The 121,896-nt window shown below is 43.7% G+C and overlaps 1 protein-coding gene across 3 annotated transcripts; it reads right to left on the bottom strand.

The window, feature by feature from the left end:
• Positions 1 to 1,685: 1,685 nt before the first annotated feature.
• Positions 1,686 to 96,819, bottom strand: LOC140200021 (frizzled-6-like). Of its 3 annotated transcripts, none has more exons than XM_072262674.1 (7): positions 96,307 to 96,819; positions 94,391 to 94,796; positions 26,843 to 27,039; positions 23,548 to 24,565; positions 18,177 to 18,325; positions 16,598 to 17,008; positions 1,686 to 7,817 (listed from the first exon to the last, which is right to left on the bottom strand). In XM_072262674.1, the coding sequence occupies exons 2-7, from the start codon at positions 94,619 to 94,621 to the stop codon at positions 7,646 to 7,648; spliced, it is 2,178 nt and encodes a 725-aa protein (XP_072118775.1). In that variant the 5' UTR covers positions 94,622 to 94,796; positions 96,307 to 96,819; the 3' UTR covers positions 1,686 to 7,645. The 3 variants fall into 3 exon arrangements, with proteins under 3 accessions (XP_072118775.1, XP_072118757.1, XP_072118766.1); XM_072262656.1 differs by lacking the exon at positions 96,307 to 96,819 and adding an exon at positions 95,922 to 96,265; XM_072262665.1 differs by lacking the exon at positions 96,307 to 96,819 and adding an exon at positions 95,529 to 95,829.
• Between the last annotated feature and the right edge of the window lie 25,077 nt (positions 96,820 to 121,896).

Below are 121,896 nucleotides of genomic sequence, written 5' to 3'. Positions count from 1 at the left end.
ATTTAATTTCTTGGCAATTGAACATTAACCAATATAATGTAACTTGAGGATATCTTTCAAATTGTTCAATATATTAGCTCTATTTCCCATTGAGAGTGACAAACTGCAGCAGCGCAGTGACTCATTTTCGTACAAGAGCTAGCTCTTCCTTCAGTTAGTCCTGACGAAGGGTCTCCGCCTGAAATGTCGACTGTACCTCCTCCTAGAGATGCTGCCTGGCCTGCTGCGTTCACCAGCAACTTTGATGCGTGTTGCTTGAATTTCCAGCATCTGCAGAATTCCTTGTGTTTGCGGTTTATCACCTTTCTCACTTTTCATTGGCTAAGTATTAGTACATGGCCAATGCGATGTAATTGTTTTAACTATGTAGCCTATTGGCTAGTTTATTCCTATCTAGGGAATTTCTTATCTATAAAAAAATAATTAATTTTTCAGAGGCACCACCTTCATTCCTTTTGTCTTTGCATCCATTCACTCACCTCTTAGCATTGTTTCTCAGCTCTTTGCTTAGTATGTGTATGTTTGTATTTTAAAATAAACTGACATCTTAGAATTAAGATACTCATCATTCCTGACTCCTGGATGAACCCTCAGGATCAGAAAATAAACACATCCATCAGAAGCAATCTAAAAATGTTTTGGTAGCATTTAGCATGAATATTGACCCTAGCACCTTGATTTGGGACCTTGCACCTTTAACAAAGTTATTTTGTTAAGGGCTTATTTAAAAGGCAACATCTCCATTGAACAATGTTAAGCCTCAACCTTTGATTTCTTCACAGTTAAAACACAAGGATGCAGCAACGGTATGGGCTGGGAGTAAGTGAGAGAGGAAGTCAGTTTGCTGCTGAAAAACACCCAGATAATTATTTGGCCAGGTCCCACATTCTTTGTTTATATTACTTATTTATTTCAATTGTTTCCTTTGAGTAGGGGAACAAATGTAGTACATGCCTCAGGAGTGCAATCATTTTCCAGTTAATTTTATGTGCTTATTCCTTCTTTACTTTATCCAGTTCTGCACACTTATTAGTTTAATTTTCCATTCTGTTCTCCAGTTCCGCTGAATAGTTACACCCAAGATTTTAACCATTTAATCTTCACACAGCTGCTAAGTGGCCTGCAATTTGACTCTTAACCTGTCAGTAAAGGGCACACTGAACAGGGTAATCCAGGGTATTCAGGTACTCAACAGTGGTTTGTGCTGCAGGTACATAACAGGTATGACACAGAGGTACAGGATTCAGCATTACATCTCAAAACTGGGAAGACGTTGCTCTCAGTAGAGAAAGCTGGAGGAAACCTGTTCAGGAGGGGGGCAGTGCTACATAAGAATGATCTCCACTGTGCTGGAGAAAAAGTGGCAGCTGTGAAAGGAGAGACTGAGAAACTCCCAAAAAAAAACAATCACTAACCATAACCACCTCTTAGTTTTAGCCACACTGCCCCAGAATATGTAGATCCTGGGTCGGTCTGCACAGCCACCTGAGGACCTACCAACAGAGGAGACATCATACTCAACTCCAGTGATGGCACGACTATTTACTGTCATTGAACTCTCACTGCTCCAAGAACAACGCAAACCATCATAAATAAATATGGGAATAGAAGTGACACAAAGCAATCCACTAATGCACACTTCCAAATATGCAGGTACAGCATTTTAATTAAATGTAAAAACCTGCACTTTGAATTAGCAATAACTCTTATAAAATAAGGACATGTTAAAGTACTTATTGTAATCAAATAGAACATCACTAGTAATCGGGTTACAGAAATACAATTTTGTGCAGAAGCAGTTGAATCACAGGCCACTCCCATTAAGAAAACATTTTAAATAGATCTATAAAAATAGCAGCAAAGTACAAAGATATTGAAGTAAACTATATACACTGTGGCCACTTTTTTAGGTACACCTGCTGGTTAATGTAGATATCTAATCAGCCAATCATGTGGCAGCAGCTCAAAGCATAAAAGCATGCAGACATGGTCAAGAGGTTCAGTTGTCATTCAGACCAAACATCAGCATGGGGAAGAAATGTGATCCAAGTGACTTCAACCATGGAATGATTGTTGGTGCCCCACAGTGTGACTTGAGTCAGAAATTGCAGATCTCCTGGAATTTTCACGAAGAACCCTCTTGAGTTTACAGAGAATGGTGCGCAAAACACAAAAAAAAACATCAAATGAGCAGCAATTCTGGGGCAAAAACATCCTGTTTGTGAGGCCAGAGGAGTGTGGCCAGACTGGTTCAAGCCAACTCAAATGACCATGCATTATAACATTGGTGTGCAGAAGAGCATCTAGTGCGGGTGGGGGGAGTCGATGCTTTTGCTGCAGCCTGTATGAAGGGAGGGGGAGGAGGGGCTTCAATGTTTCTATCATTCATTCTATGGGGTTTCTTTGTTTTGTTGATTCTGTGAAGAGTATGAATTTCAGTTTGTATACTGTATGCATACTCTGATATTAAATATACCTTTGAGCCTTTGAACAACACATTGAACCTTGACATGGATGGGCTACAGCAGCAGAAGACCACACAAGGTTCTACTTCTGTACCTAATAAAGTGGCTTCTGACCTTGTATATTAGAAATACAGCAGTCTAGTCACACGTAACATTTAGCTGATCCTTTCCCAATTACTTTCAAAGGAAAATCCTTGGATCTTATCAAGTTCACTCATATTTCAGTAACTAAGCCACACATACCAATTCATTGTTAGAGTTTTCTTTTACATTAGCAGACATGAGTTTGAAATCCAGAGTAAATAATTTATAATTATATCGCACTAAATTTAGTCCCAAGCACATTTTAATTGCAACACACTGCTAAACATCACAGTTACACTCATCTCCAGGACAATCAAAGGGAGCTCGTTTTAGAATGCAAGGACAAAAATTTGTTCCAATTACTGAAATGTATTTTTTTAGTACAGAAACACACATTTTATTCAAGTAGTTCACTTAGATGAAAAACTGTCTTCGATGAATTCAATCCATAATTGTGGCAGACTGCCTTTGAAAATATCAGTCAGCAATATTGACTTCATACACCTCCTAAAGATGCAATGTTTAGTAAATAAAATAGATTAAGTTAAAAATACTCATTATATGTCTCCCATTCTCAAAAAATTAGGAACACAATCCATCTGCAAACATATTGTACATTTTGCTGCCTCACTCTTAACGTGCCTGGAGCTCAAGCACCCCTCATTCAAGGTGACAGTAGCAGATCCATACTGGCTTCAACTCCTCTTCTGTGCCAGTTTTCTGGATCCTTCAAATATTTATTCATTTTTATCTTAAATAGATCTTTTCCTACTAGCTTCCACCCTGTAGGTAAAAGTTAATAGGAAGTAATAAGCTCAATTTGGTTCAAAACAGTGCAAAACACAGCAAAATAAATTTCTGCTGAATTTTACTGCTTTGAGGATGCAAGAGATAAAGAATTGAACTTTTTCATCAGTCCATCTAGTGGCAACACCAAATAATCTGGAGTAGATTTCCAGTTAGAATACCTTTCACCATTTCCCTTACCACATATCCTCAAGGCGTCATTACCTGCCATTTTATACGAAGGCGGAGCTCACTGATTCATTGTGAAGAAGCTTGAATTGAAAAAGCTTGGAGTATTGTGAGCAGTTTTGGAACCCTTATTTAAGAAAGGATGTACTGATATTGAAGAGTTCAAAGGATGTTCATGAGAATGACTCCGGGAATGAAAGGGTCATCATACGAAGAGCGATTGATGACTCTGGGCCTGTAGTCTCTGGAATTTAAAAGAATAAGGGAAGGATCCCATTGAAAGCTATTGAATGCTGACAGGCCTAGATAGAGTGGATGTGGAGAGGATGTTTCCTATGGTTGAGGAGCCTAGGACAAGAGGGCACAGCCTCACAATGAGGCGGAAATTCTTTAGCCAGAGGGTGCTGAATCTGTGGAATTCATTGCCACAGGTGGCTTTGGAAGCCAAGTCATTGGGTGTATTTAAGGCAGAGGTTGATAGGCTCTTGATTAGTCGGGGCGTGGTAGGTTACAGAGAGAAGGCAGGAGGACGGGGTTGAAAGATAAAATGGATCCGCCATGAAGGAATGGTGGAGCAGACTTGATGAGCCAAAATGGCCCAATTCTTATCCTATATCTGATTGTCTACCTCACACAGATGGAACTAAGGGGAGGGATGAAACCACAGGTATTTATTTGATGGAGACCAAAATAGAATGATGGTGTTAAAAGAAGAATGTTAGAAGGAGAGTAATATGGGGGAATCATGTAGGAAACTGCCTTGGCTGAACGTTTAATTTTCCTTAAACACATTATAAAATGACATGCTGATTTCTCCATGTACCTGTCCAACTGCCTTCTGGGTTGCCACTCTCTCTGGCAGCTCATTCCACTACCTACTGGATTGAGCTTTGATACAGCTCCTTCAATCAAACTGAATCATGGAATGGTACTTTCATGAGAAAGTTTTAATCATTAAACTGGATCAGTCTCAGCACAGAAAGACGCAGCAAAGGAGGTAGACACGTGGCCCAATTTTACCCGTCAACTCTTTTGTAGGGCTATTCAATTAATTCCACTCCTTGGCCTCTTTCAATCACTATACAAGTTGAACAGTCTATGGCTTGCTAAGGGTTTGAGTGATGAAAATCAAGGTGACTTACATCTATGTACTCTGTGCCCCACACAGGATAGCACAGCACAGAATTACATAATGCTTTACAGCCGCACATGGCAGTAAATTCTAACAGATTCATTACCCTCTGGCTAAAGCAATTCCTCCTTATCTCTGTTCTAAAGGGACGTCCTTTTATTCTGAGGCTGTGCCCTCTGGACCTAGAATCCTCCACTATAGGAAACATCCTCTCCACATCCACTCTGTCCAGGCCTTTCAAAATTCAATACGTTTTAATGACATCTCCTCCTCATTCTTCTAAATTCTAGCAAGTACAAGCTCAGAGCCAACAAATATTCCTCATATGTTAACCCTTTCATTCATGGGATCATTCTCGTGCACTTGCTCTGGAACCTCACCAATGTAAGCATATCCCTTCTTTGATAAGGATCCAAAATTGCTCACAATGCTCCAAGTGTGGACTGACCAGTGCTTTATAAAGCCTTACCATTACATCCTTGTTTTTATATTCTAGTCCTCGCAAAATCAACATTAACATTGCATTTGCCTTCCTTACCACCAACACAACCTGCAAGTTAACCTTTAGGGAATCCTGCATGAGAACTCTCAAGTCCCAAAGCATTTTTAATTTCTGAATTTGGTCCTATTTTGAAAATAGTCTATGCCCTTGTTCCTTCTAACAAAATGCATGACCATACACTTCCCTACACTATATTCCATCTGCCACTTCTTTTCCCATTCTCCGAATTTGTCTAAGTCCTTCTGCAGGCTCCCTGTTTCCTCAAACCTCAAACCTACTTGCCCTTCCACCAATCATTGTATCATCTGCAAACTTGGCCACAAAGCCATCAGCCAAACCGCTGACATATAACGTGAAAAGAAATGGTCCCTACACCGACCCCTCCAACACTCCACGTGTCACCAGTAGCCAACTAGAAAAGGCCTCCTTCATTCCCACTCCTTGCTTCCTGCTAGTCAGCCATTCTTTTACCCTGTAATACCATGGGTTCTCATCTCGTTGAGCAGCCTCATTTGTGGCACCTTGTCAAAGGCCTATTATAAATCTAAATAAACAATATCCACTGACTCTCCTTTGTCTATCCTGCCTGTTATTTCCTCAAAGAGTTCCAACAAATTTGTCAAGCAAGATTTCCCCTTAAGGAAATCATGCTGACTTTACTAGAACTGAAGATCTTAATTGTCTTGAATGAAACCAACCAAGGTATTGCCGTTAGGAATGCTTTAATGCAAATTTTAAACTGACGGCATTTAAATATGAAGAAAACCAAAGCCATCATTTATCTCCACCACAGATTGTCCCCAGAATCAGTTCCTGAAAACTATTTGTAACAGTTCATGATGGAAATGCAGCTGTGAACATCTACCCCAGGCAGCAGCAGTTGCTTACCGTAACAAGTGATCTGCTGGAGGTGCTCGAGTGGGGAGGCAACATCTATGGGAGGAAAGGAATTATCTTTACATCAGAACCTGAAATTTTGTCTGGAAGCATTGAAAATTCCTTTCCTCCCACAGATGCTGTTCCACCCACTGGGTTCCTCTTGTAGATTGCTTGTTGCTCTAGATCAGGGGATCCCAAACTAGGATCCACGAACCCCTTGCCTAATGGTATAAAAAGGTTGGGAGTCCCTGCTCTGGATTCCAGCATTTGCAGTCTCTCATGTCTCCAGCAGAAGACGCCTGCAGCCTCAAATCAAATACATAACACAAGACTCCCAACACTCATTTGTACACATGGACTGTACATAAGGTGGACATTTAGACCTGTAGTTGTAAATGGTAATGTGACTGACTTGAGAGTTCCAGTGCTATATATACACATGACCAAGTGGTTAAGGCATTGGACTAGCGACCTGAAGGTCGAGAGTTCGAGCCCCAGCTGAGGGAATGTGTTGTGTCCTTGAGCAAGGCACTTAATCACACATTGTTCTGCGACGACACTGGTGCCAAGCTGTATGGGTCTAATGCCCTTCCCTTGGACAACACTGGTGTCGTGGAGAGGGGAGACTTGCAGCATGGGCAACTGCTGGTCTTCCATACAACCTTGCCTAGGCCTGTGCCCTGGAGAGTGAAGACTTTCCAGGCGCAGATCCATTGTCTCGCAAGACTAACGGATGTGTATATGTATGTGTGTGTGTGTATATACATATATATATATATATATATATATATACACACACACACACACCCCAGTTTAAAATTCCACCCTACATGCACTAGACTACATATATTTATTTTTATATTCTGACCAAAATATACAGATTTAAACTATCAGCTAATTTTGCTGTGATTCATACCCATTAAAATAAATCTATATATCAACTTTGCTATCTTCTTCCAGTGAATTTGACCATATAAAGCTCCAACTTATTTTCCCTGAATACTTTAAACTAGACTGCTCACCTTCTATTTTGTACCACCTACACCAGTGTACAGAATAAATATGACCTAGCCCACTAATGGAAATTGGTTTTGTTCTAGATCAGTCTCTATAGTGACTACAGCTGCTTACAGTTATTCTCCGCTAATAATATTTCAATTCTCTCACTATGTAATCAAGTACACAAGATGAAATAACATTTGAATTTAACAATATTACCAAATGGTTGAACAGAAATATATGCCACCTAAGAATACTTTACACAACACAAAAAAATTGCATAATATTCACTAAACTGATTTTCTCCCCTCAACACAAAGCTAAAATTTAAGTATAAAACGAAGATCACCATATCAAAAAAAAACTGCCTGGAAGCATAAAAATGGTTAAAAACATGCTACTTTATAGTATTTTCCTCATTTATATTAAACTTTAGATTTACTTATGTTCAATCTATTTAAGATGTAATACATTTAAATTACTGTTTTTGATAGAAGACAGTAAGTAGCTTACAAAATAAAGCATAGAGGGGAAGTTCACAAATAATATGCTCTGGTCAAAAATATTTTACAATGTCATATCAAGCCAAATGGTTTGGAGCAGGCATCCTCAGGCATTTGAGTCATCATTCCCAGGGTCTTCCACTTTGCTGAATTCCGGTAATGCATGTACAACAAGAGAAGCACAGCCCTTGCTGCTTGTAGGACATGAATAGTGCGGTACAAGCGTGTAGCTACTTTGCAGTGTGGATTCCTCAGCGAAGTTGCCACTTGGTGTCAATCTGCAATCAAGGATAAATCACAAGTGAACACAAAGCAATCAAACTTGTTTTAAGATTTACACTTAACCTGTTGACACCATGTGGAGCTTTAAAAAAATCAGAAGTACCAGCAAAGTATAAATGTAGATATATAGACATTATTTAGTAACTCCCTTTCTTAGAAGTTTGCATAGATGCGGCATGTCATCTAAAACTTCCACAAACTTCTAGGTGCACAGTGGAGAGTCTCCTGACTGGTTACATCATGGCTAGTACGGATACACTAACACCCAGGACTGAAAAAGTCTACAAAAGGTGATGGATACAACCCAGTTTATCACAGACAACGTCCTCCCCACCGTTGAGCACATTTACAAGGCATGCTGCCACAAGAAGACACCATCCATCAGGAACCCCACCAGCCTGGTCATGCTCTCTTCTCGCTACTGTCATGGGGCTGGAGGTATAGCAGCCTTAGGTCCCTCACCAACAGGTTCGGGAACAGTTATTACTCCACAACCATCAGGCTCCTGAGCTTCTCACCTGAATGCTGAACTGACTCCACAACCTACAGATTCACTTTCAAGAACTCTACAACATGTTCTCGGTATTAATCTTTTACTTTTTTTTATTATTTGCATGATTTTTCTTCTTTTGCACAATGGTTATTTGTCAGCCCTTGTTATTTATATTTTTTCTTAAATTCTACTGTATTTTTTTTATTTTTCCTGCAAATGTCTGGAAGAAAATGAATCTCAAGATTGATAACCTTTGATAATAAATTTATTTTGACTTTCATTATTTTGAAATGCTTAGATTTTGCATTTAGCTGGAACATATAAGTTTCTCCACAGTACAGGAGAATGTAGGAACTGTGAGGCTATAGCACAACCACTGACAGGGAGGTTAAATTAAAACATGTGGTAGATAGCCTTTGTTGTAAATGTGAAGAAGCTTATTTAAAAAGTGTCACACAAACTTGACCGCCAGTAGTATCCATAAACTAAATGTGTGTTCAGTCACAAGATATTTAATACATTCTATATAATCAATGTAGTGTCCCATCCTCATCCACAATGGCCAAATGGGAAATTTGTTCTTTACCATTTCTGCTACTTGTTACCGGATTGGTCTCAAAAGCTCCGCTTTGCTCAACACAAAAGAACACTTTAAGAAACATGGCCCATATTTAAATGGGTTCAACACTATCAGAAAACTGTGGATGTGCTCCAGTTACAACAAGGATTATGATTCATCCATCTGTTGTACCTACTGGCTAGATTTATTATATCAAATTGTTCCATTTATTGACCAATATTATCCATTCTGAAGACACAAGGGACTAGAGATGCCAGGATCTGGAAGAACACTCAAAATGCTGGCGGAACTCAATGGGTCCAAATGATGGGTCTTAACTTGAAACATCAACACTCCATTTGCCGCCATAGAAGCTGTCTGACCAAATGAGCTCCTCCAGCCTTTTGTGTGTTGTCCTTTCTAAAGCCTATCAAGTTATTTGCCAATACTCTGTTATGGTTAATTTCTAAGCATCAATGGAAGGTTCAAGATTCAAGGTACATTTATGATCAAAGTATGAATGCAATATACAACTCTGAGATTCATCTTTCCAGATAGCCACGAAACAAAGAAAACCATGGAAGCCGTTCAAAGAAAAACAAAATACAAATCATGCAAGTGACAAGAACATCAATCCTCCAACTATGCAAAAAGAGAATTGAGCAAATGGCAATAGGAACATCAACCACCCCCCATGCACCAAAAAAAACCTCACAAATGGCAACAGGAAAGAAACATAGAAAACCTATAGCACAATACAGGCCCTTTGGCCCACAAAGCTGTGCCGAACATGTCCTTACTTTAGAAGTTACCTAGGGTTACCCATAGCCCTCCATTTTTCCAAGCTCCATGTACCTATCCAGGAGTCTCTTAAAAGACCCTATCGTATCCGCCTCCACCACCATCGCTGGCAGCCCATTCCACGCACTCACCACTCCCTGTGTAAAAAACTTACCACTGACATCTCCTCTGTCCCTACTTCCAAGCAGCTTAAAACTGTGCCCTCGTGCTAGCCATTTCAGCCCTGGGAAAAAGCCTCTGACTACCCACACGATCAATGCCTCTCATCATCTTTTACACCTCTATCAGGTCACCTCTCATCCTCCGTCGCTCCAAGTAAAAAAGGCCGAGTTCACTCAAACTATTCTCATGAGGCATGCTTCCCATTCCAGGCAACATCCTTTTAAATCTCCTCTGCACCCTTTCTATGGTTTCCACATCCTTCCTGTAGTGAGGCGACCAGAATTGAGTGCAGTACTCCAGGTGGGGTCTGACCAGGGTCCAATATAGCTGCAACATTACCTCTCGGTTCCTAAACTCAATCCCACAATTGACGAAGGCCAATGTACCATATGCCTTCTTAACCACAGAGTCAACCTGTGCAGCTGCTTTGAGCGTCCTATGGACTCGGACCCCAAAATCCCTCTGATTCTCCACGCTGCCAACAGTCTTACCATTAATACTATATTCTGCCAAAATTGAGTGAAAACAAAGAACATAAAACCATAAAACTGAAAGAGGCCAAGTGAACCACAGTCCAATGCATATATTGTAGACCCAGAACTTTGGTGCCACCCTTTAACAGCATTGAGGGAGAGAGGCCATTTGAATGTAGGGGCCGTCCTCCGGGATCAGCAACTGAAAGACCATCACACAGGGACATCTTCCTCTGGCAGCAGAGAGCAAGAGGCTGGTAGGCGGCACTGAACACTCACTCGCCTCGATCTTTCAATTTTCCATGCTTTAATCGGCGAGATTGGTGATAAATGGAGTCGATCATGAGCTTGCACCACAGCTTTAAGAGAAATTTCATGCACCCATGCAAAATAACTTGCATCCATTTTTAAACTAAAATACGCTGATTCCAGCAACAAACTTTTCACCTGTATAACCCAATCTGCTTCAATTAAAAAAAAAATTCCGATTTTGCTCTGTTGATGACTTCAAATAGGGTGAGAATTTAAATCCAATGTAGGCCAGAAAAAAACTGCTTCAAACGGTCAGAGGACTTCATGATAGATGTTCAGCATGTCTCCCTCTGGACAGTCCATAACAAGTCACAAGATCATTGCATTGCAATACTATGACTGAGAAGTGGAAGTGATCCAGAGAAACAGCAAACATAGATAAACTAAGACATAGATACAGTTCAGCCCAGTGCTGTCAAGTAGGGCAACAGGAAAGCCCAGTCCAGCAATGAGATTGTCCAGTCCATCAGTGACCGTGATGGTAAGGCAAACTGCATGCTACCTTGCAGAGGGCTCGGCGGCAGTTCTCAAACACATCCTCATACAGTTGAAGTCAGAAGTTTACATACACCTTAGCCAAATACATTTAAACTCAGGTTTTCACAATTCCTGACATTTAATCCTAGAAAACATTCTCTGTCTTAGGTCAGTTAGGATCACTACTTTATTTTAAGAATGTGAAATGTCAGAATAATAGTAGAGAGAATGATTTATTTCAGCTTTTATTTCTTTCATCACATTCCCAGTGGGTCAGAAGTTTACATACACTTTGTTAGTATTTGGTAGCATTGCCTTAAAATTATTTAACTTGGATCAAATATTTTGGATAGCCTTCCACAAGCTTCTCACAATAAGTTGCTGGAATTTTGTTCCATTCCTCCAGACAGAACTGGTGTAACTGAGTCAGATTTGTAGGCCTCCTTGCTCGCACACGCTTTTTCAGTTCTGCCCACAAATTTTCTATTGAATTGAGGTCAGGGCTTTGTGATGACCACTCCAATACCTTGACGTTGTTGTCCTTAAGCAATTTTGCCACAACTTTGGAGGTATGCTTGGAGTCATTGTCCATTTGGAAGACCCATTTGTGACCGAGCTTTAACTTCCTGGCTGATGTCTTGAGATGTTGCTTCAATATATCCACATGATGCCATCTATTTTGTGAAGTGCACCAGTTCCTCCTACAGCAAAGCACCCCCACAGCATGATGCTGCCACCCCCATGCTTCACGGTTGGGATAGTGTTCTTCGGCTTGCAAGCCTCACCCTTTTCCCTCCAAACATTTCAATTTTTGTTTCATCAGACCAGAGGACATTTCTCCAAAAAGTAAGATCTTTGTCCCCATGTGCACTTGCAAATTGTAGTCTGGCTTTTTATAGCAGTTTTGGAGCAGTGGCTTCTTCTTTGCTGAGCAGCCTTTTAGGTTATGTTGATATACGACTCGTTTTATTGTGGATATAGATATTTGTCTACCTGTTTCCTCCAGCATCTTCACAAGGTCCTTTGCTGTTATTCTGGGATTGATTTGCACTTTTCGCGCCAAAGTACGTTCATCTCTAGGAGACAGAATGTGTCTCCTTCCTGAGCGGTATGGCGGCTGCTGGTCCCATGGTGCTTATCTTGCGTACTATTGTTTGTACAGATGAACGTGGTACCTTCAGGCGTTTGGAAATTGCTCCCAAGGATGAACCAGACTTGTGGAGGTGCACAATTTTTTTTTCTGAGGTCTTGGCTGATTTCTTTTGATTTTGTTTGTTTCTGACCCACTGGAATTGTGATATAGTCAATTAAAACTGAAATAATCTGTCTGTAAACAATTGTTGGAAAAATTACTCGTGTCATGCATAAAGTAGATGTCCTCAACGTCTTATCAGAACTATAGTTTGCTAATATGAAATCTGTGGAGTGGTTAAACAATGAGTTTTAATAACGTCAACCTAAGTGTATGTAAACTTCTGACTTCAACTGCACCTATGACCCCACCAAGATCACCAAGCCAATGCTTCTGTTACCTGGAAGGCTCATGGGTTCTGCCTCATCCTAACCCCTCCTCCACCACCACAAACTTACCCCTTCCCTCTATTTTGTTACCCCATCCCTTGCCAATCTGTTTCTACCTAGATCCGGGACACTTTGCATATTCTCCACTATTTTCAGAACGTCCAATTCCTTGGCCTCCATTGCCTCATCTTCACCGTGGATGTCTGGTTCCACCCCTCATCAAAAACCTCTGTTCATTCTGGAACATTGATCAAACCAGTTCTTCTCTAGTAGCGCCCTTCTCCACCTGGTAGTACTTGCACCTTCCCTCAGCATCTCCTCTTTTGATTCACCCCACTTACTCCAAATGCAAGGTGAAGCTATGGGCACTCACATTGGCCCCAGCAACGCCTTCCTTTTTGTTGGCCACATGAAGCAATCCATGTTCCAAGCCTAGTCTAATGGCACTCTTCAAGTCTTCCTGCACTACACTGACCACCGCATTGGTGCTGACTCCTGCACCCCTCTCCTCTTTCTTGGTATCTCTGTCTCCATTTCAAGAGGCAAACAACTTATTGACATTTATCATAAATGCACTTACTCCCACAGCTAGCTTCCCACCTTGCCACTTGGAAAGTTGTCATTCTTTTCTCACAGTTTCTCTACCTCCTGTGATGAGGCCATTCACTACAGGATATTTAAGATGTTCTCCTTTTTCAGGAAACAAGCAATTCACCCCCCACCCCCCCTCACCACCCACACGAGTGGGGGCTGACTAAGCTTTCATCTACATCTCTTCCACTTCCTGTACTTCAGCTGTCACCTGCCTCCCTTTGAAAAAATAGAAAGGGGATGAAGTTCCCCCAGTCCTCACCTTTCACTCCACCTGCCTCTGCATCATTCTTCAACACTTTTGCCAGTTACAATATAATCACACCACCATGCATCAGGACTGTTTGTCTCCATGTTTTGCTGATTGAGAAGTTCAACCCAGCAGTGACAGCCCTATCTGGAAGCAGGGGAATTCAGACTGCAGCGAAAGAGCTCAGTCTGAAACGTCTTTAATTAAAAATGCATTTAAACCAGTAGACATGGGAGCAAATTAGACCATTCAGCCCATCGAGTCTGCCCCACAAGTCCGTCATGGCTAATTTATTATCCTGCTTAACTTCATTCTCCTGCCTTATTCCCGTAAACATTGCTCTTAATGATCCAGAACATATCAACCTCTGCTTTAAATATACCCAATGACTTGGCTTCCACAGCTGTCTGTGCCAATGAATTTCTCAGATTCATCACCTTCTGGCTAAATAAATTCCTCATCTCTATTCTAAAGAGATGCCCTATTCTGAGGCTGTACCCTCTGGTCCTAGACTCCCTCACTACAGGGAAAAGCCTCTCCACAATCACTCTGTGTAGGCCTTTCAATATTCAACAGGTTCCAATGAAATCTCCCTCTTTCCTCTAGTGAGTACAGGCCCAGAGCCATCAAATACTTTTTGTATGTTAACCCTTTCGTTCCCAGGATCATTCTGGTGAGCCTCTTCTGGAATCTCTTCAATGCCAGCAAATCCTTTCTTAAATAAGGGGCCCAAAACTGGTCAAAATATTCAAAGTGGGGTCTGAACAATGCCTATGTAACGCCCTGGGAAAGGTTTCACTGTTAATGTAATGGTTGTTTTGTAGCAGCAATGTTTGGGTTATGGCTAGAGATAACAGGGGCTTTGGAATGTGCGCCATCCAATGAAGGGAGTGTTTTTGTCTTGTTGTGTGCCTGAGAGTGGGCTGTTCTAGGTCTTTTGTTCGGCAGAAGATGAAGAGAGAAGATGCCTGCAAGGAGTGGACTTGGACTGGGCCCAGAAGTCGATGAAACCCAGGGAAAATTGATGGAGGACTACCGGAAGGGAAACTGTGAACTCCAACGTGCACATTAGACTGTTTTATTAAAATGGGCCCTTTTCTTTTTGTCTTTCTTTACTAACCCTCTAGTGAAATTAAGAATTATAAAGCTAAATTGTCTAATTGCATATGGTGTACTGTCTGTTATTTCATGGTACTGATTTGAAACAGGATATCACGTCACGCAGCATCCACACAAACAAGAGGTTTTGCACCTCAGATTTCACACGCTTTGTGGAGCCAGAGACTGTCTTCCCTAGACTAACAATGCTGGTCAAACCTGAGGGTCACACCTATAAAGCCTCAGCATTACATTCCAGCTTTTATATTCTAGTCCTCTTGAAATTAATGCAAACATTGCATTTGACTTTCTTAACACCGACTCAACCTACAAGTTAACCTTTAGGGAATCCTACATGAAGACCCCAAGTCCCAATGCACCTCGAATTTTTGAGCATTCTGCCCGTTTAGAAAATAGTCTACACCTTCTACCAAAATGCATGGCCATACTCTATTCCATCTGCTGCTTCTTTGCCCATTCTCCTAATTTGTCCAAGTCTTTCTGCAGACTCCCTGCTTCCTCAATACCACCTGCCACTCCACCTATCTTTAGGTAATCTGCAAACTTGGCCACAAAGCCATCAAATCTGTCATCCAAATCATTGACATATAACGTGAAAAGAAACAGTCTCAATAATGATGCCTGTGGCACTCAACTAGTCACCAGCAGCCTCCCAGAAAAGGCCCCCTTTATTCCCACTCTTTGCCTTCCGCCAGTGCCAGTCAGTCAATCTACCCATGCTAGTATCTTTCTGTAATGCCATGGGTGCTTATCTTGTTTCACTGTCCCCCATTGTCTCTCTCCAGTACCATTTTCCAGTTGTCCTATATCCCACTCTTTTACACTTCATATATTGGAAAAAAACTTTTTGTATCCTCTTCTACATCACTGGCTAGCTTTCTATCATATTTCGTCTTTTCTCTCCTTATTGCTATTTTAGTTACCTTCTGTTGGTTTTTAAAAAGCTTCCTAATCCTCTAATTTCTCGTTAATTCTTGCTATATTGTATGTCCTCACTTTTCCTTTCAATGCTGTCTTTGACTTTCCTTGTCCGTCATGATTGCATCAACCTCCCTTTAGATTACTTCATCTTTGAGATGCATCTTTCTTGTGCCTTCTGAATTGCCCCCAGAAACTCCAGCATTGCTGTTCTGCCATCACCCCTGTTAGTGACCTCTTCCAATCAACATTGGCTATCTCCTTTCATGCTCCTGTAGTTCACTTTACTTCACTGTAATACTGGTAGACCTGGTTTTCAGCTTCCCCCTCTCAAACTGCAGAGTGAATTCTGTCACATTATGATTACTGCCTCCTAATGGTTCCTTTACCTTAGGTTTCCTAATCAAAACTGGTTCATAACACAGCACTCAATCCAGAATAGCTGACCCCTTAGTCGAATTGCCCTTTCTCTAGTGGGCTCTACCACCAGCTGCTCTGAAAAGCCATCTTGCAGGCGTTCTACAAATACTTTCTCTTGGGATCCAGCACCAACCTGATTTTCCCAGTTTAACTGCATGACATTGTAGCATTGTCCTTTTAACATACCTTTTCTAACTCCCATTATAATCTGTATTCCACATTTCAGCTACTGTTCAAAGGTCTAAATGTAACTCCTACAGGGTCTTTTCACCCTTGCAGTTTCTTAACTCTACCCAGAAGGATTTTACATTTTCCAATCCTATTTCAACACTTTCTAAGGATTTTTTTTAAACCAAAAGAGTCGCTCCAGCCTCTCTGCCTGCCTTTTCAATACAATGTGTATCCTTGGATGTTAAACTCCCAGCTATAATCTTCTTTCAGCTACGATTCAGTGATGCCCATAATGTCATACATGCCAATCTTTAACTGCACTACAAGATCCTCTACCTTATTCCACATTTCTGCATCAAACAACTAACCAATCCTTTTAATATTGGAAAGTTAGGATCTGATCCCCAAACCCGAATGCTTACAATAATGTTGAGGAGAATTGAATTCCACTGCATTTATTAACTTCAGATGCAATTATTAAATTACACAGCAAATCAGCTGCCCCTTACCTTCCATCTGGGACACGCTGAATGCCTTCAGACTGAACTCTTGGTCCAACAGAGTTGCTCCCCTCATTACTTCCTTTCTCTGGCAAGTCAGCAGACATTGACTGGCTCAATAAACTGATAGAAGCTCGTTCCCCAGTAGAGACGTTTAACGTGGATGGCATTTCAGGCAGGAGAGCATCATGTTCATTGATTTCAAGAAAAGGTTTAGCTTCTGAAAGTGTCCCTGGGCTGGCGGCAGGCAGGGACGTCCCATGACTTGCCACACCTGTGGTGCATGTCCCCATGGATTTAGAGATGACCCTGAGTTTATGCAAACCCGACTTGTGCTTCTTTTTGTGCTGGACTTTGGAATTGTGCTTTAGGAAAAATTCACAGGACTCCTGCAGCACTCTGCGGCTTTCTGTTATTGGGCTAGGGCGAAAGAAAGACGAGAAGATTCAGAAAATAAGCATCAGTCATCGAAATGGACAATGCTTCAACAAAATTAATTCTTTGAGATTTGATGTGTGGTGATTATGCTGTTGTATTCATATTCCCGAAAAATCAAAATCCAAACCTCACACATCATAAACACAAAGTATTTTGTGGATGCTGGGAATCCAGAGCAACACACACAAAATGCTGGAGGAACTCAGCAGGTTTTGGATCGAGACTCTTCATCAGGATTGAAAAGGAAGGGGGAAGAAACCAGAATAAGAAGCTGGGGAGCGGAAGGAGTACAAGCTGACAGGTGGCATTTGAAACTAGTTGAGGGGAAAGGTGAGTCGGTGTTGAAAGAAGCTGGGCGGTGATAAGTGGAAGAGGCAAGGATCTGAAGAAGAAAGAATCTGATAGGATGGAGCAGCAAACCATGGGAGAAAGGAAGGAATAGGAGTACCTGAGGAAGGTGATGGACAGATGAGAAGGGATAAGAGAGGAGTCAAAATGGGGGACGGAAAAAAAATGACAAAATGAATTTAATATATCTGTCTGTCTTCACAGAGACAATGACAAAGAAATGTGGCCAAGAGGCAGAATGAAAAGATGTAATTTAACTCTTTAATGGTTACAAAATTAAGTTCATAAACCTAAATATTGCAAAAGCACTGGAGATTTGAAATTGAAAAGCAATCTGGAGGTTTCATCCTCAATAGCTCCAGTGGGTGAACACATTACATGGGAGCGTGAATTGACCCTCTTTCGATGCTACTCTATAAGGCCATCACCATGTTTCCACAAAGAAATCATCCCAGCCCCCACAAGCAGCATGTCTATGCTGCAGGAGCATAGCACCAGCTGTAGGATTGGGGTTCAATTTGTGCTGCTGTCCGTAAGGAGTTTATATTTTTTCCCTGTGACTCTGTGGGTTTCCTCCAGGTGCTCCGGTTTCCTTGACTTTCCAATGGGTTAGGGTTAGTAAGTTGTGGGCATTTTACATAAGCATGGCAACACTTGCCGGCTGCCCAGCACATCCTCGATGCAATCTACGCATTTCACTGTATGTTTCGATGAGTAAGTGAAAATAAAGCTAATCTATTATGCCACTACCTTCCACACATATTGTAAGCACAGTTACCAAAAGATAAACGAGTGGTCTTACTCTCGCTTGCGAGCGCTCTGAAAGAAATTGGCCCATTCAGAACAGGTCTTCCTACTGCCAACCCAGAAAACTGCTGGTATACCGACAATTAGAGTCATCAGGTATTTCATCATAAAAAGAGACAAGTCAGGTCTAGTGAGAGTTTCTACCTGAATAAAAGCAGACAAAAAAAAAAAGATGAAAATATACCACAGAAAACTGAGTAAGCATTCACAGTTTAAGTTTAATAAAATTTTATGCCACCACAGCATACATTACTATTAGAAAACAAAATTGGCTGGGTTTTAACCAGGGTGGAAGACTACAGTTCATTAGCGAGAAGAATCAACTTGAGCAATGTTATCATAAACACAAGAGATTCTGCAGATGCTGGAATTTCAGAGCAACACACTCAAAATGCTGGAGGAACTCAGGGCAGGCAGCATCTCTAGAGACAAATAAACCGTCAAAGTCTTGGGCCAGGGATCTTCATCAGGACACTGATGAAGGGCCTCGGCCCAAAACTTCGACTATTCACCTCCATAGATGCTGCCTTACCTGCTGAGTTTTTCCAGCATTCTGTCAGTATTGCAATGTTATCATGACACAGTAGGCCTCCTATATCACCTGCAGATCAGCACAGCTAAAATTCCTGCCAAGGTTCTGCAAAATTGTCTTACAGCCATCCTGCATGCTGAGTTCTGTATCCATTTTTTAAAAATGGGTTATTTGAGTGTCTTGGCCTAGTAGTTCTAATTGTGTGCTGGCTTTTCCAAAGCTGGTGTTCAAAGGCATCCAGGCATCTACGTCCAGGAGGAGACCTCAGTTAGTTCACTACATGGCAGGCCTCTACACGGAGTCCCACAGTGGACTCCTGTCTACTGAGATTCCCCAGCATTATTCTTGAGAATCCAGTAAGACCTGATGTAGAATGGGAGTCCCCATATTCTGAGCTGGGAAATTTGGAGAGAAGTTTATATATACACTTGTTTTATTACTGATGTCTAAGAGTTTTTAAATTATATTTTAGGTTTTTAAAAATAATGTTAAAATTGTTTGCAGTGACTTTATTATTTTTGATCTTCTGAATAAAAAAGACATTTAAAAACTGATGTAGCCTCACAGGCAAACCTCCCATCCCTAGCTTCTTATCAAAGGCCAACGGCTTGCCAAATAATTGCATCTCAGCTTGATTGCATCTCACCAGGTAAGTGTGGGTTGTTACAAGCTGGTTACAACCTAAGTAACACAGAAAAAATGTCTTCCAGTAAGATGGTGGTGTGCTCAGTGGCCTCTCTGGGTCCAAACAAAGTGGCAATTGTTCGTACTTTGTCTTTTTTATGATTGCAAGACATTGCTCGATATTAAGAACATCAAGTATGGCAAGTCTACACCAGTGGTCCCCAACCTCTGGGCCGCGGACCGATACATTGCCGCGAAGAATGCAGTGGTGCAGCGGTAGTCGGAACACACCCAGCACATCGGGCGGCACCTAATTAATTAGCTTGTTTATTTCGGCCTTTTTCTTAAAGATGTGCTGGGTGCTTTCTGACAACCACTGCATTCTTCACGGCAATGTATCGGTCCGCGGCCTGGAGGTTGGGGACCACTGGTCTACACCATCAGCGACTTGCTTGATAGCAATGGAGCTGGACATGTTGGGCACCATGTTCAAGCCTGCTTCAGCCATCCAGGCAGTGCACGACTCAATAAATGGTGGAAATGATTGGCTTGGGAGTTGTGGAGGATTTTGGCCAACTAGGGCTGGGCAAATACCTTTGTGAGACTACAGAATTATCTGTATTGCTTAAGGCCTCAACCAGCAGAAAATTGTGGAGCCGCCGTCTGCTCTATTGCTACAGACAGAACATTACATGGTGATGCCTTGTAGCTTCTGCTGTAGACATAAGACTAGGTAGTGCTGCTCTCTAGCTTGCAGCTGTACAACCTGAGGCTACGTGATGTAGGCGTTTTCCCTCTAGTTTGCTTAGGACAATACCAAATATGGAAATGTTGAACAAACCATACTCGGTAGAATCAACCATAAAGAGGGTGCGTGTACTGATCATAAGTGGAGTCGTTGCTCTCAGTGTCGTATAAATAAAGAGTCTCCTAATGAGTCTTGTGTGGAAAAGGAAATACCCTAACAGACGTGTTTATTGGGATCGCAAGACCCTGTTGGACACTGGCAATGTAGAATGCTGTAAGCCTGATTCGTTAGTTAATCAGCGAGACCAATGGCAGGGGTACTGTGTTGCATGGACAGGGCCCTTAGGCCTCGGGATCGTCTGTTCTGATCGTCATTGAAGGAGACAGTAGAGCTAGCTGTTTGCTGCTGGATTCTGCGCTGAGTTGGAGGCTGGCCCTTCCCATTGCTGCTGCCCTCCAGTGTTCGCTAGCAGGAAGACAAGCTGTACTACCTTAATCTGCAGCTGCACTTGCAAGAAATGAGTAACTGCTGTGGCTTGTTCTTGCAGAAACATGACTCCAAGACAACATCTGTGTACCATCAATCTACACTCAGGTCTTGGGCCATACTATTATCTTTTTTCTAACAGTATGTTTTTCTGTTATCATAGTTATATGTGTTGTGTGTTACTGTGTTTTGCACCTTGACCCCAGGGGAATGCTGTTTCGTCAGCAGTATTCATGGGTATGGTTGAATGACAATTAAACTTAAACTTGAATATAATCCTGAACACAGCAGGTCAGGAGGGAAATAAACAGTCGGCACTTTGGGCTGAGACCCTTCTTCTGGACTGAAGAAAGTAAGGAAAGTTGCTCCTCCAACCTGAGAGTGGCTTCATCATGGCAGTAGAAGGGGCCATGGACCAACATGTCAGAATGGTCATGCGAAGTGAAATTGCAATAGTTGGCCACTGGGAAATCCTGCCTGCTGTGGATGGAGTGAAGGTGCTTGACAGAACGGTCCCCCAATCTACATCAGGTCCCACTGATGTAGAGGAGGTTCGCAGCGGGATAGAGGCTCCAACATGATTTGTTCAATGTCAACCTGTCAGCAACCCTTGCAGCCCTTTCACTTCCTGACTCCAGCCTGGTGCTGATCATTTCTCCTTCTGCCCTGTTGTCTCCCCTTCCTTCCCCAAGAACTCTGAGGCTATTTTTAACACACCTTATGTCCCAACTCTAACTCAGATAGACCATGCTGAAGTTAAGAATTTTCTGATGTTATTGGATTAGTACATCACATGGTGCCTCTGTCTTAACATCCTGACAAAGTCTATACCTTCATGTTTTGGATTGACAAAGCTTAAAGGGGAAGATAATTTTTGAATTTGTATAACAATTAAAATACCAATGGTATAATTAAAAGGCTTGCAAATGCTAAATGTGCATCGCCGCTTCAAAAGCAGATAAATGTGGAATTCTTTGTAAATAAACAGGATCAACTTGTAGACTACAGCTTGTTGCAATTACTTTAACATAATATTCATCACATGATATTCTCTCTTTAGTTCAAAGTTGAAAATAAATTTAATATCAAAGTATATAAATGTCACTTTCTTGAGATTCATTTTCTTGCGGATGTTCACAGGAAAATAAAGAAAAAATGAATTTAATGAACTACGCTGAATATAATTTATCTTTTTTGTATATATCTATATTGTACAATTATACAAAGTTGTAAGCTAGAGATGTCTTTAGCAACAGTTTTTAAACAGTTGAAGACATAGTAAAAGAACACCCACAGAATGCTGGAGGAATTCAGCAGGTCAGACAGCATCTATGGAAAAGTGTAAACAGTTGACATTTCAGGCTGAGATCCTTAATCAGCACTGAGAAGGAAGGAGGAAAAATGCCAGAATAAGAAGGTATTTCTGGTGCTCCCAATGTGGCCTCCTCTACATAGGTGAAGCCCGTCATAAATTCAGGGACTGTTTCGTTGAGCATCTCTGCACCATCCACCACAAGTAGGACTTCCCAGTGCCCATACATTTCAATTCCAATTCCCTTTTCCACCCTTGTTCTGATGTGCTGATCCATGGCCTCCTCTTGTGCCAAGATGAAGCTACCCTCAGAGAAGCAACACCTTGTATTCTCTCAGGGTACCCTCCAATCTGACGGCATGAATATTAATTTCTCCTTCCAGTAAACAAATTCCACCAACAACCTCCCCCCCCCCCAAACCTCCACTTCCCGATTCTCCACTCTGACCTTTTACATTTTTTCACCCGCCTATCACTCCCCTCTTGGTCCTCTCCTCCTTCCCTTCTGTCTATTGACCACTCTCTTTTCCAATCAGATTCTTTCTTTCTTCAGCCTTGACCTTTCCCACCTACATGGTTTCACCTAGCCTCTTTCCCCTCCCCCCATCTTTATATTCTAGCATCTTCCTCCTTTCTCCCCAGTCCTGAAGAAGGGTCTTGGCCTGAAATGTCAACTGTTTACTCTCTTCCACAAGTGCTGCCTGACCGGCTGAGTTCTTCCAGCATCTTCTATGTGTTTCTTTGGGTTTCCATCTTCTGCAGACATTCTTGTCTAAAAGAGTAAAAGAAAAAGAAAGTAAAAGAAGAATACTTTATTATCTAAAACGCTATAGGGGTTTAATGAAGTCTTGATGAGATTGCATTCAGGAGATCAGGAGCTAATTAAAGATGACAAATGGCAATGATTGCAGCCATTCTTAGTCTATTTTATATCACACAGTCGCTGGGAGCAAACAAAGTTCAACGCTCTCTGCAGTATTAACCTAACTGATCTCCTGAATCTGACTGTAAAGTATTTCTCATCAATGATTTGACAAGAGCTTATCTGCACAAAAAAAATTAATGAGAGTTAATCATAGGATGTTTTTGATCCAAAACATCTGTAATCCAAAATAGCTGCATAGTTCAGCATGCAGAACACTTTATAAAGAACACTACAATATAGTGGTGCTGAGTCTAACCTCATCTGTATTCTTTATAAACACAAGAGTTTCTGCAAATACTGGAAATCCAGAGTATACACAAAATGCAGAAGGAACTCAGAAGGTCAGGCAGCCTCCATGGAGAGGACCAAGACCCTTCATCAAGTCTCACCCCGAAATGTTGACTGTTTATTCCTCTTGGTGGATACTGCCTGACCTGCTGAGTTCCTCCAGAATTTTGTGTGTTACCATGTTCCCTATCCTTCTCCTGCTTATTTATTCAAAAATAAAAGACCAGTAAAATGCTTATGGTTCTGTTTAAATACCTACTCACAAAATAACACAACTATGACTATTCTATTGATTACTTTCTACTACATTGCCACCTTAAAACACCTAACTCAGTAGTGGAAACCCCAATTCTCTCTGCTCGTGGTGAACAGTATATAATTTTTGAGCAGTAATTGTTCACAGTGACATATAATGAGTTTTTAAGACGTTGACAAAGGTTTTTGAAAGTACCTGATTGGGACACGGAATGGGATAATCTTGACAGTAATCATGAACCCACGTAGTTTCCCAAGTCGTCCGAAGAGCTTGCTCATAAATATAACATCCCAGGAGTGCTACCAATGGCACCAAGTATAGGCCGCTGAAAACTCCAATTCGAATCATAAACTTCTTTAGTTTCTCCTGATTTCTTTCGTCATGTTGAATTACCTGCCGTACGTGATTCAAGGAAATAATTCCTGCCAAAAGGAGGGACAATCCCACCACCACACAGAGGCACAATGGTGTCAGGATAAAATAACGCAAAGCATTCAAGTCATACAGTCCAACAAAGCATACACCACTAATATTGTCACCTTCAACTTTGTTTAAGGCAAGCAGCATTATTGTGAATATCCCAGGCATTCCCCAGGCAAAAGAATGGTACCACAATGCCTTCTGTTCAATAGCTTCACAACTCCACTTCAAACCTGCTGCTAGGAACCAGGTGATGGTCAGAATTACCCACCAAACAGTTCCTGACATGGTAAAGAAATATAAGAGCATAAAAAGGATTGTGCATCCTTTGTTCTGTGCACCTATGACAACTGTTTCCATGGTACCCAATTTCTCATTTGCTTTGTTGCAGACTATGTTATTACCAGCAATGAAACCAACAAAGTATATCAGAGATACCATGCTATAACATACTGCATAGAAAATAATAGGTCGCTCAGGGTAACGGAATCTTCGAACGTCGATGAGAAAAGTCAAGAATGTGAAGAGAGTTGAACACAGACAAATGATGGAAACAATTCCAATGAAATACTTGGCAAAGTTCAATTCATTTTCTCTGAAGTACATGTTGGGACATGGTGGCAAACAGTCACCCACACCAAGAAATGAACTACCATGCCCAGTTGGGTTCTTGAGGGGTCGTGGACACCAAAATCCATAATCTTTCACTACCATCTGTGAAGTCTTCTCTGTGACCAATCTTGGAGTTGAAGCTATAGCTGAAGTGTGCTGGCCACCATTGCAATCTTCTAACCTTGGAATTTAAAAAAAACATAAACTTCTCTTAAAAATTAGTTTAAAATTCAAATTATGCCGAACATATCAAACATCAGCATGATATTTAAGCATTTCCATCTTTTCAAAGTTCAATGTAAATTTTATTATCAGAATACACACATGCCACCACATACAACCCTGAAATTTTTTTTTCCTGCTCAGCAAATCTATAGAATAGAAACTATAAACAGGGTCAATGAAGGAGCAAGTAGAGCATTGAAGACAATGAACTGTGTAAATGCAAAATAAATTAATAGCAATAAAAAACAAGGACATGAAATACCAAGATAAAAAGTTCTCAAAGTGAGATCATTGTAGTGGGCACATCTCAATAGATGAGTGTAGTTACCTTTGTATTTATTACATTATATTCAAAATTCCTGTTGAGAAAAATTCAAGTTGCTACCCAAATTCTACATCTAGTTTCTACACTTAGCTCATGCCCAAAAGCATAAATTTTATCTTTGTAATTCAACTGATTCTTCTTTGATGTCTCCCCAGTCAGAAATGCTGATAACAGAACAAAAAGGGATGAAGCCACCCTTCGTGGAACAAAACACTTATTAGTCACTACCACACCAAATCCTAAAAAAAGGGTTTCAAATCTATAATGCAAGCATAAGGTAAGTTCTATCCCATCACAATATTGCCTCATTAAACGTGGATAGAACATGTGTTTTTGGCTTAAAAATTAATTTGCACCCAAAAAGGTGTGTCAAGTGAACATAGCATTGAGCTCCCCCTCACTCTTCTATGCAAATGTCAGTCCAAAAGCTTCAATCTGCCACCTATTACACTGTCCTAAAAGCTTTGCACAAGGAGTGATGTCATTCCATTCTCCTCAATATAGAAATCGCCTTGTTGTTCAAAGACATGACTCACAATCAAAACTAGCTAGATGAATTTCTAGGGCAATGCATGATAATATGGAAATAGCCACACCTGTTCCCACCAGCAGGGGAAGAAAATTGATTTTTAACCCCTCAATACTGAAAAATGCAGCACTATGCAATCACATTTCTAGGCTTTTATGTTTTAGAAAATGTTCGTTGATGGCAAAAATTGAAGGAAAACTTTGATGTATAAAGAGAGAGACTGATTAAGTTTTTGATTGGTAAGGGAACTAAGGATTATGGGGAGAAGGCAAAAGAATGGGGTTGGAAAAATGATTTGTATTTTGTTTTATTTAGTGATACAGCATGGTAACAGGCCCCTCCAACCCAAGGAGGCTGTGCTGCCCAGTTACATCCTATGTAATTGATTAATGTTCTAACCTGTACATCTTTGGAATGTGCAAGGAAAGTGGAACACCCACTGGACATGGGGAGATTGTACACTCTCCTCACAGACAGCAGGGCTATTGAACCTGGCGCCATAGTGGCATTATTCTAACCTCTGCCCTATTGTGCCATACACTATCAGCCATGTTTCAATGGCAGAGCAGATTCAGAGTGCCAACTGGCCTAACTCTGTTCCTACATCTTATGGATTTATGGAAAACCTGAGGCATGGAAGGAAGTTCTGGAGTGCTGGATCATGACTTCAAGGTTCACTGGGAAAAGAAAAACTCATTGGAGGTCGAGATAAAAGGGGCTCTGGACATGAAAGTATCACCGAAATACCATGCTCTAAATCAATGACAGTTATTGACTCCCAAACCTAGTTTATTGTTATCCTTCAGATAAGCAGTAGTGGAGATTGTCAAAGAGCACAGGGTGAGAGACAAGACGAGCTGGGCCACGAGAGAGAGAGTTTGGACCAGCCAGCCTGAAGGTGACTGAGAAGGTTTAGTACATTTACAATAGTTTCTCCAGCAGCAGGGGTGACTATCTCAGCAGGCATTTTGGGAATGAACTGTTATAAGATTTGATGCCCAGCTGAGAGTCAAGCAGAGCACTAAGCACTACAAAAATAAAATCCAACATATAAATTTAAAGAGAAAATGTACCTCCAGGCCAAAAAGCAAAAGAGAAACATTTCAGCAACACCCCTCCTTCAAGATTTCTTTTGTTATTCATTTCTTCCGTCAACATTTCGTAAATTTAATGTTTTGCTTTTGCTCAAACTTGCTTCTAGATATCAGTCCTCAACCCTACAATGAGAGATATCCGTCTTTCCACTCTCCTCCCACAGTGAGAGAGATACCCATCATTTCCACCATCACACCCCACACCACCCCCACCCTCCCTGCCAAAGTGAGAGAGATATCCATCACCCACTAACGTGGGTCAGGTACTAATGCAATTCTTCATACCGATCACATTGCAGTTCCTCCGGCCACGAGATCCCAAATGTCTCCATCAGTTTTTCACAGTCCTTAAGAACTTTCTCACAAAGCTCTCGACAAGGTGGGGCAATCTGGCGTTCTTCTGTGCAGGCTGGTACAAAGGCACTGCACAGAAACGTTCTCACATCCGGTGAACAAACCAGGTTTATAAGAGGCAGGAAGGGCTGCAGAATGAGAGGGGAGAATGCAAAATTAATGTATTAAAGATCACGCAATTCCCATTGGACAGCATCACAACCTTTACATTGACATGCCATCAACAGGAATTCTGCAGATGCTGGAAATTCAAGCAACACACATCAAAGTTGCTGGTGAACGCAGCAGGCCAGTTAGTCCTGACGAAGGGTCTCGGCCTGAAATGTCGACTGCACCTCTTCCTACAGATGCTGCCTGGCCTGCTGCTTTCACCAGCAACTTTGATGTGTGTTGCATTGACATGCCATGTTTTCTCAAACCAGAATTAGGAGGTATGGCAACACACACAAAATGACGGAGGAACTCAACAGGTCCGGCAGCATCAATGGAGAGGAGAAAAGAGTCAACGTTTCGGGGTGAGACCCTTCATCAGAATCATGTTTAATATCACTGGCATATGTCGTGAAATTTGTCGTCTTTGTGGCAGCAGCACAATGCAATACATAAAAGAAAAAATGTGAATTACAGCAAGTATAAATATATATTAAATAGTTAAATTAAATTAGTAGTTCAAAAATAAAGTGCTGAGGTGGTGTTCACAGGTTCAATGTCCATTCAGAAATTGTATGGCACAGGGGAAGTAGCTGTTCCTGAATTGTTGAGTGTGTGCCTTCGGGCTTCTGAACCTCCTCCCCGAAGGTAACAATGGGAACAAGGCATGACCTGCTTGATGGGGGTCCTTAATGACGGATGCCGCCTTTTTGAGGCATCCTTATGTTGAGCTCAGAAAGGATCCTCAGAGATATTGACACCCAGGAACTTGAAATTGCTCACTCTTTCCACTTCTGATCCCTCCTACAAGGACTGGTGATTACTCCCTTGTCTTATCCTTTCTGATCATGACATCCCATTTTGCTTTGGGTTTGTTAAAAGAGAACTGCTGCTCAGCCATGTTATCTACCTGTGACACAGATAGACAGGATGGTATGCTTGCTTTCATCGGTCAGGGCATTGACAACAAGCTGAAATGTCATGTTACAACAGTACAAGATGTTGGGAAGGTACGTCCCAAGTGTTGTATGCAGTATGGTCACATAGCTATAGGAGACTTGTCATCATGCAGGAGTGGGTACAGAAAAGATTCACATAGGTATTGACTGGACTGGAGGACTTATAAGGAGAGACTGGATAGGCTGGGTCTTTTTTTTTCTCCAGTAGTTAATGGAGATGGAAGAGTGGCTCAAGGAATTGCACTGGGAATTATCTTTTTGGAACGTCAGTGGTGCGTGAAAAGAGCTACCTTTCAAACAGGATGGTGACTGAGAGTTAAAAGGCCAAGCTTCACGGCAGTTTCTTTGAGCTGAAGAGCAGCCAATCAGCAAAAAGAGATTCACTAAAAAGAGCCAATAAAAATAGCTCACGTGCAACTACAGCAGCCATTCTTGTGAGTAGGTCAGTGTTTAAAGTGGTTGAGGTGAGATCAGGCTTGGGTGAGGGTAAAGTATTTGATATGTTCTTCTCTTTCTGTTCTTATTTGTTCATTGCTCATCTTTTAGGGCAGAGCAGTGTAGTGGAAGTGGCTCCAGGGGCTGTGTTTTGTACTGTGTTTGGGATGTGGGAAGTCTGGGAGACCTCCAGTCTCCTGGATAAACACATCTGCACCAGCTCAGTGACCATTGACTCATACGGGAGAATGAGGAGGGGAAAGACAGAAGCTACAACGAGTTAGTCACCCCAGGTTGCAGAAGACAGGTAACTGGGTGACGGTCAGGAGGAGGAGGAGAAATGCACAGCCAGTGCAGAGTATTCCTATGGCTGTTCCCCTCAATAATACGTATACAACTTTAGATACTATTGAGGGGGATGGCCTACTGGAGCGAGCCACAGAGACCGGGTCTCTGGCACTGAGTCTGCTGCTGTGGCTCGGAAGAGCAGAGAGGTGAAGGGGACTGCAGTGTGGATAGAGATTCCATAGTCAGAGGTACAGAAACGAGATTCTGTGAGTGCAATAGAGATACCCATATGGTATGTTGCCCCTTAGGTGTCAGGATCAGGGATGTCTCTGATCATGTCTATGGCATTCTCAGGGCGAGGGTGAGCAGCCAGAAGTCTTGGTACATATTGGCACCAATGACATAGGGTAGACAAGGTAAGGAGGTCCTGAAGAGAGATTTTAGGGAGTTAGGTAGATAGCTGAAAAACAGGACCTTCAGTGTAGTAATCTCTGGATTGCTGTCTGTGCCACGTACCGATGAGGGTAAAAATAAGATAATTTTGCAGGTGTGGCTGAGGAACTGGTGCAGGGGGCAGGGGCACAGGGATCATTGGGATCTCTTCTGGGGAAGGTACGAACTGTACAAAAGGAATGGATTACACTTGAACCCAAGGGGGTCCAATATCCTTGTGGGCAAGTCGACTCGAGTTGTTTGGGACAATTTAAACTAATTTGGCAGGGGGATGGGAAGCGGAGTGATAGTGCTGAGGATGAGGTAGCTGGTTTACAAACAGGCAATGTGTAGTGAGACTTCTAGCAAGGAGAGGTTGATGATAGGGCAAAATTGCAGTCAACAGGATGAGTTGCAATGTAAAAGGTGGACAAAATCGAAAAGGAAGAATACAGGACTAAAGGTATTATATTTGAATGCGTGCAGTATTCAAAATAAGGAAGATGAACTCGTAGCACAGTTACAGATTGGCATGTATGATGAGGCATCACTGAATCACTGCTGAAAGAAGATCATAGCTGAGAGCTAATGTCCAAGGATACACATTGTATCAAAAGGACAGGCAGGAAGGCAGTGGTGGCGCTGCTCTGTGGGTAAAAAAAAGAAGTCAGATCATTAGATAGAAGTGTCATAGGGTTGGAAGGTGTTGAATCATTGATGGTAGAGCTAAGGAACTCCAAGGGTAAAACAACCCTGATGGGAGTTGTATACAGAACCCCCAAGCAGTAGTAAGGATGTTAGCTACAAATTACAATGGGAGACAGAAAATACATGGCAAAAGGGCAATGTTACAATTTTCATGGGGCATTTCAATACGCAGGTAGATTGGGAAAATCAGGTTGGTGCTGGATCCCAAGAGGGGGAATTTCTGGAATGCCTATGTAACGTTCCATTATATTGGCTCGTGTATGTCTAGGGGAAATCCAGCCCAGCACCTGCTTCAACACTCCCCTCAGGGTCAGTCGTAGCCCAAATCAATCCCAAACATCAATCATCAGCCAGCACACCCAGTAAATTTTAACAAGTACACTTTATAGATATTACTAATTCTATGACATTAATAAGAATTTGATACAGAGAGGAAAGTAATGAAAAAAAAGGCACCAACACTCATCAAAGTCCAAGTTCTTTGCGCGCTACCGTTGGAGCTCAATCGAATCCGGATGACCACCCGAATCCTGTCAACTCACGGCTTGGGACCACCCGGAGTGATCAACCGGAGCCTTTCCGCACGTCCGCCGTCCTCCCCGTCTCTCCTCCGACTCCCCATCAAAACCCCGTCCGCCGTCCTCCTCGTCTCTCCTCCGACTCGCCACCAAAACCCCGCCCACCATCCTCCTCGTCTCTCCTCCGACTCCCCGCCAAAAACCCCCGCACGTCCACCGTCCTCCTCGTCTCTCCTCTGACTCCCCGCCAAAACCCGTCCACCATCCTCCCAGTCTCTCCTCCGACCCCCGTCTCTCCCCCGATTCCTCGTCTCTCCTCCGACTCCCCGCCAAAACCCCGTCCACCGTCGTCCCCGTCTCTCCTCCGACTCCCCGCCAAAAACCCCGTCCACCATCCTCGTCTCTCCTCCGACTCCCCGCCAAAACTCAATCCACAGTCATATCATACAGCATGGTATCCGAAAACAAAACGATACATAACCACCCATTGGCTAATAGAATGCTGCTATCTCACTCTAAAGTAAAACAAGCTGCTAGCGCAAACTCTCTTCAGCGTTTAACACAACAAAGCCGCATTCCCCAGATTAACATAACGACGCCATTTTAAATCTAACAAAAAGAAAGACCCCGTACACTCTACCCCCACCACAAAAAGTCATGCCCTCATGACGTTAACATAGTTCACCAGTGCTCTTTGCAAAACACAAAACCCAACCCAGGTGCATAAAGCAGTGACATAACTTTCCAGGGCAGTAGAGATCACACCCTGTTCTCCCAGTGCTGTATACATTAGTCTTTCCGGGGGATGCCTACTCCTCTGAGGCCTCTGTGGACTCTTCCTGTACAGACACCCCAGGTGACCCCCCCGGGCCTATCTGTCGGACCTTCCCCCTCACCAGGACCCCTCTGTCCCTGTGAGCCCTCTGGCTCGGGTTCTGCCTCCACCCTCTCCTCCCCCAATTCCGGCTGTACTACAGGTGGCTCTGCAACACCCTCCCTCGGTTTCCCTAACTCAGTGATGGAAGGGCCAGGAGTCTCTTCTCCCGGCACCGGGGAATCGGCGAATGGAAACAGGTACCACACATCCGAATCATCATCTTTCGATGACGTATCCCTTCTCGAGATGGGGGCCGGCCCCGTCTTCTTCACAGCGGGCTCTTCCTTCGCCCCGCGCCCTCGCAGAGTCCTCGTACTAGGCGTAAACTCCTATTCGGGCTCTGGGTTCACCTTCACCTCTCGACCCAGAGGCAACAGGTGGTTCTGATGGAGTACCTTGACAGGCCCCTTCCCACCCTCGGGTCTCACCCGGTAAACAGGGAAATTCGGCATCTGACTCTCCACCACATAGGGGATGGCCGCCCAACGATCCGCCAACTTGTGCTTACCAGGCAGTCCTAAGTTCCGGATAAGGACTTGGTCTCCCGACAATAGCTGAACGAATTTTACTTTCTGATCATACCTCTTCTTATTCCACTGGTTCTGCTTGGTGGCTGCCGCCTCAGCCAACTCGTACGCCCTTTCCAACTCTTTCCTCATATCGAACACATACTTCAGACACGGCTTCGAAGGTATTTCACCCACTTCAGTCCCAAAACACAGATCAATGGGCAAACTCGTTTCCCGTCCGAACATCAGATAGTAGGGCGAGTACCCTGTAGCATCATTGCGAGTACAATTGTAACAATGAACCAAATGGGCAATGTGCCGACTCCACTTACTCTTCTGTCCAATCTCCAAGGTGCCGAGCATGTCCAGCAGGGTCCGGTTAAACCTCTCGGGCTGAGGATCACCCTGCAGGTGATAGGGGGTGGTTCTGGACTTTTCAACCCCAAGCATACCCAGTAATTCATGGATAAGCCTGGTCTCGAAGTCCCGTCCCTGATCACTGTGGATCCGCCGGGGAAGGCCATAATGAACAAAGTACTTCTCCCATAACACATTCGTCACTGTAGTCGCTTTCTGATCCTTAGTAGGAAAAGCCTGCGCATATCTAGTATAGTGATCCGTGATGACTAAGACATTCGCGGTGCTGCTGGTGCCTGGCTCAATAGACTGGAAATCCATACATACCAGGTCCATGGGTCCCGCACTCTGCAAGTGGGTCAAAGGAGCCGCCTGCGCAGGCAGGGTCTTCCTCCTGATGCAGGGACTGCATTTCTTACAGTATTCTTCCACCTCCCCCCTCATCTGGGGCCAGTAAAACCGGTCCTTGACTAATCCATAGGTCTTCTCTACCCCTAAGTGCCTGGAATCATCATGTAGAGCCTGGAGCACAGTCTTCCGATACTTCTCAGGCATGACCAGCTGCCAGCGCCGGGGGTGGTCTGGAGGCAATGTGACCCGGTACAAGACGTGGTTCTTCAGCTTCAACCGAGGCCACTCCTTCAGTAGTAGGGGAACGGAGGCGTGCTTCGCCTTCTCCACCTGCCCCATATCACCCTGGCTAACCGCGTACCAGATAGTGCCAATGCATGGGTCATCGCGCTGAGCCGCCTCTACTTCCTGGGGGCTCAACTCCGGCAGCTGCCTGTTCCTCAGAGCAGTCAAATTACAGTAAACAGTGGGTAGCGCGTCATCGTCAGCCCCCAGTTGATCTACTGCTCGATCAGTTCCCATCTGTGCTCCTACTTCCCCGTCGCTCCCAACTTGACACATGGCCTTTACTCCCTGGGCAGGGACACTCTTCCACTCCTCGGCCGTGCCCGACTCGTCGTGCGCCCGATGAGACAGGGCATCTGCATCGATGTTCCAACTCCCCGGGCGGTACTTCAGGCTGAACTCATAGACAGAAAAGGCCGCTAACCACCGGTGCCCAGTAGCGTCCAGCTTCGCCGAGGTCAGGATATAAGTGAGGGGGTTGTTATCAGTTCTCACCTCAAACTGGGCCCCGTATAGGTAGTCACTCAACTTGTCCACCACCGCCCATTTCAACGCCAAGAACTCCAGCTTGTGAGTGGGATAGTTTCTCTCAGATGGCGACAAGCTTCGGCTAACAAACCCATTGGCCTCAATCCGTTGCCCTGTTCCTGGTACAGAACAGCCCCCAGACCCTCTCGACTGGCATCAGTGTGTAGAACATACGGCTTCCGGGGATCAGCAAATGCCAACACTGGGGACTGTGTCAGCGCCCTTTTTAGAGATTGGAACGCCTCCTCACATTGAGCATCCCACCTCACTCCAAAAGGCTCCCCCGGGTTCAAGTATCCTCCTACCTCCGACCCTCGGTCTCCCTTCCTCCTCCTCCCCACAGGTGGATAGCCACACAGCAGCTGGTTCAATGGATGACTCATTTTCGCATATCCTTTCACGAATCGCCGGTAATATCCGCAAAACCCCAAAAACGAGCGTAAGGCGCTCACCTTCTGAGGTCTCGGCCAGGTGGTGACTGCGGCTATCTTACCCGGATCAGTGGCCACTCCATTTCACGAGATTATGTGCCCGACATAACTGACCAACGTCTTGCAGAACTGACATTTATCCAGGGAAAGTTTTAACCCATCCTCCTTCAGCCGACTCAGCACCTTCAGCAGACGCTCCACATGTTCCACCAACATAGATCCAAACACTTTCAGGTCGTCCAGGTACACCAATACCTCCAGCAGGTTCATGTCCCCCACTGTCCTCTCCATGAGCCGCTGAAAGCTGGCTGGGGCCCCCGAGATGCCTTGGGGCATTCGTTCGAACTGGAAAAATCCCAGGGGGCAGATAAAGACCGTCTTCTCTTTATCAGTCTCACTCATCGGAATCTGGTAATTCCCACTCCGCAAATCCAATATGCTAAACCACTGCGCCCCACTCAAATAGGCCAACGTGTCTTCCACCCTTGGGACGGTATATTAGTCGGGAACAGTGCGGCGGTTCAGGGTCCTGTAGTCCACGCACATGCGTACCTTCCCATTTTTCTTCCTTGCCACCACTATGGGGGACGCATAGGGGCTTCGGGACTCCGCAATAATCCCTGCATCTTTCAACTGCCGCACATCTTCCACCTCTGCTGGGCCAACCGCTGCGACCTCTCCCTAAACGGGGTGTCATTTGTTACCCGAATGGTGTGCCGAGTGCTCTTGGAACATCCTACATCAAACTCGCCCTGAGAAAAGACATCCCCTAACTTCAGCATCTTCTCCACCAGCCTGCTCTTATACGCCGGCGGTTCAGGGGAATCTTCAAAATTAAAGGCCTCCTTGGTCAGCTGCCCCCCAATAGTTTTCCTCCAGTGGGCTTGTCGGGGGCGCTGGACATCACCGTCACCGGGAACAAGTGCGCGAGGGGCATCCCGCGCTTAAAGGTGATCTCCTGCTCCGTTATGTTCCTTACCATCACCCCCTTTCGCCGTGCCTGTACAGCTGAGGGCCTCTGCAATTCAGGTCTCACCAGTGCCCCAGCTGGGACCGGGGCTCCCCTTCCAGGTCGTTGGGGGTGTCTACTAGCAGGGTCTCGCCCGCCGGTACTCCGGGGAATCTGGGGGTCCCCATCACTAATGCCGCCTCCCCTGGCCGTATCACCTTAGGCCTCGCCTGAGTGCACTACACCGTCCCTCGTTTGCACTCAGGATCCAGCCCCTGGGGGTCACTCACTCCTTCGTACACCGCTCAGAACATGGGGTGTACCGAGAGGGTCTCCAGAAAGTTCTCCCCCGCCTTCTTCTTACAGGCTCCCAAGAGCCGTCGCACCAGAGGGGAGTTAGTCCCCACTAGCAGGTCAGCACCACCGGTTTCCACCGGGTCTGGACAGACCAACACCAGTGTCTCAAAGGCTTCCGACACTCCCACATCTCCCTCCGAAAATTCCAATCTCACTGACAAGTACCCATCGTACGGGTAATCACCATCACTTATGCCCCAAATCTCCAATGCATTAAACGGAGTTACGGGCAAATGCTTCAGATATTTGTTGTAGAACGACCAGTACAGTAAGGTAACCTGCGACCCGGTGTCAAGGATGGCTTTCGCAAAGATTCCCTCTAGCTGGAATGGGGTTCCACCAGTCCATCAGGAATTTGGGTTTGTTCTTTCTGGGGTTCCATAGCGGTTTTCTGGGAACGTGTTCCTCCCGAGACTCCAGTCCGTTCCCTCACTGAGCCTCTCCTAAGTTTCCCGACACCTCTCCCTTCTTGGTGCCCCGGGGGCCCTCCTCCCTCGGAGCATCTCGTCTCTCACAATCCCCCTGCAAGTGGCCCGCTTCCCCACAGCTGTAGCACAACCCCGGCCACTCACATTCCCGCCGGAAATGCCTCTCTCTCCCACAGTTATAGCACCCGCTACCCACAGCCTCTCTGCTCCCGATACGCCCCCCCTGGGGACCCCTTGGATTTCTCTGATCTCACCCCGGCTACCACCTCCTGAACCGCTGAAGGCCATCCCCGGGGGTCTGAGCCCCCTGGTCGGCCCGAAGCACTCTCCTCGGCCCGTACCTCTCTAATCAGCTGTCCGAATGACGGAGGGGGGCTCCACTTAAATGACTGCCGTACACTCCAAGCCACCCTGTCATCCTCCCGGGAACCGCTACATATCTGGCTCATCCTTAACTTCGCTACTTCGTCCGCCCTCACTACCCCTCGTCGCAGCAACCCCGTAAGCTTTCCTTCCAGCTGGAAAACATATTCTGAGAGCTATTCCCCTCTTCTCTGCCCCATCCGTTGAAACTCTGCTAAATGTTTCCAGGAATCTCCTGACAGTCCAAACACTTCCTCCAAAGCTTCCAAACACTCCAACAGGGACGCCGAAGGGCATTCCGCTCTCAGATCACGGACTAAACGGGCCTCCCCGCCCCTTAAGCTTTCCACCAATCGCTGTCTCTTTTCCTCATCCGAAACTGGCTACACCTCTAACAACTGGGATGTATCTTCAACCCAGGTATCATAGTCATCCTCCCCTTCCGGGGTGGGCCTGGCTCCCGAGAAAATTCTCAGCTTCGGGCGGCGCCCCTCAACCCTTCTCGCCAGGGAGGTAATGGCAGCTGTTAACTCGGCAGTCTCATCCCGCCCATGGGGGCGGGGCCTGGCCAAACCTGCCCACTCCACACCTCCACCCCCTGCTACTGGCCCCCCTCCCCGGGGGCCTCATCTAGCTCCACCTCCGGCACTTCCTCACTTTCGTCCTCCGAGAGGGTGTGGAGACCCCACGGCCCCGCCTCCCCCGAGTCGTGGACTGTCATAGAAACATAGAAAATAGGTGCAGGAGTAGGCCATTCGGCCCTTCGAGCCTGCACTGCCATTCAGTATGATCATGGCTGATCATCCAACTCAGAACCCTGTACTAGCCTTCCCTCCATACCCCCGACCCTTGTAGCCACAAGGGCCTTATCTAACTCCCTCTTAAATATAGCCAATGAACTGGCCTCAACTGTTTCCTGTGGCAGAGAATTCCACAGATTCACCACTCTCTGTGTGAAGAAGTTTTTCCTAATCTCGGTCCTAAAAGGCTTCCCCTCTATCCTCAAACTGTGACCCCTCATTCTGGACTTCCCCAACATCAGGAACAATCTTCCTGCATCTAGCCTGCCCAAACCCTTTAGAATTTCATACGTTTCAATCAGATCCCCCCTCAATCTTCTAAATTCCAATGAGTACAAGCCTAGTTCATCCAGTCTTTCTTCATATGAAAGTCCTGCCATCCCAGGAATCAATCTGGTGAACCTTCTTTGTACTCCCTCTATGGCAAGGATGTCTTTCCTCAGATTAGGGGACCAAAACTGCACACAATACTCCAGGTGTGGTCTCACCAAGGCCTTGTACAACTGCAGTAGTACCTCCCTGCTCCTGTACTCGAATCCTCTCGCTATAAATGCCAGCATACCATTCGCCTTTTTCACCGCCTGCTGTACCTGCATGCCCACTTTCAATGACTGGTGTATAATGACACCCAGGTCTCGTTGCACCTCCCCTTTTCCTAATCTGCCACCATTCAGATAATAATCTGTTTTCCTATTTTTGCCACCAAAGTGGATAACTTCACATTTATCCACATTAAATTGCATCTGCCATGAATTTGCCCACTCACCCAACCTATCCAAGTCACCCTGCATCCTCTTAGCATCCTCCTCACAGCTAACACTGCCGCCCAGTTTCGTGTCATCCGCAAACTTGGAGATGCTGCATTTAATTCCCTCATCCAAGTCATTAATATACATTGTAAACAACTGGGGTCCCAGCACTGAGCGTTGCGGTACCCCACTAGTCACTGCCTGCCATTCTGAAAAGGTCCCGTTTATTCCCACTCTTTGCTTCCTGTCTGCTAACCAATTCTCTATCCACATCAATACCTTACCCCCAATACCGTGTGCTTTAAGTTTGCACACTAATCTCCTGTGTGGGACCTTGTCAAAAGCCTTTTGAAAATCCAAATATACCACATCCACTGGTTCTCCCCTATCCACTCTACTAGTTACATCCTCAAAAAATTCTATGAGATTTGTCAGATATGATTTTCCTTTCACAAATCCATGCTGACTTTGTCCGATGATTTCACCACTTTCCAAATGTGCTGTTATCACATTTTTGATAACTGACTCCAGCAGTTTCCCCACCACAGACGTTAGGCTAACCGGTCTATAATTCCCTGGTTTCTCTCTCCCTCCTTTTTTAAAAAGTGGGGTTACATTAGCCACCTTCCAATCCTCAGGAACTAGTCCAGAATCTAACGAGTTTTGAAAAATTATCACTAATGCATCCACTATTTCTTAGGCTACCTCCTTAAGCACTCTGGGATGCAGACCATCTGGCCCTGGGGATTTATCTGCCTTTAATCCCTTCAATTTACCTAACACCACTTCCCTACTAACATGTATTTCGCTCAGTTCCTCCATCTCACTGGACCCTCTGTCCCCTACTATTTCTGGAAGATTATTTATGTCCTCCTTAGTGAAGACAGAACCAAAGTAATTATTCAATTGGTCTGCCATGTCCTTGCTCCCCATAATCAATTCACCTGTTTCTGTCTGTAGGGGACCTACATTTGTCTTTACCAGTCTTTTCCTTTTTACATATCTATAAAAGCTTCTACAGTCAGTTTTTATGTTCCCTGCCAGTTTTCTCTCAATCTTTTTTCTCCTTCCTAATTAAGCCCTTTGTCCTCCTCTGCTGAACTCTGAATTTCTCCCAGTCCTCAGGTGAGCCACTTTTTCTGGTTAATTTGTATGCTTCTTCTTTGGAATTGATACTCTCCCTAATTTCTCATCAGCCACGGGTGCACTACCTTCCTTGATTTATTCTTTTGCCAAACTGGGATGAACAACTGTTGTAGTTCATCCATGCAATCTTTAAATGCTTGCCATTGCATATCCACCGTCAATCCTTTAAGTGTCATTTGCCAGTCTATCTTAGCTAATTCACGTCTCATACCTTCAAAGTTACCACTCTTTAAGTTCAGGACCTTTGTTTCTGAATTAACTATGTCACTCTCCATCTTAATAAAGAATTCCACCATATTATGGTCACTCTTACCCAAGGGGCCTCTCACGACAAGATTGCTAATTAACCCTTCCTCATTGCTCAAAACCCAGTCCAGAATAGCCTGCTCTCTAGTTGGTTCCTCGACATGTTGGTTCAAAAAACCATCCCACATACATTCCAAGAAATCCTCTTCCTCGGCACCTTTACCAATTTGGTTCACTCAATCTACTGTCGCTGGTAGTTCCAACGTCATGACGTCGGCACTCGTCCGAACCAACATCCAGCTGGACTCCCGTTCTTTCCCACACCTTCTAGCTATAAGTTCTACCTGCCCGATACCTTTAATCAAACTCAACCCTCGCACCAGTACATCTGCCGGAATGCGATAATCGACCCCACTTAGCATGCACGCATGATTCACCGGTACCTCCTCCCATTCACACCAACTTACAATCTTATCTCGATCCATCTTCGCACCACTTAACGCGATGACTATTACAGCTTTACCGAAAATCCAAATCCAGGACGGTAGCCCCCACTTGTAACGTTCCGTTATATTGGCTCATATAAGTCTAGGGGAAATCCCGCCCAGCACCTGCTTCAACACTCCGCTCAGTGTCAGTCGCAGCCCGAATCAATCCCAAACATCAATCATCAGCCAGCACACCCAGTAAATTTTAACAAATACACTTTATAGATATTACTAATGCTATGACATTAATATGAATTTGATACTGTGACAACAGACCAAATTATCAGAAGATTGATGCCGATAAGAGGACAATGGGGGAACATTCAGGAATGTTAATAGGGGACGAGAGAGATTAACGAAAAGGAGACACAGTTCCGAGTATTGTGAAGACCGGTTGCGTTGAACCTGAACTGTTTGAAGTTTGATGGACAGGTGATACTCCAGCAGGGGGATAAAAGGGACAGGTTCGCTAAGGCAACAGACACCACGAGGTACGAGACCCTGGAAGCGGTGTGCCCCCACAAGTTGGTGGGAGTTTTGGAGGTCTGGTCACAGGACCAGCCATAGACGCACAGGGTGGAAAGGTATGGTTGGCGGGACCCGGTGTGTGTGTCCGCCCTTGCCTGGGTGCCGGGTTCACCGCAGAAGAACGATCGTATCTGGAACGGAGGGGTCACAGTCGGTGACCTCAGAAGACATAACAAAGGGCTCGCCCGAAAGCTAACTGCGAGGGATATCGAAGGTCTGTTTGGAATCCGATTTGCATATTCATTCGCTCTCTCTCCCTCCCCAACGGCACAACAGTGATTACTGCGAACTAAACTAAATTGAACTGAACTCTGTGTCACTTGAGACTGATCCTTTTACCCCTAGACTGCGATAGAGCTTGATTGATTCCTATTATCCTAGTTCTGTGTACGTGTGTTTTATCATTGTTAACCTGTTGCAATTATATCCTTACGTTCAGAGTACTGTGTTACTTATTTCTTTAATAAAACTTTCTTAATTCCAGTAATCCAGACTCCAACTAAGTGGCCCATTTCTGCTGGTTTGGCAACCCAGTTACGGAGTACGTAACAATACAGAGAGGAAAGTAACGAAAAAAAGGGCGCCAACACTTATCAACGTCCAAGTTCTTCGCGTGCTACCATTGGAGCTCAGTCGAATCCGGACGACCACCCGAATCCTGTCGACTCACCGCTCGGGACCACCCGGAGTGATCGACCGGAGCCTTTCTGCACATCCGCCGTCCTCCCCGTCTCTCCTCCGACTCCCTCCCAAAAACGCCGTCTCTCCTCCGACTCCCCGCCAAAACCCCATCCACAGTCCTCCCCGTCTCTCCTCTGACTCCTCGTCTCTCCTCCGACTCCCCGCCAAAACTCCCTTCACCGTCCTCCTCGTCTCTCCTCCGACTCCCCGTCAAAACCCCGTCCACTGTCCTCCTCGTCTCTCCTCCGACTTCCCGTCAAAACCCTCGCACGTCCGCGGTCTTCCTCGTCTCTCCTCCGACTCCCCGCCAAAAACCCCCACACGTCTACCGTCCTCCTCGTCTCTCCTCCGACTCCCAGTCTCTTCTCCGAACCCCCCCCAAAAACGCCATCTCTCCTCCGAATGCCCATCTCTCCACCGACTCCTCGTCTCTCCTCCGACTCCCTGCCAAAACCCCGTCCACCGTCCTCCTCGTCTTTCCTCCGACTCCCCGTCAAAACCCCGTCCACCGTCCTCCCCATCTCTCCCCCAACTCACCGTCTCTTCTCCGACTCCCCCCCCAAAAACACCGTCTCTCCTCCGATTCCCCGCCAAAACCCCGTTCACCGTCCTTGTCTCTCCTCCGACTCCCCGTCTCTCCTCCGACTCCCCTCCAAAACCCCGTTCACCGTCCTTGTCTCTCCTCCGACTCCCCGTCAAAACCCCGTCCGCCGTCCTCCCGGTCTCTCCTCCGACTCCCCGTCAAAACCTGGTCCTCCGTCCTCCTTGTCTCTCCTCCGACTCCCCGCCAAATTCCCGTCCACCGTCCTCCCCATCTCTCCTCCGACTCCCCACCAAAACCCGTCCACAGTCCTCCCGTCTCTCCTCCGACTCCCCACCAAAACCCGTCCACCGTCTTCCCCATCTCTCCTCCCACTGCCCGCCAAAACCCCGTCCACAGTCCTCCCCGTCTCTCCTCCGACTCCTCGTCTCTCCTGCAACTCCCCCACAAAACCCTGTCCACCCCGTTTCACCTCCGACTCCCCGTCTCTCCACCGACTCTTCATCTCTCCTCCGACTCCCCGCCAAAACCCCGTCCACCGTCCTCCCCGTCTCTCCTCCGACTCCCCCCCCAAAAACCCCGTCCGCCATCCTCCCCGTCTCTCCTCTGACTCCCCACCAAAACCCGTCCACCGTCCTCCCCGTCTCTCCTCCGACTCCCCGCCAAATCCCCGTCCACAGTCCTCCCCGTCTCTCCTCCGACTCCCCGCCAAAACCCGGTCCACAGTCCTCCCCGTCTCTTCTCCGACTCCCCCCAAAAACCCCGTCCACTGTCCTCCCCGTCTCTCTTCCAAAATCCCCGTCCGCTGTCCTCCTCGTTTCTCCTCAAACTCCCCGCCAAAAACCCCGCCCACCGTCCTCTCCATCTCTCCTCCGACTCCCCAATACCCCGTCCACCGTCCTCCTCGTTTCTCCTCTGACTCCCCCCCAAAACCCCGTTCACCGTCCTCGTCTCTCCTCTGACTCCCCGTCTCTCCACCGACTCCTCGTCTCTCCTCTGACTCCCCGTCAAAACCCCGTCCACCGTTCTCCCCATCTCTCCTCCGATTCCTCGCCAAAATCCCGTCCACCGTCCTCCCCGTCTCTCCTCTGACTCCCCACCATACCCGTCCACCGTCCTCCCTGTCTCTCCTCCAACTCCCCCCCAAAATCTCGTCTCTCCTCCGACTCCCCCCCCAAAACCCCGTCCACCGTCCTCGTCTCTCCTCCGACTCCCCCCCAAAATCCCCGTCCGCTGTCCTCGTTTCTCCTCCGACTCCCCGCCAAAAACCCCCGCACGTCCACCGTCCTCCCCGTCTCTCTTCCGACTCCCCCCCCAAAACCCCGTCCACCGTCCTCCTCGTCTCTCCTCTGACTCCCCATCTCTCCTCCGACTCCCCCCCAAAATCTCCTTTCCGCTGCCCTCCTCGTCTCTCCTCCGACTCCCCCCCAAAATCCCCGTCCACCGTCCTCCTCGTCTCTCCTCCGACTCCCCCCCAAAATCCCCGTCCGCCGTCCTCCTTGTCTCTCCTCCGACTCTCCGTCTCTCCTCCGACTCCCCGCCAAAACTCAATCCACAGTCATATCATACAGCATGGTATCCGAAAACAAAACGATACATAACCACCCATTGGCTAATAAAACCTTGCTATATCTCTCTAAAGTAAAACAAACTGCTAGCGCAAACTCTCTTCAGCGTTTAATACAACAAAGCCGCATTCCCCAGATTAACATAACAACGACGCCATTTTAAATCTAACAAACAGAAAGACCCGTTCACCTATGAAATGGCTTTTTAGAATAGCTTGTGGTTGAACCCACTAGGAGATCAGCAATTCTGGATTGAGTGTTGTGCAATGAACTGGAATTGATTAGAGAGCTTAAAGTAAAAGAACCCTTAGGGGGAAGTGATCATAATATGACCAAATTCATCCTGAAATTTGAGAAGGAGAAGTTAAAATCAAATGTATCAGTATTACAGTGGAGTAAAGAGAATTACAGAGCCTGACAGAGGTGGCCAGAATTGATTGAAAAAGAACACTGACTGCGATGACAGCAAAGTAGCAATGGCTGAAATTTCTGGCAGTAATTCAGAAGGCACAGGATATATTCACCCTAAAGAGGAAGAAGTACTCTAAAGGCAAGTTGGCACAACCGTGGCTAATGATAAGTCAAAACCAACATAAAAGCCAAAGAGAGGGAATATAATAGAGCAAAAAATAGTGTGAAGTTAGAGGATTGGGAACCTTTTAAAAAGCAACAGAAGGCAACTAAAAAGTCAATTAGAAGGTAAAGATGGAATACAAAAGTAAGCTCATCAATTATATTAAAGAGAGTACCAGAAGATCCTTCTGATAGACAAAATGTAAAAGAGAGGTGAGAGTGGATATCGGACCATTGAAAAACAATGCTGGAGAGGTAGTAATGGGGGACAAGGAAATGGCAGATGAACTGAATAAGTATTTTGCATCAGTCTTCACTGTGGAAGACACTAGCAGTATGGTGGAAGTTCTAGGTGATGGGGTCATGAAGTGTGTGAAGTTACCATTACTAGAGAGAAGGTTCTTAGGAAACAGAATGGTCTGAAGCTAGTAAGTCACCTGGACCAGATGGTGTACACCCCAGGGTTCTGAAAGACATGGATGACAAGATTGTGGAGGCATTAGTAATAATCCTTCAAAAATCACTAGATCCTGGAATGGTTCTGGAAGACTGGAAAATTGCCAATGTCACTCCACTCTTCAAGAAGAAAGAGAGCCAGAGGAAAGAAATTGGGCCAGTTAGTCTGACTTCAGTGGTTGGAAAGATGTTGGAGTTGATTGTTAAGGATGTGAAGTCAGAGTACTTGGAGGCACATGAGAAAATAGGTCGTAGTCAGCATGATTTCCTCAAGGGAAAATCTTCTCTGACAAATTTGTTGAAATTCTTTGAAGAGATAACTAGCAGGATAGACGAATGAGAATCGATTGATGTTGTGTACTTGGATTTTCAGAAGGCTCTTGACAAGATGCCACACATGAGCTGCTTAACAAGTAAAGAGCTCATGGTATTACAGGAAAGATACCAACATAGACAAAGCAGTGGCAGGAGGCAAAGAGTGGAAATAAAGGAAGCCTTTTCTGGTCGGCTGCCGGTGACTAGCGGCGTTTCACAGGGGTCTGTGTTGGGACTGATTCTTTTTACGTTGTATGTCAATGATTTGGATGACAGAATTGATGGCTTTGTAGATGAGATGAAGATAGGTGGAGGGGCAGGTAAATTTGAGGAAGTAGAGAGGTTATAGAAAGACTTAAACAGATTAGGACAATGGGCAAAGAAGTAGCAGATTGAACACAGTGTTGGGAAGTGTATGCTCATGTACTTTGGTAGAGGAAATGAAAATGTTGACTATTTTCTAAACGGAGAGAAAATACAAAAAATTGAGGTACAAAAGGACTTGGGAGACTTTGTGCAGGATTCCCTAAAGGTTAATTTGCAGGTTAAGTCTGTGGTGAGGAAGGCAAATACAATGTTAGCATTCATATCCTAAGGACTAGAATATGAAAGCAAGGATGTAATGTTGAGACTTTATAAAGCACTGGTGAGGGCTTACTTGTATTGTGAGCAGGTTTGGGCCCCCTATGTTAGAAAGGACATTCTGAAACTGGAGAGGGTTCAAAGGGGGTTCACGAAAATGATTCCAGGATTGAATGGTTTGTCTTATGAAAAGCATTTGATGGCTCTGGGCCTGTATTCACTAGAATTCTAAAGAATGAGGGGTGACCTAATTGAAACTTATCGTATGGTGAAAGGCCTTGACAGAGTGGATGTGGAGGGGATGTTTCCAGTGGTGGGAGAGTCCAAGACCAGAGGACATAGCCTCAGAATAGAGGGTCGTCCTTTTAGAATGGAGATGAGGAGGAATTTATTTAGCCAGAGAGTGGTGAACCTGTGGAATTCATTGCCACAGGAAGCTGTGGAGGCCAAGTCTTTGAATATTTAAGGCAGAGCTTGATGGATTGTTGATTAGTCAGGGCATGAAGGGATACTGGGAGAAGGCAGGAGACTGGGGCTGAAAGGAAAAGTTGGATCAGCCATGATGAAATGGTAGAGCAGACAAGGTGGGCCAAATCCTGCTCCTATATCTTATCGTATTATGGTCTTATGGAAAGGAAGGAGGAGGGGTGACCTTATAGAGATATTATAAAATCCTGAGGGATGTAGATGATGCAAATGATCACAACCTTTTTCCACGGTAGAGGAGCTTAAAGCTAGATGGGATAGATTTATAACGGTGAACTGATGGCATTGCTTTCACCCAGAGGCTGCCAGATGTTTGGAACGAGCTGCCAGAGGATGAGGTAGAGGCAGGTATAGTTACAATGCTTAAAAGACATTGGGATGGAGGAATGCAGAGAAAAGGTTAGGAGGGTGTGGGCCAAACAATTCAAAGAGCTCCAGCTGAGATACAAGTCTGTAAACATTATATGAACAGGAATGAATCAGGAGTTTCACAGTCTGCTAAGGGCTAGATCCGCGGCTTTCAAGACTGGCAATCCAGAGTCCTATGGGCTCCCAAAATCAGATATATCAGCGGTCCCAAACAACAGGCTGCGGACCGGTAGCGGGCCACAAAGCATGTGCTACTGGGCCGCGAGGAAACGATATGATTTGGCGATAGGAGTCAGCTGTACCTTTCCTCATCCCCTGTCACGGCCACTGTTCAGCTTGAACGCACGCGAGGTCATTACCCGCACGTCATCCATGTCAGTGCAGGAAGGAGATCAAATCCTCGAGCTTGCAACTGACGGCGGGCTGAAAAGTACGTTTGACATAACATCTCTGCCGGCATTCTGGATCAAAGTCAAGGCTGAATATCCTGAGATAGCCATGAAAGCACTGAAAACATTGCTTCCATTTCCAGCATTTTTCTGCGAAGCGGAGTTTTCTGCAATGAATGCAACGGAAACTAAGTTGCGGAAAAGACTGGACATAAGGAACCCCCTTCGAGTATCGCTGTCTCCCATCACCCCTCGATAGGACCGTCTTGTTGCAGGGAAACAAGCCCAGGGCTCCCACCGATTCAGCAATATTGGTGTGTTGCAATGATTTTATATGTTCATACGGAGAAAATATGTGCTCTGTGTTTAATATCCAAACGTTACTTAAAATGTTATGATGCTCTTGACTTATAAGTGACATATATAACTATATAACAATTACAGCACGGAAACAGGCCATCTCTGCCCTTCTAGTCCATGCCGAACGCTACTCTCACCTAGTCCCACTGACCTGTACTCAGCCCATAACCCTCCGTTCCTTTCCTGTCCATATACCTATCCAATTTTTCTTTAAATGATAATATCGAACCTGCCTCTACCACTTCTCCAGGAAGTTTTTTCAATACTTACTTCAAGCTCCCCTGTCCTCCCCTGATAATTGTCTTATCACTATATTCATGCGAGGAAAATATGCGCTGGGTGTTTAATACTAAACTTGTCAGATAAACCCTTTTAGAACGAAATTGAGTGTATTAGCCATTTATCACCGATATTCCAGTCATGATTAACACCCCCCCCCGAACAGAATCATCAAAAGCGATTTGTAGAGAAAAAAATCGGCAGGTGCACGCATGCGCAGGTCACGCATGCGCACTGGTGCCCGCGCAAGGCTTCATGGTCATTGTAGTCTTTCTCGGGGTAAACGCAACGTATTTGACTGCTACTCTTGTCCGTTAGCAACCCTACCTCCCCCACCCCCCCGCCCCACCGGTCGGCCGGTCCGCAAGAATACTGTCAACAATTAACTGGTCCGCAGTGCAAAAAAGGTTGGGGACCCCTGAGATATATGACAGCTGTGGCAGAGTTTGCATGCCATTACTTCCTACAAGGTGAAACCTAACAGCGGATATGACAATGGTACTTAACTCCCTGATGAGCTAAATGCCTTTTGTGCCTGCTTTGATGCTTTGAAAGAGAGAACAATACTACACCTATATTAATCCTCACAGCAGCCAGCGATCCTGTGATCTCAGTCTTGGAGACCAATATCAGAATATTCTTCTAGAGGGTGACCCCTCAAGGCATCTGGCCCTGATGGTTTGCCTGGCTGGGTACAGAAAACCTGTGCCAACCAACTGGCTAGAGTGTTCAAGGACATATTCAATCTCTCACTGCTGCAGGCTGAGGTTCCTGCTTGTTTCAAAAGGGCAGCGATCGATCCAGTGCCCAAAAAGAGCAGGTTGAGCTGCCTCAATAACTTATTGATCAATAGGACTCTTATCTACCCCAATGCAGTGCTTTGAGAGGTCGGTTATGGCTAGAATTAACTCACACCTGAGCAAGGACCTAGATGCACTGCAATTTGCCTACCACCCAAACAGGTCTACAGTCGACACAATCTCATTGGCTTTCCACTCTACTTTGGAGCACATAGACAACAGCAGTACCTACGCCAGGCTGCTGTTTATCGATTACAGCTCAGCGTTCAATACCACCACCTCCTTGGTATTAGATTAATTAGATTAGATTATGAGGACACTCAGTCCTCGTTTATTGTCATTTAGAAATGCATGCATTAAAAAATGATACAATGTTCCTCCAGAATGATATCACAAGAAACACAGGACAAACCAAGACTAAAACTGACAAAACCACATAATTATAACATATAGTTACAACAGTGCAAAGCAATACCATAATTTGATAAAGACCAGATCATGGGCATAGTAAAAAAGTCTCAGAGTCCTGATAGACTCATCATCTCACGCAGGCGGCAGAAAGGAAGAACTCTCCCCGCCATGAACCTCCAAGCGCCACCAACTTGCCAATGCAGCACCACTGGAAGCACCTGACCGCAGCGTACTCTGAGTCCATCCAAAAACTTCGAGCCTCCAACCAGCCCCTCCGACACAGCCTCTCCGAGCACCATCCTCTGCCGAGCACTTTGACCCCGCCACGGCTGCCAAGCAACAAGCAAAGTCGAGGACTCGGGGCCTTCTCCTTCGGAGATTCTGGACCACACAGTAGCAGCAGCAGCGAAGCAGGCACTTCAGAAGCTTCACCAAGTGTTCCTTCGTGCTCTCACATCCGTCTCCATCAAATCAGGATTGTGCATGGCACCCTACTTGACAAGTAACAGACATCACCACTGGAGTGGCCGCTGCGACCTGTGTGGCGCCGCCATCTTCTCCTCCTGCCAAGCTCCTAAACCCGGGCTTCTGTACCTCCCTCTGCAACTGGATCATTGACTTCCTCATCGGGAGACCACAGTCAGTGTGCATCGGTGATAACCTCTCCCCCTCACTAACAATCCACACAGGCGCACGTCAAGGATGCATGCTGAGCCCACGGCTTTACTCTTGCTACACTCGTGATCATGCATTTCAGCACAGCTCAAAGCTCAAGAAGGCAACATCTATCACTAAGGACCCCCACAATTTGGGACATGCCCTCTTTTCATTATTACCATCAGGATGGTGGTTCAGGAACACACACACTCAATGATTCAAATACAGCTTCTCCCCCTCCATCATTAGATTTCTGAAGGGTCCATGGACACCTCATTATTCCCGTTTTTAAATCACTATCTATTCGTTTTACAAGTTCAAAGTAAATTTGTGAGCAAAGTACGTGTATGTCACCATCTATAACCCTGAGATTCATTTCCCTGCAGGCATTCTCAGCAAATCTATATAGTAACCATAACAGGAACAATGAAAGGTTATCCAGAGAGGCGCCAACAATAAACCATGCAAATGCAAATATAAATAAATAGCAATAAATAATGAGAACGAGATAATGAGATCATTGATTGTTGGGACATCTCAATGGATGGACAAGTGAGTGTAGTTATTGCCTTTTATTCAAGGGCCTGATGGTTGAGCGGTATTGACTGTTGTTGAACTTGGTGGTGTGAGTCCAGAAGACAAAGGAGCAGAAGTCGGCCATTTGGCCCATCGAGTCTACTCCACCATTTTATCATGAGCTGATCCATTCTCCCATTTAGTCCTACTCCCCCGCCTTCTCACCATAACCTTTGATGCCCTGGCTACTCAGATAACTATCAATCTCAGCCTTAAATACACCCAATGACTTGGCCTCCACTGCTGCCCGTGGCAACAAATTCCATAGATTCACCACCCTCTGACTAAAAAAATTTCTTTGCATCCTTCAATCCTTAAGTCATGTCCTCTTGTACTAGACTCCCCCATCATGGGAAACAATTTTGCCACATCCACTTTGTCCATGCCTTTCAACATTCAAAATGTTTCTATGAGGTCTCCCCTCATTCTTCTAAACTCCAAGGAATACAGTCCAAGAGTGGACAAAAGTTCCTCATGTTAACCCTCTCATTCCCAGAATCATTCTAGTGAATCTTCTCTGTACCCTCTCCAACGTCAGCACATCCTTTCTTAAATAAGGAGACCAAAACTGCCCACAGTACTCCATGTGAGGTCTCACCAGCGCCTTATAGAGCCTCAACATCACATCCCTGCTCCTATACTCTATTCCTCTAGAAATGAATGCCAACATTGCATTTGCCTTCTTCACTACTGATTCAACCTGGAGGTTAACCTTAAGGGTATCCTGTACGAGGACTCTCAGGTCCCGTTGCATCTCAGAACTTTGAATTCTTTCCCCATTTAAATAATAGTCTGCCCACTTATTTCTTCTGCCAAAGTGCATAACCATACACCTTCCAACATTGTATTTCACTTGCCACTTCTTTGCCCATTCTTCCAATCTATCCAAGTTTGCAGTATGCAGACTCTCCGTTTCCTCAGCACTACTGGCCTCTCCACCTATCTTCGTATCATCAGCAAACTTAGCCACAAAGCCATCTGCTCCATAATCCAAATCGTTGATGTACAATGTAAAAGGAAGCGGCCCCAACACAGACCCCTGTGGAACACCACTGGTAACCAGCAGCCAACCAGAATAGGATCCCTTTATTCCCACTCTCTGTTTCCTGCCACTCAGCCAACACTCTATCCACGTATGTAACTTTCCCATAATTCCATGGGCTATCTTGTTAAGTAGCCTCGTGTGGCACCTTGTCAAAGGCCTTCTGAAAATCTAAATATACAACATCCACTACATCTCCCTTGTCTAGCCTACTGGTAATTTCCTCAAAAAATTGTAATAGGTTTGTCAGGCAGAATTTTCCTTCAAGGAATTCATGCTGAGTTCTGCCTATCTTGTCATATGCCTCCAGGTGCTCCATAACCTCATCCTTGACAATCGACTCCAACATCTTCCCAACCACCGACGTCAAGCTAACAGGTCTATAATTTCCTTTTTGCTTCCTTGCCCCCTTCTTAAATAGCAGAGTGATATTTGCAATCTTCCAGTCCTCCGGAACCATGCCAGAATCTATCGACTTTTGAAAGATCATCACTAGTGCCTCCGCAATCTCCACAGCTACTTCCTTCAGAACACGAGGGTGCATTCCATCTGGTCCGGGAGATTTATCTACCTTTAGACTATTCAGCTTCCTGAGTACTTCCTCTGTCGTAATTGTGACTGCGCACACTTCTTTTCCCTGCCACCCTTGAGTGTCCGGTATACTGCTGATGTCTTCCTCAGTGAAGACAGATGCAAAATACTCGTTCAGTTCCCCCGCCATCTCCTTATCTCCCATTACAATTTCTCCAGCATCATTTTCTATCGGTCCTATATCTACTCTCACCTGTCTTTTACTCTTAATATACTTGAAAAAGCTTTTAGTATCCTCTTTGATATTATTTGCTAGCTTCCTTTCATAGTTAATCTTTTCCCTCTTAATGACCTTCTTAGTTTCCTTTTGTAAGGTTTTAAAAACTTCCCAATCCTCTGTCTTCCCACTAATTTTTGCTTCCTTGTATGCCCTCTCCTTTGCTTTAACTTTGGCTTTGACTTCTCTTGTCAACCACGGTTGCATCCTTTTTCCATTTGAAAATTTCTTCTTTTTTGGAATATACCTGTCTTGCACCTTCCTCACTTCTCGCATAAACTCCAGCCACTGCTGCTCTGCCGTCCTTCCCGCCAGTGCCCCTTTCCAGTCAACTTTGGCCAGTTCCTCTCTCATGCCACTGTAATTTCCTTTACTCCACTGAAATACCAACACATCAGATTTCGGCTTCTCTTTTTAAAAATTTCACAGTGAACTCAATCATGTTACGATCACTGTCTCCTCAGGGTTCCATCACCTCAATCTCTCTAATCACCTCCGGTTCATTACACAATACCCAATCCAGTGCAGCCGATCCCCTAGTGGGCTCGGCAACAAGCTGTTCTAAAAAGCCATCTTGCAGACATTCTACAAATTCTCTCTCTTGAGATCCAGTGCTGACCTGATTTTTCCAATCCACTTGCATGTTAAAATCCCCCACAATTATCATAACACTGCCCTTCTGACAAGCCTTTTCTATTTCCTGTTGTAACTTGTAATCCACATCCCTGCAGCTGTTTGGAGGCCTATAAATAACTGCCTTCAGGGTCCTTTTACCCCTGCGATTTCTTAGCTCAACCCATAAAGATTCTGCACCTTCTGATCCTATATCACCTCTTTCTAATGATTTAATATCATTTCTTACCAATAAAGCCACGCCTCTCCTTCTGCCTACCTTCTTATCCTTCCGATACACCGTGTATCCTTGGACGTTCAGCTCCCAGAGACATGCATCCTTTAGCCAGGTCTCAGTGACGGCCACAATATCATACCTGCCAATCTGTAGCTGTACAACAAGATCATCCACCTTATTCCTTATGCTGCGTGCATTTAAGTATAACACCTTAAGACCAGTATTTGATACTTTTCACTTTGATTTCACTGCAACTTTATTGCACCGCAGCTCATCCCAATGGCTACAAATTTGCCCCATCACCTGCCTGTCTTTCCTGACATCTTTACTGCTCACTATCTTAGATTTATTTCTGTTTTCCCCTTCCTCCGCTCTGTCATTCCGGTTCCCATCCCCCTGCCAAATTAGTTTAAACCCTCCCTAACAGCTCTATTTCCCACCAGGATATTGGTCCCCTTCGGGTTCAGGTGTAACCTGTCCTTTTTGAACAGGTCATACTTCCCCCAGAAGAGATCCCAATTATCCAAGAATCTGAAGCCCTGCCCCCTGCACCAGTCTCTCAGCCACACATTCATGTGCCTGATCCTACTATTCTTGCCCTCGCTAGCATGTGGCACAGGTAGCAATCCCAAGATTACTACCCTGGAGGTCCTGCTTCTCAGCTTCCTTCCTAACTCCCGGAAATCTCTCTTCAGGACCTCTTCCTTTGTCCTATCTATGTCATTGGTACCAACATATACCAAGACAACTGGCTGCTCACCCTCCCCCTTCAGAATATTCAGGACCCGATCTGAGACATCCCGTACCTTGGCACCTGGGAGGCAACACACCATGCAGGTATCTCTACCAGGGTCACAGAATCTCCTGTCCGTTCCCTTGACTATGGAATCCCCTATGACTACTGCATGCCTCTTCTCCCTCCTTCTCTCCTGCACAACAGCGCCAGGCTCAGTGCCCGAGACCCGGTCACCGTGGGCGTCCCCTGTCAGGTCATCCCCCTCAACAGCATCCAGAACAAGATATTTGTTGCTGAGGGAGGCAGCCACAGGTGTGCTCTCCACTATCCGGGCATTTCCCTTCCCTCTCTTGACAGTGACCCAGTTTTCTGACCCCTGTAGCCTAGAGATGACTACCTCCCTGTAGCTCCTGTCTATCACCTCTTCACTTTCCCTGATAAGCAGTGGGTCATCAAGCTGCAGCTCCAGATCCCTAACACGGTCTCTGAGGAGCTGCATCTTGGTGCACCTGGTGCAGATGTAGCCATCAGGGAGGCTGGAGGTCTCCCAGGATTCCCATATCTGACACCCTGAACAAAGCACTAACCCTGCAGGCATGCTATCTAATTCTACAGGAATGAAACAGGAAAAATAAGTCTACTCACCCACTTACCTCACCAAACAGATGAACCTATTAAACCATTAGCTGTGAGAGCCCTGCTGTTCCTGTCCGTCTGGGCCGATTCGCGAAGGGGGGGGGGGAGGGGAAGAAAAAAATAGTTGGTGCCTTGCTCTCGCCTCTTCCCGTTTACCGCCGAAGCCCGTTGAAGCCAAAGCCCTACACTCTGCTATCGCTCACTCTGCTGCCTGCTCTGACAGCTGCCCACTGTATAAGGTGGTCTCCTTTTTAAACTCTCTGCGCTGTCCTGTTGACATCACTCGCCTGCACAGTCTCGTCCTTCTTGCACTCGAAGAAGTTTTTTTAACTTAAACTCCATTCTGGAGTTTAAGTTAAAATGGTGGAGTTATTGCCTATGGATAGTGTTTTGGATTTGGGGGCTTTGTTATAGGGACTGGGTGCTGTGATCTGGGGGTTGTGCCGTAGCTAATTGAGGGATGTGTGGGGAGGGATATGCCCGGGGGTAGAGTTAGGTAATGGGGGTTGAGGATTCACGGCGAAGGGAGGTGGGGTGGGGTGGCAACCGGTATTGCCAGGGGAGGGGTTGTTTGGCCCTTGCAGTAGGGGTGAGGGCTGAAATAGGAGCCTAACTGCTGGTGATATTGGGTGAATTTGGCCTCTTGATGGGGTGAGGGTTTGGGTTTATGCGGGTGTGTAGCAGGGTGGGAGGTGTTAGGTTTAGTGGTAGGGCAAAGGACTGTTACATAAGCCCTTTGGTGTGGTGTGGTTTGGGTTATTTGGGGTGCTGTCCGGTTTAGTTGGGGTGCACGGTCCATTGGAAGTTATGGTTAGGGTGAGTGGTTAGGATTGGGGATGTTTGCAGGGTGGGGTGAACTTGGCTCCCGGGTGGGGAGAGGGCTAGGGTTTATGGGGGTGTGCTGAAGGGTTGGAGGTGTTAGGCTGCTTGGGTTATTTGGGGTGCTGTCTGATTTAGTTGGGGTGCGCGGTCCATTGGAAATTTAGGGTTAGAGTGAAGTGTAGGGTTGGGGATGTTTGCGGGGTGGGGTGGTACTAGTGATGTGGGGTGAACCTGGCTCCCTGGTGGGGAGAGGGCTAGGGTTTATGGGAGTGTGCTGAAGGGTTGGAGGTGTTAGGCTAAGGTGTATGGCTGGGTAGTGGGGCCACAGGACCTGGCGGTGGTGGGAGGGTTCGGGCTAGGGTTAGGGTTAGAGCACCCAAACCGATGGTGTAGTGTGGTGAACTTGGCCTCCTGGTGGAGAGAGGGCTCAGGTTTATTGGGGTGCGTAGGATGGGTGAAGTCCTTATGTCTGGGGATATGGCCGAGAAATGTGCACCCAGGCCTACCCATGGGGGGGGGGGGGGTGCCGGAGGAAAAGGAGCATGGGGTCCAGTATTAAGTAGGCCCCTTTGTGCAGGTGTGGCCAGGGTCCACTGGATCGCCATCCGGTTTAGTTGTGGTGTGTGGTCCTTTGGATGATAGGATTAGGTTGGGGGGGGGGGTAGGGTTGATGGGGACCCGCTGGGCGGCGGAAGGTATAACTGGTGATGTGGGGTGAGTTTGGTCCTCTGGCGAGAAGAGGACCTGTGTTATGGGGTGTGAAGGTGTTAGGTTTCAGGGCAGGGCCATGTGCTGAGGATGTATTCTACCCCATGGGGGGAAGCTGGGAGGTTGGGGCAAGTGCTATGTCTGGATCAAACCGGTCGTTACGAGTCTATTCTTCCTAGTGGTTATCCCTTGTGGAGTTATAATTTCTAATTTTATCCCTCTCTATTTGGGGAATTAGGTTCTGTTCTGGGGCCTAGTTGTTAGGCTCTATTTCCAAAGTAAGACGAACCTTTCCTATTTAATGGTCACCTGTCTTAATTTTGTTTCAGGGTGGGTGACTGAAGGGGATCCTCGCTTCCACCCTTCTCTAATTTTCTCAATTTTTTTTAATTACAGGGTGCAGTGTTGGCCCTGCAGTGAGTATATTTTATATTGCTGACCTGGCTTTTTAGGCCTCGCTTAGGCCATTTGGGGAATGCATCTGTAGTCTTCCAATCCATCCCCTGTCTGCAATTTTTCTTTGGAGGTTTGACCAGTTTATGTTGGTTTCCAGGCCCAGGATTGCTAAGGAGTACATTCCATGCTCCAGGAAGTGCCTACTGACTGGTCTGTTTTGGTTTCCTCTTGTGATAATACTGAGGTGTCCTGTGAGTCTGGTTCTCAAGCTGTTGCCCGTCTTCCCTATTTATATAATATGGCATTGTTTACACTGGATTGCATATACTACATTCTTTTGTTCTCAAGTTATCCTCTGCTCTCTCTCAGCCCACTTTCCTGGAGCTCTGTTGTGTAAGCTTTTTGAAATTCTTATATATATGCACGCCCTGCAGTTTCCCACCTCGCAGTTTGGCGCTGCTCGTACCTTGGTACTGACTAGTATGTCTTTTAAGTTTTTACCCCTTTTGAAGGCTGAAACTATGGTGTATTGTCCCAGTGTCCCCCCTTCCGCTTTTAGTTCTTCAAAGTGTGTTTTGACTGTCTTGTGGATATTCACCGCCATCCCACTGTATCCTGTTATCAAGGGTAGTTTCCGTGATGTGTTGTCTTGTGGTCGGGGATTTGTGATACTTTTTAAAAAGTCAGATTTGATGTGTCTGAGTCTCCGTCTGCTGTAGCCCCTGTGTCTAAGTGCAGAGAAGAGGACAGTAGTGGCTTGGTGGAAGTCCTCTGGCCTGGTGCAAATGCGGTGAAACCGGGTCAGCTGTCCTTTGACAATGCCTCTGAAGGTGTGTTTGGGATGGTGGCTCCCGGTGACTGGGAGAGTGTCCAATTTTGCCTCTTCTCTGTGGCTTCCTCAGGGGAAATCCTGTAAAGACTGAGGTGGTCTTCCTTTAAAATGTACCCCCCCGCTTTTCCCAACCTCTGCATTGTTTTAACAAACCTGTTTGTCTGTTACTGTTGCAGCCTCTGACTGTTGCTAGGATACGGGCCTGCCTTGTTTATTAAAACTCTTAAAGGTAAATTATCCGCTAATGATGGATTTCCTCTTGACCCTCTCCATTCTTTTAGACCATAATTTTTCATTTCTATTCCTTTAATACCTAGTTAGAGTTGAGATTAGATTTCATCCTATTTCCCCTTTTAGGATTACATTATTTTATTGTGAATTTAGTGTTCAACCTGTTAGTTTACTGTTCTGTGGGTATAATGTGGTAGAAGCTTGTGGCTAATTTATGTTGGGGTTGGGGCTTAACTTCCGTAGTCTGTGTCAGTTTTCCTAGCTTCTTGGATTTACTTTGGCTTTTGAGGACCACGATGATGAGAGGCGTGTCACTTCCGGTTAGGATGCAAGTATGCGGGCAGTGGGCACAATATCCCTCTAGTGTTTGTGGATCTCTTACTGGAGATGCAGTATGACTTCACCCGGCCACTTTGTTTTTGGCCCACGTTGTCATCATCTCGGTCCCAGACTTGCCTTTATTGGGATCTTTCTCCTCTTTACCTTCCATTCTGGAGTTCAAGTTAAAATGGTGGAGATATTGCCTATGGATTTGGTGTTTTTTTTTATAGGGACTGGGTACTGTGATCTGGGGGTTGTGCCATAGCTAATTGAGGGGTGTCTGGGGAAGGACACGCATGGGGGTAGAGTTAGGTAATGGGGGTTGGGGGTTCAGGATTCATGGCAAAGGGAGGTGGGGTGGGGTGGCAAATACTATTGCGGGTGGGTGGGTGTTTGGCCCTTATAGTAGGAGAGAGGGCTGAAATAGAAGCCTAACTGCTGGTAATATTGGGTGAATTTGGCCCCTTGATGGGGTGAGGGATTGGGTTTATGGGGGTGTGTAGCAGGGTGGGAGGTTAGAGTTGGGGTGCGAGTATGCGGGCAGTGGGCAAAATATCCCTCTAGTGTTTGTGGATCTAGGGTTAGGGTTAGGGTTAGGATGCATGTATGTGGACAGTGGGCAAAATATCCCTGTAGTGTTTGTGCATCTAGGATTAGAGTTAACGTTAGGGATATGGTTAGGGTGTGAGAATGCGGGCAGTAGGCAAAATATCCCTCTAGTGTTTGTGGATCTACGGTTAGGGTTAGCGTAAGGGTGCGAGTATGCGGGCAGTGGGCAATATATCCCTGTAGTGTTTCTGGATCTAGGGTTAGGGTTAGGGTTAGGATTAGCGTTAGGTTGCGAGTATGCGGGTAGTGGGCATAATATCCTTGTAGTGTTTGTGCATCTAGGGTTAGGGTTAGGGTTAGGGATATGGTTAGGGTGTGAGAATGCGGGCAGTAGGCAAAATATCCCTCTAGTGTTTCTGGATCTAGGGTTAAGGTTAGGATAAGGGTGCGAGTATGCAGTCAGTGAGAAAATAGCACTGTAGTGTTTGTGGATCTAGGGTTAGGGTGCGAGTATGCGGGCGGTGGGCAATATATCACTGTAGTGTTTGTGCATCTAGGGTTAGGTTGAGAGTATGCGGGCAGTGGGCAAATCAGCCCTCTTGTGCTTTTTGATCTCCTCACTTGAGATTCAATTTCACGCGACCCTGCCACTTTGATCTGGCCCACGCCTTCATTAACCAGGTCCAACACTTGCCTTTCTTGGATCTTGCCCCTCCTGACAAAGGTAATCGGGTTTGTGGGGGAGTGGCCAGGGTTAGTCGGGGTGTGCCCAGGGTTTGTGGGGGTGTGGCATGATCTCTGGGATGTGCCGAGGGTTTGTGGGGGTGTGTGCCCCCTTGGACGTTAGGATTAGGTTTGAGTGTTGGGCTGGTGGATGTATATGTGACTGGGATAGGTAAGGCTGCAGAGTTTGGAGTGGTGAGGTATGAGGTGCTGTGGCGCATAGGCTCATGTGGTGAAGCCAGGTGAATCTGGCCCATGCCTTTCATTATCGTGGTCCGACACCACTTGGTTCAATGGACCGGGTGTGCACTGGGACACATCATCAGTAATGTAGTGTTTGTGCACCTAGGGTTAGGGTTAGGGTAAGGGTGTGAGTATGCAGTCAGTGGGCAAAATATCCCTGTACTGTTTGTGGATCTAGGGTTAGGGTTAGGATTAGCATTAGGGTGCGAGTATGTGGACAATGGGCAACATATCCCTGAAGTGTTTGTGGATTTAGGGTTAGGATTAGGATTAGGGTGCGAGTATGTGAACAGTGGGCAAAATATCCCTGTAGTGTTTGTGCATCTAGGATTAGAGTTAACGTTAGGGATATGGTTAGGGTGTGAGAATGCGGGCAGTAGGCAAAATATCCCTCTAGTGTTTCTGGATCTAGGGTTAGGTTGAGAGTATGCGGGCAGTAGGCAAATCAGCCCTCTAGTGTTTCTGGATCTAGGGTTAGGGTTAGGGTGCGAGTATGCGGGCAGTGGGCAAAATATCCCTGTAGTGTTTCTGGATCTAGGGTTAGGGTTAGGGTGCGAGTATGCGGGCAGTGGGCAAAATATCCCTGTAGTGTTTGTGAATCTGGGGTGAGGGTGAGGTTGAATATATAAAAAAAAAAGAGTCCTGAGATGCTTGTATCTTCTACCTGATGGCAGCAGCAAGGGAGCATGCCCTAGGTGGTGGGGATCAGTGATGATGGATGCTGCTTTCCTGTGACAGAGTTTTATGTAGATGTATTCAATGGCTAGGAGAGCTTTAACTGTGATGGACTGGGCCGAATCCATAGCCTTTTGCAGGATTTTCCGTTCAAAGGTACTGTTATTTCCATGCCAGGCCATTAAGCAGCCTGTCAATACACTTTCCACTACACATCTATAGAAGTTTGTCAAAGTTTTATATGTCATGCCAAATCTCCATAAGCTCCTGAGGAAGTAGAGGGACTGCCATGTTTTCTTTGCAATTGCACTTTCGTGCTGGGTTATAAAGTAATTTATGGTAATTTTATGTCTTTGCACTGTCCTGCTGCCACAAAACAACAAATTTCATTTCACATAAAACAGTGATAATAAACCAGGTTCTGATTCTGATAATTGGGAACTATTATAAAAAACAAGAAACAGAAGCCAATTACCACTTCAGTTTTGCTCACTCATATTGTACAAACATATCAGAAACGTAGGATTTGTTACAGGTGAAGTGGATTGCTTTCCCCCAGAACCATATCTAAACCTGTTTCAGAAGTCTTTAAAAAGTAATTTAGTATAGAAGCTATGAAGAACCATGGAAAGTAGGCTGTGGACCACAGGCTTATAAAGCAAGGAAATAAAGGTCTGAAAATTGTTAAATGTTCAGGCCCTCGCATCAATCTCCGAGTACACCATTGTTCAATCTTGCCAACCAAAGACCTACTTACACCTCCTCTGTTTCCTGTTAGCTGACCAATCTTCTACCAGCAGCATGAGCTATTAATTTCTACAGTAACCTTTATGCAACACAATATCTTCTGGAAATCTAAATATAATACATTCATTGTTCCCCTTTATGCACAGCAAATGCTATCTTAACAAATAACAAGAAATTGGACAATGATAATTTCCCTTTTACAAACTCATGTTGACTTTGGCTGATTATCTTGACTTTTTTCTAAGTTCCCTGCTAGCACCATTAATAATAGCTTCTAAAAATTTCCCAATAATAAATGTTAAGCTAATTGTCCTGTGATTTCCTGCTTTCTGTATACCACCCTTTTTGAAATAAAGGAGTTTGACTTTTCACTTTCCAATGATAGAAACTTCCCTGAATCTAGGGAATTTTGGAAAATTAAAAACATTACGTCAACTGTCTCAATAACCATGTTTTTGTTTTGGCACCTGTGACAAAGTCAGGGTAGATCTGGAGATCTGTCAGCCAGCAGCTCCAACAAATTGCTCAGTATCACTTCTGGGTCAAGACAGCGCAGAGCTACGATGTCCCTTGTTATCACGGCTCAAAATTAGTTGTTGCATTTTTAGGTTTGTAGCGATGGTTTTGGAGACAGTACAGGGAGCTTGGGGTCAGATTAGGGTATAGGGATAGGGATGAGGGGAGTTAAAGGTCAGGGCCAGTAAATTAAGAGTCTGGGCAGGAGTTTGAGTCCAGGTCAAAGTGATCCACGGCTGAACGTCAGCGATCCCAGAAATTGTGTTGACAGGTGCTGCGGAGATTAATGATCCATAAGTCAGCCAGTCCCATGTTGGTGGTCCATACGGGTGGGAGTCACGAGAACTTGTGCCCCCCTCCACCCCCAGTCACCAGGATCAAAGGTCTACACGACCTGCAAGTTAAGGTCAAGCACGGCGAAGTCCAAAGGGCAAAGCTGAGATCAAGGTGCAGAGGATAGAAAGTCTGGAGATAGCAGCCTGAAGATTGACGATGAAAGAAGCCCCAAGCGCACGGGCCACGGGGTCAAAGACCTGTGCAATTCCAGAAATTGATGCTCAATGTTCAAACACTTGATCGGCAAGTCCTGGGGCAAAGTCCAAAATTGGAGGCCTGACATCTGTGAGTTGGAGAATCTGGAGCTAAGGACTGGAGGCCTGGGACTGGAGGCCTCTCTGCGTGTGAGTGAGTGGGTGTGTGCCGCAAAGCACTGTAAAATAATATCATTCCACATAAATTGAACTTCAGTGTCCTCTGTACGCGCCTCAATCTTTATTATCCTGTCTGCAAATCAATGAAAATTTTCATTATAGTACATGCCTTTCATTTCTGCTTGAGGATACCTGGAAGGGTACGGATGGCATCAGACACATTGGGACAAACAAAATTAACCCACTGAGCCAGCCTGAGGTCAGCCAACATTTAAGAGCTCAGCCAACATCTCCTGAAGAACACAAGAACACTTGTTTAACGGTATATATACCAATTAGGGTCCTCCATGGAAATGGTACATAATCCTTATTTTAACAAGACTGATACAACGTTTCACCATCGATAATGAGGTTCAAGTATAGTGATTGTCTCAAACACCAAAGTACTTAAAACGGGGTGAACTTTCTTAAGCAACAATCACAGAAACTGACTTGACCATTTTTGCTCAGGTGGAGATGACTTTCTGATTTTTTATATCAATGATTTCATGCCACTAGTCTGCAAGTCACCTAATATATACTTTTGGACAGCCACCATTCAGATTACAAGACCATTAGACAAAGGAGCAGAATTAGACAACCTGGCCTATTGCATCTGCTCCACCTTTCCAACATGGCTGGTGTACTATTATTTATTAACCCCATTCTCCTGCCTTCTCCCCATAACTTTTGACACCCTTACCAATCAAGAACCTATCAATCCCTGCTTTAAATATACTCAATGACTTGGACTTCACAGCTGTCTGCAGAAATGAATTCCACAGATTCACAACCTTTCGCCTAAAGAAATTCCTCCTCATCCCTGTTCTAAATAGACATTCCTCTGTTCCAAGGTTCTCCCTCTGGTTCCATCCTCTCTGTTGGAGCCTTTTAATATTTGATAGGTTTCAATGAGATTCCACCCCCCCCCCCATTCTTCTGAAATCCAGCAAATACAGACTCAGAGCCATCAAATGCTCCTCATACGTTAACCTTTTCATTCCCAGAATAATTCTTGTTAACCTCCTCTGGAGCATGTCCTATTCCAGCACATCTCTTTATTAGGCAAGGAGCTTAAAACTGCTCTCAACACTCCAAGTGTACTCTGACAAATGTCTTGCAAAGCTTCAACATTACGTCCTTGCTCTTATATTCTAGTCCTCTCAAAATTAATGCAAACTTTGCATCTGGTCCAAGTGACCTTTCAGCTTCCCAAGGACCTTATCAATAGCAACTTCACTCCCTTCTACCCCCTGACAGTTTTGAATTTCTGGCCTATTACTAATGCCTTCCACGGTGAAGACTGATGCAATATATTTATTTAGATCCTCCGCCATTTCTTTATCCCCCATTACTACTTCTCCAGCAACATTTTCCAGGGGCCTGATATCCTCTCTTTTACTCTTTATATATCTGAAAAAGCTTTTGGTATCCTCTTTTATATTTTTGGCTCGCTTACCTTCATACTTCATCTAGTCCCTCCTTATGGCTTTTTAGATGCCTTCTGTTGGCTTTAAAACCTTCCCAATCATCCAACTTCGCACTAGTTTTTGCAAGATTATATGCCCTCTCCTTTTGTGCTTTCCTTCTGAATTGCTCGCAGAAACTCCAGCCTTTGCTGTTCTGTCGTCATCTTTCCTAGTCTCCCTTCCAATCAACCTTGACCAGCTCCTCTCTCATGCCTCTGTAATTCCCCTTATCCAACTGGAATGCTGATACATCGGACTTTATCTCCTTCCTCTCAAAATGCAGGATGAATTCTATTATATTCACTGTCTCCCAAGGGTTCCTTTATCTTAAGCTCCCTGATCAAATCTGGGTCATTACACAAAACACAATCCAGAATTGCCTTTCCCCAAGTGGGCTCAACCACAAGGTGCTCCAAAAAGTTGTCTCATAGACATCTACAAACTCCCTCTCTTGGGATCAAGTACCAACCTTATTTTCCAAATCTACCTGCATATTGAGATTCCCCTATGATTATCACAATGTCTTTTTTTTAAAACATACCTTTTCTATTTCCCATTGTAATCTATATTCCACATACTGGCTACTGTTTGGAGGCCTATATATAACTCCTTCAGGGTCTTTTAACCTTTACAATTTCTTTACTCTACCCATAAGGATCTTCCAATCCTCTATCACCTTTTCCTAAGGACTGGATTTCATTTTTTTTTTTAACCAACAGAACCACCACTGCCACCCCCCACCCAATCTGGCTTCCTGCCTGTCATTTCAATACAATATGTATCCTTGGGTGTTCAACTCCCCATTATGACCTTTCAGCCACGACTCACTAATACTCACATTGTCATGTCTGCCAACCTTTAACTACGCTATAAGGTCACCTACCTTATTCTGTATGTTGCGTGCATTCAAACACAACACCTTCAGTCCTGAATTTATTGTCCTCTTTGATTTTGCCCTTGTGCTTCACTTCAACTCATCGCATTAGCTGCAATTTTGCCCTGTCATCTGCCTGTTCTTCCTCACTGCATCTGTGTATATACCAACAGCCTCGTCCTTAGCCCCATCACTCCAGTTCCCATCCCCTTGCCAACTTAGTTCAGACCCTCCCCAACAGTCCTAGCAAACCTGACCACAAGGATATTGGTCCTTGGGTTCGGGTGTTACGCATCCTTTTTGTACAGGTCATATCCTCTGCAGAAGAGATCCCAATGATCAAGAAATCTGAAACCCTACCCCCTGCAGCAGTTTTTCAGTCATTCAATCATTTGGACTAGCATCCTATTTCTGCCCTGATTAGCACATGGCATGGGAAGTAATTCAGCAATTACAACTTCTTCCCTAACTCCCTATGCTCACTGCACACCCCCTTTCTCCCTCTGTCATTGGTGCCAATGTGCACTGCAACCTCTGGTTGCTCAACCTCCCCCTTGAGAATGCAGCCACTCTGAGGCACCCTTGACCCTAGCATCTAGGAGGCAAAACACCATCCAGATGTCTCTTTCAAGGACTCAAAACCTCCTGTCCTTTCCCCCAACCACTGGGTCTCCTATCACTATAAGTCTACCTGAATTTAGGCTTCCCCTCTGAGCCTCAGAGCCGGCCAGAGTTCCACTAGCCTGACTCCTTTTGTTGTGCCCTGAATGGACATCCACCCCCAGCAGTATCCAAAGGGGTATACTTGTTGCTGAGTTCCTCCAGCATTTTGTTCACTACTCTGGATTTCAAGCATCTGCAGAATCTCCTGTGTTACTGTCTGTAGGGTTAATTACAGAGCAATTACAAAGGCAGCTGGATCAAAATTCCAAATGAAAGAAGATACCATAGCATTGTGAGTGAAACACTGCAACAGGAACAGCTTGCTCTTGGCATGAGCTCCTTTAACATAGTAATTGAGGTCCCCAGGTAATTATTGAGTTCATACAGATGTAACACAAAGACGTGAGCAAGTTTAAAAATATTTAAATTTCTGCTGAGAGGCACAGGATACATGTTTTATTAGTATGGGATTGTATGTTTTTACCGAGTGCTTTAGATATCATATTCTAGCTATTCATCTGTGAAAAATAGGCTGGTTTGTGAACGATATGTATATCTTACAAGTTTTTTTTCCTCTCAGTGTCCATATTCATAACCTGATTAACACAAATCTCCCTAATCTGCAGTTTTTATTAAAATTAAATTCAGAATCTCATCAACAAGCATCAGTTGTTTTATAATTCCTATTCTTGGTATGTTACCTTAAAAATGCTAATCTCTAACCTTGAATATGTGCAACGCTAATCAATCACACAACTCCAGTTTAATTTCTCATGCCAGATATAAAAGCTCAAATAATTTTAACTGCTGATACTCGTCCAAATCCTTTCTCTAAAACCAGTGATCTGTGAGGCTTAGTGCCATTTTCTTACTAGCATTCTTTTGAAAGGTGAAATATTAACTCCAGCATCATGTAGTTAAAGATTCGATAACCTTCACTACACCACGAGCAGCAGAGTTGGCATTCCATACATCCTTCCTGTTCTGCTCAGAGGAAAAGATGTATTGTTCACAATAACCAATCTGCCACTCCCAACTTTTTAATCTTGTAGTTCATGACTATTTAAAAAAAACTTTCAAACTGTATACTCAATTAAATGATTTGTTTTCACTCTCAGCAGAAATACTGCCTGTCCCTTTTGAATACAGTACTGATTAAATGGGTCTTTTATTTTCTCTCTCTGTCTCCAGTTTACATCTTGTGATGTGGTGTCTTATTACCAAGACGTGCCCTAACAAACCTCAGCACGATTTCTAAAGCTGCTTGTGATCGTACACTTGAAATGATACTTTCACCCCACCAAGAAAAAAAAGTGAATGTATACACACTTCCACCCCCCCCCCCCCTTTCACCCAAGTTCTACTCTCCTTTCCTCAGATTCCCTCTTCTCCAGCCCTTTACCTTTCCAGCCTACCTGGCTTCACCTATCGCCTTCTAGCACCTCCCGCCACCATTTTATTCTGATGTCTTCCCCCTTCCTCTCCAGTCCTGATGAAAGGTCTCAGCCTAAAATGGCAACTTTTTTTTTTATTTCTATAGATGCAGCCAGACCTGCTGAGTCCCTCCAGCATTTTGCATGTGTGGCTCTGAATTTTCAGCATCTGCAGATTCTCTTGTGTTTAATATACAACACTTACTGTTTCTGTCTCAAGGCGGCAACATCCATCACTGAGGACCCTCACCATCCAGAACTGCCATCAGGGAGGAGATACAGGGGCTTGAAGGCTCAGTGATTTAGCAACAGCTTCTTCCCCTTCACTGTCAGAATAGATAGGCTTATAATTCCAGAATGGATTCCAGAAAGTAGTGCAAAAAAGAGAACAAAGAAGAAAAAAACAATAGTGAGGTAATGTACGTGAGTTCATTGTTCATTCAGAAATCTGATGGCAGAGTGGAAGAAGCTGTGCCTAAAGGATGGTGTGGAGTCCATGGATCTTGGGCATGGTTTAATCGACGTGGTTTGTGGATTGGACTCTGTCGTTCATGTTATGATGTGTTTCTGGTTCTTGGATGCTTCATTTTTTTTGTTGATGTTTTGTGCAAATTTGATCAGGATGGACTATGATGTGCCCTGCAGATTGCGAGAGACGCAGCTCTGGATTGAACTGAACTGAGCTGAACTGACTACGCCTGGAATCTTGCAATGTCTCTGTGACTTGGGGTTTTGCATTCTGTTTTTTGCTCAATTTTTTCTTGTCATTTGTGTGATTTCTTCTTTTATTTTGTGTATTGGGGGCTTGATATATTTCTTTGAACAGGTTCCATTGTTTTCATTGTTTCATGGCTGTCTGTGGGAAGGTGAAATTTAGGGTTGTATACTGCACACAAACTTTGATAATATACCAGGGGTGATTGATATGTTCGTGGCCTAAGGTAGAAGGAGTCAATTTTAGAAAGCCTAACACATTTATTTTTCAACATCGTCCCCTCCTACATTGACACACTTAGTCCAGCGGTCGTGAAGCATACAGATCCCTTCTTTGTAGAAGTCAGCGTCTTGGACCTCCAGAAAGTGGTCCACAGCAGGGGTGATTGACAAGTTTGTGGCCTAAGGTAAAAGGAGATGAGTTATTAACTTCAAACTTTCTGTGTTTTCACTTGAAGAATTGAACTGCACGTGCATATAACGAGAGCTGTATAACTCATCTCTTTCTACCTTAGGCCACAAACTTATCAATCACTCCTGCTGTGGACCACTTTCTGGAGGTCAAAGATGCTGACTTCTACAAAGGAGGGAGCCGTATGCTCCACGACCACTGGACCAAGTGTGTAAATGTAGGAGGGGACTATGTTGAAAAATAAATGTGCTAGGTTTTCTAAAATTAACTCCTTCTACCCTAGGCCACGAACTTATCAATCACCCCTCGTACTTTGAATCTTGAATCTTTACATTTGTTCATGTTTTCCTTGCTAACCTTCATTCTACCCACTGTAAATGAGAACCAAGGTTTATTACTTATCTCCTAATTCACACCAAAACCTTTTCACCCACCAGTGCCATGCTCATTAGTCAATAGTGGCTCCTTGACTAAATTGTAGAAGTTACAGCAAGGATAAGGGTATTTGGCCCATCAAGTTCAGCTCCTTTTTGAATTCTACAAATAAATCCTCCAACTCTAACCCTGGCGGTGCATTCCAGGCCCTAACAACTTGTGCAAATATAGCTCGTGTCACCTTAATTCCTTTGCTAATTATCACCAATTATATCTCTTGTTCCTGGACCCAGCTGTCCCCTTTCTGACGTTAATGGTCCTCACAAGCTGCACTGTTCCAGGGAGAACAATTACAGTGACTTCAGTCCATGCACAATGCTAAAAGTTTCTCAAACATTTCACATCTTTCTTGAACTGTAGTGCACAGAACTAGATTCTTCCACAGATGCTGCCTGACCTGCTCAGTGCTTCCAGCATTTTTAAATTTTCTCTCAGACTTCCAACATCTGCAGTTTTCTGTTTTTCATCAACAATTCATAAATGCACTTTTGGAGAATAACTTCTCCAAATTTCTGTTTACACTGCTAGTCTCTGTTGTTCCAGTCCCATCACTCTTGAGGATGTCCATATGAGGCACTATGTCAGAATATCCCACATCAACTGTATTTCCCTCATCTATCCTCTCAATTACCACAAAAAAAAACTATCAAATTTTGCATTCAAATGCATTCTGACTTTCTCCAATTACAGGTTTCCCCCGCTATCCGAAGGTACAGCATTCCTATGAAAGAGTTCGTAAGCCGGAATGTCGCAAAGTGAATGAGTAATTACCATTTATTAATATGGAAAAAAATTTTGAGCATTCCCAGACCCAAAAAATTACCTACAAAATCATGCCAAATAAAACATAAAACCTAAAATAACAGTAACATATAGTAAAAGCAGGAATTATATGATAAATATACAGCCTATATAAAGTAGAAATACTTTTTTGCAGCACTGTCTAGTGCAGCAAAAATCTTGCTGAAGCGCTCTTGACAGAAACACTCGCTCCAGTAACCTTTAAGCTATGAAACTGCCAAATCATACCAAATAACACATAAAAATACACAGCCTATATAAAGTAGAAATAATGTATGTACAGTGTAGTTTCACTTATCAGAATTGGGTAGACTTCAAAAAATTGCTGTTTCGTCACAGTTAAACATTTGCTTATACGAATACCCACCTGACACAATCGGCAATCGCCTCTGATCTGGGCCGACATTTACATGCCGGGCGGCACCCAATTAATTAGCTTGTTTATTTCGGCTTTTTTCTTAAAGATGTGCTGGGTGCGTCCCGACTACCGCTGCACCCCTGCATGCTTCGCGGCAATGTATCGGTCAGCGGCCCAGAGGTTGGGGACCACTGCTTAAACTATGAAGCTGTCCTTGCCTCAGTAACCGATCAAACCACCTATGACTACCTTACAATTCCACTTTCATCACCATCATCCAGTGCTTTCTGTTTCAGCTTATTAAAAAGACTGATTTCTCAAGTATAAGAAAACTTAATGGAACATCACGCTTTGTACACCCATCAATCCACTCAAGCAATAGACTTTCTATTTTATTCATTATTGGATGCCGACTAAGAACAACCACTTTGCTACGAGCAGAACCAACAGTAACCGGCAGCTTTCAAAATTCTTTCTCTCTGCATATAAATAGTGTGAATGGCGGACGCAGGCAAGTTCAACGCGTCCTTACTTCGTTCACCACGATCGAAACGCTTAATTATGTCTACTTTTACACTAAGTGTAACACCCTTACGAGCTCTTTTAGGCTTTTCCAATTCCTTAGAACTCATCTTGCTAACTGATGCACAAAATAAATCGAGATAAAGCACGTGTTTAAGCAATGCCGGCTAGAATGCAGTTCCGGGGGAGGAGCTTGGCTGTTCGGGCGCACGCTGCCTTTTTTCGTAACAGTGAAAACACCTTCAGTTAGAGAAAACAGGTAATTAATGTAGGTCTTTTGTAACAGCGAGGTGTTGTAAAGCAAACGTTCGGAAAACGGAGGACACCTGTAATCCACGCTTGTTCAAGTAAATTCTGCCCCTGATCATTGTTTCTACAACTTTACCTGCAGCAAAGATGAAGTGACTGATTTACAGTTACTGGATCTATCCCTGCAGCCCTTTATTTGAGTAAAATAACAGCATTTCTAATCCTCAGGTGACCCTCCCCCATACCCTATACATAGATGATTATAACCAGCTCTCTGCAATTCTCTCCTCTTCTTCCTTCAGCAATCCTTATTTGGACCAGGTGTATTATCCAAATTAATTGCAGCTAAACTTTCAGGCAAGTCCACTTTATCAATGTTTAGCCTATAAAGTCATAGAACACGATAGTACAGAAGCAGGCTCTTCGCTCATCTACCCTGTTATTGTTGTTCCTTTTCACATCTGGTGGTGCATTGGGTGGCATCTTTTGCCATTTCCGTAGCACTTTGACTTTTTTTTTTGGAAAGATGGGAAGCGTACAAGGAGCCAGCTGGATTTGAACTCAGGACCATTCATCTTGAAATCTGGTGCTGATGCCACTACACCACTGGCCGGCCTAATCTAGTCTGTGCTAAACCGTTATTCTGCTTATTCCTGTCGACCTGCACGTGAATCATAGCCCTCCATAGTTCTCCCATCCATGTACTCATCCAAGTAACTAGAATATTAATTATAAACTCCTTTGCTGAGACTCCAGCTTCAGCCTTTTTGATGAAGACTGATGCAAGATACTCATTTAGTATCTTACCCATGCCCTCTACCTTCCAAGAGAGGGAATTTGTAGAATGCCTACAAAATGCTTTTTAGAGCAGCTTGTGGTTCAGTCCACCAAGGAAAAGGCAATTCTAGACTGGGTAGGTGTAATGAACCAGATTTGATTGCAGAGTTTAAGGTAAAGGGACCCTTAGGAGGCAGTGATCATAACATGATAGAATTCACCCTGCAGCATGAGAGCGAGAAGCTAAAATCAGATATATCAGTATTATAGTGGACTAAAGCAATTTATAGAGGCATGAGAGAGGAGCTAGCCAAAGTTGATTTGAAGGGGACACTAACAGAAATGACAGCAGAACATCATGGCTGATGTTTCTGAGGGAAATTCAGAAGGCAATGGAAAGATGCATCTCAAAGAAGTGGTATTCTAAAGGGAGATGAGACAACTGTGACTGACAAGGGAAGTCAAAGTCAGCACAGAAACAAAGAGTATAATATAATATAATACAGCATACAGCATAATGTAACAAAATTACCAGGATGTTAGGAGATTGGCTTTTAAGTTAATTATCAAAGTACATACTGTATATATCAACATATACTACCCTGAGATTGATTTTCTTGCAGACATTCACAGCAAATACAAAGAAACTCACTAGGATCAATGAAGGACTGTACACAACAAAGACAGACAAGCAACCAATGCACAAAAGATAAGAAATTGTGCAAATACAAAAAAAAAGGAAAAATAAATAATATGGAGTACATGGGTTGTAGAGTCCTTGAAAGTGATTATTCACAGGTTGTGAAATCAGTTCAGTGTTGGGGCAAGTTGAAGTTATCTACTCTGGTTCAGGAGCCTGATGGTTCAGGGGTAATAACTGTTCCTGAACCTGGTGGTGTGGGGCACAAGGCTCTTGTACCTTCTTCCTGGTGGCGGCAGTGAGAAGAGAACAATCAAAGATTCAAAGTACATTTATTATCAATTAATGTATAAATTATGCAACCTTGAGATTTGCTTGCTTACAGGTAGCCACAAAGCATGAAACCGGAAAGGACCCAATTAAAGAAAAAAATAAAAAGACTAATACCTGATGTGCACGAGAAAAGAAAAAAAACACATATCACAGAAACAGCTGAAGCAAACGACAACATTCTGAAACAAGTTTTGAGTTCTCAGATCCAAACCCCGCAGTAGCCCCAAGCTCTTAGTTTTTCAGTTCATCATATCAGTGGGCACGGAGCACAACGGCCAGGGAAGTCTTCATAGCCTCAAGGCCATGGAGAGAGGAGTGATTTTCATGGAGTGTGCAAAATCAGCTCTCGCCTCAGATCACGACACCCTGTTTTTTTTAGGTCTGATGGGGCCGGCATTTAAATTGACCAAACAAATGAACTGGTATTTGGAGGCACATGATAAAATAGGCCTGGTTTCCTCCAGGTGAAATCTTGCTTGACAACTTTGTTGGAATTCTTTGAAAAAATAACCAGCAGGACAGAGAAAGGAGAATCAGTGGACGTTGTCTACTTGGATGTTCAGAAAGTCTTTGGCAGGGTGCTGCAATGAGGCTGCTAAACAAGATAAGAGACCATGGTATTACAGGAAGGATACTAGCATGGGGAGAAGATTAGCTGATTGACCGAGTAGGTAGAGGGACAGGTAATGTTGAGGAAGCATTGAGTCATGTACTTTCGTAGAAGAAATAAATGCATAGACTGTTTCTAAATGGGGGGGGGGGGAATAAAAAAAAAAATCAGAGATGCAAGAAGTCTTGGGAGTCCTTGTACAGGATTCCATAAAGGTTAACTTGCAGGTTGAGTCGGTGGTAAGGAAGGCATATGTGATGTTAGCATTCACTTTGAGAGGACGAAAATGTAACAGCAAGGTTGTATTGCTGAGGCTTTATAAGACATTGGTCAGAATGGCCTTGGGATATTGTGAGCAGTTTTGGACCCCTTACCTAAGAAAAGATGTGCTGGCATTGGAGAGGAGGTGGTTCACAAGAATGACTCTGGAATTAAAAGGCTTAATATATGAGGAGCATTTGATGGCTCTGAGTCTGTATTCACTGGAGTTCAGAAGAATAAGGGGGATATTATTGAAACCAATTGAATATTGAAAAGCCAAGACAGAGTTAATGTGGAGAGGATATTTCCTATAGTGGGGAAGTCTAGGACCAGAGAGCACAGCCTCAGAAAAGAAGGACATCCATTTAGAACCGAGATGAGGAGGAATTTATTTAGTCAGAGGGTGGTGAATCTGTGGAATTCATTGCCACATACAGTTGTGGACATCAAGTCATTAGGTTTATTTAAAGCAGAGGTTGATAGCTTCTTAATTAGGAAGGGTGTTGAAGGTTACAGGGAGAATACAGGAGAACAGGGTTGTAAGGGATAATAAATCAGCAATAATGGAATGGTGGAGCAGACTCAATGAGCCAAAAGGTCTAATTCTGTTCCTATGTGTTATGGGTCTGTTATTGTTTTATTTTTCAACTGAGTTGTGTATTAACCACCTACTGAAATTAACTACTCAGTAAACACACGGCGTCATGGATGGGCAGCGGTTGCTCAAGCTCCTCCACTTTGGAACACTTTCTATATCCATTCTTGTTCAAAACACGGGAAGCGTTGTGGAGTTCAGACATGGTACAAGGTACGCACTCCATGGGTGCAAAGCACGCTGCTCTGCTTCTATTTAAAATAATAAAGCAGCTCACAGAAAAAGCATATTTACAACTACTATTATACTATAGGATTACTTCCTTTTTTTTGGCCTGAAGGAATTTTTTTGAATTCCCCAGCTTTTTGTGTAAACCAAATGCTTGTTTAAACTCATTGAACCTTTGTTCCTCAAGCTCCCTCTAAACTCAGAGCAAGTAGTATCTTGATTTTAAAAAATCTCAGGTTTGTTTCAGAAGCTCTGCATAGTCTTGTTGCTCCCTTCCTCTGTACCCACCCCCACCCCGAGCTCCAACACAGTACAAGAGACTGCCACTCCTTTAAAAATGGCCTTAAGATGTCTGACTTTCATTCGTCTGTCACACCTCCACTGGTGACTGGAGTGTAGAGGTCTCCCAATCTACACTGGGTCTCACCGATATACAAGAGGCCGATATACGAGAAGATATTCTAGGAGCACCGGAAACAGTAGATGACCCCAACAGACTCACAGGTGAAGTGTTGCCTCACCTGGAAGGACTGTTTAGGGCCCTGAATGGTAGTGAGGGAGGAAGAGTAGAGCAGGTGTAGCACTCGCTCCGCTTGCAAGGTTAAGTGCCAGGAGGGAGGATCGGTGGGGAGGGACGAATGGAGAAGGGAGTGGCAGAGGAAGCGGTCCCTGCGGAAAGCAGAAAGTGAAAGGGAGGGAAAGATGTACTTGGTGGTGGGATCCACTGGAGATGGCGGAAGTTGCAATGAGTTATGTGTAGGACGTGGAGGTAGGTGAGATGGTAGGTGAGGACAAGAGGAACCCTATCCCTGGGTAGGGTGGTGGGAAAATGGGGTGAGACCAGATATGAAACAGATATGGTTGAGTGTAGTGTTGATGATGGAGGAAGGGAAGCCCCTTTCTTTGAAGAAGGACGACATCTCCTTCATTCTGGAATGAAAAGCCTCCTCCTCAGAACAGGTGAGGTGGACACGGAGCAACTGAGAGAAAGGGATTTTATAAGTGACAGGGTGGGAGGAGGTATAGTTCAGGTTGCCGTGAGAGTCAGTGGTCTGTAACAGACATCAGTAGATAAGCTATCTACAGAGAGAGACAGAGAGAGATCAAGAAAGGGTTATTAGCACATGATTAGTCATGATATTTTTAAATGACTGGTCACGCAGGCATGCTGCTGCAGGTAACTTGATTGCTATATTTCCTGTATTACACTTGAAAAATGTTCTTCATTGGCTGCTCAGAACCTCTGGGCACTCTGGAAGAGTGTGAAAGGTGCTCCATTTATACACATCCATCCATATATTCCCATTATTGAAAAGCTGATCCTGTACATTATCGAAAAGCTTTCTATTTTGGATGGTGCAAAATACTAGGAGTATGCTCAGTACAGATCAACAAGCTTCAAAACCTAAGCCTCCTCCTAACTTCACAACTGGATCCTTGACTTCCACACCAGTGGCCACAGTCAGTGCAGAAATAACATCTCCTCCTCGCTGAGGATCAACAGCGCAGCACCTCAAGGATGTGTGCCTAGTCCACTGATCTACTCTCCCGACATCCACGACTGTGTGGCTAGGCAGGAGACTCTTGCCTTGAAGACAACCTTGAGCAAATCCTCTTCAATGTTGAACTCTTTTCAAAAACAGCTACATTTAGCCCAGCTTGAATAAGGTATCAGTTGCAGCGGGCCAAAGTGTAAGCTCGTGGTAAACAGTGAAATTTGGAATTTAGAAACTTCCCTGTTGTTCAGATTAAGAGTGATGAGACTCATTCGAAGGTAGAATGCACAGTAAATGTGTCACAGAACCATTGTATGCATTTTTCCCCTGAAGGAGACAAAATAACATTCTGTAATAGACCTATAGCAAAATGAAGCACATAGTTGACATTAAAGAGCTAGATAGATACAAAATTGGCTAATGGAACACAGAGTTTTCACTCTAATTGTACATCAATTCACAAATCATTGGAAGTAAAAACACAGGTCAAGACCATAAATGAGAGAAATTAAGTCAGAGAAATGATGTCAAAAGTGTGAAAAAAACTTAGTTAGATGGTATCCAAGATTACCAAGTGTATCACAATATTCCTTGTACAAAAACAACACAGGCTCAGGAAAAAGGATTAAAATAGATTTAGAAGAATGAATTAATTACTTTTGAACCAAAACAAAATTTATTCTAAACATGACAAAGTCTGCAAATGCTGGAAACCCAAAGCAACACACACAAAACGCTGGAGGAACTCAGCCGGTCAGGCAGCACCTGTGGAAATGAATAAACATTCTATGCTTCGGGCCGAGACCCTTCGTCAGGACTGAGAAGGAAGGGGGAAAAACACCAGAATAAAAAGGTGGGGGGAGGGGAAGGAGGCTAGCTGGAAGGTGATAGGTGAAGCCAGGTGGGTGGGAAAGGTGAAGGGCTGGAGAAGAAGTTACCTGATAGGAGAGGAAAGTGGACCATAGGAGAAACGGAAGGAGGAGGCGACTCTGGGGGAAATGATAGGCAGGTGAGATGAGGTAAAAGGCCAGAATGGAGAATAGAAGAAGAGGGAAAGGGGAGTGAATTTTTTCCCCCACCAGGAGAAATCGATATTCATGCCACCAGGTTGGAGGCAACTAGATTGTTAGAAATTTATTCTAGTCTTTTTATAAGATAGAATATTGTGGGCCTTGCTGAATAAAGTTCTTCAAAATCATAAATGAGTTTTTGTATTTTGAAGTGATGACAGAAGAGAGAAGAGTAAGATTTTATTTTAAATAATGCAATGATTTGGAACTTGAGATCACCCTCTTAAGGGAAAATAAAATACCTTATTTACCTGCAGCTTTTTTGTAAATAATAGGGAAAATGGATCAACTGGATAGGGTATACAAAAGTAAATGGAAGTCACAAAAATTGGAGATACTGGAAATTTGAAATAAAGAAAAACACAGAAAATGCTGGAAACATTTAGCAGGTGAGACAGCATCTGTTGAAAGAAATTGACAAGCTTTCAGGTACACAAGTAACTAGTTCCCTTCTGTGCTGTTATTCTAATTGTTGCTCTCTGAGCTAATGTGGAGTGTTCTGTGTTCTGTGGGGTCAAAGTTGGAAGCAGAGTTGGAAGCATTATATTTTTTGTTTATATATCAATCACCTGCATGGATAAAAGACAATTCTGAGTACAGCACTAACACAAAGTAACAAATATAAGGTATAGAATGCAGGTGAATGGGATATGCAGAATAATAGTTCGGTACAGACTAGATGGGCTGCAGGACTGGTTTCTGTGCCATAGTGTTCTATGACTCTAAGTCAGAATCAGAATCCAGTTTAATATCACCAGCATATGTCACAAAATTTACTGTCTTTGCAGCAGGACAATGCAATACATAATAATAAATTAAAAAATCTGAATTATAGTAAATATATATACAAGTAGTTAAATTAAAAAAGTAGTGCAAAAATAAAAATAGTGAAGTAGTGTTCATGGGTTCAACGTCCATTCAGAAGTCTGATGGCAGAGGGGAAGCAGCTGTTCCTGAATTGCTGAGTGTGTGATTTCAGGTTCCTGCACCACCTTCCTGATGGCAGCAATGAAAACAAAGCATGACCTGGGTGATAGGGGTCTCTAATAATGGATGCAACCTTTTTGAGGACTATGCATCTTGAAGATCTTCTGGATACTATGAAGATTAATGCACATGATGGAGCTGGCTAAGTTGACAACTCTCTGCAGCTTATTTCAATCCTGTGCAGCAGCCCCACCTGTGCCGCCCCTCCAACACCAGATGGTAATATAACCAGTTAGAATGCTCTCCAAGGTCCATCTGTAGAAATCTGCTACTGTCTTCGGTGACATACCAAATCTCCTTAAACCTTTAAGGAAATATAGCCGCTGTCACACCTTTTTTGTAGCTGCAGCAATATGTTGGGGCCCCAGGACAGATCCTCAGCGATACTGACACCAAGAAACTTGAAATTGCTCACCTTTCCCCTTCTAATTACTTCTGATCCATGACTAGGATTGTTCTTAGCAAATTTTTCTACAGAAGTAGTTTGACATTGCCTTTACAAGAAGAGTGACCCCAGCCATTATCATACTCTTCAGAGACTGTCTGCCTGGTGTCAGTGGTGGCACAACCAGGACTTGTGATATGTACCAGCTGCTCAAACGACCATCCACCACCTGCCCCCATGGCCTCATGGGACTCTGATCGGGGGTGGGGGGGGGACACTAAGCAGGTGCAACACCTTGCCCAAGGGCGACCTGCAGGCTAGCAGAGGGAAGAAGCACCTTACACCTCCTTTGGTAAAGACGCATCTCCACCCCACCACCCAATCCAAGTCATTACTGATTAAAATTTAACACAGTGAAGTGTGAAATGAATAATTCTGGTAGGAAGCAAGAGGAGAGCCAACATCAATAGAATAGTCCAAATTTAAAGGAAATGCAGAAAAATTGGTTGTGAGACTGAAGTTAAAACACATAAATCCCATTGGCTTCTTCTCTATTAGTGAATACATGCAGCAAGCATCTAAATATCTGTCCCACTGATAATCTGAAGCTATAATACCTAACTTCTGAAAAGGATACGCTTGATGCTTTGCAAAACTGATGACTTATAGTCTTCTGAAGCGGTAATAATGAATGGATTCCAAAGGATCAAAATATTTAAAGCCATATGAAGTTGCATTTCACACAAGAATCCCATGCTGAAGTTAGATATTATGAATAATATTTGTCTGGTCTATATCAATTCAAAATGAAACATGATACAATTTGAAAAAGTCAAGGCTCCCTTCAAGAGAGCAATTTAAAACAATTTACTGGAATTTTTTCCTTTTTATATATATATATATATATATATATATATATATATATATATACACACACACACAGAATTAGATATATTACCACTGACATAATATTGTGAAAGATTTTTGTGGCAGCAGTACAATGCAAGAACACAAAAGCCTGTAAGTGAAAGGTAAATAAATAGTGCAGAAAATGGAAAAACTAGATAGTGTTCATGGATCATTATCCCTCTGGGTCTCTTCCTCCTTCCCTTTCTCCCATGGTCCACTTTCCCCTCCTATCAGATTCCTTCTTCTTCAGTCCTTTACCTTTTCCGCTAATCATCCCCCAGCTCCTCAGTTCATCCTCCCTCTCCCATCCACCTACCTTCCCCATCACCATCTTGTTTGTATTTCTTCCACTTCCCACCATCTTATTCTGGCTTCTTGCCCCTTCCTTTCCAGTCTTGATGAAGGATCTCAGCCTTAAACATTGAATGTTTATTCCTTTCTGTAGATGTTCCCTGACCCAAGTTCCTCCAGCATTTTATGTTTCTTACTCTAGATTTCCAGCATCTGCAGAACCTCTTGTGTTAAAAATTCATGGGCCACTCAGCTACACGACAGCAATGGATGTTCAAGAATTTGTGGCATGTCATCTGAAACTTTGACAATCTTCTATAGATGCACTGTGGAGAGTATCCTGACTGGTTACATCACGGCTTGGTATGGAACACCCATGCCCAAGAACAGAAAAGCCTTCAGAAAGTGGTGGCTACAGCCCAGTTCATTACAGAAAAAACCCTCTCCACAATTGAGCACATCTACAAAATTACTACCACAATAAAACAGCATCCATCATCAAGAACACCCACCATCCAGGTCATGTTTCTTTTCTTGCTGCTACTATCAGGAATTAGGTACAGGAGCCACAGGTCCCGCACACCACCAGGTTCAGGAGCCACAGGTCCCGCACACCACCAGGTTCAGGAACAGTTATTACCCTTCAACCATCAGGCTCCTGAGTCATTGCGGACATCTTTCCTCACTACACCACTCAACTTATCATAGAACACAATCTACGGACTCACTTATGGTCCCTACAACTCACGTTCTCAGTATTATTTATTTATTATTTGTTTCTTTTTTGCATTTGCACAGTTTGCCTTCTTTGGCACATTGGTTGTCAGTCTTCGTGTAGTTTTTCATTGATTCTATTACACCTCTTTGTTCCAATGTGAATGCCTACAAGAAAATGAATCTCAGGGTAGTATTTAGTGACATATATGTACTTTGATAATAAATTCACTTTGAACTTTTAAAACTTTCTGACTTTAAATGATGAAATTTATGCACACCCTTCATGTAACAGGGTGAGCACATGCACACACAGACAGGAACCAGTACCGTCACTTCACTGAAAACACAAAGCGCTCACACAACGACTTAAAGGATTGCATATAAAGGTTGCCCCAAAGGCAAAGCTGTCAATAAGTGCAGTCGACGTTTCAGGCCAAGACCCTTCGTCAGGACGTCAGGCCTGAAACGTCGACTGCACCTCTTCCTAGAGATGCTGCCTGGCCTGCTGCGTTCACCAGCAACTTTGATGTGTGTTGCTTGAATTTCCAGCATCTGCAGAATTCCTGTTGTTTGCTGTCAATAAGTGTTCAGTTGCATGCCGAATAGCCTATATCCATAAACACAGCTGCGCATACCACTAAAATGGAAACAGGGAGAAGTATTTTGACACTTCATAATACTTCTATTCATTGAGACCTGTGTGTCCAGAAAACTATATGAATTTTGTGACAAGATCAAATGGTCTTTCCAGATGATGCAGTGCTGCTTCACTGAAGCAGATTTAATTGTTTCCTGTGTACAAGTCACAATCAAATCTCTGTCGCAGAACTAAGCTAAGATGTGGGGAGGTCAGGGTGCTAGGGGTGTGATCTATATAATTTCAAGCAATCTTGGTTCCCCTCATTTGCCTGATCTCAACAATATTCTACACTGTTCTTTACTTTTAGCAGTACAGATCTTACATCAAGGCTTCTGTACTTTCTCATTGCCTCATCACAGCTAGACCCAACTACCCACTACACAAGAATAAAAATGGACAATAAAAGCTGCAGAAAATGACAGGATCCTGTACCATCAATTCACAACTCTCCTGCATTCAATTGTATTCTTCTCAATTGCACTCTTATTTTTCTAAGGGTTCTCAGGTCTTTAAAACATGCTGAGTTTCTGCCTCGACTACCCCTCCAGACAGCGAGCTCCAGACCCACACCACTCACTGAATGGAAAACTTCCCCTCTCCTCCAATCCCTTGACAAATTCAATGTTTTATGACCTCAGAGTTACTGATCACTTTGGCAAAGGCACTAGATGATTCAATTCTTGCCGCCGTCTATAAGGAGTTTGTACGTTCTCCCCGTGACCCCGTGGGTTTCCTCCAGTTGTTTCAGTTTCCTCCCTCCGTCCAAAGATGGACCAGTTGGTAGGTTAATTGGTCATTGTGAACTATCCCATGAGTAGGCTTCGGTTAAATGGGGGTTGCTGAGGGGCTAAGCTCAACAGGCCAGGAGGGCCTATTCTGTGCTGCACCTCAATAAATTAAAAAAATGTATTATTTATTGAGAAATAAATGTATTTATTTATTTAGCGCAGAGTATGCCCTTCCAGCCCTTCGAGCCACACCACCCAGCAATCCCCTGATTTAATCCTAGCCTAATCACGAGACAATTTACAATGACGAATTAAACTATCAACCGGCACGTCTTTGGACTGTGGAAGGAAACTAGAGTGCCCAGAGGAAACCCTCAGGGTCACGAGGAGAACATACAAGTTCCTTACTGGCAGCAGTGGGAATTGAAAGCAGGTCACCTATACTGTAAAGCCTTGTGCTAACCACTACACTCCCCTGCCATAATCTGTTCTATTTATCCATTTGACCTCTCAGTCTTCCACACTAAATTAAATCTCCTTTGTTTCAGAGATAACATTCCCAGTCTAGATAGCCTCTCTTTACAAAATTCTGATTTCCTAGCCTTAGCAACAAGCATATGAATCTCCTCTGCACTTTGTCTTGTACTTCATATGCCTCCTGTAAAAAGGGCCAAAAGCAGTCTGTGTTATTTGGCTATAATCTAATTAATGCACAGTACAGTGTAACCAGGATCTCTCTACTCTTGTGTGAGAGATGTGTGATATTGTTCAAGCATCCCATATGCATTCTAAAATCAGTCCTTTCATTGGTCACACTACAGACAGTGATTTGCAGACCCTGGAAGCATAAAAAAAACTGAAAAAGCAGAAATAGACCAAAGAGTATTGAACAAATAACAAGCACAAGTGGTGCATTCCAAGCTTGACCTCAATGTTTCAACATTTAAGAGAAGGTTGCTCAAGTACTTGGATGGTAGGGATATGGAGGGCTATTCTCCCGACGCAGGTTGATGCGAGTAGGCAGTTTAAATGGTTTGGCACAGACTGATGGGCTGAAGGGCCTGTGTCTGTGCTGTACTTTTCTAGGACTCTAGGTAGACTGGTCATAGGCTGGGGAATGGCCATTGAAATATGAATATTTTAATGAGAAGAATGGGAAGAGATCTTGTAACATTTCTAAAAGGGAGAGAGATTTTGGAATGTGTGCAATTTGTTCATTGAAAATGACATGTTCATTAAGAATGTGGTTTAAAAAGGGAGGGGGGGGGAGAGGAGAAGGCCAAGAAATCAAATGCAAGGTATTCATGATGAATCTTTGTAAAACACTGGCTCGATCATGAATGGAGTATGGCATCCAGTTTGAACACCATTCTTGAAGAAAGATGGGAGAACTTTAAGGGGGCACAGACAAATAATATCGAGAATGACTAGCTTTGCGCATATAAAGAGGCTGTTATTATTCTTCTTGGAACAGAGGAGTTGGGAGAAGATCTGATGTATTTCAAATATAGACAACAGATAGAATCTGTTCGAATTGGCAAGAAGGGAGCATCAAGAACTAGAATAAAATTGACTAAAAAGCTGAAACTAAACAGGATTCTTTAAAACCAAGATTTTAGCAAGTTATGATATTCTAGACGACACACAGGAAGTAGTTTCAACTGTGGTGGTTTAAAGGGAGCTGGATAAGCATTTCAGAAATGATAGATTTGCGAGAAGAGGTTAGAGGAATGGGACTACAATTGCTCTTCAGGAGTTAGCACACACTTAAAGGGCCAAATCATCTCTTCTCACACTGGTTCTGTGACGTGCATTCCAACATCTCTCTGTTTCTCTGCACTTGTAATCCTTCTATTGTAACATCCTTCCATACATTCCTTTACATTCTTCCCAATGTGATTTTCATTTGCCACTACTAAGAACACAAAATCAGTCCAATGAGATCGCCCTGAGGTCCAGCACTTTCTTTGTATCAATTACAGTAACAATTTTAGTATCATCGACAAAGCCTTTAAATTGCAAACCCCATGTTTGCTCGAAGCATTTATATGTACACCACAACATTCAAGAAACCTAGCAGTGAGCACCATGGAAAACCAAATACATACAAATTTCCTTTTTATCAAATTTCCAATCAATCATTACTGTTTCCTGACACTAAACCAACTTACTATTTTCCCTTGGTTCCCAACAATCTGACTGAGAAAATATTACAGCAGACAGTATTCTGGCAGCCTTGCATTGGTTGCTATAGCGATGCTTTCAGTTCATTTTAGCAAACCAGTTTCCAATTAAATGGAGATTCAATTACATATGACGGACAGATACTAATGAAAGGGCTATGATTAACTCTGAGCCATCCTCACATTTGTTTCAACATGCCTCATTCAATAGATGAAAAAGCCATGATAAGTGTCTCTGCTTCCCACTGCAGTGTGTACTATTCAGATTGGAAGTGCATTTGTCCATCTGTGTGACTGCATTGCATAGAAACCTGCAACTCCAAGCCAATGAACGCAACAGCAGGCAATAATGGCACCCAGAGTTGCTAAAATCAGGGAACCTGAGGAGCAAAGAGAGGTTCACTTCAACAAACAATGGGTATTTGTAGTAATAGACTGAACGTCGTCGCCGTGGCTATCCCTCGAGGTCGAAGATGATGGTCTTCGTTCTGTTGCTCTACTTATGGGCTCTCAAGTGGCTTATGAGTCCAATCTTGGCTTTGAAAGTTCTTCCGCAATTTATCCCCCTCAGCGCGTAGAATGATTGCATTTCTTATTTTAATGGCAAAAAGATGTATTCTACAACATTGGAAGGAGATTAATGCCCAACTACGTTTTTATGGTTCTCTCAAATGATACTTTGTCTAAATTTGGAAAAAATCAGAAGTAATCTTTATGATACTTCAGTCAAATTTGAACAGACCTGGAGATCTTTTATTCAATATTTTCATTTAATGTAACATCTTTTTTTCTCTCTGATCATATATACACTCCCTTCGTGCATTTTATCTGTTATTAGTGGAGGTCGGGTTTGAGGTCGTGATTGTTTAATTTGTTTAAGTCTACTATTTACCTAGTTAGCCCATTGCTTTGCTTTGTAGCTTAGTTTCACGGTAGTTTTTTTTTGGGGGGGGGGGGAGTTTTCAGGGTTTTTTTTCTCCTTGTTGATATATATGGAAAACTAGCATACAACTATATTACCTCGTTATTTTGTAACTAACTTACGCTGTTTGCATTGTTTTTTTGTATTAATATTTCTTGTATATCTATATTGTAACAATGTATTGGTTTCTATATGTTTTACCTTTTGTGTACTAATTCAATAAAAAGATTTAAAAGGAAAGAAAGTTCTTCCACATTCAGGACAGGTAGTTCCAGATGGCAGACCGGGCTTTGGTTGTTGCTGCCTCTCTTTCCATTTTCTTCTAATTCTGTACATCGGTTGGCTTCGAAAGTTGCTGTTCCTTCTCGGATGATGGCTTGCCAGCGTTTCCTGTCCTTGGCATTAGTTTCCCAATTGTTGATGTCGATGTTACATTTCTTCATGTTGGCTTTTAAGACGTCTTTGAATCTCTTCTGTTGTCCGCCTCTTTTATGCTTGCCTTCTTTTAAGCTGGGAGTAGAAGATTTGTTTCGGCAGATGTTCGTCTTTCATCCGAACAATATGACCGCTCCATCTTAGTTGGTTCTTGATGACGTAGGCTTCAATGCTTGTTGTTTTTGCTTCATTTAGCACGCTGACATTGGTTCTTCTATCTTCCCAGCTGATATTTAAGATGTTTCGAAGACAGCGTTGAAGGAACTTTTCAAGTGCCTTCAGATGTCATCAGTATGTTGTCCAAGTTTCTGATGCATACAGGAGCATTGAGATTACCACTGCTTTGTACACTAACATTGGAAAGGTTGGGTACATTTCAAATCAAGTCAGTGGGGTCCAGGCTACGGAGTGTATCGAGACAACTAAACCCGAAGCTTGGACGATGATTTTCACGCTGGGCCAAGTTGGAAAGCTCAGTGTCCCAAGGCGAGGGACCAGCTGGTACAGCTCGTTGCTCCGTGAGGTTTACTCAGCTCCGCACTGAACTAAGGGTTTGGGGATGGACTCTCTGTGGACTTTATAGCCAGTACGCTATTAGCTTGTGTTTACTGTTTATATGATTTGTTTTTTTTTCTCTGCACATTGGCTGTTTGGCAATCTTTTTTATAAATATATGGGTTTTTTAGGGTCTCTGCTTCGTGGTTGCCTGTTAGGAGATGAATCTCAAGGTTGTATAATGTATACAAATTTTGATGATAAATGTACTTTGAACTTACGGGAGTTGTGTCACTTTCCAATCAATAAAGTCACATATTTGCAAAGACTTCAAATAGTGTAGGTTGACCACACAAGAGAGCAAACTTCTGATTTTCTATACAGAGAGCATAGCCTGTTACATGTTGGCTTAATCTTACAGCTGAATGTCACTGAGACAGTGATCTGGGCAAATCAATTATAGATTCCATTGTTAGTGAACAAAGCAAATGCTATTTACATATTATGAATGACCTTTATGTCAAACCTAATCATTCACTAAACATTTTGAAAGATGCTTTTGGCTTGTTTTATCAATGACAAAAATGAGTAAAATTTTGATTTAAAACCATTCAAACTTTTCTTTTGGAAATTTATCTAACCAGTTTTATGGTATTCCAAGGTCCACCAGTCTAAGAAGGAGCTACTTTTTCCCCCAACTGGTTCTTTCAAAGCCCCCTATGAACAGCTCTTTAATCTTCCTATTTAGCAAGAACATCCGCAACATTTGGTGTCTTCACTTTTAAACTAAACTTGGAATCCCCGGTACCATTCTGGTAAACCTCCTTTCCAGACTTCCTTATTCTCCTGAAGTGTAGTCCCCAGAATTGGACAATATTCCAAATGATAAAAGCTAGTCAATGATTTTGTACTCTGACAAAGCCAAGGATCCAGCTTACTTTTCCTACAGCCTTCACGGCACCCACCAGCTGGAGGTTCGAACCCATATATGCACAGATTTCTCTGTTCCTATAACACATTTATTTATTTACTGAGATAGAGCCTGGAGTAAGCCCTTCCAGTCCTTTTAGTCACAGTGTCCAGCAATCCCCCAATTTAATCCTAGTCTAATCACCGGAGAATTTACAATGACCAATCAACCTTCCAACCAGTGCTTCTTTAGACCGTGGGAGGGAACTGGACCACCCAGAGGAAACTCGTGCAATCAACGGGAGAACGTACAAGCTCCTTACAGGCTGCAGTGGTAATTGAACTCAGGTTGCCTGTACTGTAAAGTGTTGTGCTAACCACTACACTACTGTGCTGCCCGCAGTGCATTACCTCCATCCCATCCTTCCCATTGAAACGCATAAAGATATCCATTACTATCCTGGCACTGCTTACTACATTTTCAATATACCCATCATCTGCAAACTTGAACTCAAGGCACCCCACATATACTATTCCGGTTCATTAGTAAATATAAAAAGTTATGGGCTACAACTTTTGATCCCAATATAAATAATGAAATCTGAAAACAATTCTTCCTCATTACTTACAATTACATGACAGCTGTCCCTTAAACTCTCAAGCTTTAATTTTGTTCATGTCCATCATGTGGCACTAGGTCATCATCAATTTATCTGTATTTTTCTAGAAAGAAAATTATTTTGTCTTGGACCACTCACTATCTTAAAAAGTTTCCTCACTGACATGAGCTGAGGGAGGTCAGAGATGTATAATATTCACAATCCTCCATTTAGCGCTGGTCCCACCTTTAAGACTGAGGATTTGGGGAACAACTTGCTATTTCCAGTTTCATTACGAAAGGCCTCTGAGGATGTATCTCACCTAAAATAATTATTTTCTACCTGCTAAGCTTTTAAATCCCTCTTTTTATTTTGAATTCATCAAAGTATTAATCCATACAGTTTCTCAAGCAGTACCACATTCAACATGAGCATATAAGTTCGAGAAATAAATGCGGGCGTAGGCCATGTGATCATGCAGTTAAGACCTTGGTTGGTCTTCTACCTCAGTGCCATCTTCTAGAAACCCTCAATTTCCTTAATGTCCTGAAATCTATCAACCTCTTTTGCTTCAATATAATGGATCAATTTCCACAGCCAACTGGAAAGGCAACACCAAAGGTTCACAATCCTCAAAGTGAACAATTTCTTATCCTTCAAGTCATAGAGACCTTTGCCTTCTTGTCAACTAGGGGTGAATATATTCTTTGTAACTAGCCAGTCAAAACCGCCAGGAATTTTCTAAAGTCTGATGGCATCTCATCCCCCTCAAATCAAAGAGAATAACAGCAAAACCAACACCCCTGGAAACAGTCTCATGAACCTTCATTGTATTCTGTCTATAGCAAGAAAACCAGTTAAGATCAAAAATGTACATAACATTCCAGACACAGTCTGGGCAAGACCCAATACAATTGCTCCCTCCTGGAATAAAAACTATCTTGTGTTAAAAAGAACTATCATCTGCCTTTCAAATTGCTTGATATTCACTGGATGTACCGTCCGCTAGATGGAGTTTTCTTAGTCACAGTTGAAGTCTTATTGAAGATACTTGTCCAAGGGTACAACCTTCCCTCAACGACGAAATTGAAATACCCTGGATTTTTGTGCTCAAATCTTTGGCCTGGATCTTCCACTCATGTACCATCAGATCAGACAGAAACACAAAAGATTTTGCAGATGCTGGAAATCCACAGTAACACATACACAAAATACTGGATAAACTCAGCAGACCAGGCAGCAACTATGGAGTGGAGTAAACAATCGGCCCAAAAAGTTGAGTGTTTATTCCTCTCCTTAGGTGTGCCTGACCTGCTGATTTCCTTCACCATGTTGTGTATTACATCAGACCACCCAGATACTTTAGAAATGCATACCATCCTGGCAAACTGCACACCTTGGGTGCAGACTCCGATGCAAACCCTGGTCCACAATCAAGGAAAACAACAAAAGCTAACTCAAGTGAATGGAGCAAACATAGCAATGGGCAGACAGGGAGAAGAGGAAAGGAAAGAGGAAAGAGGCGAGATGCAGGCAGAGCTGCTGACAACTTCTATGCATTTGGGAGCAAGTCCCAGAATTAGTCTGCTGGCATCATTTCTATCATCCAAATATAAAAGATAGCAGACCAAAGACAAACAGAATATAGTCTTTATATTTTGACACTTCTATGCTCAAACTGGTGTTCAGTTCCACAGGTTTTGCATTTCATTTTGATCAGTTCGCATTCCCATCTAAAGCAAAAACCAGCAATAATTTAGTCTCACTGATGGCTCAGTGGCACCACATTCAACCATATCATACACTTACCAGTAGATGTACCAGCCCAGAATTTCAAAGGTAAAAACCTCGGACATTTAAACACCATAAGACATTAGAGCATAATCAGGCAATTCAGCTCATCTTTGGAAAGTCTGATACTGTGCCATTATACACCTGCACATTGGAAAGTTTGATCACCTGGTTGGACTTCTACTTGCGGCACACAGGCAGAGGCTAAAGACCGCAGTACCATTGGTGAGGTCCAAGAAGGTATGGCCAAGAGAGATGGAAAAACACTTACAGGGCTACTTTGAGTTGGTGGACTGAACAATATTCAGGTATTCATCTTTTAATCTGAATGAGTATTCTTTGGTCGTCTGTTGAAATCCAATGATGACGTCCACTCCTTTAACGGTGAGATCTTTGATGACTATACAGTTCTATCCTGGACCCACAAGCTCTATTGCAGCTGGAACATGTATATGTAGTAGTGGTGGCAACCATGGCTGCATATCTCCTGGCTCTCTTCTGCTGTCTTCTGGTTGTTCTTTCCATCTCCAGGATATGAACCCCATCCCTACACAGTTGTCGCCAAGTGGTACGGTCAGCTGTGAATATGACATAGTTGTAACTGACTTCATCAAGACCTATATGGATGAAGCGTGCACCTTCGAGAACATACCGCACATACCCAAACCAAAAGCCATGGATAAACCAGGAGATTCCTAGTCTGCTGACGGCAAGATCTGTGGTATTCAGGACTGGTGAACCAGAACTATACAAGAAGTTCAAGTATGAACTACAGAGGTTATTTTAAGAGTGAGAAAACAATTCCAATTTAAGTTAGAAATGGAATTAGATGCGCATCAGCTCTACAAGGTGAAAAGCACCATCATGAATGACTGGGAGCTTCACTCCCAGATGAGTTCAATGCCTTTCATGCTCACTTTGAAAGGGAGAATAAAACTACACCTGTGTAAATCCCTGCAGCATCTAGTGACCCTGTGATCTCTGTCTCAAAGGCCGATGTCAGAACATCTTTTGAGACTCTTGCAAGATGTCAGGCCCTGCTAGTGTACCTGGTAGGACACTCAAAACCTGTGTGGAAATGTTCAAGGACATCTTCAATCTCTCACTGCTGCAGTCAGAGGTTCCCACCAGCTTCAAAAGGGCACCAATTCTGCCTAAAGGCTGATTTATACTTCTGCGTAGTAGCCTACGCCGTTGTGAGCATTTATACTTGTGCATTGGTGTGTCTGTGTCACTCTGCAATTCACCGCCAAAATGCGAAGAAACTCAAACTTTAAACAATGGTGACTGAAACTGAAGGAGGGTGAATTTTCTGTGCTTGTCCGGCCACTGAGAGACACGGACGAGGAAATGCATTTCAAATATTTTCGGATGTCGGCAGGTAGATTTGACGATTTGGTTCATTGTCTCTAACCATTTATTTTGCATCAGTGTACGCACAGTATACTCAGAGACTGGCAATCACCATTCGAGTTTTAGCTTCAGGTGGAAGTCAACAGGCTGTAGTAGCGAGCTACAAACTGGTGTCAAGCACAGGGTCCTCCACAATTTCAGAGGCATTATGGAAAGCATTGTAGCCAGAGTTCCTTCCCTGCCCTTCAGTCGCCCAATGGGAAGCTACTGCAGCGTAGGAGGAAATGCGATGCTCCCAAGTGGACCAATCACGGTTGTTGCGGTCTGCGTCACTGCGACGTGTAGTTACATTTTTGGAGAGGTACATGTCAGGCTACGGCGTAGGATACGTGGCTACGCTGTACCTACGGCATAGATTTGACGCAGAAGTATAAATTGGCTTTAAGTAAGGATCTGGACCCGCTGCAATTTGCTTATCGCCACAACAGGTCTACAGCAGATGCTATCTCATTGGCTCTCCACTTGGCCTTAGATAACCTGACAATAAATACCTACATCAGGCTGCTGTTATTTGATAAGATCCAAAACCTGGGCCTCTGTACTCCCTCTGCAAATGGATCCTCGACTTCCTCACTGGGAAACCACAGGCAGTGCAGAGCTGAAATGACACCTCCTCCTCACTGATAACCAACACTGGTGCATCTCAGGAATGCAAGCTTAGACCACTGCCCTGGTCTCAATACACCCATGAACGTATGGCTAGGCACAGCTCAAATGCCATCTATAAATTTGCCAATGACAACTATTATTGGCAGAATATCAGATGGTGACAAGGAGGAATACAAAAACAAGGTATAACAGCTGATTGAGTGGTAAAGCAACAAAATCTCAGTGTCAGTAAGGCCAAGGAACTGATTGTGGACTTCAGGAAGGACAAGTCAAGGGAAAACACACCAGTTCACATTGAGGGATCAGCAGTGGAAAGGGTGAAAAGTTTCAAGCTCCTGGGTGTCAACATCTCTAAAGTTCTATCCTGACTCCAACATAATTGATGCAATTATGAAGGCGGCGCAAGATCAGCTATATTTTATCAGGAATTTGAGGAGACTTGGTATGTCACCAAAGACTCTAATATATTTCTACGGATGTACCGTGAACAGCATTCAAATTGGTTGCATCACCTTCTTCTATGGAGGGACCACTACACAGGGTCAGAAAAAGCTGTAGAAAGCTGTAAAATCATCCAGTTCCACAATGAACACAAGCCTCTCCAACACTGAGGATATCTTCAAAAGATATTTCAGTATTCAAAAGGCTTCAGTGAGATCCACCCCCCCCCCCCCACCGGTCTTCCAAACTCCAGCAAATACAGGCCCAGAGCCATCAAATGATCCTCAGCTTAACCCTTTCATTCCCAGAATCCGTCTTGTGAACCTCTTCTGTATCCCATCCAATGCCAGTAAAGCCTTTTTAGGATAAGTGATCAAAACGGCTCACAATCCTCCAAGTGCAGTCTGATCATACCTTATAAAGCCTCATCCTTGCTTTTATAACTTAGTCCTCTCAAATGAACGCTAACATTCTGTTTGCCTTCCTTACCATCCACTCAACTTGCATGTTAAGCTGAAGGGAATTCTGGATGAAAACTCCCAAGTCCCTTTGCACTTCTGATTTCTGAATTTGTTCCTGTTTAGAAACACCTTTATTCCTCCTATCAAACAGCACAACCATACACTTATCGGTCACTTCTCTGCTCGTTCTCTTAATCTGTCCAAGTCCTTCCGCAGACTCCCTGCTTTCTCAACACTACCTGCACCTCCAACTGTCTTCGTATCTTCTACAAACTTGGCCACAAAGCCATCAATTCTATCATCCAAATCATTGACATACAACATGAAAAGAAGCAATCCCAACACTGACCCCTGCGGAATATCACTAGTCACAAGCAGCCAACCAGAAAAGACCCCCCTTTTGTCATAGTGTTGAGGGAATACTGCATTTTTACAGACACATCTTTCAATAGGCATCAAACTGAAGGCTTGACTCTTTCATGTGCATTTTGAAGGTAAAAAAATTATCCTGTTAAATGGTTATCCCCAGTGCTGTGGCTAATATTTATTCTTGAATCAACATTCCTGGTGGACCATGGCCTGCGATGTCATTCTTCCTTCAACATTACTGATGTAAATCAGATTCAGATTTATTTATCATGCCTACTTCAAAACATACAGTGAAAAGCATTGTTTGTTTAACAACCAACATACTTAAAGATGTGCTGGGGGCAACCATCAAGTGTAGCCACGCATTCTGGCACCAACATAGCACATCCACGGTGTTCAACAGAACAGTAACAAGACAACCTACAGCAAAACAGACTATTCTTCCACACCCCACTGCCCCCCCACCCCCACCCCCACCTCTCACACACACACACTTCTAGTCCTTTGCCTGCTCTCACAGGCTCGCAGATATCAGGCTTCCAAGACTTGCCTATTACAGGTCTGACCTTCAGGCCACAATTTCCAGTCTCGCACGGACTTCCAATCCCAGTGACCAGGGATCCCGTGGCTCCTTTGGGCCTCTACCTTCTGTCTTCTATCTCAGCACTTGCCTTGCTTTGGACTTCAATCTTCTGCTTCGCCCTCCTGACTTTGCTGACAACTGGGTATTGACCCCAGGGTTTGACCTTCGGGTCTCGACTTCCAGACTCCCACAGACCTCATTTGATCTTTGTACGATCCTGGAACTACCTGACCAACGGCACCAAAGGGCCATAACCACAAAGGCTGTAATATTAACAGTTTAAGATGGCAATTCTCTGCTACCCTTTCAAAGGCAATTAGGAATGTACATTCAGTTGAAAAAAAATCAAAATTATTCCTGCGATAACCTTAAAAAGAGGTCATTTACTAAAAACACTGTCAAAAAAGTGCTCATGAATAAACATTTTCTTTTTTGCTTCATTCTTCCCACACAGATAATTTGCCCAAGAGTACAGCTGACACACTCGACATGAGAATTAAGCAAATTCTCATCATTTCAATATTCCTAACAGAATTAGTCAACGTGATAACAGGTAACAGATGCATCAGAATTTGAGTGTCAGGGGTGATTCTCCAAAATCCAGAATGAAAGCTGTTTAAATGCTAATTTAATTTCACACAAGTTAAAGGCAGACAGAGCCAACTGTACTCAAGTCCCAATGGACAGTGTCCTATGATAGCAAAGAAGTGGTTGATGAGTTAATTGATGCATTGATTGTAATTTTCCAAAATATAGCAGATTTGGGAAGGCTCCATATTGCAAAACAACAAAGACAGATGAGTTGGAAAGCTGGTGGCGTTGCCGTCTTGCAGTTACAATGACCTGGGTTCAATCCTGGCCTCCAACTGCGTGGAAGTTTTACACTCTCCCTGCAACTGCATTAGTTACAACTGAGTGCTTCAGTGCCCCTCCCACATCCCAAAGATATGTGGGTTGGCAACTTAACTGGTTACTGCAACTTACATCCAGGCAGGTGCGTGATGAAAAATTCTGGGGGGGGGGGGGGGTGGAGTTTAGTGACACCCAAGGACAATAAGTTAGAATATAGAACATAAGATAGTACAGCACAGGAACAGGCCCTATGGCCCACAATGGCATGCCGAGCGAAATGGCCAGATAAACTAATCCCTTATGACCATATCCTTCCAATTTCCTCACATTCACGTGCCCATCTAAACATCTCTTAAATGTCCCCAATATGTCTGCCTCTACCACCACTACATTCCAGGCACCCACCACTCAGAATCAAAAAACTTGCCCCTCACATCTCCTTTGAAATTACCTCTTCTCACCATGCCCTCTGGTATTAGATGTTTCAACCTGGGAGAAAAAAAGATACTGACTTATCTACTCTGTCTATGCCTCTCATGATCTTATAAACCTCCAGCAGATTTCCCCTCACCCTCCACTGCTGCAGGGAAAACAATCCCAGTTTGTCCAACTCAAGGTTGGGAGTAAAAAGGACAGGAAAGGGAGTGATGGAATTGCTAAAAGCTGGCATAGCCTCCATAAGCCAAGTGTGGTCCTTTTATCTTGAGGAATACAGAGAAGGTTCAGATTTGTGCTATATAGGATTACACCTGCAGAGGTTTAAAGGCAGTGAGTTGGTTGAAACACAAGATCCCAAAGAAGTCTGGACAGGATATTTCCTGATGCCATTGTCTAGAACTAAAGGTATTCTTTAAAAATTGCCTAATTAAAATAGCTAAGGTGAAAGCATTTCCTATTAGAGGGTGAAGCAGACTATTTTTAAGGCAGAATTACATACATGCCTGACAAAGAAGGGGTGAATTTTTACCACAGGTAGAGAGGAAGGTGGAAATGGAAGTCACAATCAGATGCAGTGGAGCAGTCTCAGGAGTTACAGTACGTGAACTGCTCCAGTTCCCAATTTGTACAGTCAAAATTACTTCGATGCATTTTCTTTTAATATATATATATATGAATATAAACCATTCAGACAGCATTTGACAGACAGCGCTGTTAAGAAGTTAACAGGACCAAACTTTTCAAGTGATACATGTGGCTACAATTTTACCCACACAGTTTTTCCACAAATGATTGAGAACAATTTTCTAATTCAAACTCTAGTCCTCATTTTAAAAGCAACACTCCATAATGCTGTGTTTCACAATCTTTGTGCTGAATTGGACAGGTTTGAAATAAGCACAACAATGCAAGCCAGATGACAATATTTGTCCCTGACATCAGTGCAGCCTTTGAATTTGACATCAAGGAACCCAAGTAAAATTGACATCAATTGGACTGGATGAGAAAATGTGCTAGCTGGAAGTATTACTCTATGCAAAAAAAAATGACTGTGGCTGAAAGAGATAAACCACCTTTGCCACAGGTCCTTGCTGCAAGAGCCCAGCTCCCACCAGATAATTCAGTGGACTCCTTCCATTAAGACAAAGTGGGAATATTTGCTTACATTTGCCTGATATTCATTATTCTCAACTCCTTAGATAGTGGACTCCTTGCAAATCAGGTATGGAGAGCTTCCAGGCTTCAAGCTTCCAGGCTTCAGCTGTTAAGTAGCAAATAATGCTTACCACACAGTGACCATCATTGCATACAGCAACCCTCAACGGGTGAAGGAATTCTAGCCACCTCTCTTCAAGTTCAATAGTGTTCCCCTTTAATTCAACCACCTCATGACCTCATCAGTTTTGGAGTGTGTCGGTGCGTGGCCAAGTGGTTAAGGTGTCAGTCTAGTGATCTGAGGATCGCTAGTTCGAGCCTCAGCTGAGGCAACATGTTGTGTCCTTGAGCAAGACACTTAACCACACATTGCTCTGCGATGACACTGGTGCCAAGCTGTATCGGCCCTAGTGCCCTTCCCTTGGACAACATCAGTGGCGTGGAGAGGGGAGACTTACAACATGGGCAACTGCGGGCCTTCCATACAACCTTGCCCAGGCCTGTGCCCTGGAAACCTTCCAAGGCACAAATCCATGGTCTCATGAGACTAATGGATGCCTATAAAACTGATCAGGAATGCAACTGAAGCAGCCAATTAAACACAGTGATTATAAAGGCAGATCAGATAATCCTCCAGTAAGCGATTTGACTCCTAACTCCCCAGTCCCCTTCCAAGAATATCAACACTATTTGGGACATATCAAACTGCTTGACAGGCACCAGCAGGAAATGGCAATTTTCTCCATCATGGATGTGTGTGCTATCTACACAGTACACCACGCCACCTTCTAAAACTTAATTTTTACCACGAAGATGGCACAAGTCAAAGACAGATGGTAATATTCTCTCTCACAAGCTTATCTCCAAGATGTGTTCTGGCTCAGAAATGCATCACTATTCCTGTACTATCTGGATCAAAGCCCCGAACTGTAGATATTGGAAAATACTTAATACTGGTGGATACAATAGGGTCTTTTAAGAGCCAATATTGGTGGATACAATAGGGTCTTTTAAGAGCCAATACTTAATATTGTGGATACAATAGGGTCTTTTAAGAGCCTCTTAGATAGGTACACGGAGCCAAGAAAAATAGAGGGCTATGTGCTAGGGAAATTCTAGGCAGTTTCTAGAGAAGGTTAAATGGTCTGCACAACATTGTGGGCCGAAGGGCCTGTAATATGCTGTAAATTTCTATGTTCTATACTGTAGGTGAAACACCAGATACTTAAGGTGGTAGCTAACCATCAGTATTAAAATTCGTCTGTCAGGAAATTCTTCTGCTAAGCCATCTATGAAATTATTGGCCACATTCCACATCCAAATTGATAACATCCATTGAACTTCTTTCAACTTGGTTAATTTTTCACAAAACTCAATTAAACTGATCAGGCATGATCAGTTCATGCTGAAATCTTTTTTTTTTATTCTTTTCCATTTTAATACATTTTTTAATATAAACTTTGCTGACCACTAATTTTAGAGGAATAAATTTGTTTTCTTCGCAAGATGTTTTCATCAGAAAAGAGGTGTGAAAAGAAAGAGGAAAAAGCCTTACATAACATCACTAATAACACCAAAAACAACTTCAGGAGGAGGGACTCGCTACCCAGTAACAAGTATCTGGTGATACAAATATGGATTATAGGTAAAAGCTAATATATTTAATTGTACTTTTGGTAATTAGGAAAATAGATCAACATATCAGCATTTTTCCCTAATTATTCACCTTTTATGTTAAAACACAGATGTAGAAGTGTATATATATGAACACAACCTACCTCCATTGCAACGGCTGCAGTGTCCTGATCATAGTGCTCCAATTTATTGGGGAAAAATGTCATATTATATGAGAGACCTTCACACCGATGGAAAGTTATAGGCTCACAGGTGAATAGGCTGTGACCCTGGCTCCAAGGTATCACTAGCAGGATTAACAGACAGACGAGGATCGGCGATGAACTTTTCATCATGAGGAAGCAACGAAGAACTTCGTCTCCAGAATCAAACATAATTTTATCCAACTTAATGTCGAGAAACGATAGTTTTCATCCACTTTTGATAATGAACTGCATCCTTCACTCTGCTGCTTGAATGTATTAACTGTACTGATCAATGCAAATTACTTTGCTTTAAGAAAGTGTCCATGAAGTGACGAAATGCCAAATGTTCATCCTCCTTTCAAGCCTGGAAATAAAACACCTGAAGTTAGAACACTGAAAACATTTCAACTGTGCACATCTACACCAGAGCTGGTTTTTCCACTATTGAACAGGGAGAAGCCGGTTTGGGTAAGGAAGCCCCTCGATTATTGTAATAGTGAACCACCCCAGGGGGCCACATGAGTGGCAACAGCGCCTTTGGTTTTAAGAGGTGTAATAGAACACTATTTATTGCAATGGCTATAAATGTAAAAATAAAAAAGCATTGCAGTTTATTCTTGTAAATAATTTATAATGAATATTGCATATTATTCTTGTAAACAACTTATGAATAAAGGTAATTTTGATACACATTTTAAAAATTACAAAACATACACCACTTCCAAAGGGAAAGATTCACGCAGAAAACTGCCTTTACTAAGGAAATTTTCCCAGGTCTCAAACACATGTGGAATTGGAGCCCAGGAATTCAAACTAGAATGAAACAGTAATATAAATTATATATTTAAAGGTACTTGTTAATCATAACTTTTTTTATAAAACACTTGGAATCAACTGACAGATGGGAGGGGGTGGGTGCGGAAAACACAACGTGTGGGAGGTCAGGCCGAGATTCAGTGAGGCAAACAGCTTCTTACTGCTAACTATTTTCACACATATTCACTGAACAGAAGCTATATTTAAACGGTTCGTATCTTAAAAAAACGTATTTGATGTCGTCTTTTCGTTAAAAAGTAGAAAAATCCTAAGCGAGCACCTGCAGCATGCAACAAAACTCCTCAAATATTTCCCCAGACACTTGAAAGAAACGACTGGCGTTGGCCACAAGTTGGACATGAATTCTTGCTCCACCGACGAAAGGAAGTTGTACTTTAATTTCCAAAGATTTTTCACACTCCGGGTGATGAGAGAGTTTTCCCCACTGTCCACAGGGTGACTGGGAGGAATGGGTTGCGGGAGCGTACCTCGTCCCTACTTTAGCCCACAGTGGACACACCGAGCCGGTACTCCCCACCCCCGGGGAGCAGCCGCTGTTTGTGCGCCGTTTCCCCAGCACTGCACCTCATGCCAGGGTTGGACCAGCGCCATCGGCCCGCCCCAGGCCCACTCCAACCGACTGCGGCGCCGATCATTGGCCGCACTCTCTCACCTTGTATCGCACCGGACGGAATCCTCCGTGAGAAGAGTCCCGGCTCCGGGAGGGCCTGCCCGTGGGGATCCGGCGACGCGACCGCCAGCCGATCTTTCACAGCAAGCTGCAGCTTCGCCCTCCCCCGCCACTTTTTGCTTCCTGCGCCTCGGCGGTTGTTGCTGCGAGTGGGACTGAGAAAGGAATCTGGCCCGGATCACAACCACTCCCCTTCCCTTCCTTTCCTTTCCCGCAGTAGTGAAGCATTCCAGCGAGCTCGACCGCGGCACTCTCACTAGGAGATCACAACCAACAGGTGTGCTCCCAACTCTCATCCACCTACTTACAGTCTGTGCTCACTTACTGAGATACAACGCCAACCCCTTTTACGTCCATCATATCCTACCTCGGGCTCTGCTCTATTTAACTCCCACGGGAAATAACTTGTCTTGGTTGTCTGTCGGTTTCGACGATTACGATTGTGTTTGTGCAGCTCATCTGCGGTATGTTTGAGGGTGACTGTAGAGGCCAATTCTTGAACGACACCGACGTTCACAGTGGGGACGGGGACTTGTCCTGGTTCCTTGGGCACGGCTGTTGCTACTGCCTTCCTCTTCTTTTGAGCTGCCTCAGGTCTCCGTGATGCCTATCTTCTAAGTTGCTGTGAGCAAGTTTAATCAAGGCGCGCCACCTAGTTTTGTCTCGTGCCCTATGATCCAGATGCCGGGGAGCAAGACAACAATGCTGGCTTTCACGCCGTCTTCGTTCCTTTACAAGGTCTATCACGTTTCTGCTTCCCTGTAATAACTGGTCATAGAGCATCTGCTCAAGGGGTTTGAGTCCTCCGTGCGTATAACGTGTCCGGTCCAACAAAGCTGTACTTTCAGGATCATAGCTTCAGTAGTCTCTGCCCTGTTGAAGACTTCCAGGTTTGTGATACGGCCGTATCAGCGGATACCCATAATGGATCTTAGGCTGCTCATGAAGAAGAGCTCCAGCAGTTTGAGTTGCCTTTTGTATGCAGTCCCATGTTTCACAATCATGCAGGTGACTAATGAGGAGTACAGCCTTGTAAAAAAAAAGTTCTTGTGAAGTCTACCCTGGAGAGAGTGGTCACCTTAAAAGTATTCTGTAGTGATTGTCTAATGTGTGGTAGTTCATCCAACTGACTTGCAGACTCAGTACAGCCACTACAAAGGCTCACAGTGCAAGGACCAGTCACCTCCATTCTCTGAGGGACTAAGTCCTGAGTAACAGCTTCTCAAGCACTTCATACCTGTATTACGCAAAGAAGAAACATGAGTGGTATTGATGCATTGGTTTGATAGTGCAATGAATGATTAATTATTTAGATTAGTTTATTGTCATACACACAAAGATGCAATAAAATTTCTTGTTCACATGAAGCTCACGTACATTTTAACTCATCAGGCTACAATTATACTTATTTGTGTTGGGTGATGAACCAGATTTGATTAGGGAGTTTAAGGTGAAGGAACCCTTAGCAGTAATGATCATAATATGATAGAATTCACCCTAGTTTGAGAGGGAGGAGCTAATATTGAATGTATCAGAGTTACAGTTGCGTAAAGGTAACTGCAGCAGCATAAGGGAGGAGTTGGCCGTAATTGATTAGAAGGGGACACTAGCAGGGATGACAGTAGAGCAGCAATGGCTGGAATTTCTGGGAGTAATTTGGAAGATACAGGAACAACTCGTCCCAAAGAGGAAGAAGCATTCTAAAGGGACGATGAGGAAATTGTGGCTGATGGGGGTCATCAAGGTAGTATAAAAGCCAAAGAAAGGACATACAATATTGTAAAAACTAGCCATAAGATGGAGGAATTTAAGATGTTGGAAAAGATTTGTAGCTCGCCGAGCTGGCTTGCTTGTTTGCAGATGTTTCATTACTTAGCTGTGCAACATCAAATAAAATGTTGGTGATCTACATTGTTCATCTTTTATGTGTCCCGTGATGAGTGAGTAAATGAGTGAGTGTGTGTGTGTGTGTAAATGTGCCATTCCTATTGGTTACCAATTATCTAAACCACGATTGTTTGTTAAAATCCAATTAGGTGATAATTGTTGTCTGGGCTGTGTTAGTCAACCGTTACGTAGGATTAACGTCGCCCTCATTGATTGATACGTGTAATCAGGTGTGAATTGGCTCTTGGCTCTTGACTGACGACTTGATGCTGAAGTGGGATGTAAATTGGGTTCATTTCAATGTGCTTGTTGATAGAATTTTGAGTGGAGAACAAAGCCTCGGGCTTGGTGTTGACGGGCTTGGCCTAGGATAGCAACATTAGTCCGGTTGAATTGATGTGCTTCACTGTAACAACGTATAGATATAAGGGAAAGTTGATCATGATGGTCTACAGCCAGTTGGTGTTCATGTACCGTTTATTGATAACTTCCTACCAGTCTGTCCAATATAATGCTTGTCGCAGTTGGTGCATGGAATTTTGTATATGGTGTTCGTTCTGTACGTCATAGGTAGGGGGTCTTTTATTTTTGATAGGCATTGGCATAGTGTGGCTGTAGGTTTGTATGCTATTGTGATGTCAAATGGTTGTAGAAATCTATTGGTCATTTTGGATATGTTCTTGATGTAGGGTAGGGTGACCAGCTTGGTTGGACGTTGTGAGCTTCTTTGATTTTGTCGGTTGGACAAACAGCGCTGAACAAAATTCCTTGAGTATTCCTTGTTCTTGAAAGCTTTGAAGAGATGTTCTTTTTCACTGTTCCGTAGCAGTGCTGTGCTGCAATGTGTAGTGGCCCATTTGAATAATGTCCTGATGCAGCTTTGCTTGTGGATGCCTGGGTGGTTGCTGTGGAAATTCAGCATTTGACCTGTGTGAGTTGCCTTTTGGTAGACACTTGTTTGAAATTCACTGTTGACTTGTCATTCAACCACTACATCTAAGAATAGAAGTCGGCTGTTATTCTCCTCTTCTCTGGTAAACTTGATTCCGGTAAAGATGTTGTTGATCAGTTGGTGTGTCTCATTCAACACAGTGCATTTCATAATGACAAATGATAGAGGAATAGGAAGCTTTTCAAAAACCAACAGAAGATAACTATAAACAAGGTTTAAAGGCACATGATAAAATAGGCCAAATTCAGTATGGTTTCCTTAAGGGAAAATCTTGCCTGACAAATCTGTTGGAATTCTTTGATGACATAACAGGGCTATGTTAATCGACCGTTATGTGGGAGAGTCAGTAAATGTTGTTTACTTGGATTTTCAGAAGTCTTTTGACAAGATGTTGCACATGAGGCTTCTAAACAAGATAATAGCCATTGGTATTACAGATATTAGAATGGACAGAAGATTAGCTGACTGGCAGAATGCAAAGAATGGGAATAAAGGAGGCCTTTTCTGATTGGCTGTCAGTGAAATATGGTGTTCCGCAGAGGTCAGTGTTGGGTCCTCTACTTTTCCCGTTTTATGTTAACGATCTGGGTGATGGAATTGATAACTTTGTGGCCAAGTTTACTGATGATACAAAGGTAGATGGAGGGGCAGATAGTGCTGAGGAATCATGGTGTCTGCAGAAGGACTTGGACAGATTAGGAGAATGGGTCAGATGGAATACAGTATAGGGAAGTGTATGGTCATGCACTTTGATAGAAGGAATAAAGGTGTAAACTATTCTCTAAATGGAGAGAAAATTCAGAAATCAGATGTGCAAAGAGACTTGGGAGTCCTGGTGCAGGATTCGCTAAAGGTTAACTTGCTGGTTGAGTTGGTAGTAAGGAAGGCAATGCAATGTTAGCATTCATTTCAAGAGGACTAGTATATAAAAGCAAGGATGAAATGCTGAAGCTTTATAAGGCATTGGTCAGAACACTGTTTGAATATTGTGAGCAGTTTTGGGTCCCATGTCTAAGGAAGGATGTATTGACATGGAGAGGGTCTAGAGGAGTTCGATGAGAATTAACCCTTTCATTCCTGGTATTATATATGAGTGTTTGATAGCTCTGGACCTGTTCTCGTTGGAGTTTAAAAGAATGAGCAGTGTCTCATTGAAACTTATTGAAGGATTGAAAATACACTTGGACTAAGATGTTAACTGTCCTGTGCTATCACCAGTGGGATCATCAGTTGATCTGCCACCTGTCTTCAGGAGTTTCGGCCCACTTATGATCAAGACTCCCTCAAGGTGGTGGGCCAGCAGTTCTAAAGCACCATCTCTCACTGGTGAGCTTAAAAACTTGGCATCTGCCTCTATCAGAGTTGTTGGTCGCTTCCATCCAACAGGTAGTCTACTCTTCAGGTGTCTATGCAACTACTGAAGGGTTTGCAAAAGATGGATTCACTGTCTGACTATCTGCCCCTCTGGACATACTTGGTCCACACCCATAATGATCCTCTCTCTGCTGCCTCAGCTACAGCCCTGCTGGTTGACTTGATCTCTCTTCTAGTGAAGCCAAGGTCACCTAGCCACACAGAATATTAAAAGGCTTGTAGAGTGGGCATGGAGATGAAATGTTTAGGACCAGAGGGTAGAGATTCGATATACAAAAATGTCCATTTCAAACAGAGACGAGGAGGAATTTTTTTTTAGCTGGATGATGCTGAATCTGAAAAGTTCATTTCCACAAACAACTGTAGAGATTAGGTCATTGGTTAAATTTAAAGAAGGGTTTGATAAGTTTTCCATTAGTAAGGGCATCAAAGGTTATGGGGAGAAGGCAAGAGAATGAGTTGAAACATAATGTAAATCAGCCGCGATTGAATGGTGGAGCAGATGCATTTGTTTGAATGGCCTAAATATGTTACTATATCCTCTGTTCTTAATCTAAAACACCACAGTTATTTTTGACTCCTTTGGATCAATTATATTACATGTAGGCAAGAGATCAAATGGGTTTAGAAACCTTGCTTCTATGATTAGTGATAATAAATCTGGTGCCAGTCTTACAGGTCTGATGACTGAATGCCTCAAGCTTCCAAGTACAGGGTCATAGAGCACTGCAGCATAGAAATGTGTCCTTCGGCCCATTTAGTCCATACTGTACAGTTATTCTACCTGGCCCCACACATGGACTAGGGTCCACCTTATTTCTACTATCCACGTACTTATCCAAGACCTCTCCTAAGTGTTCAAATTGAACCTGCATCCTCCACTTCCTTTGGAAGCTCATTCCACACTCTCACCACCCTCTGAGTGAAGCTCCCATCTCAATTTCTCCTGAAGCATTTCACCCTTCACCCTTAATCTATGACCTTGAGTCTTAGCTTCACCCAACCTCAGTGGAAAAGCCTGCTTATATTTACCCTATCCATATCACTCATAATTATGTATACCTCCAGCAAATATCCAATATTGCCGTATGAGTCAGATCCTTAGATACTGGCAACATCCTTATAAATTTTCTCTGTACTCTTTCAATCTTATTGATATCATTCCTGTAGGCAGGTGATCAGAACTGTGTACAATACTCCAAATCTGGCCTCACCATTGTCTTATAAAACTTCAACTTAACATCACAACTCTGATTTATGAAGGCCAATGTTCCAAAAACTTTCTTTACACCCCTATCTACCTCTGATACTACTTCCAAGGAATTTTGATCAGTATTCTCTGATCCCTTTGTTCTACCACACTCCTCAATGCCCTACTATACCCTAGAATAGGCATTAATCATGTGGATAGCCAGAGGCTTTTTCCCAGGACTGAAGTGGCTAACACGAGGGGGCATAAATTTAAGGTGCTTGGAGGTAGGTACAGAGGGGATGTCAGGGGTAAGTTTTTCACACAGAGTGGTGGGTGCATGGACTGTAATTCCGGCAGTGGCAGTGAAGGAAATAGGGTCTTTTAAGAGACTCTTCAATAGGTACATGTGACTTAGGAAAATAGAGGGCTATCTGGAAGGGTAATTCTAGGAAGTTTCTAGAGTAGGTTACATGATTGGCATAACATTGTGGGCTGAAAGGCCTGTTATGTTCTACTGCTCACAGTGTAAGTCCTACCCTAGCTTGTCCTCCAAAAGTGCAATACCTCACACTTGTCTGCATTAAATTCTATCTGCCAGTTTTCAGCCAGACTTTTCCATCTGGTCCAGATCCCGCTGCAAGCTCTGATATCCTTCCTCACTGTTTATCTACAATGGCCCCGATTTTGGTGTTAACCACTAATTTTCTGATCCAGATTACCACATTATAATCCAAATCATTAAAATAGATGACAGACAACAACAGACCCAGCTCCAGTCCCTGCAGTACTCCACTAGTCACAGACCTCCAGTCAGAGAGGCAACCATCTACAATCACTCTCTGGCTTCTTCCACGAAGCCAATGTTTAATCCAATTTACTACCTGAATACCAAGCAACTGAACCTTCCGGACCTGCCTTCCATGCAGGACCTTGTCAATTGACAGCATCTACTGCCTTTCCTTCATCAAGTTGCCTTATAAACTCCAAAAAAAACCCAAAAGATTGGTTAAACACAACCTACTACACAGAAAAACACGTTGACTAATCAGTCTCCATCTGATCCAGTCTCCATCTAATCAGCCCCTGTCTATCCACATACTTAAATATTCATCCCTTTGAATACCTTCAGATAATTTACCCTCTACTGACATCAGGCTTACTGGATTATAATTTTTCAGCTCATTCTTTGAGCCTTTCTTGAACAATGGAACAACATTAGCTATCCTCCAGTTCTCCAGCACCTCAACCACATTTAAGAATGTTTTAAATACCTCTGCCAGGGCCCCTGTAAATTCTGCACTAACCATCGACAAGGTCTGAGGGGATACCCTGTCAGACCCTTAAGACTTATCCATCCTAATTTGTTTGTCATATACATTAATGATCTGGATGATGGGGTGGTAAATTGGATTAGTAAGTATGCAGATAATACTAAGATAGGTGGCGTTGTGGATGATAAAGTAGGTTTTCAAAGCTTGCAGAGAGATTTAGGACAGTTAGAAGAGTGGGCTGAAAGATGGCAGATGGAGTTTAATGCTGAAAAATGTGAGGTGCTATATTTTGGTAGGACTAATCAAAATAGGACATACATGGTAAATGGTAGGGCATTGAAGAATACAGTAGAACAGAGGGATCTAGGAATAATGGTGCATAGTTCCCTGAAGGTGGAATCTCATGTGGATAGGGTGGTGAAGAAAACTTTTGGTGTGCTGGCCTTTATTAATCAGAGCATTGAGTATAGGAGTTGGGATGTAATGTTGAAATTGTACAAGGCATTGGTAAGGCCAAATTTGGAGTATTGTATACAGTTCTGGTCACCAAATTGTAGGAAAGATGTCAATAAAATTGAGAGAGTACAGAGGAGGTTTGCTAAAATGTTGCCTGGGTTTCATCTCCTAAGTTACAGAGAAAGGTTGCACAAGTTAGGTTTTTATTCTTTGGAGCGTAGAAGGTTGAGAGGGGACTTGGTAGAGGTGTTTAAAATTATGAGGGGGATTGATAGAGTTGACGTGGATAGGCTTTATCCATTGAGAATGGGGGAGAATCAAACAAGAAGACATGAGGTGAGAGTTAAAGGGCAAAAGTTTAGGGGTAACATGAGGGGGAACTTCTTTACTCAGAGAGTGGTAGCTGTGTGGAACGAGCTTCCAGCAAAAGTGATTGAGGCAGGTTCGATGTTGTCATTTAAAGTTAAATTGGATGGATATATGGACAGGAAGGGAATGGAGGGTTATGGGCTGAGTGCAGGTTGGTGGGACTAGGTGAGAGTATGAGTTTGGCACGGACTAGAAGGGCCAAGATGGCCTGTTTCCATGCTGTAATTGCTATATGGTTATATGGTTAATTTACCTCTAAACAGCAAGCACCCCTCTCCTGTAATCCAGACATGCTTCATTACCTCGTGATTATTTTGCTTCAGTTCTACGACTTTACGTCCATCTCCCGAGTAAATACAAATGCAAAATTTCCATTTAAAATCTTCCCATCTCTTTTGGCTACACCCATAGATGACCACACTGATTTTCAAAAAAACAATTCTGTCCTTACTATCTTTTTGCTTTTAATATATTTGTAGAATCCCTTTGGATTCTCCTTCTCCTGGTTTGCGGGAGCAACCTCATTTCTCCTTTAGCTCTACTGGTTTCCCTCTTAAGTGTTCTCTTGCATTTCTTACACTCCTCAAGTGCCTCATTTGTTCCTTACTGCCTATATTTACTATCTGCCTCCTCCTTTTTTTTAACTGGGGCCTTGATACCCTTCAAACCTAAGGTTCCCTAAATCTGTTTGCCTTACTTTTTATTCCAACTGGAACATATAAACCCTATACTCTCAATATATCACTTTTGTAGGTCTCCTACTTACCAAGTTGTCACCTGTCCTGTCTCTTTCCCGGGTAGGAGATCTAGTAATGTGCTCTCTCTCATTGGAATATCCTTATGTTGATATAAAGAAATTTTCTTGAACACATTTGACAAACTCTCCCATCTTGTTCTTTTACAGTATATGAGTCCCAGTCTATATGTGGAAAGTTAAAATCATCTACTATCACAGCCTTATGTTCCTCTCTACAAATTTGCTCCTCTAAATCTCAGTGATTATTCAGGGGGGGGAGGGTGTTCTATAATATAATCCCAGTAATGTGGTAACTACTTTCTTATTCCTCAGTTCCACCCATATAGCCTCAGTAGACAAACCCTCTGGTCTGTCCTTTCTGAGCATTGCTATGACATTTTCCCTGATGAGTAATGCTAATCCTCTCCCTCTATCATGTCTAAAACAATGGAACCCTGACACATAGAGCTGCCAGTTCTGCCCCTCCTGCAACCAAGTCCCACTAGCAGTTACAAAGTCATAATTTCATGTGCTGATCTATGCTCCAACCTCATCTGCCTCACCTACAATACTCCTTGCATTGAAATAGACACAACTGAAACCTTAGTCCCGTCACACTGAACATAAGTCCTACCAAACCAGAAAGAGTGGCCAACTTTTAGTACACGTAAATCTGGGTTTTCAGAACCTTGTGTCAGTTTAAATTGGAGTTGGTTGGAGATACACAGTGGAAATCGTTATTAGATATGAGGGAGTTAATGTAGTATTGAATTCCCCTTACAAAATAACCTGGCCATTCAAGTGACCAACACACTCTGAAATCACATTTAACCTGCTGAGAGAGCTCAATATAGTGATGTATGTGTGGACGACCTGGAGTCCACTGGCCTAATGCTGATGTTTTGAAGCTGGCTGATTTAGCTTATCTAATATTCAAATCTGTTCTCTTTGCAATACAGCGATAGATTAGTATTTTTAAAAAGTCACTTGATTTATTGAATATACAAGAGATCCCCATGCAGGGTTTCAGCCTGGATGATTAACAATTCCCGCCCCCCCCCCCCCCACAGATGAGGCAACACCATCTGAATTCCTCCAGCAGATTGCTTGTTGCCCATTTTCCAATATTCTCTCTCTGAGTTAAGGATGTATATCATACAATTTCAATTCCTTTTAATTCTGTAATTCTGATGGAACAGCATTTCACACTATGTGTTTTATTTTCTTAAAGTAGCTCACTCAACTTTGATTTCTAACTATCAGTAGCTCCTGTAGGAGCCATGCATCAGCTTTCTATCTGCCTTGTATTCTGTGTTGTGCATTTATTATGGTAACTAGTCCCATGGGTGGTGACGTGGTAAAGTGAAGGGTTTAGCTATGTATTTGTGCTTTGCTCGTGGCAGTTTCGAGCAGGGGACCATGGGGTGTCATACCTTTTGTTGACTGCTCAACTTTGCTTAATTACGCCATTTAATTTCATTAAGCTATTTGCGCTTAACTTCAATTAAGCTTAAGCATGTTTAATATCGCTATTTGAAGTTTCCTAAGTTTCATCAGTTCAAAATTATAGGTTTTACTAGTTGCTAATAAAGGATCTTTGATTTTTTGGAACATCATTATTGGGCAGATCATAGGGTGTATCATACAAGATAACCAACCACCCATGTGGTCACCAGCAGAGACATTGGTTTAGCCATTACACCTCCTATCTACACCTACATCTGCAGATTATTTATCATTGAACAATTTTCTAAAAGTATCATTCTTTCACAATATTAAAGCACACATAATATAATACTATTTCCATATTCATTTTGCATCACAATTGAATGTAGACTTAATAGATAATGGTTAGTTGGTTAATTGGTCATTGTAAACTGTTCTATGATTAGGCAAAGATTAAATCGGAGGTGGCGCGGCTTCAAGAGCTGGAAAGATCTATTCCACTTTGTATCTCTAAATAAAACAAGTAAAATAAATAAATCTTGAATCACCACCAAATTACACCTACACTCTATACACCTACACCCCAGTATAGTTATCCCACACATTCACCCACACAGATTCCCATCCCACCACCACATACACCTCTCCTTCTTGTACTATTACATACATGCATAGATCTAGACACTCACTGAAGGATCTAGCTTGTCAATGACCAGTGAAGTGGATGTTTTCTATAGAGGGAAGATTCTAGGACCCGAGGACACAGCCTCAGAACAGATGGGCGGCCCTTTAGAAAAGAGATGAGGAGGAATTTATTTAGTGATAGGGTGGTGAATCTGTGGAATTCATTGCCACAGGCGGCTGCAGAGGCCAGGTCAGTGGGTATATTTAAAGTGGAGATTGATAGGTTCTTGATCAGTAATGGTGTCAAATGTTACAGGGAGATGGCAGGTGAAAGGGGTTGAGAGGATAATAAACAGCCATGATGGAACGGAGGAGCAGACTCAATAGACCAAATGGACTAATTCTGCTCCTATGTGTCATTCATGGCCTAATGGTCTTACGTTTTCCCTCTTTCTTTCAGAACAAGGAATCAGCAAATCAGAGGGAGGCTACTCACAAGCCCTCATATGCCCAACACCTCAGAATGATAGAGGAGAGAAACATGATGCTCATAGGCACAGTGTCCCCCCACACACAACTCCAAACTGAGGTCAGGCCACAGGAGCTTCGAAATACCTTGTTGATTGTAGCCTAGCATTTTGTTCTCAAGAGTGCAATAGGATTAGAAGATAGTGCTTCCTGTTTTCTGCAGACCCGGGGTCTGGTTCAATAGCTAACAATTACAATGGCAGAACTTAAAAGGTTAGGTAGGTATAGGGATATCAAGTGGTAAAGTCACCAAGTGTTTTTTTTTCTCTTAAAGAAAGTGAATAAACTAAAGCACAGCTAAATATTTTTACATGTGACCATGGCAATATTAGTTTATTTTTAAAAACACAAAGCAAATAGATTACCATCATAAACACAAAATAATCTGCAGATGCTGGGGTCAAAGCAACACTCACAACACGCTGGAGGAACTCAGCAGGTCGGGCAGCATCCGTGGAAACGATGAGTCGACGTTTCGGGCCGGAACCCTTCATCAGGACTGTAGAGGGAAGGGGCAGAGGCCCTATAAAGAAGGTGGGGGGAGGGTGGGAAGGAGAAGGCTGGTAGGTTCCAGGTGAAAAACCAGTAAGGGGAAAGATAAAGGGGTGGGGGAGGGGAAGCAGGGAGGTGATAAGCAGGAAAGGTGAAGAAGGAATAGGGGAAAGCACAATGGGTAGTAGAAGGAGGCGGAACCATGAGGGAGGTGATAGGCAACTGGGGGAGGGGGCAGAGTGACATAGGGATAGAGGAAGAGAGGAGGAGGGAATTACCGGAAGTTGGAGAATTCTATGTTCATACCCAGGGGCTGGAGACTACCTAGACGGTATATGAGGTGTTGCTCCTCCAACCTGAGTTTAGCCTCATCATGGCAGTACAGGAGGCCATGTATAGACTTATCTGAATGGGAATGGGAAGCAGAGTTGAAGTAGGTGGCTACCGGGAGATCCTGTCTGTTATGGCGGACAGAGCGGAGGTGCTTGACAAAGCGGTCCCCCAATCTGCGTCGGGTTTCACCGATGTAGAGGAGGCCGCACCAGGAGCACCGGATGCAATAGATGACCCCAACAGACTCACAACTGAAGTGTTGCCTCACCTGGAAGGACTGTTTGGGGCCCTGAATGGTGGCAAGAGAGGAGGTGTAGGGACAGGGGTAGCACTTATGCTTACAGGGATAAGTGCCGGGTGGGAGATACTTGGGGAGGGACCAATCCCTGTGGAAAGTGGAGAGGGAAAGACATGCTTAGTGGTGGGGTCCTGTTGAAGGTAGTGGAAGTTGCGGAGGGTAATGTGCTGGATCTGGAGGTTGGTGGGGTGGTAGATGAGGACAAGAGGAACTCTGTCCCTGTTGTGGTGGTGGGAGGATGGGGTGAGGACCGAAGAGCAGGAAATGAAGGAGATGCGTCATCATTGATGACGACAGAAGGGAAACCACGATCCTTATGAAAGAGGACATTTGAGATGTCCTGGAATGGAAAGCCTCATCCTGGGAGCAGAAGCGGCGGAGACGGAGGAACTGGGAATGGCATTTTTGCATGTGGCGGGGTGGGAAGAGGTATAGTCAAGGTGGTTATGAGAGTTAGTGGGCTTGTAGAAGATGTCAGTGGACAGTCTGTCTCCAGAGATGGAGACCGAGAGATCGAGAAAGGGGAGAGAAGTGTCCGAGATAGACCAAGTGAATTTGAGAGCTGGGTGGAAGTTAGAATTAAGTCAATGAAATTGACGAGCTCAGCATGGGTGCAGGAAGCAGCACCAATGTAGTCGTCAATGTACCGAAGGAAAAGTTGGGGAGCAGTACCAGAATAGGTTTGGAGCACAGACTGTTCCACAGAACCAACGAAGAGGCAGGCATAACTGGGGCCCATGTGAGTGCTCATAGCTACACCCTTAGTCTGAAGAAAGTGTAAAGAGCCAAAGGAGAAGTTATTAAGTGTGAGAACCAGTTCCGCCAACCGGAGGAGGGTGGTGGTGGTGGGGAACTGGCGATAGAAGGAAGACTGTAAGTTTTAAGTGGAGTACCACTACCCTGTCTGTGAGACTCGTGTTCCATCCTCCCTTGATCCATGCTTTGAAATTTATGAAAAAAACACCTCAATTTGTACGTGCACTGCTACATTTCTCCAGAAGCACCAGGCATACAACTTAGTTCTCACCTCTACTGTGACATTTATTGCAAAATTTTCTGAGAGATGGCTCCATACCATTAAAACGTCAAACACCAGCACAAGGGAAGCAGAAGGGGTGAAAGATGTGGCAAGATGAATCGGCAAAGAATAGTGATGATGGAAGGCATATAGTACCATTGTACCTAACGCTATAGTGTCAGACACTGTTGTGATTGACTTTCAGGGTCAGGTGAAACTACGCTGCACTCTTCAGATAAGGCGCAAGAAACCTGGTGCCAATGGCAACAGAGATGGCTGACAGATTGCCAGATTTGCCTGACTAAATCCTGGAGGTGGCAAAGACCATGGAAGAGTCTGGCTTCCTACTCCTCTCATAGGAGCTAGTTCAGCACCATTACCGTTTTAGTGACGTGCGCTTCTGTGCGAGAGTCCATTGACAATCCCATTTTACAGCACTTATTGGCTTTTCTTTTACACTATTAATTTTATTTTTACTATATCTCCTTCCACCACAGCCTTTCTTTCAAAAAACGCAGCTGGCAAGCTGCAGATTCCCGTGATAGTGACCGTTCTTTTGAAACTATTGTGCTTGCCGACTACTCTGACAACTCACACTTGTTCCCAATCACACTTTGTGTGCTTGTGCACAAGGAGAACAGCATGACCCCTACAACCAAACTGCTCTGAAGTTTGAACAATGAAATACCATTTTTAGAGAGAAATTGACTGGCTCAATACAGATAATGATCTGATAGAAATTTTGTGCGATTCTGAATCCTATCATTTGCAGATTACATAATTCATATTTAGCTGTTAATAACCAATTAAATCTACATTAAAGGCCAATAATACTTGAGAAACTGTCCCAATAGTGAGAGTAGCTCTAAAATCCTTCACTTGCATCCTTATCTTTCCTTGGTGTGCCTGCTGACCTTGGTTCCCAGGGCTCAAGCAGAAAGGTTGTACGAAGGAGAGTTTGGCTTTCAAGAGCCGTGTTCAGCCTGGGTGACTGCACCATGTCTGGACACTGTCTCTGTCAACATATCATCTTGACTGTTGCCTTACTGTACTGAACACATAGAAGGGGCAGTATAAAGTATCTGTGCTCAGTTCCCTTTTAACCCTTTCATACATTTTAACTTGCTGCAACTTCTATGCAGTACCTTGCTAGAGGAATAAGTTCTTCTGGCAACATAGAATGCCCACAATGCTTGGCAGAACAACACAGAACATAACAGAACAAAAGACAACAACAGCGAAACAAGCCCCATCCCTCCCCACAACACACCAACCCATGCACATACACAGTATTTCAAACCCGGGGCAGGCATTCTCTTGCAGATTCACAGACATTAGGCTGTGGTTTCCCCAGTGGACTCGCGAACTCAGGGATTTGGCCACCAGACCTCAATTTACAGACTTCTGATCGATCTTATGGCTTCGAACTTTGGCATCAACCCTAGAACTCACTGATGATGACAAAGATATAGAACAGAGAACAGTACAGCATAGGGATAGGCTGTTTTGTCCACAAAGTTGTGCTGAACCAGCTATAAAAACAAATCAAAAACTCCCAAACACTAATCACTCCCACCTACACCATGTCCATATCCCTCTATCTTCCTCACATCCATGTGCTTATACAAACGTCTCTTAAAAGCCTCCAATGTATTTGCCTCTGCCACCACACCAGGCAGTGCATTCCAGGCATCCATGACTCTCTGAGTTAAAAGACTTATCCCTCACATCCCCTGTGAACCTAGCCCCTCTCGCCTTCAATGGATGCCCTCTGCTATTAGACATTTCAACCCTGGGAAACAGAAACGTTCTGTCCACTCTATCTATGCCTCTCATAATCTTGTAAACCTCCATCAGATCTCCTCTCAGCCTTCGTCGCTCCGGAGAAAACAACCCAAGTTAACCCAGCCGCTCATGATAACACATGCTCTCTGAACCAGGCAGCATCCTGGTAAACCTCTTCTGCTCCCTCTCCAAAACCTCGATATCTTTCTTATAGTGAGGTGACCAGAAAGGTATGCAATACTCCAGATGTGGCCTAACCAGAGTTTTATAAAGTTACAACATTGACTTTTGAACTCAATGCTTTGACTAATAAAAGCAAGCATTCTATTAACCTTCTTAACCACCCAATCGACCTGTGTGGCCACTTTCAAGAAGCTCTGAATTTGGATCTCAAGATCTCTCTGCTCAGCAACACTGACTTAAACAATGTACTGTCTCCTTGCATTTGCCCAACATAAATGCCTCACATTTATCTGGGTTAAACTCCATCTGCCATTTGTCTGTCCATATCTACAACTGATCTATATCATGCTGAGTTCCTTGCCAATCTTCCACACTATCCACATCTCCACCAATCTTGGTATCATCGGCAAACTTAGTAACCCACCCATCTACATTTTCATCCCGGTAATTTTGATACATCACAAACAGCAGAGGGCCCAGCACAGCTGCTCGCACACTAATTTCAGAGCTCCAGTTTGAATAAATCCCTTCAACCAGCACCCATTGCCTTCCCTGTGCAAGCCAGTTCTGAATCCAAACAGCGTCTTAATCTTCTGAATTAGTCTCCCATGAGGGACCTTGTCAAATGCCTTACTGAAATCCATGTTGACAACTTCCACTGCCCTATCCTCATCAATCTCTTTTGTCACCTTGTCAAAAAACTCAGTCAAGTTGGTAAGGCACAGCCCACCACACCAGGCCTCAATGACGGGACCCCGAACAGTAGGCCTCAAACTCTCGTCACACCAACTTATGTTCCTAGAGGGTCAATGGCCTTTGTGCTTCCTGCCCGCATGGACCCAATCTCAGAACCTGCTGGCCTAGGAGGGGCCACCAACCCTCATCCTCACTAGCTTGCTGGCCCGATCTTTCACACCTATCTTGAGAACAATAACTAATCGACAACATTGATGTAATAACTTATATTTAATTTCAGTCTTTTATATTTGATTTAATATTCATTTAATATTTAGAATCTGTTAACAAAAGCTTTGTCTTAATTCATCTTTGGCCAGGCTTGAATGATCTTGATATGAATAATTCGGAAGTAGCCTGTGACTGATGATGCAGTCCCCAGAGGGATTCACTTGGATGATTCAATCAGGAATAATAATTAATAATTACAACCAACTCTCACTAATCTTATTTGTGTGAATATTAATGACTGTAACTTGCAGAAAGGTAGTCCTCATGAACATGGTCTTGGGAAGGACCTGTAGCTGGTCTGTTAATGTAGGTTAAATGATACACTAGGATTCTCCAGAGTCAGACCATACTTGTTTAATCTATGATACCTTATAAAACATTGGGTAGCATTTACAATGCAGCTTCTATATATTGGATGAATATGAAGAGGTTAATCATTTTGTTGCTCAGAACAGTAGGCTGTTGATATCTTGATTTGTGCAAGTCACAAAAACTGTATTTGCATTTTTGGCCCACTTCACTTGTATTTATTTATATGCATACCGACTTGTGGCCAGCTATCCACACAACAAAAAGTGATGGATACTGCCTAGTCCATGACAGGAAAAACCCTCCCCGACCATTGAACACACCTGCAAGGAGCGCTGTCTCAAAAAGCAACATCCATCATCAAGGATCCCACCATCCAGGCCATGCTTTCTCGTTGAGTGGGATCTGGGATCAGCCATGCTGGAATGGGGGGAGCAGACGATGGGCTGAACAGCCTAATTCTGCTCCTATATCTCATGGTCTTATGGACTCCTGGTAGCCCAAGCCAGAAAGGCCAGCAGGGTGGTCTGTGGGTGGTATCTTAACTTCCACCAGCTGGTTGCTATTTGCTGCCTGCACCACCATACAGAATGACCATAGCTGTGAGACTGGCAGGATGTTACATATTCCATATGACTACAGCTGACCATTCAGCCCACTGACATTAAGCCGACATTCAGTGCTTTTCCATCAGTCCCTTTATCTTCCTGCAATCTATTCTATCACATACTGTATGTCCATTAACGTGGATGGCATAGAGGCACGGCTCCAGTTACCTGTGCTCAATCCTGATCTCCAGTACTATCTCCATCAAGTTAACGTGTTCTCCCTGAGACTGCATGGACTTCCAGCCACATCCAGAAGATGTGTCATTGATAGTAGGCAATGAACAGGACACTGCAAGCTACCTCTAGTGTGTGGATGAGTAGCAGAACTAGTGGGGAGAGCAGGGCTGATAGGCACAAGGAGAAAATGAAATGGAATTAGAACATAAAATATTAAACACAGTACAGCACAGGCACTTTGGCCCACGATCTTGTGCTGACCCTATAAGCTAGTCTAGATCAATCTAACCCTTCCCTCCTACAGAACCCTCTACTTCTCTATCATCCATGTACTTGTATAAGAGTTTCTTAAATATCCCTAATGTATCTGCCTCTACCACCACCTTTGGCAGAGCGTTCCACACACTCACAATTCTCTGAATAAAAATAAATTTCCGACATCACCCCCCCGCGATGCTTGTCTTCAACCACCTTAAAATTATGCTCTTGGACCCTGGCACCCAGGAGGCAACATACTATCTGGGAATTTCATTCTCACCCATGGAACCTCCAGTCTGTTCCCTAACTAACGAATCCCTTATCACCACAGTGTGTCTCTTCTTTCCCCTTCCCTTTTGAGTCACAGAGGTAGACTCAGTACCAGCGACCTGGCTACTGTGACTTTCCACTGTTAAGTCATCCCCCGCTGACAGTGTCCAAAGTGATACACCTGTTGTTGAGGGAGATGGCCACAGAGGTACTCTGCACTGGCTTCTTAGCTCTTTTCCGCTTCCTCTCGCCTGGTTTCCTGTGCCCTCTACCTTGTGTGTAACTACCTCTGTATATGCTTTATCTATCACCCCTTCAGCCTTCCGAATGATCCGGAGTTCATCCATTTCCAGCTCCAGCTCCAGCTCCTTAACACGGTTCATAGGAAGCTGCAGCTGGATGCAGTTCTTGCAGCTGTAGTGGTCAGGGATACTGGATGTCTCCCTCCCTTCCCATATCCCGCAAAAGGAGCATTTGAACTATCCTGCCTGATGTCTCTGTTGTCCTAACTGAACAGATATAAAGAAGAGAAGGAAAAATCTTGAGTTTTTCTTTTTTTGCTTTCTCTGTGTGAAGCCTCGAAGAGCTAAAGCCTTAATTTCACTACTCTGATTATGTCCACTCAGATGATGGCCGCTGTGCTAGCTCGTGCCTTCCTTTAAAATGCTCTTACTAATCAATTCCAAACGCCAACTGGCCGCTGATCACAGCTCTATTACACTGCTGTGACCCACTCCTGCCTTTTATCCTCAGGCAGTGGACCTGATTGAAGTCCCCTCCTCTCCAATCTTCCGATGTCTGGATTGGCCACTGGTCAAAGCTTTCCTAAATGTTCCTTTACCTTAAGATCCCTTTTCAAAACTGGTTCATTACACAACGCCCAATCGAGAATTGCCTTTTCCCTAGCAGGTTCAACCACAAGCTGCTCTGAGAAGTCTTCTCACAAGCATTCTATAAATTCCATTCCTTGGAATCTAGCAACAACATGATTTTACCATTCTACCTGCATATTCAAATCCCCCATGACTATCATCAACATTGCCCTTTTTACATGCCCTTTTATCTCTCCTTGTAATTTGTACCACACATCCTGGCTACTGTCAGGAAGCTTGTATAGCTCCCATCAGTGTCTTTTGACACTTGTATTTTCTTCCTCACAAGGATTCTACATCTTCCAATCCTTCTTCTTCTTAACCATTACCCTGCTGGGATGTAGGCCACTGACAGCAGCTCACTAGAGTACTCACTCCTGGGCCAGTCTCCCATGTTATCCCCAGGTATAGCCCATATCCTTCCTCTCCCGTGGATGAGGTCTTGGGAGCTTCTGTTGGTGTTTCTGGGTTTTTTCAGGATGGGATTGCTAGCCCCATGCCCAATTCTTCTTTGTAGCCAGGCTTAGAACCGTCCACACTGGAGTTATCTTCTGATCCTCTTTCTAACGATTTCATTTCAATTTTTACAGCAGAGCCACCCCACCCTGTCCAGCTACCTGCCTGTCCTTTTGATACAATTTGTATCTTTGGATGTAAAGCTCACAACTCCCAGCTGTGATCTTCTTTCATCCATGACTCAGTGATGCCCACAAGGTCATACTTGCCAACCCCTAATTGTGCTACAAGGTCATCTATCTTATTCCATATACTGTGTGCATTCAGATGTAACATCTTCAGTTCTGTACTCGTCACCCTTTCTGATTTTGCCCTCACGTTACACTTCAACTCATCCCACACTGACTGTAATTTTGCCCTGTCATCTGCTTGTCCATCCTCACAATCTCACTACACACTGCATCTACTTGTATACCTACAGCCCCAACCTCATCCCTACCATTCCAGTTCCTATTGCCCTGCCAAATTAGTTTAAACCCTCCCTAACAGCTCTCACAAACCTGACTGCAAGAACATTGGTTCCCCTCAGGTTCACGTGTAATGGGTCCTTTTTCTACAGGTCATACCTTCCCTAAAAAAGATCCCAATGAACCAGAAATCTGAAACACTGTCCCCTGCACCAATTCTTCAGTCACGCATTCATCTGCCAAATCATCCTATTCTTACCCTCACTGACAGCAGTCCAGAGATTACTACCCTGAAGGTCCTGCTTTTCAGTTTTCTGTCTAACTCCCTATATTCTCTCTTCAGGACTTCCTTCCTTTCCCTATCTATGTTGTTGGTGCCAATATGTGTCACAACTTCTGCCTGTTCACCCTCCCCCCTGATTCAACCTGATCTGAGACATCCCTGATCCTGGAATCTGGGAGGCAACATGCCACCAGTGTGTCTGTTTCACATCCACAGAATTTTTTGTCTGCTCCTCAAACTATCCCTTATCACTACTGCACTTCTCTTCTACCCCCCCCCCCCCACTCCCAACCTTCTGAGCCACAGAGCCAGGCTGCTTGCCTGAGACCTGTTTACTGTGACTTTCCTTGTTAGGCTGCCCATTCAGCAGTATCCAAAGTGGTATACTTACTATTGAGGAGAATTGCCACAGGGGTACTCTGCATTGGTGGCCCATTTCCTTTCACTCTCCTGACAGTCACCAAGGTACCTGCGTTCTGCAACTTAGGGTTGACTATCTCCTCATTCTCCTGTATAAGCCAAAGGTCATCCAGCTGCAGCTTCTGTTCCTAGCATGCCTTCTAAGGAGCCGCATCTTGATGCAGCTCATGCACATGTAGTTATCTGGGAGACAAAATGTCTCCCAGAGTTCCCACATATCACATAAAGAACATACCACTAACCCTGGACCCCTTTTCACTGCACTAGCTATGTTCTAACAGACAAACAAAGAAAAAAAAAAGCTTACCAGAAACTTATTTAGAGCCTTTGCCCCTTCTCATGTAAGCCTCTTCAGCGGCCCACTCATACAATGACCGCTCCCAGATGGCCACTTTGCTCATGCCTCACTTCTTTGCCAAGTGCCTAATAGACCATTATGATTGAAGCCCACTGAACAGTTCCAAAAGGCCCCAAGATCTTTTTTAAACCTCGTGCCACCTTTTCCACAAGCGAATTCTCCCGATGATTGAAGCTCGTCATTGAACATAAAACCAATGCATCCAGAGGGAGCAGAGGAGGCTTGGGGGCAGATGGGGGGGGGGAAGGGTTGGACCTAATTTAGGTATACAAAAATGTAAGAGCCACGAAGAGAGTAAATAGTAAGAAACCTTCCCCCATAAAGCTGGCATCTAAAACTAGAGGGCATAGATTTAAGATGAGGAGTAAAAGGGGTTGTGGGATCTGAGGAAAAATTGCTGTACCTAGCAGGTGGTTGCAATCTGGAACGTACTGCCTGAGTTGGTGATATGGCAGGTATTCATACATTTGAACAGTTACTGGATGAACACTTGAATTGTCAAGTTGTAGTACAGGTACTTGCTGGTTGGAATGGATATGATGGGTTGAAAAGCCTGTTTTCCTGTGAATGACTATAACTCTGTGACCTGTTGTGTGAAATGAATTATTCTGTGTTGAAAGTTCTATTTGAATTTTCACAATATGACATGCATTGTAAAGTGTAAAGGGCACTGCATATTACCATAAAATGTCCCTTGCAGCAAACACAATGAATATGTGATTTAAAGCTCTAACAAAATAACTTGAACCAAAGTCTTTGTTTTACTGCACCTGTTGTATTTCTTGCTGCTCGATTGCATTTCATTATTTTCCTGTGAAAGCTTGCAAGAAAATGAAACTTGAAGTAGTATATGATGACATACAGGTATATATACTTTGACAGTAAATTTACTTTGACTTTGACTCTGACAGACTAATAATGCTTTAGAACAGAGGTTCCCAACCTTTTTTATGCCAGAGAAAACACCATTAAGTAAGGATTCTGTGGTCTCCAGGTTGGGAACCCCTGCTTTAGAAAACTTATTTCATTCCTGGCATTTGCAGGATTCCCTATGAATGTGGAGCAGAGCATATCGGCCAGATGGGATGCACAGTGAAATCCCGCATCAAGGAGCACAGGAGGTCTATCTGTTTGAGTAACCTGGAGGAACTGGTGGTAGCAAAACTTTGTATTCACAATGGCCCTAGGATTGACTTTGATGGCACAAAACTACTGTGCTGTGCCAATGACTTTTGGGACCGCCTGATAAAGGATGCCATTGAAATAAAATTAGAGGAAAAGAATTTTAATAAAGACGAAGATCTTGCTGTGAGTTAGTGGTCGCCAGCTGGTTGATTGCGATCGACTGGTCAATCTTTGAGACTTTCCCAGTCGATCCCGAAAAAAATGAAAAATAAATACACAAATACTGTTGTAATATGAGCATTATAAAAGTAAGTAATACTAATTAGGATAATGGTAATATAGCAATACTTCTGCTACTGAAAGCTGTTTGTAAAGAGAGATTGTTCTGTGTTGCCGGGGTTTTAGTTCCGTCCTTTCTGCCCAGTGCGCATGTGTGTAGCTCCCCGCCATGCACCGCCATAGAAAAGACCGGAAGTAAAACCCCGCAATGGGGAAATACTATGATAAATAGTATTACTTATTTTTGTAATGCTCACATTGCAACACCTTTAATTCTATGTTTCATTATTTAATTTTATTTCAACACGAAAAATAAATGAATAAAAATTGACTGTTGCACTCAGTGTGATGACTGGAGCTGAATACTTTCCGATACTCCCCTGAAATTTGACTCATAACTACAGACGGCCAGTTTGAGACAGTCTGTGAGGTGTCTGTCAGTAAGACAGCTCCTGTACTTAGATTTCATAATTTTCATCTGTTGCAGCTCAGCGCCCTCGCAGACCTCCTGACAGACTGAATATTTGAATGGACAGTTTCCTTTGTTAGACTGAATGTTGAATCTGCCACTTTTTTCAGGTCTTTTGTATTGGTAAACTGTTATTGAGACACTAGTATAAGTTTCAGAGGTACGCAAGATAATGACACCACTGTTTTTTGTTTCCCAGTTCTTTAACATTTGGGGAATGTTGGAATTTAAAGGGGGAGAAGTGTTGTTATGTGAGCATTATAAAGATAAGTTAATACCAATTAGGACGATGGTAATATAGCAATACTCCCGCTACGGAAAGCTGTTTGTAAACAGAGGTTGTTTCTGGGGTTGCAGGGTTTTACTTCCAGTCTTTTCTGTGCATGTGTGTATAAGCCCCTCCGCCGCATTGGTTTTGCTGTCCCAGATAAAGTTGTTCCTTTGAACATGAAGTTGTCAAGTGGCCCTTTTTCAAAGTAGAAGTTACTACAAAAGGTATGAAGTATTGTAATATTCTTAAAGAAAGACAGCTATGGCCTGTTTGATATGCTAGTTACAGTGTTTTCTTGGTTGAATTAATTTGAAAGTTTGACAAAAGCATTTTATGTAATTCAAATACAATTAGCCCAAATCAAAGGCCTCAAGTTGGAAGTACAATCTGAGTTGTTTTTTCTCTAAACGATTTAGCGGGTAGATCTTGCCTTTCACTAAGGCCGAGGTAGGGGATCTTGGGCTTGAAAAGGTTGGCAGCCACTACTCTAAGTAAAACTGAATTCAATTGTGAACAAGATGGGAGAGAGAAAACTTGATTGGATGAAGACTAACCAATCAGGATGGATGGACTACGGGGGTATAAATACCACTGGACTAGACATGCCCAGGTATCATCCCTGATGAAGATGGCAGAGTTTGTCATTGAAACGTTGGTTATAATCAATACTTGTACCCGGCTGGAAACCTGACAAAGGTTTATTTGACTTATTTCATTAATTTACAAATGAAATGCTACATTGAGAAAAGATTTTAATGTTTCATTTTAAAACAAATCAAATCTAAATTACAAGGATCTTTTTGAGTGGTGAGTTCATTGTGGAGATGAGGTCAAACAGTTGGCAGTCAGTAACAAACAGCACCTGTGACTTGAATCAGAATCAGAATCAAGTTTAAAATCACTGCATACGTCGTGAAATTAGTTGTCATTTTGCAAAACTGGGAACATGAGTATGGGTGAGTTGTACTACTTGCCAAATCAGTTTTTCAGTGAGACATTTGGGGAAAAAGATTGCATTTGCTACTGCAGGACTGGCGGTTAAACAGAAAACTTGCTGTGTGAAGAGAATTACAGAAAAATTAATACACCAGTATAATGAACGTCTGGGTTATTTTTATTCCCTCTTGAACAAGGCTACAGAAATTTAAAAAGCAAGGACTTTTACCCAGAGTTTGACATTGTAAGAATTTTACAGTGATCTTAATATTTATACAGCTTTTACCTGTAATTAAAGTATGCAACTGCAGCAATACCCTTTCACACTGCTTCGACAGGCAAACTAAACTAGGTGAGGGTAGAGGGTCTGCCTCAAATCCTGGTGAGTTAGGGATATGCCTATCCTAGCAGCAAAGTCAGTTTCAATAGACTGGGTGAATGAGATCACCGGTATGATCCAATGGCCAGGAAGGCTGTTCTGCAGTGCCCCGTAGAGAGCTAAGGGCATAGTGAGGTACAGAAGATGCTGTGGCCATCCGCTGCAACCAAGGAGGTCTTCAGATGTGACAATCACTCATACCACTGGAATAGGGCTTCTGCGGTTGAGAGAGTGGAACTGCCCCAATGCAAGGGCTTTTCCACTTTAAAAGCTTTCCCACACAGGTTCTCACTGTCACAGTTGAAATCGCCGGACAACCAACACAATATTTGTACAGGCATCTAAATTCACCGAAGGAGGAACTGAGGATTTTTATGACAAATATGATAAATGATATCAACAACAACCAGAATATATGCCCACAAATGCATGCACTTAGCATATATTAAAATGGACCAATCCATTCTTCAATAAGTTTTAGATTGTTGTAGAATATATTTAGTGCTTATGCCACTCCCTTACCTCTCCTCAGACCTAATCTACTACACAGATCTAATCCAGGATAAAACCATGCTTGTTTATTCCCTGCCTTGACCTATCTCCAGCCGCTCTGTGTTCCAGTGCATTCAATTAAAGTCCTTATTCTGACTTGCACATCTTCTTGTCCTTGCTTTGCATGGCTCTCATCATATCCTTCCCACCTTGTACCTTAGCTATTCTGGCCTGGAGAACTGCCACTCCCCACCATTGATTACAGCATTACAACTTTGCACTCTCAAATCAGTCCTCCTTGTCTGATCCATCATTGTCAAAATTGTTTTCAACACCTTTAATAATGGTGCTCTCAATGTGGGCTCCTCTACATTGGTGAGACTCGAGGTAGATTGGGAGACCGCTCTGTGGAGGACTTTTGCTCCATCTTCATAAAGCAGGAGTTCCCAGTGGCCAACCATTTTAACTCCCATCCCCCTTCCTATTCCAACATGTTAGTCCATGACCTCCTCTTCCGCTGCAATGAGACCACTCTAAGATTGAAGAAGCAACACTTCATATTCCATTGAGATAGCCTCCAGCTTGATGGCATGAACATCAATATCTCCAACTTCCAGTAATTTTTCCCCTCCCCTTGTCCTCTTCTTCAGTTCTGCACTCTGGCCTCTTACTTTTTCTCTGCATTTGCATATCATCTTCCCCTGGTGCCCTGTCTCCTTCCCTTTCTCCCATGGTCCACTCTCCTCTCCTAACAGATTCCTTCTTCTCCAGCCCTTTTCCTTTTCCATCTATCAGCTCTTGGCTTCTTATTTCACCACCCTGCTTCACCTACCCAGTTTCATCTATCACCTTTTAGTTCGTACTCCTTCCTTTCCCCCATCTTACTCTGGCATCTTTCCCTATCCTTTCCTGATGAAGAGTCTTGGCCCAAAACTTCAACTGTTTATTCTGTTGTCAGATCTGCTGATTTCCTGCAACACTTCGTGTGTATATGTATGTTGCTCTGGATTTCCTATATTTGCAAAATCTCTTGTGCCTCAACATTTTAGGAACAGCTTCTTCTCCTTACTTATCGGATTTCTGAATAGTCAATGAGCCATGAACACCACCTCACTATTTATGCTCATATTTTGCACTTATTTAATTTTTTTAATAAACTTTTTTTAAAAATTGTGATTTATAGTATATTTTATGTATTGCACTGTACAGGTATCACAGAGACAACAAATTTCACACATTATGTGAGTGATAATTAACTTGATTCTGATTCTGATTCATTCAGTTCTTTCACCCCACCAGGTTTACTGACGGAACTAAAGTGTGAAACAACAGGGTCTCCAGCTCAGTTTGTGACTCAGGCACTGGGGAGAAGTTCAGGTTGAAGGAGATGATCTGGAAGATGAAAGAGGTCTTGGGGGAATAGGACAATGGGCAGGGATAGAATACCAGTGAATGATGTTGATGCCTTTCAAGAGAGGGTAAAGCCAAGTTGCAAAATGTGTTCTTATATATTTTAAATACATTCAGATGCTTGAATTGGTAAAACTGGCCGCTCTTCCTCAGTCATGTCCTTTTCAGGGTAGACATGGGTATGAGGCCACTCTAAATGAAGATGTAG

This window comes from Mobula birostris, chromosome 1, assembly GCF_030028105.1.
Source record: "Mobula birostris isolate sMobBir1 chromosome 1, sMobBir1.hap1, whole genome shotgun sequence".
Taxonomy (NCBI): Eukaryota; Metazoa; Chordata; class Chondrichthyes; order Myliobatiformes; family Myliobatidae; genus Mobula; species Mobula birostris.
This window is presented reverse-complemented; position numbering and strand designations above follow the sequence as displayed.

What these genes read in the sequence shown, in the direction of transcription:
- LOC140200021 (XM_072262674.1), bottom strand. Translation starts at nt 94,621, where the DNA reads ATGTTTGATTCTGGAGACGAAGTTCTTCGTTGCTTCCTCATGATGAAA. An exon ending in GAGGAACTGCAATGTGATCG is followed by an intron (nt 24,566 to 26,842) that starts GTATGAAGAATT and finishes TTAAATTCCAAG; the next exon opens with GTTAGAAGATTGCAATGGTG. An exon ending in CAGCGTGTCCCAGATGGAAG is followed by an intron (nt 7,818 to 16,597) that starts GTAAGGGGCAGC and finishes CCTTGATTGCAG; the next exon opens with ATTGACACCAAGTGGCAACT.